The 123,676-nt window shown below is 44.7% G+C and overlaps 3 protein-coding genes across 12 annotated transcripts in view; 1 reads left to right on the top strand and 2 right to left on the bottom strand.

The window, feature by feature from the left end:
- Nucleotides 1–4,741: 4,741 nt before the first annotated feature.
- Nucleotides 4,742–12,656, bottom strand: saysd1 (SAYSVFN motif domain containing 1). The gene is made up of 2 exons (XM_078234724.1): nt 12,463–12,656; nt 4,742–6,500 (listed from the first exon to the last, which is right to left on the bottom strand). The coding sequence occupies exons 1-2, from the start codon at nt 12,631–12,633 to the stop codon at nt 6,165–6,167; spliced, it is 507 nt and encodes a 168-aa protein (XP_078090850.1). The 5' UTR covers nt 12,634–12,656; the 3' UTR covers nt 4,742–6,164.
- Nucleotides 12,657–25,812: 13,156 nt separating this feature from the next.
- cd36 (CD36 molecule (CD36 blood group)) lies at nt 25,813–69,015 on the top strand. The gene is made up of 13 exons (XM_078234764.1): nt 25,813–25,932; nt 27,416–27,576; nt 35,745–35,889; nt 38,419–38,592; nt 39,816–39,907; nt 41,344–41,393; nt 44,963–45,032; nt 46,159–46,346; nt 50,016–50,134; nt 51,096–51,169; nt 52,064–52,118; nt 56,416–56,574; nt 68,854–69,015. The coding sequence occupies exons 1-13, from the start codon at nt 25,813–25,815 to the stop codon at nt 69,013–69,015; spliced, it is 1,569 nt and encodes a 522-aa protein (XP_078090890.1).
- An 18,902-nt stretch (nt 69,016–87,917) lies between these two features.
- The window catches only part of sema3c (sema domain, immunoglobulin domain (Ig), short basic domain, secreted, (semaphorin) 3C), a 303,601-nt gene continuing 267,842 nt past the window's right edge, over nt 87,918–123,676 (bottom strand). For all 10 annotated transcript variants that reach the window (XM_078235587.1, XM_078235588.1, XM_078235583.1 and 7 more), the window contains 6 exons: nt 123,308–123,396; nt 118,104–118,145; nt 107,362–107,519; nt 105,001–105,068; nt 98,939–99,069; nt 87,918–89,961 (listed from right to left, as the gene is read on the bottom strand). In XM_078235587.1, the coding sequence (XP_078091713.1) occupies nt 89,542–89,961; nt 98,939–99,069; nt 105,001–105,068; nt 107,362–107,519; nt 118,104–118,145; nt 123,308–123,396 (908 nt within the window). In that variant the 3' untranslated portion in view covers nt 87,918–89,541. The remainder of the gene's footprint in view (nt 89,962–98,938; nt 99,070–105,000; nt 105,069–107,361; nt 107,520–118,103; nt 118,146–123,307; nt 123,397–123,676) is intronic.

Below are 123,676 nucleotides of genomic sequence, written 5' to 3'. Positions count from 1 at the left end.
CTCCAGATTGCTGTGAACGTTTTGTATAATTTTAAAGATTTATTGTTGTGCTTTTCATTCTCTGCTGTCCAATTTGAGCAGTCAAGGGACATGGTGGTAACTGTATTATAGCTGCTTCGTCATCCATCCTCAGCAGTGCAATGGATTTTTACCACAGAAATCCCTCTGTACTTGAGCTATCTGAATGAGGTGGAGGACTAACAGATAATAATGAGGCAAATCAGGCCTTACCTACCAGCGATGCGTCCTGGACACTTGACCAATTCATTTAATAAAATAGCAATAGGATGCTAATTTGAATTAGTGAACAGGACAAGAAAATCGACTCCTATATTCCTGATCAGCTTTAGTCTTGCCTCTAGCCATTCATAGAATGGTACAGTCTAGGAGGCTATTACACTCATGTTTCCTGTGCTGGTTCTTTGACAGCGCTATCCTATTAACTCTAATCCCAGCTCTTTCCCCCAAACCCTGCAATCTATTTTCCCTTCCAGTATTTTTCCAATTCTCTTTTGGAATGTTACTATTGAATCTGCTTCCACCACCCTCTCAGACAATGCATTCCAGATCACAATAACTCATGATTTTTGACACCTCTATCGAATCTCCTCTTAACCTCCTCTTAACCTCAACCCTTACCGTGTATTCACCATACCCTCTGACCTGACCCTCTCTCTGATGCTGGACATTCTGTACTCAGCAAAGGATGGAGTCTCATCCCCTCATCTCAATGAATTAGGGGAGGCAATGGCCTAGTGGTATTATTGATAGACTATTAATCCAGAAACTCAGCTAATGTTCTGGGGACCCGGGTTTGAATCCTGCCACAGCAGATGGTGCAATTTGAATTCAATGAAAAGTATCTGGAATTAAGAATCTGCTGCTGACCATGAAATCATTGTTGATTGTCAGAAAAACCCATCTGGTTCACTAATGTCCATTAGGGAAGGAAATCTGCCGTCCTTACCTGGTCTGGCCTTCATGTGACTCCAGAGCCACAGCAATGTAGTTGACTCTCAACTGCCTTCGGGCAACTAGGGATGGGTAATAAATGTTGGTCAGCCAGCGTCACCCATGTCCCACAAATGAATTTTTAAAAATCCTCTTCTGTTGCCTTGCTCACTTCTTTGGGCAGGAATCCTCCCCTCCCCCATTCAATGGATCCTTTCACCCACCTCCAGTATTCTCCCTCTACCTGGACCCCTCCTTTTGGCCTCCTACTTGCTCTTGGTCTTTTCATTGAAAACTGTTGACATCACCTTGACTGTCTCAATTTCTCTGCACCTCTCACCCAATCCAATCTGTCTCCTTCTAAACTTGCTGCATCTCATTCTCTCAAGTCCAACCCTGACTTTGTTATTAAACCTGCCAACAAGGGTGTTGTTGTTTGGCGTACCGACTTCTACCTTGCAGAGGCTGAGAGCCAACTCTCGAAAACTTCCTTCTACCTCCCCCTGGACCATGACCCCATTGTTTCCAGGCTTGTCCAGAATGCATGGCTGCTTTGCAGAATACCTTTGCTCAGTCTGCAAGCATGACCCACCCTTCTGGCTATTTGCTATTTCAACTCACCATTCTGCTCTCATGCCCACATGTCCATCCTTGGCCTGCTGCAATGCTCCATTAAGGCCAATACAACCTGGAGGATCAAGATCTCATTTTCCGATTAGGCAAGTTATCACATCACATTTCTACACTCTTCAGCTCTAAAGAGGAGTCATATAGACTTGAAACATTTGCCAGAATTTTACTGCCCCGCCTGTCATGGGAATTCAGGGCAGGCAAGGGGTGGACAATAGGTCGGTTGACCTTGGCTGGGATTTTACAGTTTTGGGATGAGCGAGGCCTTAAAACCCCACCTTTTAACTGTGTTTCTTTCTCCACAGCTGCTGTTAGACCCGCTGAGTTTATCCAGCACTTTCTATTTTTATTTCACATTTCCAGCATCCACCTTCTTTGGTCTAAGGAAAAGAACCACAGCTTCTTCAGTTTGTCTAAATAAATGAAGTGCCTCATTCTTGTATCCATTCCAACAAGTCTCCTCTGCACTCTCTCCAAAGCCTTAGTATCATTCTTTAAGTTTGGTGCCCGGAATTGAACATAACTCTCCAGCTGCGGTACCAATTGCTGTATAAAGGTTTTATACAGCAACCTTACTCCATTAATAAAGTCAAGGACATTTCTATCATCATCAAAGATTTGTGTACATGTGCTCTCTAATCCTGCACTAAATTTAAAAGGTACCATTTAATTTGCATTGTCTATCCTCATTCTTCCTATTAAAGAACTTCACATTTTTTGTGTCAAATTTTATCTGCCATCTATCGGTCCATTTTGTCAATCTGTTAGTTTTGCCAAAGTTCATTACTATCCACCTCATTGTTTATTGCATTTTTGAGTTTTGTCTGATTGTAGACGTTTTAAATGGCAACCTTATTATCTCAGATTAGATACTCCAATGGTGGAAAACGTCCTTTGTCCATCATAAAACTGATTATCACCAATACACCTCTGCATATCTTTGAAGGTATGCCCATAGCCAGATAAATATGAGCTGCAACTGGGTGTAACGTCTGTTTTGGGATCTAGAGATTATCATATGTGTACATAATCATTTGCTGTGATGATACCGGTTGCTATGATGCTTGTCAGTGAATTTCAATCAAGTACATCACACTATCCTGGTTAATCAGGTTCATGCAAGCAGAATGTCTCCCCTGTGAACATTAGAGACAGGCTTTTCCTCAGTTTTCCAATAGTTTAGCATCGATATTCCTAACATCCAAGACAATGAAAACCAACAACCATAGGGTGATCAAGTGGAATATGGTCAGAGTCCAAAAAATAGGAATGGCCAGCAACCGGATCTTTAGAAACTTTAGAAAGGCTTGATTTAACAAATTGAGGGACTTGTGATGGACAGGAGAGAGGCGCGCTGAACCTCTTTATCCTCTCCCCAGCCTCTCCGTACGCAGCCCTGTTCTTGAATTAATTTTAAAGTCGGCTGTGGCAATTCTCCCCAAGCCCTCAAAGTTTCTCTGATCGAAGTACCACACAGCAAACTCTCTTTACCACTGACTCGGAAGGCCGGTTTATTTCACATTCAAATCCGAGAGTGAGCGGGTTGTGGGGAAGGAGGATATTCGCAACCTCACACACACGCAAACACATACACCAAGGGAGATGGATATCAACAGCAAAGGAATCACACATTAGTTCAAAGTGATTTCCAGAATCCAGCAAGTTAAAGTCCAGGATTTTTTTCCCCCTCTTGTCAGAGTTTAGTCCAAAGTGTGCCTGGGTCCCTGGTTGGAGACAGCAGCATGAATGTGCTTAAAATGAATGACGCTGTAGCACATTGCGATTTCTGTGCTTAGACAACTTAGCTGTACATTTGAGACTCAAGAGGCAGGAACCATAAGACCATAACCATAAGATGTAGGAGCAGAAGTAGGCCATTCAGCCTATCGAGTCTGCTCCACCATTCAAGGAGATCATGGCAGATCTATGACAAACCTCAACTCACTTTCTCATCTTATCTCCATAACCCTTGATTCCCTTACTGATTAATCATTTGTCTACCTCCCGCTGAAACATATTTATCATCCCAGCCTCTGCGGTAAAAAAATCCACAGATTCATTGCCCCCAAGGGAGGAAACTCCTTCTCAACTCTGTCTTAAATGATGACCCCTTATTCTGAGATTATGCCCTCTGGGACCTAGACTCTCCCGCAAGGGAAAACTCAGCATCTACCCTGTCAAGCCCCATGATAATCCTACGTGTCTTAATGTCACCTCATCCTTCTAAACTCCAATGAGTACAGAGTCAACCTACTCAACTTTTCCTCATAAGAAAATCCCTCCATACCTTGGACCAACCTCGACAACCTGCTTTGTACTGCCTCCAAAGTCAGTATATCTTTCCTTAGATAAGGGGACCAAACCTGTTCAGTATTCCAAGTGTGGTCGAATAATGCCTTGTATAGTTTTTGCAAGACTTCTCTATTTTTGTTGTCCATTCATCCTTTGGAATAAATGATGTCGAGGTGATGGCGTTGGACTGAATGGGCACACTGAGAAGTCTCACAAAACCACGTTAAAGTCCAACAGGCTTATTTGGAATCACAAGCTTTCGGAGCGCTGGTCCTTCATCAGGTGAGTAGACGTTAGTTCACAAACTTGGCATAAATAGGCAAAGACACAATTGCAAGATAATTACAGATTGGAATGTGGAGAATGGTTGGAATGCGAGTCTTTGCAGGTAATCAAGTCTTTACAGGTACAAACTGTGTGAGTGGAAAGAGGGATAATCACAGGTTAAAGAGGTGTGAATTGTCTCAAGCCAGGATAGTTCATAGGATTTTGCAAACCCAGGCAGTATGGTGCGGTTACAAGTAGTGTGACATGAACCCAAAACCTGTTCTAGACCATCCTCATGTGTGCGGAAGTTGGCTATCAGTTTCTGCTCGGCGATTCTGCATGGTGTCTCGAAGGAGGCCTAAACACCTCTGCTTTAAAGATGCACCTTAAATACTCTCTGACCGAACTTTTGCTCATCTGCCTGAGGTTCACTGTCAAATTTTGTTTTATAACATTCCTATGAAGCACCTTGGGACATTTTACTATGCTAAAGCTGCTACATAAATGCAAGTTGTTGCTGTTGATGTCAAAGATTTCTTGGTATTTTTCAAAGTGGATCAGAATTCTCTGACGGTCATTCTTTTGGCAAATCAAATAAATTAAATCAAACAGGACAAAGCCCTTTAATGGGGGGGGGGGGGGGGGGGGAGAGAGAGAGAGAGAAACCACCTGAAACAAAAAGACAAAGTGTAAAGGAAACTTAAAACATTACAGCAAAATGTGATGAAAGGAGTCAATAACACATCCCAGTCCTTGTGAGGCCCGGAAGGCCTCAACGACGTCCATGGACACTGCGTGCTCCCTCACCACGGACATCTCCGAGTGCCGAGGCCAACAATAATTCACTCGATCAATAATACAAAGGCAGCTGATTTGAGCACTTAATAAAGTGGTGTCTGTTGGGCTTTACTGTGTGAAAATTGCCCGCCACGTTAACTCATGCTGCAAAACCATACAGAATGCAAGTGCCTTCTTTATTTTCATCTTGCAAGGGGAAGGATGAGCATTGGAACAACGCACTGCACACTTGTCGTTAGTAGCCTGAAATCAAAGCTGAAACGTAAGAAATTGGAATGTAGACTGGAAGAGGGAGGTACGGGGGTAAGAACAGCATGGTTCACATTTCCTATCTAAATTCTGCTGGTGGCCATTTTAAGAACTGGGTGAAATCCTGTAGCAATCTAAAAAGCAATTTGTGATGTTCTGAGGAAATCATCTGTACAGATAACATGACACATAACATTTAGAAGGTGAACATTAGAAGGTGCAGCGTTGAAATATAATGGTATCAATGAAGTGTCAGCCGCGTGACTTATCACTACAGCTTGATTTATCCGATAGAAGTGGCAGCTTGTCAAATGACTGACAAAACTACTCTCGCTGTTAGTGACCTGCAACTTCTAGTACTGAAAAATGTAAGAAATGTCCTTTCCTGTCTACTTAACTGTAAAGAGCATCTTTGGTAGAAATGTGGTTTGCAGGGCTCAGTGTCAGCAATAAATCGCCTGGGTTTTACTCATGATTTATAAAAGAGCTCATGCGAACACAGACTTAGTCCTGCTTTGTCACCTAATCCATATATTAAAACACAGCAAAACGGAAGGAAGGACTGCAGGGCAACCGGAATTTTGCAGGTCAATAGCAGGGAGACTGAAGATTATTTAATGTGGCACTTATATTTAAATACTAAATATACCGCACTACCTGTATAGTATTCCAGTATTAATCCGGAGACTGAAGTCAGAATTACGGTCAAATACATTGTGTCATTAACCAAGCTCGCTTTTGTAAATGATGAATGCCACTTTAATTGGCACCTTTTATTGTGTTTAAGTATCACCACAGTTCGTGTTACATGTTGACAGTCTTCAATGTGGATGATACCTACTGCTAACCATTGACTGACGTGGTGTAAGAGACTGCAATAATAAACTGAGAACTCTGTCCTCTTTTTAGGCAAACTGAGAACTCTGTTGGTTACTTCATATGTGGGTATTCAGTACAAGTTTTTCACAGGTTAAGAGTCACCTGCCAGCCAGGGGCCTGTACTGAAGTTCTCGCTCAAACTGTTCTGCTGTCAGACTCCCTTCAATAGCCTTACAGCCGGGATTGAACACAGAGTACGCACTAACTTCACCTTGCTTCTTTCTGCCAGAGTCTCGGGTCCCAACGTAAATCCAATAGAACATCGACAGTACAAAATATACCAGTCCGAACTCCAGCTCAATGAACAGACCGAGCAGGACCAGCCAGAGCAGGAATTTCAGGATAGTCACAGTCCAGAAGTTAGAGTGATCAGATTCAACAGGCTCTTCCAGAGATCTCTCCGGGAATGAAGTCTGGACATTTTCTTTCTGCCCCTGAAAGAAAAAGAATTTGAGTTTTAAGCCGTGATTGGGCTGAGGAGCAATGATTACCCACTCAGTGTAGAAAAACTCAAACATTTGATTCCACGTTTGATTCACTGACAAGTCACAAGCGTGGGACAGATTAGTGACAAGGAAGACAATCGTAAGAGCAACCAAAATTACAGGCATATACTATCAGAGAAGCCAAGCTACGGTCCTGCGGAAAGCGGGCAAATCTACTCAGCATTGGGATGGTGGGAACAGATTCATTGCTACTGGGGAAAAGGGAGATGGATAAACATTTGCAGGATTATGGAGAAATAGCACAGCACTGGCCCTGATTGGGTAACTCACTTACCATGGACTGGGTGGCCTGTTTCTGTGCTGAAAGGTTCTATAAAAGGCTCTTGGAATAGTGTAGATTAGATGGGCTTTAGATTTGTTTCACTGGTCGGCGCAACATCGAGGGCCGAAGGGCCTGTACTGCGCTGCAATGTTCTATGAATCACCCCAGCCTGCATTCTTAGCGCCTCACTTCCAACCAAGTGGAGTCTTAAGTATAAATCTTTGAAATAACTGAAAAGATCCAGTGACTAAATGTTTAACCCTCATTTCAACTAATATGAATAATTCACTCCGAGCGCACGAAGCTCACCGGTCTCTGAGTTTCATCATTTTACAATGTTATCTCTCTCTTCCATAATCTAGATGTTTCTATCTAATTTCCATCTGTAACGTTCCCACGTATAACCTAACTTGGTGACAGGAGGGATTATTGTGCTTTTCAGCTCACTAAATACAGACAAGCAAAATTCTGTGGATGCTGGACAAACCTGCGTTGTGCTACAGGGGCAGGTGGTGGAATTTTTAAAAATAACACAGGTAGGTGGTTTCAGAAGTAGAAAGACCACAGTCTAGCCAAAGCCACTGCTGCTGCACACACTGCAAGGACTGATCACCAGCCTCTCAGAACACCTAGGAACGGGCAAAAAAAAACATGGCCCTGTCAGCACTGCTTACACATCCCAGGAACAGAGAGAGTGTGAGATCTTTCCGGAGGGGAAATAGACACAAGTGAATAAATCTTGATAGTATATTAAAGAGTGTCATTTAGATGTAAATTATTCAGGGGTGACTCATGCACAATATGCACTCTTTAATCATTCTGCTTCATCAAGGAGGATGGGTTCTGCTTTCACATGTCACGCTCTGAGGGGGACTCAACTTCACCCTTCATTTTCATTTCCAAGAACTGTGCGAATGGATCCAGAGGTGGAACCCAAATTAAAGCATCGTGCAGACGGGGGAAAATACAGGAAATCATTCAGTTCATAGAAACATAGAAGACAGGAGCAGCAGGAGGCCATTCGACCCTTCGAGCTTGCTCTGCCATTCATTACGATCATGGCTGATCATCCAACTCAATAACCTCATCCACATCCATAATTCATGTTGAGAATTTGTAATTAATTCCCATTTGGACTTTAAAAAATCTCCATCCAATTAAATTTCCATTTTCAGCTTCGCCCAACTCTGGCAGATTGCAGCATCCCTCAGCATCAACTCTTTCCGATAGCTATGCTTGTCACAGCCTCTGGGTTCTAAGATGTTGAGTCTCGTGCTTTCACATGAATGGTGAAAAACGAGTCTGTTAAATCATGTCACAAGCTCCACGTTGGGCGAAATCGAGGTCTAGTTTTTTGTGAGATGCGTGGGAAGGTTTTTTAAAAATTACAATTTATAATCGCAGAAGGCAATACTAATGTGGTCCATGCACGTACCATGACTGCAGTGAGGCAGCAGTAAGTAGATAACATTATCAGCAAACTGTAAGGACATTGCACTCTCCTAATGGAGTAGGGTTCAGTTTGTGACAATGAAGATGCATTGTTCCTGCCAGCTATCTGTGCACTGTGAACATTGGTAGGCAAATGGGATCACTGCCAAATTTGACTATTCCAATGCTCTCTGGATCATCTTTCATCTGGCACCCATTTTAAACATCCAGCTCATCATGAACTTTATTTGATTTATTATTGTCACATGTATTAGAATACAGTGAAAAGTATTGTTTCTTGTGCACTATACGGACAAAGCATACCGTTCATAGAGAAGGAGAGTGGAGAATGTAGTGTTACAGTCATAGCTAGGGTGTGGAGATAAATCAACTTTATGTCCTGTATCCTACCTTGAGCTAGCTCCACTCACTCATCACGCCTCGCCTTGACTTACATTGGTTCCCATTCATTACCCCCAACTTAAACTGCAGGAATCCTCCCTGCCATCGCCCCACTGGCTATAGAGCGGCAACCAGAAAGAAAGCCAGCAAAGGTTTGGGAATTCTCCCAGTTAAAACAGTAGAGCAGCAACGTGAGTGGAAAGCAGTGAATAAGGAAAGGGACTCAGTCAGGGCATTGTTGTAATTGCAGACACCAGTCCCACAGGGTGGCACAGTGGTTAGCACTGCTGCCTCACAGCACCAGAAACCCAGGTTCGATTCCGGCCTTGGGTGACCGTCTGTTTGGCGTTTGCACATTCTCCCCATGTTTGCGTGGGTTTCCTCCCACACTCCAAAGATGTGCAGGTGGATTGGTCTTGCTAAATTGCCCCTTAGTGTGTAGATTAGGTGAATTAGCTATGATGGATGTGCTAGCATGGGGCAGGGAGTGGGGCTGGGTGGGATGCTCTTCGGAGTCAATGCAAACTCGATAGGCTGAATGGTCTCCTCCTGCACTGTCAAAAGTCTATGAAAGGGCTGATTTGTGGATTAACAGAGAGTACAGAAATATGAATACACAAAATAACAGATCGAGAGGGTTTTAAACTCTCCAGAGCTATCTAGTGGTCAGATCCTGCTAACAGCCAGTGAAAGTGACAAAGCAAAATGGAATGAGAAATGTGCAGCAATTTACAATGGCAAATAAGAAAGAGTAAAAATTCCAGCAACGGGAAGTAAGACAGAGAATGCACAGCCTAAACAAGCTTTTATAGTGTGATTCAATTGTGTTTGTGCATTGCGTTTGGTCAGCACGATGGCACAGTGGTTAGCACTGCTGCCTCACGGCGCCAGGGACCCGGGTTCAATTCCCAGCTTGGGTCACAGCCTGTGCGGAGTTTGCACGTTCTCCCCATGTCTGCGTGGGTTTCCTCTGGGTGCTCCGGTTTCATCCCACAGTCCGAAAGGTGTGCTGGTTAGATGTATTGGCCATACTAAATTCTCCCTCAGTGTATCCGAACAGGCGCCGGAGTGTGGCGACTAGAGGATTTTCACAGTAACATCATTGCAGTGTTTATGTAAACCTATGAGTGACTAATAAATAAATTTAAATATTGAGCACACTCTCAGATTAATGCTGAACAGGAATCAGTGATGGTATTCAGGCCAGTTAGGCTTCCTGGCTCTGCATTAAGCTGTGTGTATGAGGTTCCTGGCTCTGCATTAGGCAGTGTGTGTGTGTATGAGGTTCCTGGCTCTGCATTAAGGTGTGTGTGTGTGTGTGTGTGTGTGTGAGGTTCCTGGCTCTGCATTAAGCTGTGTGTGTGTGAGAGGTTCCAGGGTGTGTGTGTGTGTGTGAGGTTCCTGGCTCTGCAGTGGGCGGTGTGTGTGTGTGTGTATGAGGTTCCTGGCTCTGCATTGGGCGGTGTTTGTATGAGGTTCCTGGCTCTGCATTAGGCGGTGTGTGTGTGTGTATGAGGTTCCTGGCTCTGCATTAGGCTGTGTGTGTATGAGGTTCCTGGCTATGATTAAGCTGTGTGTGTGTGTGTGTATGAGGTTCCTGGCTCAGCATTAGGCCGAGTGTTTGCATGTGTGAGGTTCATGGCTCGGCATTAGGCGGTGTGTGTGTGTGTATGAGGTTCCTGGCTCTGCATTAGGCGGTGTGTGTGTGTATGAGGTTCCAGGCTGTGTGTGTGTGTTGGGGTTCCAGGCTGTGTGTGTGTGTAGGGGTACCAGGCTGTGTGTGTGTGTAGGGGTTCCAGGCTATGTGTGTGTGTAGGGGTTCCAGGCTGTGTGTGTGTAGGGGTTCCAGGCTCTGCGTGTGTGTGTGTAGGGGTTCCAGGCTGTGTGTGTGTGTGTGTGTGTGTAGGGGTTCCAGGCTGTGTGTGTGTGTAGGGGTTGCAGGCTGTGTGTGTGTGTGTGTGTGTGTGTGTAGGAGTTCCAAGCTGTGTGTGTGTGTGTAGGGGTTCCAGGGTGTGTGTGTGTGTAGGGGTTCCAGGCTGTGTGTGTGTGTGTAGGGGTTCCAGGCTGTGTGTGTGTGTGTTGGGGTTCCATGCTGTGTGTGTGTGAAGGGGTTCCAGGCTGTGTGTGTGTGTGTGTGTGTGTGCGTGTAGGGGTTCCAGGCTGTGTGTGTGTGTGTGTGTGTGTGTGTGTGTGGGTAGGGGTTCCAGGCTGCGTGTGTGTGTGTGTAGGGGTTCCGGGCTGTGTGTGTGTAGGGGTTCCAGGCTGTGTGTGTGTAGGGGTTCCAGGCTGTGTGTGTGTAGGGGTTCCAGGCTGTGTGTGTGTAGGGGTTCCAGGCTGTGTGTGTGTGTGTGTGTGTGTGTGTAGGGGTTCCAGGCTGTGTGTGTGTAGGGGTTCCAGGCTCTGTGTGTGTAGGGGTTCCAGGCTGTGTGTGTGTGTAGGGGTTCCAGGCTGTGTATGTGTGTGTGTAGGGGTTCCAGGCTGTGTGTGTGTCGGGGTTCCAGGTTCTGTGTGTGTGTGTGTGTCGGGGTTCCAGGCTGTGTGTGTGTGTGTAGGGGTTCCAGGCTGTGTGTGTGTGTGTGTGTGTGTAGGGGTTCCAGGCTGTGTGTGTGTCGGGGTTCCAGGCTGTGTGTGTGTGTGTAGGGGTTCCAGGCTGTGTGTGTGTGTGTGTGTGTGTAGGGGTTCCAGGCTGTGTGTGTGTGTGTAGGGGTTCCAGGCTGTGTGTGTGTAGGGGTTCCAGGCTGTGTGTGTGTAGGGGTTCCAGGCTGTGTGTGTGTAGGGGTTCCAGGCTGTGTGTGTGTAGGGGTTCCAGGCTGTGTGTGTGTAGGGGTTCCAGGCTGTGTGTGTGTAGGGGTTCCAGGCTGTGTGTGTGTAGGGGTTCCAGGCTGTGTGTGTGTAGGGGTTCCAGGCTGTGTGTGTGTAGGGGTTCCAGGCTGTGTGTGTGTAGGGGTTCCAGGCTGTGTGTGTGTGTGTAGGGGTTCCAGGCTGTGTGTGTGTAGGGGTTCCAGGCTGTGTGTGTGTAGGGGTTCCAGGCTGTGTGTGTGTGTGTGTGTGTGTGTGTGTAGGGGTTCCAGGCTGTGTATGTGTGTGTGTAGGGGTTCCAGGCTGTGTGTGTGTCGGGGTTCCAGGTTCTGTGTGTGTGTGTGTGTGTGTCGGGGTTCCAGGCTGTGTGTGTGTGTGTGTCGGGGTTCCAGGTTCTGTGTGTGTGTGTCGGGGTTCCAGGCTGTGTGTGTGTGTTGGGGTTCCAGGCTCTCTGTGTGTGTGTGTAGGGGTTCCAGGCTGTGTGTGTGTGTGTGTGTAGGGGTTCCAGGCTGTGTGTGTGTAGGGGTTCCAGGCTGTGTGTGTGTTTGGGGGTTCCAGGCTGTGTGTGTTTGGGGGTTCCAGGCTGTGTGTGCGTGTGTGTGTGTGTGTAGGGGTTCCAGGCTGTGTGTGTGTGTGTGTAGGGGTTCCAGGCTGTGTGTGTGTCGGGGTTCCAGGCTGTGTGTGTGTGTGTGTGTGTAGGGGTTCCAGGCTGTGTGTGTGTAGGGGTTCCAGGCTGTGTGTGTGTAGGGGTTCCAGGCTGTGTGTGTGTGTGTGTGTAGGGGTTCCAGGCTGTGTGTGTGTGTGTCGGGGTTCCAGGCTGTGTGTGTGTCGGGGTTCCAGGCTGTGTGTGTGTAGGGGTTCCAGGCTGTGTGTGTGTAGGGGTTCCAGGCTGTGTGTGTGTTGAGGTTCCAGGCTCTCTGTGTGGAGGTGGCTCTCTCCAGGCTGAGCCTCTGCTCAGTCAGGGCCCAGCGGGCTGTCCCGGCCTCACTCACTCACTCTGCCCTCAGCCGTGTCCTGCAGCCGCTCCGGGCTCTTTGCCGCCTCTCCCCGGGGCCGCAGCCGGTGCCACAAAGCGGTGAAAACCCCGCGGCTCCTCCAGGATCCGCTGTCGCTTTGCGGCTTCTCCAACCGCTGACGGGCTCGCCATTCCGCCAACTTCCGCTCCATCCTGCGGGGCGGAAGTGTCCCTCAGTAAAGTGTCCACCTATCCTGCGGGGCGGAGGTGTCCCTCAGTGAACAGTGTCCGCCCAATGATTAGAGAAAGGTCCAGAGTCTGGGGACATCTCCGCAGAGAAAGATCTGGAATTCCACCACTTGCTGTTACACATTAAATTAAAACGTATTTAAAAATCACGCGTCCTGTTTGATTGCAACTCTTTTTTTGTGAGCTTAAAGAAAACATGCCACTTAATGTTTGTGCTCGTAAAATAAATGGAGGTCAATATCACAATAATATTGAGTTTGTAAAACTGTCTTGGATACTGAATATCCACAATAGCTGAGAAGCGAAGTTATAGAGTCATAGAGGTTTGCAGCATGGAAACAGACCCTTCGGCCCAACTTGTCCATGCAGCCCTTTTTTTTAACAACTAAGCTCGTCCCAATTGCCCACGTTTGGCCCATATCCCTCTATACCCATCTTACCCATGTAACTGTTCCAAACACTTTTTAAAAGACAAAATTGTACCCGCCTCTACTACTACCTCTGGCAGCTCGTTCAAGACATTCACCATCCTCTGTGTGCAGAAATGCCCCTCTGGACACTTTTGTATCTCTCCCCTCTCACCTTAAACCTATTCCCTCTAGTTTTAGACTCCCCTATCTTTGGAAAAAGATATTGACTATCTAGCTGATCTATGCCCCTTATTATTTTATAGACCTCTATAAGATCACCCCTCAGCCTTCCAGGCTGTGTGTGTGGAGGTGGCTCTCTCCAGGCTGAGCCTCTGCTCAGTCAGGGCCCAGAGGGATGTCCCGGCCTCACTCACTCACTCTGCCCTCAGCCGTGTCAAGGCCCAGAGAAAAAAGTCCCAGTCTATTCAGCCTCTCCATATAATTCAAACCATCAAGTCCTGGTTGCATCCTAGTAAATCTTTTCTGCACTCTTTCAAGTTTAATAATATCCTTTCTATAATAGGGTGACCAGAGCTGTGCACAGTATTCAAAGTGTGACCTTATCATTGTCTTGTACAACTTCAACAAGATGTCCCAACTCCTATATTCAATGTTCTGACCAATGAAACCAAACATGCCAAATGCCTTCTTCACCACTCTGTCCACATGTGACTCCACTTTCAATGAGCCTAGATCTCTTTGTTCTGTAACTCTCCCCAACGCCCTACCATTAACTGAGTAAGTCCTGCTCTGGTTCAATCTACCAAAATATGTCACCTCACATTTATCTAAATTAAACTCCATCTGCCATTCGTCAGCCCACTGGCCCAATTGATCAAGATCCCATTGCAATCTGACATAACCTTCTTCACTGTCCACTATGCCACCAATCTTGATGTCATCTGCAAACTCACTAACCATGCCTCCTAAATTCTCATCCATATCATTAATATAAATGACAAATAACAGTGGACCCAGCACTGATCCCTGAGACACACAGCTGGCCATAGGCCTCCAGTTTGAAAAACAATCCTCTACAACCACCCTCTATCTTCTGTCATCAAGCCAATTTTGTATCCATTTGGCTATCTCACCCTGGATCCTGTGAGATTTAATCTTGTGCAACAACCTACCAGACGGTACCTTGTCAAAGGCCTTGCTAAAGTCCATGTAGACAACATCAACTGCACTGTCCTCATCTATCTTCTTGGTTATCCCTTCAAAAAACTCAGTCAAATTTGTGAGACATGATTTTCCACTCACAAAGCAATGCTGAGTGTCCTTAATCAGTCTTTGCCTCTCTAAATGCCTGTAGATCCTGTCTCTCAGAATACCTTCGAACAACTTACCCACTATAGATGTGAGGCTCACCAGTCTGTAGTTCCTAGGGTTTTCCCTGCAGCCCTTTTTAAACAAAGGCACAACATTTGCCACCCTCCAATCTTCAGGCACCTCACCTGTGGCTGTCGATGATACAAATATCTCTGCTGGGGGACCCGCAATTTCCTCCGTAGCCTCCCACAATGTCTTTGGCTACACTTCATTAGGTCCCGGGGATTTATCTACCTTGATGCGCTTTAAGACTTTCAGCACCGCCTTCTCTGTTATATATACACTCCTCAAGACATCACTATTTATTTCCCCAAGTTCCCTAACATCCATGCCTTTCTCAACAGAAAATACTGATGAGAAATATTCATTTAGGATCTCACCCATCGCTTGTGGATCTACATATAGATGACCTTGTTGATCCTTAAGAGGCTCTACTTTCTCCCTGGTTACTTTTGCCCTTTATATATTTGTAGAATCCCTTTGGATTCTCCTTTGCCTTATCTGCCAAAGCAATCTCGGGTCCTCTTTTTGCCCTCCTGATTTCTCTCTTAACTCTACTTCTTCACCCTCTATACTCCTCAAGGGATCCACTTGATCCCAACTGCCTATGCATGTCATGTGCCTCCTTCTTCTTCTTGACCAGGGCCTCAATATCCTGAGTCATCCAGGATTCCCTACTTCTGCCAGCCTTGCCCTTTACTCTAAGAGGAATGTGCTTACCCTGAACCCTAGTTAACACACTTTTTGAAGCCTCCCACTTACCAGACACCCCATTGCCTGCCAACAGACTCCCCCAATTAATTTTTGAAAGTTCCTGCCCGATACCATCAAAATTGGGCTTGCCCCAATTTAGAATTTTAGCTGTTGGGCCAGACCTATCGTTCTCCATAGCTAGTAATTAGAAGAGAAGTGTTTCTTGTCCTGGGGCTATGAACGCAAACAGGATTGTTCCAATTTAATTCAGTTGCTTCGTTCTTACAATGAAGATATTTTCTGATGGTCCCTACTCAATGAATTATTTATTTACTCAAACTTTGTTCCTCTGATTGCGTGCGGGACAATGAGCAGTAAGGTTCTGTCACTGTCCCCACTCCATCACAATTTGTTTGCTCAGTCCAGGCAGTGTCCTACTCTTGAAGGTCCCATCTTCCTTTTCAATCAACAATAAAAGCAAAATACCGCAGATGCTGGAATCTGAAACAAAAACAGAAAATTGTGGGAAACCTCAGCAGATCTGACAGCATCTGTGGAGAGAGAATAGAGCCAACGTTTCGAGTCTGAAGAGTCATCTACAGGATAAATATCTGCACTGTTCGAAGAGCAGGACACTGCTCTTGCAAATCCAGACAGGCAACTACCTGATTTTTCCCTCTGCAAGCCCTGCTCTCCCCTTTCGCGCTCCTGTCAATCAACCTAATTAAGCCCTACTCCGAAACCCCAGGGGACAACCCAAAGAATAAACAAAACTACATTAGCTCAGATTAAAACAAACACTCCAATAACGAGGAGCAATTATTGTTCTGAATTCTCAGCATGTGGGCTGCCTGGAGCAGACAAATCGGCACCATAATCTGAGCTAAAGTTTAAAACATTCCCTTCACAACAAACATGACGCAAATACTTTTCTTAAAGGCACAGTATCTCTGGCTAGAATTCATGCCAGGTACCTAAATAATGTGACACCTTATTTAAGAATGAAAAATGAAATTGAAACTAAGTTGCAGTATCTTTGCAAACAGGTGACTGCAAAATGGATGAGGGAAAATGTTATCAGCTGCAAGGCAGGACCCCCAAGGAATGTGCCGAGAAAATGAGAGAGAAGTTCTGGCAGCACGGTGGGACAGTGAACAAAGAACAAAGAAAATTACAGCACAGGAACAGGCCCTTCGGCCCTCCAAGCCTGCACCGACCATGCTGCCCGACTTAACTAAAACCCCCTACGCTTCCGGGGACCATATCCCTCTATTCCCATCCTATTCATGTATTTGTCAAAACGCCCCTTAAAAAGCACTACCGTATCCACTTCCACTACCTCCCCCGGCAACAAGTTCCAGGCACCCACCACCTTCTGTGTAAAATACCTGCCTCGTACATTTCCTTTAAACCTTGCCCCTCGCACCTTAAACCTGTGCCCCCTAGTAATTGACTCTTCCACCCTGGGAAAATGCTTCTGACTATCCAATCTGCCCATGCCCCTCATAATCTTGTAGACTTCTATCAGGTCGCCCCTCAACCTCCGTCGTTCAGTGAGAACAAACCAAGTTTCTCCAACCTCTCCTCATAGCTGATGCCCTCCATACCAGGCAACATCCTGGTAAATCTTTTCTGTACCCGCTCCAAAGCCTCCAAATCCTTCTGGTAGTGTGGCGACCAGAATTGAACACTATATTCCAAGTGCAGCCTAATTAAGGTTCTATAAAGCTGCAACATGATTTGCCCATTTTTAAACTCGATACTCCGGCCGATGAAGGCAAGCATGCCGTATGCCTTCTTGACTACCTTCTCCACCTGCATTGCCACTTTCAGTGACCTGTGTACCTGTACACCCAGATCCCTCTGCCTATCAATACTCTTAAGGGTTCTGCCATTTACTGTATATTTCCTAAATGTATTAGACCTTCCAAAATGCATTACCTCACATTTGTCTGGATTAAACTCCATCTGCCATCTCTCCGCCCAAGTCTCCATCCGACCTATATCTTGCTGTATCCTCTGATGGTCCTCATCACTATCTGCAAATCCACCAACATTTGTGTCATCCGCAAACTTACAAATCAAACCAGTTACATTTTCCTCCAAATCATTTATGTATATTACAAACAGCAAAGGTCCCAGCACTGATCCCTGAGGAGCGCCACTTGTCACAGCCCTCCATTCAGAAATGCACCCTTCCACTGCTACCCTCTGTCTTCTTTGACTGAGTAAGAAGTTTAACAACACCAGGTTAAAGTCCAACAGGTTTATTTGGTAGCAAAATGACCGAGCCAGTTTTGTATCCACCTTGCCAGTTCACCTCTGATCCCATGCGACTTCACCTTCTGCACCAGTCTGCCATGAGGGACCTTATCAAAGGCCTTACTGAAGTCCATGTAGACAACATCCACTGCGTTACCCTCATCAATCATCTTTGTCACTTCCTCGAAAAACTCGATCAAGTTAGTGAGACACGACTTCCCCTTCACAAAACCATGTTGCCTCTCACTAATACGTCCACTTATTTCCAAGTGGGAATAAATCCTGTCTCGAGGAATCCTCTTCAATAATTTCCCTACCACTGGTGTAAAGCTCACCGGCCTGTAATTACCTGGATTATTCTTGCTACCCTTCTTAAACAAAGGAACAACATTGGCTATTCTCCAATCCTCTGGGACCTCCCCTGTAGCCAGTGAGGATACAAAGATTTCTCTCAAGGCCCCAGCAATTTCCTCCCTTGCCTCCCTCAGTATTCTGGGGTATATTCCTGATGCGCGATTAAATCACTCGGGAGGCTGGATCGTACCCGGGAAATAAAGGCTTTTATTAGTAACAAGAATGGAGCATACTGCATAACAATACAATCCCAGACTAAAGGGTCACCAGACAGTGCAGTGACCTTTATACTCCTACAGGTAGGCGGAGCCAACCGGAGTGTACCACAGAACAATACCAACAGGTAGAACACCCCAACCCTAATCCCAACAGTGACAACAGCAACATATGTACAAGTACCCATAGTGGTAACCATCTATGGTTCACCACAATCCCATCAGGCCCCCAGGGCCTGATGGGATATACCTTAATGTTTCTCAGGAACCTCAATACCTCCTCCTTTTTAATCTCAACATGACTCAAACTATCTACACATCCTTTCCCAGACTCATCATCCACCAAGTCCTTCTCTTTGGTGAATACTGATGCAAAGTATTCATTTAATACCTCACCCATTTCCTCAGTCTCCACGCATCGATTCCCTCCCTTGTCCTTGAGTGGACCAACCCTCTCCCTGGCTACCCTCTTGCTCTCTATATATGTATAAAAAACTTTGGGATTTTCCTTAATCCTGCTGGCCAATGCTTTTTCATGACCCCTTTTAGCCCTCCTTAATCCTTACTTAAGTTTCTTTCTACTTTCCAATTCCCGCATTCCAAATTTGCTTCGTGTGTTCCCAGCCTCCTAGCTTTGACAAATGCTTCCTTTTTCTCTTTGACTAGGCTCACAATATTTCTCGTTATCCAAGGTTCCCAAAACTTGCCATACTTATCCTTCATCCTTGCAGGAATGTGCCGGTCTTGAATCTCTATCAACTTACACTTGAAAGCCTCCCACAGGCCAGATGTTGATTTGCCCTCAAACATCTGCTCCCAATCTACATTCTTCAGTTCCTGCCTAATATTGTTGTAATTAGCCTTCCCCCAATTTAGCACCTTAACTTGAGGACTACACTAATCTTTATCCATCAATACCTTAAAGCTTACTGAATTGTGGTCACTGTTCCTGAATTGCTCCCCTACTGAAACATCAACCAGTGGTTAGCACTGCTGCCTCACAGCGCCAGGGACCCGGGTTCAATTCTGGCCTTGGGTGACTATTTGTTTGGAGTTTGCACGTTCTCCCCGTGTCTGCGTAGGTTTCCTCTGGGTGCTCCAGTTTTCTCCCATTGTCCAAAGATGTATAGATTAGGTTGATTGGCCGTGCTAAATTCCCCCTTGGTGTCAGGAGGCTACGGGGTTAACGATCTGGGTGGGACTGTAGTCGGTGCAGGCTCGATGGGCCAAATGGCCTCCTTCTGCACTATTGGAATTCTATTCCACGTTTCTGGGAAGCGAGTGCTTCAGGAGTTTCAGGCAGGTTTCCCGCCCCTCGCAGATTCTGTGGCTGCCAAGCAATTGCTGAAGAAAGCATTTACACTGGGCTCACAGCAGCAACCAGAGCTCTGGGTCCACCACACTCGTGATTCCCCCTCCCCACCCTCTTCACCATCACCCAATCCTGTTTCTTTTCTTGATCTTTCTCAGGCTTCTGCCGCGTGCACTGTTTAAAAACCACTGCCGCCTGTGGCATACTTGCAAGCTTCCTGTGGCACACCAGTGTGCAGAGCGTTTGGGAACCACTGGTCTAAAGGATCAACACTAACTTTAGTTACTCCTTTCCTCTTTATATTCTTGTAGAGACTCTTACTATTGATTTTTATATTTCTAGATAGGTTTCTCTCATACTCTATTTTCTCCCTCTTTTATTGTATTTTTTAGTTATTCTTTGCTACTTCTTAAAGTCTGACCAATCTTCTGACCCCTACCACTAATATTTGCAGATTTGTACAGTGTTTCTTTCAATTTGACACTATTCCTAATGCCCTTATTTAGCCATGGATGCTGCATCCTCCCCAAAGAGTCTTTGTTTCATGCTTGGATAAATCTTTGCAGAGATTTATTAAATGTCTCCTTAAAAATCTGCCATTGCATCTCTATTGTCTTACTTTTTAACTTTGTTTTTTAGCTAATTCGGCTTTTATACTCTTATAAATTCTTTTATCTGGGCTTGCATGGTGGCATGGGTGGCACGGTGGCACAGTGGTTGGCACTGCTGCCTCATAGCGCCAGGGAGCTGGGTTCGATTCCCAGCCTTGGGTCACTGCCTGTGCGGAGTCTGCACGTTCTCCCCGTGACTGCGTGGGTTTCCTCCGGATGCTCTGGTTTCCTCCCACAGTCCAAAAGATGTGCTGGTTAGAAGCATTGACCGTGCTAAATTCTCCCTCATTGTACCCAAAACAGGTCATGATGTGGAGATGACTGGGGTAAACACAGTAAGAGTTTTAACAACACCAGTTTAAAGTCCAACAGGTTTATTTGGTAGCAAATGCCATTAGCTTTCGGAGCGCTGCTCCTTCGTCAGATGGGGTGGATATTCACTCCATCTGACGAAGGAGCAGCGCCCAAAACAGGTGCCAGGGAGTAGCAACTAGAGGATTTTCACAGTAACTTCATTGCAATGTTAATGTAAGCCTATTTGTGACAATAATAAGATAAACTTTAAATTTAAACCGGCTTAGACCCACAATTCTCCCCTTCAAACTGAACATAAAATTTATTCATGTTCTGATTGCTTTAAACTAAAGGTTCCTTTACATGGGGTTATTGATGAATCCTGCCTCATTGCTCTTTACCAGGTCTGGAATAGCCTGTTCTCTGGTAGACTCCAGAGTGTCCTGCTCAAAGAAATTGTTCTGAATGCTCATTACAAATTCACTTTCTGGGCTACCTTTGCTAGTCTGGTTCACCCAATCAACATGTAGATTAAAGTCACTCATGATTATTGCAGTACCTTCCTTACCCCCACGGCACGTCCCACGCTCCCCCCCCCCCCCTCCCATTTACTTTTTCCTGTGTACCCTGTCCTACCATGTAGCTACTGTTAAGAAGCCAATCAACTAGTCCCACAAGTGACCTCTTTCCTGGTTCTAACCTCTGTCAACTATATCTACACTTTGTTATTTTGAGCTAAGATCATCTCTCACTACTGACATCCTTAATTAACAGAGCTACTGTTTCCCAGTTTCCTTTTTTCAACATGTCCTATCCCCTTCAATATTTAGATCCAAGTCGTCATCTTCCTGTAACATGTCTCCGTAATGGCTATCAGGTCATACATATTTATTTCTATCTGTGCTAACATATAGAAGGCTGCACACATTCAGATACAAAGCCTATAATTCTACCGTATTACCATTTTTTGCAACCTCTGACCTTATCTGCTGGTACACTCTACAGTTTGTCTTCTCTGTCCCTTCCTGCCATGTTCTGGTTATCGTTACCCAAACTGGTAATCCACTTTAGTACATTGTTCTTACTCTTTGATTTACTACATCTCCTCTCACATGGTATCTTCCCCCATTATCATGTTTAAAACTCCCTTCATACTCCTTACTCATTCTCAGTGCAATCTACGTACCAATGTGGACAATGGCAACTGGATTTTTCCTCCCCCACTGCAAGTTCCCCTCTAACCCAGGGCAGATGTCCTGAATCCTGGCACTGGCCAGGCAACACAGACCCTACTTGCATCCATATAGGTTGCAAATGCTTCAAATCTGTTGGACAATTATAAGGGCCGATGCTCGTCCTTCTGAGTCCCATACCTGCCTCGCTCACAGTCCCACCCTCCTGTCCCTGACCACTGACTAAATCAGAAGACCCTACCCTCAGGGGTGTGATCTCCTTCTGGAACAAAGTATCCAGGTAACTTTTCCCCCTCCCTGATAATACAGTGTCTGCAGCTTAGCCTCCAGCTCGGTAACTCTGAGCTAAAACTCCTCAAATTACAGGCACTGACTGCAGCTGTGTTTGCTGTGGATTACACTGACATCCCAGAGCTCCCACATTCTGCAGTCGCAACACCTTTATTAATTCATTTATTTTACTGAATTAATTTATCATTAATAAACCCTACCACAACTCACAAGCTTTCCTACTATTTGGAAACGTTGCTACTACTAATTAAACCTTACAATTACTAATAAATTACCAGAGTTTTGAAGGTAAGAAGAAAGATAAAAGAAAGAGGAAAAAGGAAGCGTATGTAAGGATGAGAAAACAAGGTTCAGTTGGGTCGCTTGAGGGGTACAAGGTAGCAAGGAATGAGCTAAAAAAAGGGCTTAGGAGAGCTAGGAGGGGGCATGAGAAGTCCTTGGTGGGTCGGATCAAGGAAAACCCCAAGGCTTTTTACTCTTATGTGAGAAATAAAAGAATGACCAGGGGTGAGGTTAGGGCCGGTCAAGGACAGTAGTGGGAACTTGTGCATGGAGTCAAAACAGATAGGAGAGGTGATGAATGAATACTTTTCTTCAGTGTTCACCAAGGAGAGGGGCTATGTTTTTGAGGATGCCTGTGAGATACAGGCTGATAGGCTGGAGGAAGTAGAGGTTCTGAGGGAAGATGTATTAGCAATTTTGAAAAACCTGAGGGTCGATAAGTCCCCTGGGCCTGATGAAATGTATCCTCAGATTCTTTGGGAGGCAAGGGATGAGATTGCAGAGTCTTTGGCTTTGATCTTTGGGTCCTCACTGTCCACGGGGATAGTGCCAGAGGACTGGAGAGTGGCGAATGTTGTTCCTCTGTTCAAGAAAGGAAATAGGAATGACCCTGGCAATTATAGGTCAGTTAGTCTTACTTCGGTGGTCAGTAAGTTAATAGAAAAGGTCCTGAGGGATAGGATTTATGACCATTTGGAAAGATGCAGCTTAATCCGGGATAGTCAACACGGATTTCTGAAGGGTAAGTCTTGCCTCACAAATTTGATTGAATTTTTTGAGGAGGTAACTAAGTGTGTAGATGAAGATAGAGCAGTTGATGTCGCACATGGATTTTAGTAAGGCATTTGATAAGGTTCCCCATGGTTGGCTCATGAAGAAAGTAAGGAGGTGTGGGATAGAGGAAAATTTGGCCGATTGGATAAGTAACTGGCTATCTCATAGAAGACAGAGGGTGATGGTGGATAGAAAATTTTCAGACTGGAGACCAGTTACCAGCGGTGTACCATAAGGATCAGTGCTGGGTCCTCTGCTATTTGTGATTTTTATCAATGACCTGGAGGAGGGGGCTGAAGGGTGGATCAGTAAATTTGCTGATGACACCAAGATTGGTGGAGTAGTGGATGAGATGGAGGGCTGTTGTAGGCTGCAAAGAGACATTGATAGGATGCAGAGCTGGGCCGAAAAATGGCAGATGGAGTTTAACCCTGATATGTGCAAGGTGATTCATTTTGGTAGGACAAATTTGAATGCAGATTACAGGGTCAATGGTGGAGTTCTGAGGAATGTGGAGGAACAGAGAGATCTTGGGGTTCATATCCACAGATCTCTAAAGGTTGCCACTCAAATGGATAGAGCCGTGAAGAAGGCCTATAGTGTGTTAGCGTTTATTAACAGGGGGTTTGAGTTTAAGAGCCGTGGGTTTATGCTGCAACTGTACAGGACATTGGTGAGACCACATTTGGAATATTGTGTGCAGTTCTGGTCACCTCACTATAAGAAGGATGTGGAAGCGCTGGAAAGAGTGCAAAGGAGATTTACCAGGATGCTGCCTGGTTTGGAGGGTAGGTCTTATGAGGAAAAGTTGAGGGAGCTAGGGCTTTTCTCTTTAGAGTGGAGGAGGATGAGAGGCGACTTAATAGAGGTTTATAAGATGATGAGGGGGATAGATAGAATGGACGTTCAGAGACTATTTCCTCGGGTGGATGTAGCTGTTACTAGGGGGCATAACTATAAGGTTCATGGTAGGAGATATAGGAGGGATGTCCGAGGTAGGTTCTTTACTCAGAGAGTAGTTGGTATGTGGAATGGACTGCCTGCTGTGATAGTGGAGTTGGACACTTTAGGAACTTTCCAGCGGTTATTGGATAGGCACATGGAGCACACCAGAATCATAGGGAGTGGGATAGTTTGATCTTGGTTTCGGACAAAGCTCGGCACAACATCGAGGGCCGAAGGGCCTGTACTGTGCTGTACTGTTCTATGTTCTATAAAAAAAGCAATCACCAATAAATTACTTAGCTGTTATCCTGTTAAGTTACATTTTAATATTTTTAGAACGCTGCCAGTCCACTTTGGAGCCACAGACTGAAGTCTCCTCTAACACTCTGTTAAACTTTCCGTAGTTCTTCTTTTCTCTTGTGCACTTTATAAACTCTCTGCCTCACTTTTCCCCTTTAAGAAACTTCTTAAAAGCTTTTTTGGCCTCTGACCTTGCATCTCCTTCTGTGGCTCGGTCTCATACTTTGCTCCTGGGTGGCACAGTGGTTAGCACTGCTGCCTCACAGCGGCAGGGACCCGGGTTCGATTCTGGCCTCGGGTCACTGTCTGTGTGTCGTTTGCACGTTCTCCCTGTGTCTGTGTGGGTTTCCTCCGGGCGCTCCGGTTTCCTCCTACAGTCCGAAAGGCTAGTTAGGTGCATTGGCCATGCTAAATTGCCCCTTAGTGTCCCAGATTAGGGGGTTTAGTGGAGTAAATACATGGGGTTGCAGGGTTATGGTCTGGGTGGGATGCTCTGTTGGAGAGTCGGTGCACTAGATGGACCGAATGGTCTGCTTCTGCACTGTAGGATTCTATGAATGCCTTGGGATGTTTTATTTTGTTAATGGCATTATTTAATATAGGTTGTTGTTCAAACTTACAACATCATTACATTATTTATTTGCTTGTATTGTGTGGTGCCATCAATGGATGAGAGCAAAAGTGCAACAGAGGAGGGCCAAACTATATCAGACCTCAAGAAGATTTGAGAAAACTACTCTCAAAATATTAGCATCAGAAGTAAGGGAAGGAATGTGCAGAATCTAGCCAGCAATCACTTTCAACATTGGGATTAATACTGGGAAATACTAATTTAAGAGTGACAGAAAATAATGCAGAAAGATAGGAACCAAGAAATCAAACTGAATGGTTTTTAGTGCAATATGCCTTTAAGATCACAAGTTCTCAAAGGCCAGAACATGCTTTTCATACATTTAATATCGATTCAATCATTTCAGGGGCACAAAACCCAGGAAATCGTGCCTTCAGCTATTTATATTCATTGGCATAAAAATTAAGAACCATCCAAACTTAGAACCATGGATGATCTTCAACTTCAACTTCTCTTTTCCTCCCAATCTTCCTATCTCTATATTCACTTAGATTCTAGGAACCTATCACTCTCAGCCTTCAATATACTCAAGACCAAGTATCCATACACATTCCAAAGATTCACAACCCTCTGAGTGAAGAAATCAGTCCCAATGGCTGAGTCTTCACTCTGTTACATGCTTGTACATCCCGTCTACATGGGGAAACAGCTTCTGGCCTTTTTCTTTTCCTAATTGCCCTCGTCAGGGCATTGAAATGTCAATCACATTGCTGTGGATCTGGATCCATATGTAGGCCAGAATGGGTAAGGGTGGCAGATTTCCTTCCCCTAAAGGGCACTACTGAACCAGCTGGATTTTTACAACATTGGTTTTTAATTCCAGATTTTTATTGGATTCAAGTTTCACAATCTGCCTTGGTGGGATTCGAAGCCGTTTTCTCAGAGTGTTACCCAGGGTCCCTGATTATCAGTCTTGTGACAATCCCACTACACCACTGCCTCCCCCGTAAATTAAATTGGCACAATAGCAGATCCATAGGAAACTGCATCCGCTCGTATTGTCAGCATGTTTCTTATCATGTGAACTTTGTTGTGTGTGATCTTTGTGTGTGTTGTGAGGTAGAACCTGACACCAGTCAAATTCCGTGTTATCAGCGCTTTGCCCTTCTGATTGGACCTCAAATGTTCTTTCACTCTTTGGTGAGAAGCTGGACGTTTAATTGACTCCCATTTTCTCGAGCTGTCTTTTCGCATCGATTGCCGTCTGCTGCAACTTGGTCTGTTCTGAGACTGATTGGGAATAATGCATTGTGACAAAAAAAAATTACTTTACATTGGACTTGTTGTTGGTGCATTGTTGTTGATACTTGGTGGCGTTCTGATCCCAGTTGGAGATAAAATAATCCACGATACAATAAATAAGGTATTTAACTTTCCACATGGATGTTGTTACTTTCTCTTTAAAGATCTTAATTGACAAGTGCCGACCCTTATCTTTAGGCGTATGTTTCTGTGACACTATCGCCAGAATTCTACCGCCTCGCCTGCCACATAATCGGAGCAGGCGAGGGGCGGAAAATGGAAATGTCTGTTGATCTCAGGCGGGAATATTCGGTCTCGCTCGAGTGACGCTGTACAATCCTGCCTCTCAATGCTGACATTAATGGTATGAGTGTGCTGATAGATTCCTGTTCTCTTCATTCGCTCGTTAAATCATCTAATGCTCACACTAGTCTCACATCTTTGACACCTGGGTTTGAATCCAGGTTAAAGTTTGCTCCCTCTCTCTCTGCTGGCTTTCACAAAGCATGTCATTTCATAAACAGCATGAATTCATTTGTAAAACTTGGGAGAAAAATAAACTGCAACTTTCTAATTCAAACAGCTGAACAATATCTTTGTCAGCCAATCTCCAGCCGTCCTCCACGGGGAGGCAATGGCCTAGTGTTATTAACGCTAGACTATTAATCCAGAAGCTCAGCTAATGTTCTGGGGACCTGGGTTCGAATCCCACCACGACAGATGGTGGAATTTTAATTCAATAGAAATACCTGGAATTAAGAATCTACTGATGACCATGAAACAATTGTCGATTGTTGGGAAAACCCATCCGCTTCACTAATGCCCTTTAGCGAAGGAAATCTGCCGTCCTTACCTGGTCTGGCCTACATGTGACTCCCGAGCCACAGCAATGTGGTTGATTCTCAACTGCACTCGGGCAACTAGGGATGGGTAATAAATAAATGCTGGCTTGCGAATAAATGCTTGTCCCACGAATGAATGAAAAAAAAATCAGCTGTTGACAGAAGATGGAAATACAGAAAGGAATAAACGAGAACTCCAGGCACTACGTGTCCTTGACTCCATTTGAGAAGCATTTCTTGACTTCACTGGACATGGGGGCAGTGAAGAGACAGATCCTGCATATCAATGTGATATATAACCGTCTGGTGTTCCTGTCACTCGCAACTTGGGTGCTCTCAATGCAGCTGCATTTCATAGAAAGCAGGTGATGGTTGGTCACACCACTGCTGTGATGGAAGAAGACTTCAGGGTCTTTTGCCAATTACCCACTCGCAGTGTTGCTGACCAATGCCACAAGTACGGCTTCCTCTGCTCCCCACCACCAACCTCGTCCTCCTCCCACAACCACCTGAGTTAATATTAACCCACGTACCCATTCACTGTATGTAAATAGCATGTCCCTAATCTTTCCAAGGGGCTGAGGAGTATAAGTCATTAGTGAGGAAGACATCTCACGTTAAGTCAAGGACACTACACTGCTTGGAGGAGTGGGCTGATTGGTTTTCTTTGATGATGAAGGAGTTAAATCTTTCAGTACTAGCGAGGTCCTATTTCTGGTTATCGATATCTAACAACAGTTCTCTTTTCAAACATTATTATAGGAGGGCGTTCTTGAAGAAGACACACTTGCATACGAAAACTGGATACAAACAGGGAGTCCTGTCTACAGGCAGTTCTGGCTCTTTCATGTGAAAAATCCATCAGAAATTATGAATCATGGAGCTAAACCTGTGCTTGAGCAAAGGGGACCCTATACTTACAGGTACACATCATAACATTTGATGTAAATAAGATAAATCCTTGATAGTTTGGCCCCCACAGTTATGTTGCATGATCTGTTCTGCTGTTGTGACACTCAGCTGTTGGGTTCCCTCTCTCCCTCTTCACTCATTTCCTAGGAACATTAGCTTTCCAATCAAACCCTTTAGCTTGGTATCATGGGAAAATATCTGAAAATGTCACAGTGAATTCTCCCAGTGAGTGTCTCAGCCATGTATACAAGGATGGTTCTATCAATCTTGGCTTGTGCTGAGTTAGTGAGGCAGTCAGGGTGGGAGACTGACCTCATCACCCCAGTGTAAGGACTCCTGTTGCTAATTGCCATCCAAGGACACCCCTACTCCTTGAAAGATCAAAAGTAGGCCATTCAGCCCATCGAGTCTGCTTTGCCATTCAATGAGATCTTGACTAATCCCCAACTCCACTTTCCCACATTATTTCCAAACCCTTGATTCCCTGACTCATTAAAAATCTATCTATCTCAGCCTTGAACATACTTAACGATTCAGCCTTTGTAGCCCTCTATGGTAAATAATTCCACAAATTCACTACCCTCTGAAAGAAGAAAATTATCCTCATCTCCATCTTAAGTAGGAAACCCTTTACTCTGCAATTATGTCCTCTGGTCCTAGACTCTCATCAGGGGAAACAATCTCTCAGTATCTACCCTGTAGCCCCCGAGAATCCGTTATGTCTCAATAAGGTCGCCTCTTATTCTTCTAAACTCCAGGCTCAATCTCCTCAACTTCTCCTCATAAAAAAATCCCTCCAAACCCGGGATCAACCTCGTGGACATGTTCTATGCTGCCTCCGATGCCAGTGTATCTTCCTTAGATAAAGGGACCAAAACTGTTCACAGTATTCCAGGTGTGGTCTAACTAGTGCCTTGAATAGTTTCAGCAAGACCTCCCTATGCTAATACCCCATTCCTTTAGAAATAAAGGCCAATATTCCATTTGCCTTCCCTATTACCGACTGAACTTGCGTGCTAGCTTTTTGCGATTTATGCACAAGGACCCCAAATCCCTCTGTGCTGCAGCTTTCTGCAGTCTTTCTCTATTCAAATAATATTCAACTCTTTCTTCCTACCAAAGTGCATAAATGCACATTTTTCTCAATTATATTCCATCTGCTGAGTTGTTTTCCCACTCACTTAATCTGTCTACATCCCTCTGTAAGATGTTGGCTGAGTATGGCATCAAGTTTGAGTGTGATGCTCCATGTAGGAGGAAGTGATTGAGGCAGGGACATTGACAACATTTAACAGGCATTTGGACAGATACATGGATAGGAAAGGTTTAGAGGGCTATGGGCCAAATGCAGGCAAATGGGATTCACTTAGATGGGATTTTTGGTTGGCATGGACCAGTTTGGGCCGAAGGGCCTGTCTCTGTGCCATAGATTCTATGATATAGCAAACAGCCTAAATACAAGGCCTCACACATGAACAATGGGAGAGCTATTGACATTCCCCCTGGAACAATACTTCAGGAAGAAATCAAAAGTTTCAGGAGATGAAGAGAGGGATAAACTGACGAGAATATAAATAAATATATCTTGTGGCAAGTCCCGTGTATTTAAAAATTAAAAGGGATGCAGGATTAAATTTTAAGGACATGGCATATTTTGGAAATGCTCTTGTGGTCTCTGATAGCATCTAATCTTGTTTGATCACATCATATCTGTTCTGTGTCACTATGATCCCTGCCAATTATTTTATCTACTTCTGATAATTCCAAAGATGGCAAAAATAGGGTCAGAGAATATTTTTAATCGTCTGATAAGCAGATTACAATGTTTCACAAGGAGCGGATCAAACTGTATAAATTAATATCCTCTGGCATGGCTTCAGATGTGGCATTACCCTCAAACGCACTTAGGCAACCCCATATTACATCACTTGTTCAACTTCCTGCAATGACACTCATTTTAACCATAATTGTAATGAAGGATGTCAGGTGAAATATTCCACCACTGCGGCAGTACCGAGAGGGGATGTATCCGAAGGTTCACACACTGAGTCTATATGGAAAGAACTGAGAAATAAGAAGGGGGATATCGCTTTGATAGGGTTGTACTATAGGCCCCCAAATAGTCAGCAAAAAATTGAGGAGCAAATATGTAAGGAGATTACAGATAGCTCCAAGAAAAATAGGGTGGTAATAGTCGGGGATTTTGACTTTCTCAACATTGACTGGGACAGCCATAGTATTAGAGGCTTGGTTGGAAGGAAATTTGTTGAGTGCATTCAGGAGAATTTCTCATTTAGTTTATGGATGGCCCGAATGAGAGGGGACAAAACTGGACCTCCTCTTGGGAAATAAGGACAGCCAGGTGACAGAAGTGTTACTGAGGGATCACTTTGGGACCAGTGAAACATAATTCCATTAGTTTTAAGATAGCTATGGGAGAATGAAAGGTCTGGCATAGGCAGCTGGGATCAAGTGAATCCCTTGAAGAGAATAGAGGGTGTAGTAGATTAAGAGAGAAATCAGGGAGGCAAAAAGGAGGCGTGAGATTGCTTTGGCAGATAAGGCAAAGGAGAATCCAAAGAGCTTCTACAAATACATAAACACAGAACAATAATTAGGGAGAGAGTAGGGCCTCTTAAAGATCAACAAGGTCATCTATGTGCGGATCCACAAGAGATGGGTGAGATGCTAAATGAATATTTTTCATCAGTATTTACTGTTGAGAAAAGCATGATATTAGGAAACATGGGGAAATAAATAGTGACGTCTTGATGAGTGTACATATAACAGAGAAGGAGGTGCTGAAAAGTCTTAAAGCGCACTAAGATAGATAAACCCCTGAGACCTGATGAAGCGTATCCCACGATGTTGTGGGAGGCTACGGAGGAAATTGCGGGTCTCCTAGCAGAGATATTTGAATCACCGACAGTCACAGGTGAGGTGCCTGAAGATTGGAGAGTGGCAAATGTTGTGCCTTTGTTTAAAAAGGGCTGCAGGGAAAAGCCTGGGAACTACAATCCAGTGAACCTCACATCTGTAGTGGGTAAGTTGTTTCAAAGGTATTCTGAGAGACAGGATCTACAGGCATTTAGAGAAGCAAGGACTGATTAGGGACAGTCAGCATGGCTTTGTGAGTGGAAAATCATGTCTCACAAATTTGATTAAGTTTTTTGAAGGGGTAACCAAGAAGGTAGATGAGGGCAGTACAGTTGATGTTGTCTGCATGGACTTTAGCAAGGTCTTTGACAAGGTGCCACATGGTAGGTTGTTGCATAAGATTAAATCTCACGGGATCCAGGGTGAGATAGCCAAACAGATACAAAACTGGCTTGATGACAGAAGACAGAGGGTGGTTGGCGAGGGCTGTTTTTCAAACTGGAGGCCTGTGACCAGCGGTGTGCCTCAGGGATTAGTGCTGGGTCCACTATTATTTGTCATTTATATTAATGATTTGGATAAGAATTTAGGAGGCATGGTTAGTATGTTTGCAGATCATAGATCATAGAATCCTACAGTGCAGAAAGAGGCCATTCGGCCCATCGAGTCTGCACCAACCACAATCCCACCTATCCCCATATCCCTACATATTTACCCACTAATCCCTCTAACCTATGCATCCTGGGACACTAAGGGGCAATTTAGAATGGCCAAATAACCTAGCCCGCACATCTTTGGATGACACCAAGATTGGTGGCATAGTGGACAGTGAAGAAAGTTATCTTGGATTGCAATGGGATCTTAATCAATTGGGCTAGTGGGCTGATGAATGGCTGATGGAGTTTAATTTAGATAAATGCGAGGTGATGCATTTTGGCAGGACTTATTCAATTAATGGTAGGGCTTTGGGGAGAGTAATGAACAAAGAGATCTAGGGGTCCAGGTTTATAGCTCATTGAAAGTGGAGTCACTGTTGGACAGATTGTTGAAGAAGGCATTTGGCATGCTTGGTTTCATTGGTCAGAACATTGAATACAGGAGTTGGGACACCTTGTTGAGGCCACACTTGGAATACTATGTACAGTTCTGGTCACCCTATTATAGAAAGGATATTATTAAACTAGAAAGAATGCAGAAAATATTTACTTGGTTGCTACCGGGACTTGATGGTTTGGGTTATAAGGAGAGGCTGGACAATCTAGGACCTTTTTCACTGGAGCGTAGAAGGCTTAGGTGTGATTTTATAGAGGTCTATAAAATAATGAGGGGCATAGATCAGCTAGATAGTCAATATCTTTTCCCAAAGGTAGGGGAGTTAAAACTAGAGGGCACAGGTTTAAGGTGAGAGGGGAGAGATGCAAAAGGGTCCCGAGGAGCAATTTTTTCACACAGGGTAGTAAGTGTCTGGAACAAGCTGCCAGAGGTAGTGGTAGAGGGGGGTACAATTTTGTCTTTTAAAAAGCGTTTAGACAGTTACATGGGTAAGATGGGTACAGAGGGATATGGGCCAAACACGGGTAATTGGGACTAACTTAGTGGTTAAAAAAAAGGGCGGCATGGACAAGTTGGGCCAAAGGGCCTGTTTCCATGCTGTAACCCTCTATGACTCTATGACTCTCCTACAGTCTGGTGCCCCAGAATTGCAAAAAAAGCTGACAGCATTATGATAGGTTTTATTCTTCCAAATGTGTGGTTTGTGTGCAGAGCTTTGCATTACTGCTGTGCCGTATTGGGCAGGTTGACAAAAAAATTAAACTGTTGAAATAAGTCTCATAATAAGATGTTTTAGCATTTTAAAATTGTGTATTGGTGCCAGTTAATTAAATAATCCTATCGACATCACACCTGGGCAGGGTGAAAGTTTGAGATGTCGATGGAAAGGATTCTATTATAACTAAGATTAGCCAGTCTCAAATCAAAACCTAATGAATGTAGGCTACAGCACAAAATTCCCAAAATTCAGAAAAATTGTCGATCTCACTCAGATTAACAGTGAGTATGAAGGTATGAACACAATAAAATTCCCAGTGGCACAGTGAAGGATTATTTTCTCAAGTTCAGACAAGGAAGTGTTGATTTTGAAGAGAGTACAGTTTAATCTGTTAAACAAAATACTGTGGACGCTGGAATCTGAAACAATAACAGAAAATGCTGGAAAATCTCAGCAGGTCTGACAGCATCTGTGGAGGGAGAATATAGGAACATAGGAACATGGGAATTAGGAGCAGGAGTAAGCAATTCCGTCCTTCGATCCCGCTCCGCCATTTAACATGATCATGGTTGATCTTATCCTGGTCTCAAAAATAAGAGCAGAACTAATGTTTCCAGACTGGATGACTCTTTGTCAGAACTTTATCAGAGTTTAATCTGTACCTGCCTCTGATGATCATGTTAATGCTGACACGGGTTAACAATAAGCATGTCCCTCAACTTGTCAATAACAATAAGATATCGAAACAGTTTTCACTTGTTAAATCTTTCAGACAAAAAATGAAGTTGTTCCGAGTGTGAAATACAATTGAAAACACCTGAGATTGTTGATTTTAAATCAAAGTGGCACATTGAAGGTGTTCAGAAAACTTTCATAAACAAGGGCAGGATCTTACCAGCTCGCCACACTAATAGACCGGCGTGGCGAGTCAGTAAGATAGGGCAAGAGGCGGACAATTGGGTTCGCCTCTCGCAATCTTGTCGGCTTAGCATGTCATTAATGAACCTGGGACATCCGGGCTCACTTACCTTAATCCCCTCGCAGACCAATGTCCTCACCGGCAAGGATCACAGATGGTCCCCACCAACAGAGCGTGATGGCCTCGCTGGTGGGACTGGAGGCCATTGAAGCCCCCTGGATGGTTGGGGTCAGGGCAGGGCAATGCTCGGGGCTGCGATCAGCCGGGTCTGCGATTGGTGGGGCAACCGGCCAGGACTGCGATCGGGGATGGTGGCGGTGTCTGTTAGGTGGGGGGCTTCTGCAGAATGGTGCCCCTAGAGCTCAGCAGCCAGCCTCACAGGCAAGCTGAGACTCCACACCCCTCACCTTGCCCCTCCCCCCTCCCTTTACTGGCGAGATTCACATTACAACCTCTGTATTGCACAGAGTGATGTAAATTACCATTACTTACCCCGCTGAAAAAAACCGACTAGAAAACCTCCCATTTTCTCGCCCATATTTTACCAGAGTTATTTTGAGAAAATACCGCCCCATATCTCTAAAGCCCGTGTCTACTCTCTGCGCTGCGGCAGGTGTTTTGCAATCAGAATTTTCTAGTTTCCACGCTGGAAATATTGACCCTGGAGAAGCTGCAGGTTCTTGGCAGTGCAGCCTGTCCATTTTCCACTGCTGTCTCAAACCAGCCAAGAAAATATCTTTGCCAATGTCACAGACAGCAGGCTGTCCACAGGTAGGAAAGCCATGTTTCCAGCCCTGAGATCTGACTGTACTGGCTGAGGTGAAGCAAGCAGCTGCACAGTAGCAACGTTACAGATCTAATATCCCCCGAAGTGGATGTGTGGGGATTTTGAAGTGGAACATTTTACACATCACACTAAACATAAAATACACATTCCGCAAGCAAATAAATTGTATCTGCTTACCAGGCATTATTGCCAGCGTGGTTTATATTGATGGGGGATGATGCACCACTGATCGCATTTTCATATGGATACCCAGTTGCACTGGAAACCTAGTTTGCCCTGAGTCTTTGTGCTGTCATCAGGGTCATTTACAACTAAGCATTGCTTCTCTTTAGTGTTTTTGCTGTTCCAGTAACAGGAGTGTAACCTCTGTATTGTAACCCATGTTTACTTCATAAAATCTACTACTGTAGCTCAGCAATAGAGTCTTGGGACCATAGAAGCCTGGGTCTATAAATCAGAATAATGGAGTGAGCTTTAACAGTGTTACCTTGGGAAGCCACTGATCAGAGTTTACTCCCTGGTTATCAAAACTGAACAAATATAAAAGCTGGGAGCTCAATTTCCTTCCTGATGGGACAGTTTATCAACCTTATACAACGTTATCAACCTGCATTGGAAGTGGGAAGAAAGTTAAATAGAAAGAGTAATATGGGGAGATCAAAAATTCCTGAACACCATATTGTTAGTCAGATTCTTAGTTATTCTTAATCAACCATTTTAAACTGTGGGATTAAGAGCAACTTCATACAACCTCTTAAAGATCAAATATGAGATTTATAAACTAACTTTCAATCCATAATGGTTTATGTTTGAAAAAAAAATAGAAGCTCATGATTTTTATACCAAACCTCTTGATTTTTATGAGTTTGAATTGTAATTTATGCGACAGTGGAGTTGGTATTACTGGGCTCAATTTTAGTTTGGAATTTTTAGAGTTGGGATGCCTGTGCATGTTGCACAATAGTCACTTTGTTGATGATTAACTTGAATAGGCAGCAACTTTTCTCAATCTATACACCCCATCAGAAAAACAGCAAACATTTACAAAAAAAAAGATGTGTCCAAGTCTTCTGAAAAACATATAGAACCAACCAGCACAATTTCAGTTACACCCGACTACCACCAGTGTCCTCATTCTCTTCTATTAATGTGATTTACAGAGTTTAAGTTCAAGTTTAAGTTTATTTATTAGTGTCACAAGTAGGCTTACATTAACACTGCAACGAAGTTACTGTGAAAATCCCCTAGTCGCTACACTCCAGCGCCTGCTTGCATACACTGAGGGAGAATTTAGCATAGCCAATGCACCCAACCAGCACGTCTTTCGGACTAAAGCTTCACTATGACGCTATTTCTGCAATATTCACTGGTATTCGTATGCAGGATTTTGCCCCTTTTCATTTTCAAGCTTTTCCATCCCATTTTCTGCCTCTGCTCAACACTATCAACATCACCTTTCCAATTTGTGTTTGCATTTTAAAACCTTGTTAACAACCTGTCTTTTCCACTACACTTTCACACATCTCCAACCTTTCTGTCACAGATTGGCATCTATTTCTCCCCATGGTGTATTTTCAAACATTCACTACATTAATGCCACTGCATAAATGTAAGTTGCTTATTTTCCAAAAATATATATGTACTTTATCCATAAAATAATGGTTCAAATTTGACATTACACAGAGTGCAGTACAGTTCTATCTCTTTCAATACAGCATGTGGCACTCTGAGATATCTCACTACTCTTGCACTGAAGCTGCTGTAAATTGTTACGATTCCACACCTTGTTGTTGTTCAACACAGTGCTTTTTATTTACTCTTCCAGGATACGGCAGCTCCCGAAGAACATCATTTCTGTGAACAACGATCACACAATCTCATACCAACAGCCTTTTTCAGCCATCTTTCAACCTGACATGTCTGCTGGCCCAGACACGGAGCAAATCACAGCCCTCAACCTTGCTGCTGCAGTAAGCAACACTTATTGAAAATATCAATCATAAAAAGGCAGGATTAAATTTAGAGGACAAATTCTAGTGCTGATTCTGCACTCATTCTGCACACTTAGTGATGATATTTCTATAAAATAAGCAGCCCCTTGATTCAGCGGAAGCCTCGATTGAAATTTTCCATTGGGTAGTCAACTGGTGCAGTGGCAAACAAAGGTCTAGAATAGACTGAAGTGTTATATCAATAAGTTTTAATGTTGAAAATCAAATGTGTTGGTCGGGATTTTCCAGACGTTCCCACTGGCACATCTTCCAGTCCCGCCGACGCAACCCTCCACTGCAGCTTCCCCAGTGGCATGACTTGTGAGCCACCAAAACGCTGTAGGCATTAGCGGGACTGAAAGATCCCATTGGCAGTCAATGGCTAACCATGTCCACCACCGGGCTGGGGGTGAGGGAATCCAATTTTTACACCTTCGGTCTTTCATTGTAATGCCGCACATTTGGTAAACAGCCCAGATACTTAACATTAGGAGGATTCTCATGTTGTTTTCTCTTTGGATAGCTCCTCTACGCTGAAACAACATTTTTGAGAGCTTGATTGAATCTTTTAGATTTGCGCTTTGCACAGTGTAGTTACTCGGGTGGTGCAGAGTTTGAGGCCTCTACAGAATGGCAAACTCTGAAAGCTATATGTTGAATTCGGCATACATAGACCAACAACAACTTACATTTTTATAGCATCTGTAACTTAATGAAATGTCTAAAGTAGCTTCACAGGAGTGTTATGAAGCAAAGTACAACACCAAGCTTGGCTTGGGCTTTCATCCTCAAGGCAGGTAGCAGCAGGTAGCAGTTTGGAATATTCCCAGCTCCACCCGCCAGCCTCGGGAGAAAATGCCCACGAAGGCAGAATTTTCTTGCTGGGGGTTGGGGCTGGGGGCGGAGAGGGGAGGGAGGGGGGGCGCGGGCGGAGGGGGGGGTGGCGGGGGGAGGTGGTTGCTCTGAGTACAGGTGTGGAATGGAGTTGGGCCACTTGACCTGAGAAAAAGTTTGGAGACAGCCACAGGGGGTGCTGAGCGGGCTGTTTGAAAGGGACACCTTGGTGCCCTGCGGTTTTGTCCCAGCTACAGTAAAAACAGGGAGGTCCGCCAACCCTCTTCCCTCATATCCCCTTATTCCGCCCCCCCCCCCCTCCCATCCTCCATCCATGTCACCTCATGGCGCAACAAACCCGTATGGCCCCTCATTCCCCCCAGGGCCATGCTATGACATTTACACATCCATTCATTCCTCAAAAAGTGTGCAGAAACAATGAAGCCTAAAGTAGATAGTATTATGTGTAAAAATGCTTTAAAACAGTCATTCATTGATAAATTTCCACTTTATTTTAAAAAAAATGTTAATACAGGGCAATCATCCAGCCCCTTTAAAGTTTCAAAACTGTAGGAACGTGAATCCTCTTAACCTTGTGTTATAACATTCCGCAATTGACAGCAGTGACCAGAGAGCCAGAGCTGTCAATCAAGCAATGTTTTCTCTGGGGCTCAGGTGTTTTAATACTCTAATGGGCTCTTAGCCAAGAATACATAATGAGGCTTGCCTGAGAGCCCAGACATTCATTAACTGTGCCACAGTGAAAACACTGCTTGATTGACAGATCTGGTTTTCACAATGTTTATTTAAACAGGGTTAAGTGGTTTCAAGGGTTTGTGATTTCTGTTATTGATACATTAAAGGGTCTGGATGAATGATGTTTTTATTGCCTTGCAGTTAAAGGACTCTTTTTATAATATAGTGGAAAGTGCTGAAAGAATGGAAGTTTTTAAAAAGATTTTTTTCAGCAATACTATTGTCAATTTAGGGTACATTGGTCTATACAGTGTATAATGAATAAATGGGCATGCATGTGCCATGGTTTGGAGTAGGGGGCACGAGGGACCATGGGTGATGGATGGAAGTGCATTGATTGGCATAGAGATCATGAGGAGCCATGTGAGTGGGTTCAGTGCCGTAGCTTGGCATAGGGCAGACCTTTGGAAATATTCTTTTCAAATATCCTCCAATGCTCTTTGCAGAGTTGTGAACTACAACTCTTAAAACCTGGCCCAACACTTGTGGAGGAGTAGCCGATGTCTATTTCCACAAGGGAGCTGGCCAGGTTGAAAGTACCAGATATAGGCTTTTGACAGGAACCAGCCCAGACCCTTCAAGGGCATTCCCAAAAATCAGACAGCCTAGGAATTGGATCAGGAATCCTGAAATCGGGACTCGCCCACCATTCCGACTCGAAAATTCAGCCCTGAAACAAACAGGGGAAAGTTTTCTCCTGTTAACCAGTGAATAAAACTTCCAGTGATAATGACAACATTTAAAGATCAGCTGGGCAGGATGACGATTTGTGACAAACATCAGCTTCCTCCCTTCTGTATAAAACAGTTTTTGGACATTCAGTTCTGTTTGATAGATGATAACAAATGGAACCATAAACATGATATAGATTCTGTGTATGGGAGTTGCTGAAAACGGAAGTATTTCTGTCTTTTACAGGCTGCACCATCTCTCTATCAGCCATTTCTTCATCCTTTTGTCAATTTAGTATTGAACAAGGCAAATGCATCCTTGTTCCAGAATAGAACAGTGGCAGAATTACTTTGGGGATATGATGATCCAATACTGCAAGGAACAAGTTCAAAGGACACGATTACTGGTTTATTTTACCCAGTAAGTATTCAAAAATTAACTGTTAGAGTTTATGTACCTCGTGATGGAGCCTCAGAGAAACACAGAAAGACAATATGTGATAAATATGATTTTCTGAACATGTTGAATATCAGTTTGAAAACCGTGTGGCGCAGGCTGGTAAAGCTCGCTGCTGGAGAAAAATCAGAATATTTATCCAACATTAATTTGAGAACATGTCACTGTATCGTGCTGGCCGACAATAAAGTTTACCTTCTTTGTATTTTACTGCTTTGCCCAGTGACCCCTTAATTCTTTAAAGCCCCTTTTCCACTGATTAGGGCTCATGGATTTAAATGCAAGGAGTTGGTGTTAATATATTAGTATGGATGGAGGGTTGGCTAACAGACTGGAAATAAGGAATCGGGATATATTGTGCATCTTAACTATTGTGGAGTGCTGCTAGGCTGAATGCTGGTGCTCCATGGCCTGAATTCTCCGGCCGTTCATGCCGGCGGGATTCTCCGGTCCCACCGGCAGCACACCCTCGCCCATGGGTTTCCTGCCGGAGTGGGGGTGATGTCATTGGGAATTCCCATTGACAGTGGCAGGATTGGAGAATCCTGCTGTTAGCAAACAACACGCCACCTCCCGCTGGCAGGAAACATGTGGCTGGGAGGCCGGAGAATCTCGCCTCATATCTTTACAATCTATAATGAAGACTTAGACAAAGATACAGAGAGTAAAATATCTAATTTTCCTTTGGATACAAAGCCAGGTGGGAATGTTAGCTGTGAGGAGGACACAAAGAGACTACAAAGAGATGCAGACAGATTAAGTGAGCGGGTAACATAGAGGCAGATGAAGTTTAATGTGGTGAAGTGTGCAGTTATTCACTTAATTGATACTAATCAAAAAAATAATACTTTTTAAAAGGCATGAAAGTTTGAAATGTTAATGTTCAGAGAGACTTAGTGGGCTTTTACAAACAACACGGAAAGTTAGCATGCAGGTACAGCTAGTAATTGGGAAGGCAGATTATATATCGGCCTTTATGGAACAGGATTGGAATACAAGAATTCTGAAGTGATCCAGAGGTTATCAGAAAATGGTTGGCAAGGCTGTGGAAAACAAATTGGCCCATTAGTTTGTTTGGTTTTTAGTTGTTTTGCTCTGACAATTGTTTGTATCTCTTGCACGATTGCTACAATTTATAATGATGCATTTGTGACTGATTGACACGTTTGATTTGTCTGTGTCTCTAGTACAACGGAACATCAGATGGAGTCTATAATGTGTACACTGGAAAAGATGACATTAATAAAGTTGCAGTGATTGAAAGCTGGATGAATAACACGTAAGAGTGAAATGAGGTTGTAGCCACCTTTTCATGTGTTCCCTGAGCACCTTTGATAATGAATTAAGATACATTTGAATGCCTTCTAAACATCTGCGTCAAAACATAACGGTGGAAATTCTCCAATTGTTCACGCCAGCGGGATTCCCCAGTCCCGCCATCAGCGCACCCCCACCCATGGGTTTCGCATTGGCGTGGGGTGACACCAATGAGGAAATCTCATTGACAGGGGCGGGAGCAGAGAATCCCGCCTCTGGTGAACGGCACGCCGCCTTCCACCACCGGGAAACATGTGGCTGGGAGACTGGGCAATCTCGGCCATCATTTCCAAAAATACTCTAACAAAAATATACAGGTACTAACGACAGGTGCTCAACCCTTTTATGATATTCATCATGAGTTTAAATGCTAAAACTGTGTACTCACCAAAACCTAGCGGCAGAATTTTACAGTCCCACCCCAAGGTGGGTTCTGAGTCGAGGGTTGCTGGGGGAGTGTAAAATTGAATGGATGAGATCCTCCCCCCCCCACCCCACACCACAGGAACCCACCAGCCCAAACCATTGGGCGGGAAACTCACCCATTCATCTACAAAGGTGTTTAAGTAGCAACTTAATGGCCTTATCCCACCCAGCCTCAATGTTTAGGCTGGTGGGAAAAGTGGGAAAAGTGATGTAATTTTCCCTATCTTGGGCAAGAAGGGAGGGACACCTCACTCTGAAGGTTTCCTCAGAGTTGGGGTGCCTTTCCTCTCCCCAGGATGTTCAGCTCCCCCAAGCCTACTCCCCCAACACACAACCCCCCCACCCCCAAGGCTCCCAGGGCAGACTCAGTGGGTTGACTGACCTCCTTCTGGACTGTAGGGATCCTATGACGTAACATATCACATTTTGCTGAAGCAACGGGCCAAAGTATTCAAACTAATGCAAGTTGGGTGGGATTTTTCAGTTGCACCCACCCCCCGAGGCAGGAAATTCCCACCCGAGATCAAAGGACCTTTAAATTGTCTGCCAAATTTTCCATCCCACCTGCCATGATTCCCACAGTGGGCGGGACTGGAATATTTACCCCATGGTGTTCTGTAGATGGGTCATATGGACTCAAAATGTTAACTCTGTTTCTCTCTCCACAGATGCTGCCAGACCTGCTGAGTTTACCCATCATTTTCTGCTTTAATACCCATCGTACTAACTTTTCCCAACCTACGCCTTACAGTTCAGTGCAGTTGTGTATACGTCTTAATCTACAATTTAAATCTACATTTAGATGGTGATGGTGCGCAGTTAATCAGAGTTACCAGATACAAAATGTACCATATGAAATCCCCCACCTTATCATTCATAAGCTGCTTTGTCATTATCTATAACATCCTAATATTTTTAATCTAACCAGTTTGATTTTACTACAACATGAAGCATAATTTTTTTTGTTTTTAGAAAACTCACGTTCTGGGATGATCCTTATTGTGATATGATCAACGGCACAGGTAAGTCTGATGTTCAATTGGCACAGTGGTTAGCACTGCTGCCTCACAGCGCCAGGGACCTGGGTTCGATTCCTGGCTTGGGTTACTGTCTGTGAGAAGTTGGCATGTTCACCACATGTCTGCATGGGTTTTCTCCGGGTGCTCCGGTTTCCTCTCACAGTCCAAAGATGTGTGGGTTAGGTGGATTGGCCATGCTAAATTGACACTTAGTGTCAGGGTGACTAGCTAGGGTAAATGCATGGGGTTATGGGGATCGGGCCTGGGTGGGATTGTGGTCGGGCAGACTCAATGAGCTGAATGGCCTCCTTTTGCACTGTAGGGATTCTATGAGTCTAACCTCGTCTTGTTTTCCAAACCATCTCAAACAAACGATGCCGAAAACCCAAACAAAAATATATCAAGATATTATTTTTCTGATGGTCAATGACTGTGGACGATTAATGTTTGGGAATTGAAGAGCAGAAAGTAATAATGCGACAGTCTGGGTCACTAATGTTCTGCTGCAGTGAGAATCAGAAGTGACCACGCTAATTGTGGATAAGTAAGGGACACACATAAAATGTCAACACTATGCTTAAAGTTGATTGCCCAAGATAAATTTAAGGTGAGGGATTGGAGTTGAAAGAAAGTAGAAATTTTATGCATGCGAGTACTTGAACATCGAAAATCATACTTGCAACGTCTACTTTATTTATTTTATTTAACCTCTATTTAGCCACCTGAGTCAATTGAGAACTAATTCACATTTACAATAACGACCTGGCCAAGAGGCTAACATCACAACAACAGAAATTACACAACAATACAATTCATAAAAACTCTAAAAACATTAAAATCCAAATTAGCAGTGAAAGAGAATTGATAGTTTAGTAAATACAAGGATGCAGAGATACTTCAGCGTGATTTGGACAGGCTGAGTGTGTGGGCATCTGCATGGCAGATGCAGTATAAATGTGAGGTTATCCACTTTGGTAGTAATGTTAAGAAGACAGATTATTACTTGAATGGGTGCAAATTGAGAGAGGTGGATACTCAGCGAGACCTTGGAGTCCTCGTGCATCAGTCACTGAAAGTAAGCAGGCAGGCACAGCAGGCAGTAAAGAAGGGAATGATATGTTGGCCTTCATAGTGAGAGGATTTGAGTATAGGGATAGGAATGTTTTGCTGCAATTGTATAGGGCGTTGGTGAGGCCGCATCTGGAGTATTGGGTGCAGTTTTGTTTTCCTTATCTGAGGAAGGTTGTCGCTGCTAGAAAGTTTAATGTTTATTTATTAGTGTCACATGTAAGCTTACATTAACACTGCAATGAAGTTACTGTAAAAATCCCCTAGTCGCCACACTCTGGCACCTGTTTGGGTACACTGAGGGAGAATTTAGCATGACCAATGCACCTAACCAACACGTCTTTCAGACTGTGGGAGGAAACCAAAGCACCCGGTGAAAGCCCACACAGACACGGGGAGAATGTGCAGACTCCGCACAGACAGTGACCCAAGCCAGGAATCAAATCCGGGTCCCTGATGCTGTGGGCTTGATTTTACCATTGCGTCGGGCCTGAAAATGGTAAAGTCAGGTGTGAGGCGATTAGTGTGAACCGCGCCAGCGTCTGCGCAGATGCCCACTTTACCAAGGCCCGAAAATGGCCACGATCAGAACCGTGCCAGAAACGGGCGCTACAGCGATTTAAATGCTGTTGCATGCATTTCAATTGAATTAATGGGCTGCCCGCAAAACTTTACCTGCATTTCCCCCTTTACCATTGCGTTCACGCGTCCAGATTCGGCGTGAAACAGACCTGCTCGGCAAAGGTCTGTTTCAGGTGCTCCAGCTTCTGAGGAGGTAAGTTCAGAGCTTCTGGTGGCTCTCTGACTCAGATCGGTGGTAGGGGGTATGGAGGGAGGCAGGCCCGATCATTCGCTGGTGGAGAGAGAGGAGGGAGGGAGGAGGGAGGGAGGTGGGTCAGATGTATCTCTGGTGGTGGGGGAGGAGGGAGGCCCATTTGCTCTCTGGTGGGGGGTGGGGCAGGGAGGCCAGATGGATCTCTGGTGGGGAAGGGCGGGGGGGACCACTGCCACTCTGTGGGTGATCGGTGGGGAGGAAGGGGGGGTAGGGGGTTGCGATCGGTCTGGGTAGTGGGGGGGTGGGTAGATAAGGGGGACAGTTATGTTGTGGGGGTGAGGTGATATCTGTGGGGGCCATCGCTCCCGAGCTGCTTTATCCACTTTTTGCGGCCCAGGAGCGATGTGACAGGGGTGCGATTTTTCAAATTTGTTTTCTCACTGCGCATGCGCAGTTCAAAGCTCCAATCGGAGCTGCAGCGTTTCAGGCGCGATAAGCCCCGCCCACAGCACGATTCAGTCTCGCGATTTCTTTTTCAGGCTGAGTGCGTATGGGGGCGCCTGAGAACAGGTTTACAAGTTGGATCTGAATTGCGCCCAGATTCAGCACTTAGAATCAAAATGGTAAAATCGGGCCCTGTGAGGCAGCAGTGCTAACCACTGTGCCACCGTGCCGCCGAGGGCATACAGCAAAGGTTTATCAGGTTGATTCCCGGGATGGCAGGTCTGTCATATGAAGAGAGACTAAGTCGTTTAGGATTATATTCACTGGAGTTTAGAAGAGTGAAGGGGATCTCATAGAAACTGATAAAATTCTAACAGGTTTAGACAGGGTAGATTCAGAAAGAATGTTCCCAATGGTGGGGGAGTCCAGAACTAGGGGTCATAGTTTGAGGATAAGGGGTAAACCTTTTAGAACTGAGATGAGGAGAAATTTCTTCACCCAGAGAGTGGTGAATGTGTGGAATTCATGACCACCGAATGTAATTGAAGACAAAATGCTGCCTGACTTCAGGAAGAAATTAGATAGAGCTCTTGGGGCCAAAGGATCAAGGGATATGGGGGGGAAGGGGTGGATCAAGGTATTGAATTTGATGATCAGCCATGATCAAAATGAAGGCCAGAGCAGGGTTGAATGGCCCTACACCTGCTTCTAGTTTCTATGTTTCTATGTATCAGTCATAGAATCAAAAAAATCCCTACGGTACGGAAGGAGGCCATTCGGCCCATCGAGCCTGCAGTGACAACAATCCCACCAACGTATAACAATAACCCCACATAATAACCCTGATAATCCCTGACACCCTGGGACAATTTAGCATGGCCAATCAACCTAACCTGCAAATCTTTGGAGTGTGGGAGGAAACCGGAGCACCCGAAGGAAACCCACGCAGACACGGGGAGAACGTGCAAACTCCACACAGGCAGTCAGCCAAGGCTGGAATTGAACCGGGTCCCTGGCGCTGTGAGGCAGCAGTGCTAACCACTATGCCACTGTGCTGCCCTCAGTCAACAGAACCTTCTGAGTAAGGCATCCATGGTAATAAAATTAGTTGCCTTCAGCTTTAGTTGTACCTTGTTCCAGTCATTGGCAGCCACAATCTGAAATGAATTATCACCAAGGACTGTGCTCACTCTTGGAGTGATACATGACGTCAGATTATTGTTGAACTTGTTAGTGGGTAATCATTGACTGACATTTTTCACAACAACTTTGTATTTTTTGACAGATGCAAGCTCGTTTCCACCGTTTCTTCATCAGAGGAAGCAATTATACTTTTTCTCTTCTGACATTTGCAGGTAACATACCACTGAAAATACACACAAATTGTAGACATTGGAAGTTCCCTGGAACTCTTAGAGATTAACAATCTTGTCCACCAATGTAAATGTAACTGTTTCAAAGAACACTGATAAACACTGGCCAGCTCGTTTGGTGAGCTAAATGTAAATACAGGGTACAGGAGCGGCACGGTAGCACAGTGGTATGGAGCGGCATGGTAGCATAGTGGTTAGCACTGCTGCTTCACAGCTCCAGGGACCTGGGTTCGATTCCCGGCTTAGGTCACTGTATGTGTGGAGATTGCACATTCTCCTCGTGTCTGCGTAGGTTTCCTCCAGGTGCTCTGGTTTCCTCCCACAGTCCAAAGATGTGCGGGTGAGGTTGATTGGCCATGCTAAAATTGCCCCTTAGTGTCCTGGGATGCGTAGATTAGAGGGATTAGCGGGTAAAATATGTAGGGATATGGGGATAGGACCTGGGTGGGATTGTGGTCAGTGCAGACTCGATGGGCCGAATGGCCTCTTTCTCTGCTGTAGGGTTTCTATGACTTCTATGACTTCTAAATGATTTTCTCAAGACAAAGACACTGTCTCCAACTAAATTATTGATCAATACGACACAGGAATACACAAGATGGATGCTGCAGATTCTCTGACAGCAGCTGGGGGGGAGATGGTGGCGTAGCAGGCTAGTAAACTATATGCCCAGGCTAATGGTCTGGGGGCATGGGTTTAAATCTCGGTTGTGGAATTTAAAATTGAATGAATAAATCTGCAATATATCTTCTGATCCTGCCAATGGTGACCGCTACCCCCCTCACCCACCCCTTCAGTGCGTTCCCTGGTGGGGGTGGGTTTGAGCCTGGTACAGTGGCGATATCCTAGCTCTTCACTGAATAACGTAATTGGATCTTTTACATCCAACTGAACAGGCAAGGGGTGTCTTAATTTAACATCTCAAGTGAAAAATTGCATCCCCGATAATGTACCACTCTCTCAGATGCCCATTTGCATGGGTCAGTGTGGACTCAATGGGCTGAATGGCCTCCTTCTGCGCTGTAGGGATTCTAAGGTTCTAAACACAATCTTTGTTGTTTGCAATGGATGAACAAAGCTAATTCGGTTTTACTGATTTGTCTCCTAGGTCCATCTTTGCAGAATTTGAACAAGAAGCGATGCTGAAGGGAATTCCGGTCCATCATTTTGTTATCCCTCCTAAAGCTCTTGCATCTTCTCTCGAGAACCCTGACAATCACTGTTACTGCAAAGACATGTCCGTTTCCCAGAATTGCACTTTCGGAGGAATCCTGGGAATCAGTGCTTGCAAAGAGAGTAAGTTCTATAGACCATTAAGTGAGGAAAGTTTAAGTTTGTTTATTAGTGTCACGAGTAGGCTTACATTAACACAGCAATGAAGTTACTATGGAAGTCCCCTAGTCGCCACACTCTGCCACCTGTTCGGGTACACTGAGGGAGAATTTAGCATGGCCAATGCACCTAACCGGCATGTTTTTCAGACTGTGGGAGGAAACCAAAGCACCCGGAGGAAACCCACGCTGTCACGGGGAGAACGTGCAGACTCTGCACAGACAGTGACCCAAGCCGGGAATCGAATGTGGGTCTCTGGGGCTGTGAGGCAGTAGTGCTAACCACTATGCCACTGTGCCACCCTGTGGAATAAACCATCACTGGAATTCTGCTTTTAGGCCACAGAATTGGGTCAACACAACTCTAAATAAGATCATTAAACAACACATTACACATTAGCTTAGCTTGTTTACTATTTTTCCATGAGGTTTTTCAATTGGAATTTTGCCTTCAGTTTCAAGGGGATCTTTCAATGAGCCCTTTGTCACTTGATAGAAGTGTTTCATAACATTCTAACATTCAACCATTGATACAATGAACTCAGCTGATTAAAAAGGTGCTGATGAATAATGACCGCTGTTTAACATCATTGTAATATTGGCATGTGTTGTGCTCGCTCAACAATGTTAGGAAACTGTGTTTATGTCCCAGATCATCAGTACAGTGAATTCTAAACTCAGCCAAGAGAATGGGAGGGTGATTGTATAGGCCCCAACTAGAAAGTGTAGTTTTCATAAACCTTAAAGACAGGTCTAGAAAAAATACCAAATTAGTTAAAGAAAAGGAAATATAGCACAGATCTCTACTGACAAAACTCCAAAAACACAAAGTAAAAGTCTCCGAGCACTTGTTATGGGTGGCACAGTGGTTAGCACTGCTGCCTCAAAGCACCAGGGACCTGAGTTTGGTTCCCAGCGTGGGTGACTCTCTGTGCGGAGTTTGCACGTTCTCCCCGTGTCTGCGTGGGTTTCCTCCAGATGCTTTGGTTTCCTCCCCAGTCTGAAAGACGTGCTGGTTAGATGCATTGGCCATGCTAAATTCTCCCTCAGTGTATCTGAACAGGCGTCGGAGTGTGGCGACTAGGGGATTTTCACAGTAACCTCATTGCAGTGTTAATGTAAGCCTACTTGTGACACTAACAAATTCACTTTAACTGGTGACTGGCTGTAACAGATGTCTTCTGCTGTATTTTGTATTGATGTGGAGATGCTGGCGTTGGACTGGGGTGGGCACAGTAAGAAGTCTCACAATACCAGGTTAAAGTCCAACAGGTTTATTTGGTGGCACGAGCTTTCGGAGTGTCGCTCCTTCTTCAGGTGAGAGTCTCCGAGAGTCTCCGGAGCGACACTCTGAAAGCTTGTGCTACCAAATAAACCTGTTGGACTTTAACCTGGTGTTGAGAGACTTCTTCCTGTATTTTGTATTCCCAGATTAATGAAAGTACAGCATGTTGTGTTTGCTGTCTGCTATGTGCCAAAAGTTGGTGCTATTTATTTAATTAACCCCAAAATATTATTAAGAGGTTGAGCGCTGGATATATGTGTCAATGAACACTGAGCTGGAAAAGTCTGTTCTATGGAAATAAATGGTTCAGAAGCATTTGTAAAAATTGGATTCATTTGAAGTTTCTAAATTATGATTTTTATGTCTCTGTCACTGGAGGTTCATGTGACCAAAATATCAGCGTTTGATCACATGAGATTTGTACTTCAATTCACCAGACAGTAGTTCTCCATTCTGAATAGGGAGTCGAATGAACAGAAAAGCAATACTCAAGTACAATGTTCAATGTGTTGGCACTTGAGCTGTTCAGGTAATGAAAGTCAAGGAAATAAATCAGTTATGGCTGAATTATGTAGGCTGCAGCGTAGAAAGACAAAGTATAGTTTGCACAAAATAAAAGCAAATGATTGTGGATGCTGTGGAAATCTGAAATATAAACCAATAGTTAACAAGGCAGGCAGCATCTGTGGAGAGAGAAGCAGAGTTAGCAGTTTAAATTTCCCAGCCATTCACGCCCCGCCATCGCTGTCAGCGAGGATGGAGAATTTGATGCTCAGCCAAACCTTCGTTCACTGCAGCGAGACTGGAGAGTCCCATTGGCCTGAGTGGCCGGAGAATCCCACCCAACATTTCAGGCTGATGACCTTTTGTCCTAATTGGAGAAAAATAACAGATTTGACATATTCTTAAAGAAAGACAGAGACTGGGAAAGAAGGGCCTGGGGGTGGTGGTCAAGGTGAGGAAAGGACAAAAAGGATGGTCTATACTAATGTGCTCATCAGAAATGATTGCATCAAGAGCAGAGTCATTACTATAACTTGCTGACCGTAAGATTAGATACAATGGTAATGATCTGAAATGATTGAACTCGATGCTGAGTCTGGAATGTTGCAAAATGCCCCAACCACAGGTGAAGTGCTCTTCCTTGAGCTTACATTGAGTTTCAATGGAACGGTATAGGAGGCCAAGGCAGTGGGAGTGGGGCAGAAAATTGCATTGGTAAAATGAAACTCAGAATCACATTTACAGACTGAACAAAATTGCATTTAGTCTCCTCAAAGTAGATGAGACCACATCGTGAACAGTGAATACCGTATACTAAATTGAAGGAAATAGAAGTAAATCGCTGTTTCAACTGGAAGGTGTGAGTGGGACTCTGATCAGTGAGAAGGAAGGATGTGAAGGATGGGTATTGCATCCCTCCTGATGCATGGGAAGGTGCAATGGGGAGGGAATGATGGAAGAGTGGACCAAAGTGTTGGGGAGGGGGCAATGTTCCCTTTGGAATTCTGAAAGGGGATGGGAGGGGAAAGTGTTTGGTAGTAGCAGAAATGGTGGAAGGTGATCCATTGAAAGAGGATGGTGGTGCCTTAGAATCTGAGGGCAAGGGAATCCTGTCATGATTCTGGGATAAAGGGGAAGGGGTGAGATTAGAAAAAGGTTGGGTGTTCTGAAAATTGTCAGCCTTTTGGTTGAAGGGAAAGTAAGACCTATCGGAAGCACTGGTATGGAAGGTGACACATACCTTGTGAACAGATGTGATGGGGATGGAGAAACTGGGAGAATGGAGTATTCATTGAAAACTGGCTGGGAGCATCACGATCACAATAACTGTGGGAGCTAATGGACTTGCGGTAGGCATTGATTGATAGCCTGTCCCCATAAGTGGAGATAGAGACGTCCAGGAAGGGGAGGGGAACATTGGAGATGGAAGATGCAGGTTGAGGAAAGGGTGAAAATTGGAGGTTCACCAAACTTTCAGTGCAGGTGAGAGCAAGGAAGAGCACTGATACAGCTGATAATGTATCAGGGGAAGAGGTGAGGGAGGAATTAGATTAGGTAAGAATCCAAACAGAAATTGGTCTGGGGGAAGAATGGGTTGGATGGATTGAATAGCTTTTCTCATTTTATGCTTCTACTGATCTTTTGCTGTGTCATTTGATAATGTAATTATATCACTTGTGCAATGGATGGATGTCCAATTTTTATTGATTCATGAGTTTCCTCCTTCAAAATTAGTTGATGCACAGAACACTCTATGACATGACTTAAATACTCCATATACTTAAATACTATGAGGTACTCCATTGAAGTGTACTGCAACTCACAACTGCTGTGTTTGAATTTCAGAGAAACCCATTTATATTTCACTCCCTCACTTTCTATATGCAAGTGATGAAATTGTGAATGCGGTAGATGGGCTGAATCCCAATAAGGAAGAACATGAAACTTTTCTGGATGTGGAACCTGTAAGTGACAACTTTTATTTTTACCTCCCAAACATCTGGTTGAACAAATCCTAGCTCATTCCCAGCAAAAGTAGCACAAAACTGCATTTACACTGAAGAATAAATTAGTTAGCAAATGACTATAACAAGCTCACAACTGAGCTATTTTCCTTTCCTGGCACTTTGCCGCTGGCAAATTTATCCTACACCCTGCTTATGGCATTCAGCACTCAATAAAAGTCTAATTAAAAGCTTTGTGAAAATATAATCCATTAAGGACCTCGCTAATGCTTTTTCCAAGTAGTGTATATGAATGATATCATTGTGCAATTTATGACTGATTACAATAGCACATTTCTGACATATATTTAATTAGAAACAGGATATCTTTGCCAAAATTAAGTTGCTGAAACATGTCATTTTCCACCTGGATTCACAATCTTAGGGATAAGCAGATTGGCTCTCCAATGACCAGGTTTTAGCTGCATTTGGGAAGCGTATGAATTGAAGTAGTCATGGTGGTGGTGGTGGTGGTGGTGGTGGGGGAGGGGGAGGGGGGGGAGTGGTGGGGGAGTAACTTTAACACCCTGCCAAGCAGGGAAAGCTGACCGCCAATTCCTCTGCTTTTGGTTTTTAACAGAAGTGGGTTGGGCGAGGGCCATTAAATTGCTCCCCAGAGTTAGGGCCATCATTTCATATGTCAATTAGACTGTGTGTCTCAAATTTAACCACCGTTTTACTTCGATCGTCTGTGGGCTTGATTTCCCAAAGCTTGCCTGCTGAAGGGAGGTTGAACCTGGGGGAACACTAATGAGACTTTCTAACAGTATAATGACATTCACAGTGAGGCTCGCATCTCAGGACCATACACTGCCAGAATGGGTTAAATTATCTCTTTATATAATACACACTGTTTAACCTGAAATATTCAACAAATCCTTTTTCTTTGAATGATGTCTTTACTATTTTTTCCACTCTGCAGGTCACTGGATTTACCTTGAAAGTTGCGAAACGAATACAAATCAACTTAATGTTTAAACCGTCAACGAAAATTGAGTACGTTTGATTTGTGTTCATCCTTCAAACATATCCAAATGATCCATTACACCAAATACGAGTACTTTGAAATGTATTTGAAGATAAATTAACATGTTGAAGAAAATATCCCACTTTAATCAGTTTCAGCCAGGGCTTTAATTTAATTTATTCTAATGAAAATCAGGCAAATTCCAGCAATCTCCAATCATTCAGCAACAGGGATATCAACTTGCGTTTATATAATGTTGCAAGGTGCTTCACAGAGGCAGAATCAGACAATTCAGGCAATAAATTAAAGGAGAGTGGGACTCTAAAACTTGGTTAAATCGATGGGTTTTATGGATTGCCTTTAAGGAACAGGGGAAGGTGGGGAAATGGATAGAACCCCAGTGTGTGAGGCTGACGCGGATGGAGGCAACGCTGCAGCTGGCCGGAGTGAGTAGAATGTGGAGTTTTGGAAAGGTTTAAAAGCTGGAGGATGTTTCAGAGAAGGGAGGAGTTTGGAAGGTGCAGGGGGTGAGGGGGGGTGGGGAGGGGATGGCGAGTAATGGGGTGGGGGTGGGGGGGGGATGGGCAGGAGGTGGTTTGGTTAAGGCCATGAAGGGATTTAAAGACAAGAATGAGAATTTCAAATGTCAATCTTTGTGGGGCTGGGAAGCAATGTAACCAGTAAACAGGGTCGATGTGACCACATGAGGGGTAAGTTACACATAGCAGAGAATTGGAGGAAGTGAAGTTTACAGAGGATAGTAATGGTACGTATTGGGAATGTCTTATAAAAAAGCACCACTTCACAGGCACTGAAGAGAAATTAAGATGTTTTGTTTTTCAAATTGCCCTACCAAGTGACAAACTCACTGTTACAGAAACTGGATGTTGCACATTTTTCAAATAATGTATTTTTCTTTGTAGAATATTAAAGAATATTAAGAAGCCAATATTTTTTCCACTCGTCTGGCTTAATGAGGTAAGGGCACTATAGATTTACAATGGTAAGCAGCTGCTTTACGAGCGAAACAAACTAAAAGGTTGATGCTATTTTATTTTCAGTTCTCAGTGATACCTAGAATCAGTTCTATAAATTAAACCAGTTTATTTAAACCATAGCTAGCAATATTACACCATTTCAAAAGTAAGGTGTCTGAAGAATTAATGAATTGGCAGTGTTATACCATAGACAGGTGAATTATGCAAGGAAGTGGAAAGATTAAGATGTTGGCAGACAAATACTGCTATACGGAAGTGAAGATGGGAAGATTAACTATTTTCAAAAAAGGTGAGAAATAACAAAAAATATGAAGAACTGAGTAGGAGAAAAAAAATCAATTGAACAATCCAAATATATTTATTTATTTGATCTTGTGAGGTCACCAGCAAGGTAGCATTTATTGCCATTCGCTGTTGTTCTGAGGCCATTGGAATTAACCACGCAGTTTGACATTGGAGTCACATACATATCAAATACAGCAGTGGCAACTTCAATGCTAAAAACATTGCTAGAATGATAAAGGAACCAAAAGTGCCATTGCAATGAGAAGGCTATGAAATGATAGCAATTGCAGTCCAGGCGAGTTTGGGCACCAAATACACTGTGACTAAATGCAGGAAGGAAGTGTGAGGGTAAGTTGAATTAGTAATAACCATTATAGGGTAGAAAGGCTGGATCAGTGCTAAAGTAATTAATAGGTGGAGTCACTATAGATACAGTTTAGAAACAGGAAAGGATTCAAAATACCGATCGGGTTATTTTAGCGTGGGGTTATTTTCTGGTATGGAATGACTTAGTGTGTGCATCTGCAAATCAAAGAGGCCTCTAAGAAAATATCATTTAGACAACATGGAAAACAAGAGCACAATTAGAAAAGGAATACGTTGATTGAAGGTCGCTCACTAAAGCAACGAGTCTTTAGCCTAATTTGAAAGAAGGTGACACTCAATTTAATTACAAGTAATTAGCTGGAAACAATTTGTTAACCTTGGGAAATGGGATCATAATGCAGGCACATTCGCATCATGTAGGCACATGAGCTTGGGAGAAAATAGGAAGATCAGAGACTAGTTTTATTTGTATTTAAACAAGGGGTGAGGATAGGAGAAGTTGCTAAATTTATAGACCAACTGCAGAATTTATTCATGAAGGTGATTAGAAAATGAATATGTATTCCTGATACGATATTTCTAATGCAGTACTTATTGCAGGATAAGCAGTGATAATTGTAGTTACTCCAAACCGCTTTGGTTTCCACATATTAATTTTGAAACTTTAATTGTTAGCATAAAAACATTGGAATTCTTTAATCAAGCTAGGAGAGGGCTGGTAACATAATCAACTTTTTGTGTTCAATTAATTCAAAGATACATTTTACCTGCTGTAGGAAGTTCGTGAGAAGGGACCATATGTGTTTCACTTCACACAACCACGGGTCCGCATTCCCTAATTATAGTGCAGTCCAAGGGGACAGTATAAATCATGTAAAGTCCAGGCTGTTCACTCATACCCTCCAAACACAATGGCCAGAATGCTCCGACCTTGCCCGCGGCTGGGATTCTCCAGTCCCGCTGCTGTGAACAGAGATTTGGCTGAGCGCCAAATTCTCCGTTCTTGCTGGCAGTGGTGGCAGGGTAGACGACATCGGAGAATCCTGGCCAATATCACCATCATGCCAAGAGGTTAAGTACACTGTCTGTGCTGTCCCATTATGGATTCGGAAAGGTAGGTACAGCAAAACTATTTACTCTGGTGGGGGAGTTCAGAACAAGGAGGCACACACTTAAAATTAAAGATAGATCGTTCAGGGGTGATATCAGAAAGCACTTCTTCACACAAAAGGCAGTGGTAATCTGAAACTCTCTCTCCCTCAAAAAGCCATTGCAGGTAGATCAATTGAAAATTTCAAGACTGAGTTTGGATAAGCTAGGGTATTAAGGGTTGCAGAACTAAAGTGGGCAGAGTTGCTGTTCTGCAACCCAACTCCCTATACCAAGCTTTGCCTTATGTGACTCTATACCTTCGGCTCACAAATACCTGTCAATCTCAGATTTAAAATGGATAATTGATCCAGCATAAATTGCTGTTTGTGGAATAGAGGGTCCAATTTCTCCCAAGCTTTGATTGAACAATTGCTTCCTAATCTGACTCATGAATGATCTGCCTTTAATTATCAAACTGTGTCCCTACAGTTTCAGACTTTCCAACCAGCAGAAATAGTTTTTTTCTCTCTCAGTCTTATCTGTTCCCCTTTATCTCTCTACACTTTGATCAAATCCAAAGTTAACTTTGTAAATTCCAGGGATTACACGCCAAGTTTGTTTAGACTCTTCTCATTATTTAACCTTTGAAGTCCAGCTATCATTCTGGTAAATCTACGCTGCACTCGAACACTCCAAGACCATTATATCTTTCCTAAAATGTATGCCCGGAACTGCTGCTCCAGGTGTGGCCTAACTGGGGCTTTGTGTAGCTGAAGGATGCCTTCTACCTTCTAGTATTCCAGTCCTCCTGATATAAAGGGCAGCACCATATTAGCCATTTTTCTGTACCTGCTCATGGCATTTCAATGATTTTTGTACCTGAATCACTGAATCATTTCAAACTTCCACCTATCGCTAGTGTTGTGGACAAAAGCCACTGAGAGTCTGGAGTAAGCTGAAAGTTGGAAATCTTCATTACAAGCTAATGCTGTTAGCTAATGAATCTCCTTTATTTGCTTGTAATAAAGATTTCCTACTTTTAGCTTACTCCAGACTTTGAGGGGCTTTTGTCACAACACTAGTTTTTTAACATTTAGAAAGTATCTTTTTCTGTTTGCTTTCGGTCCAATGTGGATAACTTTACATTTGCCTAAATTTGCCACAGTGCCAATCTATTAATCGATCTGCATCTCTATATAGCTTTAAGTGTTTTTTAAACTGCTCATTTTTGACTCATTGGAAAATTTGGATATGTGACTTTCTATTCTATCATCTAATTTATTAACCGATATAATCATAGTGAGGATCCAACACAGATTCCTGCAGGACTTCATCAGTCGCATAATCTCAATAGGAGTCCCTAGATTATGGGCGAGATTTTATGGCCTCGCTCGTCCCGAAACCGTAAAATCTCACAAGAGGTCAACGGATCTTTCCATGGTCCGCCCCTCGCCCGCTCCGATTCCCATGGCGGGCGGGCGGGATGGAAAAATTCTGGCCATTGTTCCTGCTCTCTGTCTCCTAGCTCAGTCAAACTTTCAGTCAGGCCAACAATCTGTCTTCAATTTAATGAACATCAACTTTAATTAATAGTTTTTCATGAGGGACTTTATTAAATGTCTTCTAGAAATCCTTATAAATAACATCCATAGACATTTCCATGTCCACTAGTTTAGTCACCTCTTCAAAAAAAATTTAAACCGGGTTTATCAGACATGACTTACCCCTTCACAATTCCATGTTGGCTCTCTTTGATCAGCTGAGCATTTCCAAGGTGTTGATTTACCCTATCCTTCATTATAGACTCTAATAATTGCTTGACAAGAAATGTCAGGCGAACTATCATTCCCTGCTTTCCCTCTGTCAACCTTCTGAAATTGTGATGGGCACAATTTTCCAATCTAAGAACTTTGGAAGATTGTAGTTAGGGCACATGCAACATTCTCATCTACTTCCTTTGATAACCCTAAATTGGAAGCCATCTGGTTCTGGAGTTTTGCCACTGTTCAGTGCTATTATTTTCTTCATTACTGTTGCTTTGTTTACATTATTCTTGTTGAGTCCCTATCGCTAATTCAGTATTAGTTTCCTTGGGATGTCTGACATATCATCATCTACAGTAAACACAGATGTAAACCCCTGATGTCTGCCATTTCCTTGTTTTCATTGACATTATCACCAATATTAGTTTTCAAGGCTGCTGACCATCCTTTTTCTTGATATAATTATGTGTTGATTTTGATGTCTCTTGCAAGTTTCTATTTCTATTCCCTTCATTTCATCCTTTGTGTTCTTTTAATCTTTCTAATTTTGCAAGACCTGAGCTTTCTATGCATTGTGTATGCTTTGATGGAGTTAAGAAGCAATTAAGTGTTAAGTTGCAGTTAAGATGCAGAGTTAAGATCAGCCATGATTTAGTTGTCTGGCTTGAGGCCTGATTAGCCTACTCCTATGTTCAGAGTTGTAGAATGAGTGGAATTTATTTACACTTTTACTTGCGGACTTTACTGATAGAAGCTGATGCTATAATGTGCAACACATAAAAAAAGTTCTTAATTTATTTTTAATGCCAGACCGGAACTGTTGATGACGAAACTGCAAAGATGTTCAGGGATTCTCTAACAACACGCATGACAGCACTCGGCATTGCTCAGTTAACCCTGATATGCATTGGAAGCCTAATTTTCCTTTCATGTGCAGTAGCTCTTTGTATCATTGCACCGAACAAACAGGTAAGTAGAAAACATACTCATACACCTCTTACCAGTACGAGACGAAAGTTACGATTTTGGCCCATTTTGCAAGTGGTCAGAAATGTCAGGACAAAGAAACAACATTTTGAAAAATTATAGGGGTTACTTTAAAGATATAAACATTTTATTCAAATGTCCACGACGAAGGATGTTCAGAAATACAATTCACAGGATTGCTTGGAAATCCAAATTTATCACAAAAGCATCAAAAGTTGATTGGCAAGAAGACGAATTGAGGTCTGATCTGCACTCCTCCCTGCTCTCACAGACGGTTGCTTGTTGTTGCACCATGTAAGATGAAGTGAAGGAGGATGTACAACTCACATTGACAGATGCAAGCATATTGTGCTAGGATAGCTTTCTTGACTTTATCACAAGTGATAAGCATTCATCGCAATTTAGGAGGAGCGATCACGATCATAGAATCCCTACAGTGAAGAAGGAGGCCATTCAGCCCATCGGGTTTGCACTGACTCTCCAATAGAGCATCCCACCCAGGCCCTGTCCCCATAGCCCCACGTATTTACCACGGCTTATCCCCACAACCTACACATCTTGGGACACTATGGGACAATTTAGCATGGCCAATCCACCTAACCTGCACATCTTTGGACTGTGGGAGGAAACTAGAGCACCCAGAGGAAACCCACGCAGACACAGGGAGAATGCGCAGACTCCACACAGTCTCCCAAGGCCAGAATTGAACCCGGGTCCGTGGCGCTGTGAGGCAACAGTACAGATCAATGCTCAAAGCTTATGACAAAGATGCTATGAGGTGTGGAATGGGACAAATGAGCGACTATCTGCTGCAATGAATAGAGATACCAAGTATCATCTTGTCTGATCAATGGTGTTGACATGACTGCATCATAGTGGAAACATTGGAAATGTTTCCTCCCTCCTTGCGTAGCACTATATTTAAGGTGACAGAATTGCCTATCACTTTATATAATAAAGCAGTGATTGGTTTTGACACATTTGCCACTCAAAATAGTGAAATCAGAAATGTTATATTTATATGAACGGGTTATAGCTAGGGGGAATCACTGTTCTTTTGATTAAGATGATCTGACACAAATCTAAAACTACTGAGAAATTCAAACTGTAAACTTACATTTGATTAAAATGGGAGGTCCACTCACTTGCTGTAGGGAGACACTAGTTGATGGATTCTCAAATTAGTTCCGGTTATTTGAACCTCAGGATTGATGTGAATCATTGTGCTGGATGGAGAACCAAACATGCTTCAACATGTGTAGAACCACAAAAGTAATTTCTATGTTTCCTTGTGTTTGAATAGACAAAGAAGAATGTTGGAATGTAAAGATTTTAATCTGTTTGATGCATTGAACATGAGGAACAAATCCACCTCTGGTTTGAATATCTACGGAGAACTCTGTATGTTGAGAAAATTGCTGATTTTTGTCAATGTTAATTTTTTATGGCAATTGACCAATATTAGTGCTGCACTTATTGCACTTTTTCATGTACGTTTCGTGAGTCATGGTGCAGGAGAGGAGGAACGGGGAGAGGAGGAACGGGGAGAGAAGGAACGTAACATATGTTAGGGATCTGCTTCAGTCATTACATAGCGTACTTTCATAGAGCAATCAGGTTGCACTTACTCCTTTTATCCTTTGTCTCTTAGTTTTGGGATAATTAATAGTAACTTGTTACAGAGAGAGAGGTAGGTAGATAGATAAACAGAGGGAGAGAGAGAGAGTGAGAGAGCATTCCCAAAGAGTGAGGCACATTAGTTTAACTGACTCTAGTGAGAATGGAGACATTACCCTGTGCATTCTTTCTGATGTGGAGATGCCGGCGTTGGACTGGGGTAAACACAGTAAGAAGTTTAACAACACCAGGTTAAAGTCCAACAGGTTTATTTGGTAGCAAAAGCCACACAAGCTTTCGAGGCTCTGAGCCCCTTCTTCAGGTGAGTGGGAATTCTGTTCACAAACAGAACTTATAAGACACAGACTCAATTTACATGAATAATGGTTGGGATATTGGGTTTATGTCACACTATTTCACATAAATATTTCTGCTTTTTTCCTCCTGAGTCTTTATCATGCGATCCTAGAATCAGAATTTATGTCACACTATTTGTAACTCCCACAGTTGCGTGGACCTGCAGAGTTTCACTGGCTGTCTTGTCTGGAGACAATACACATCTTTTTAGCCTGTCTTGATGCTCTCCCCACTCCCATTGTTTTGTTTCTTAAAGACTGGATTAGTTGTAAGTATTCGCATTCCAACCATTATTCATGTAAATTGAGTCTGTGTCTTATAAGTTCTGTTTGTGAACAGAATTCCCACTCACCTGAAGAAGGGGCTCAGAGCCTCGAAAGCTTGTGTGGCTTTTGCTACCAAATAAACCTGTTGGACTTTAACCTGGTGTTGTTAAACTTCTTACATTCTTTCTGATACAGAGTCAGTGTTGTTGCCTAATTATAAGTATTCCAGAAGGAAGGACTTCCTTGAAATGTATTACATGCTAATTGAATAAATCTTTCTTGAAAGTTAACTGTGTGAAGCTTATTCTTCCTTCAGTTTCCCAAAAGTGAAAGTCCTTCAGTCAGGAAGGTTGTCTGTCCCATCCTCAGGATTTTATTCTCACTATTGTCATTAACATTATCAGGAAGAATATATTTTCCCTCTCCTCTCCTGCCAGATGTGAGCTTATTGGGGGAATACTGCAAGCAGTCACAATACCGGCAGGTTGCAGGAAATATTGCCAAGTTGCAGGATATTCTAGTAGTGATCCAGGTATCCACGGAAAGCGACTGGCCTGGATGGGGTACCCGGACGTGCACTCAGATCCTGCGCGGATCAGCCGGCAGGGGTATTCACAGACATCTTCAACCTCTCTTTACAACAATCTGAGGTCCCTATCTGCTTCAAGAAGATGACCATCATCCCGGTACCTAAGAAAAACCAAGCAGCATGCCTTAATGACTATCGGCCGGTGGCTCTGACATCCATCATTATGAAGTGCTTCAAAAGGCTAGTCATGGCACAAATCAATTCCAGCCTCCCGGATTGCCTGGATCCATTACAGTTTGCCTACTGCTGCAACAGGTCCACAGCAGACGCCATTTCCCTGGCCCTGCACTCAACCCGGGAACACCTAGATAACAAGGACACCTATATCAGACTCCTATTTATTGACTACAGCTTAGCCTTCAACACTATTATTCCCACGAAACTCATCTCCAAACTCTGTGGCCTGGGCCTCAGCACCTCACTCTGCGACTGGATCCTGAACTTCCTAACAAACAGACCACAATCAGTAAGGATAGGCAACAACACCTCCTCCATGATCATCCTCAACATCGGTGCCCCACAAGGCTGTGTTCTCAGCTCCCTACTATACTCCTCATACACCAATGACTGTATAGCCAAATTCCCCTGCTATTCAATTTTCAAGTTTGCTGGTGACACCACTGTAGTGGGTTGGATCTCAAACAATGACGAGACAGAGTACAGGAATGGGATAGAGAATCTGGTGAACTGGTGCGGCAACAATAATCTCTCCCTCAATGTCAACAAAATGAAGGAGATTGTCATCGACTTCAGGAAGCATAAAGGAGAACATGCCCCTGTCTACATCAATTCGGAAGAAGTAAAAAGGGTCAAGAGCTTCAAGTTTTTAGGTGTCCAGATCACCAACAACCTGTCCTGGTCCCCCCAAGCCAACACTATAGTTAAGAAAGCCCACCAATGCCTCTACTTTCTCAGAAGACTAAGGAAATTTGACATGTCAGCTACAACTCTCACCAACTTTTACAGATGCACCATAGAAAGCATTCTTTCTGGTTGTATCACAGCTTGGTATGGCCCCTGCTCTGCCTAAGACTGCAAGGAACTACAAAAGGTCATGAATGTAGCCCAATCCATCACGCAAACCAGCCTCTCATCCATTGACTCTGTCTACACTTCCCGCTGCCTTGGCAAAGCAGCCAGCATAATTAAGGACCCCATGCACACTGGACATTCTCCCTTCCACCTTCTTCCTTCGGGAAAAAAATACAAAAGTCTGATGTCACGTACCAACCGACTCAAGAACAGCTTCTTCCCTGCTGCTGTCAGACTTTTGAATGGACTTACCTTGCACTAAGTTGATCTTTCTCTACACCCTAGCTATGACTGTAACACTACGTTCTGCCCTCTCTCGTTTCCTTCTCTATGAACGGTATGTTTTATCTGTGTAGCACACAAGAAACAATACTTTTCACTGTCTGTTAATACATGTTTATGTTAATATGTTAACATGTCTATGTCTATGTTAATACATGTTTAATACATAATAAATCCAATCAAATCAAATCAAATCATTACCTCAATCCTGGATCCTAATATGAGAGCTACTGGATTATCAGTCCATTTACTTTGCCTGCTCCTACTATCAAAAGGTGGATAGAATTTTAAATGCCATGGCTGTTCTCCATGTTATTTATTCTGAAGCAAACATGAACAACCACTTTGACTACAAATGAGCAAGAAGAAATGGCCAGATACTGCCCCAATTGACATTGTTTTCATATTCAGTGAGATTCAACAGTACATTTCAAAATGAAATTGGACAAAACCTGAAGGGGAAAGAGTAGAGGGACAAAATGGATAGCTCACTCATAGAACTGGCACAGCTATGATGGGCCATTTGGCCAGTTTCTGTGCAGTATAATGCTATGATTTTAAGATGTTCCCGTTCCTACAGCATGGTCAGCAAATCCCCTTTTAAAAAAAAACATGCCTCCCTGTTCCTGCTGTTCTCCATTGCTTCAAACAGTAACTACTGATCTTATCTTGGCCTTAACAGTAAGTGATTGACACTCCAAGTGATCACTCAGTATTTACAGTACATTAGAATCAGACTGGAAACTGGTCCTGGTGTGGCTGAGAATAAACTCCACCAATGAATTTCACATGAGGTGATCCAGTTGTTGGTGTACATTGGAGACAATTTCGTCCACCTAACATGTTTAAAATCAAGTTTGTATAGTGGCATAATTGCTGACTTGATACAGACCAGTACAATGAGTTCAGTGCCCGCTTTTCTTTCATGTATTAAGAGTTACTAATTGTTGCCACGTATGTTTGTTGGATGATATCAACATCATCTGCCTTCTTATAATCTTAACTTGTTACCCAGTGATATATATCACTATTGCGCTTCAAAATCTTCCTGACTCTGTCTAATCATATAAATTATGATATGTAGATAACCAAGCAAAGCATATAGAACAAAGTTCAGCCAAGGTGCATTACCTCCTAAGTGCAGGGTAGATAATGCTTACTGTAGTACAATCTGTACAAGAATAAGTGGAAAACAGTAGTTGACGTCTGCCACCCCAAACTCTTAAGTCTTTTCGTGTAATGAGCTCGATTCTAATCGGAAGTCAGGGTACTTAAATGTATAAAGATAATTGGTCTCTTTCTGTTAGTGGGGCCTTGCTGTGTGCAAATTGACTGCTACATTTGTCCACCTTACAACAGTGGTTACATTTCAAAAGTGTTTCATTAGCTGTGAAGTATTCAGCACGGGCTTGAGGTTTTAAACATTGCTATATAAATGCTAGTTCTTTACATAAATATTATCTCTTCAGAAGCTTTAATCTATCGGGTGTTGTGCTGAAGATAACATTTAAACATCTTATGGTCTATAATCAAGAATGCCCATAACTAGGCAACAAAGTCCTTCCTGTTTATGCATCGACTGCATTATCTTATCAAATGTTGTGTAATTGCAATCAGCAACCTCACGGAATAAAAACAGCGCGATACTTTGTAAAAGACAACAGGAAGAGAAACTCTTCATGAGGGTTTGTGTTGAATCAATAGGACTGTCAATCATGAGAGAATTCTTGCTAAAAGTGCTCTGGTTATGTTCGAACTGATGAAATTGATGTTGGAGATTGATTTGGGTATCAAAGGGTGGGATTTTACTGCCTCATTCGAGCGAGACCAGAAATTCCTGCCCGACGACAACGGACTTTTCCGTTGTCCGCCACTCGCCCGCTCCGATTCCGTGGCGGGCGAGGCGGTAGAATTCCGGCGAAAGTCTCTCCATCAAAGTGACTGTGACTCACATTTGATACAATAATTGAATTTGCTCATGAATCATTTTCTCCATTTCTGACTTGGTAAAATAAAATTTAAGTATTATTTATTAGTGTCACAAGTAGGCTTACAATAACACTGCAATGAAATTACTGTGAAAATCCCCTAGTTGCCACATTCCAGCACCTGTTCGGGTACACCGAGGGACTATTCAGCATGGCCAATGCAGCGAACCAGCAGGTCCTTTGGACTGTCAGAGGAAACCAGAGCACCCGGAGGAAACCCACACAGATACAGGGATAACAGACTCCGCACAGGCAGTGACCCAAGCTGGAAATCGAACCCGGGTCCCTGGCGCTGTGAGGCAGCAGTGCTAACCACTGTGCCACCATGCCGCCCCAGCCTTAACCTTTTCACCTTTTATAAACTGTTTTCATAAACAGTTGTTTCAGTAAAAGTTACAGTTAGGTTGCCAGATTGATTAACAGATTGGCTGGCTGTTCACTTAATGACTGTTTGTGATTTGTTGCCTTGGGTGGAATTTTATGAGATTGAATTGAAGTGTCCAGCTTGCGTGAAAATGGGAAAGTTCCTGATCCATTTTTTGCACGGGTTTTCACGCCCAATCTTATACACTGAGTCACTGAAAAAATGGTTTATATCGTTTCTAACTGCTGCAGGCAATGGGCTGGGCTTAATTCACCAGCCAGTCTGTAGAGGGAGCTACTGCGCATGTGCAGACCTCTGATTCTGCACATGCTCAATAGCAACTGCATGGGTCTCACAGACAGAGAGAGCCGTCAGGCCCCTGCTACTGCAGGCAGCTTCAACTAGCTCCCCCCCCCCCCCCCTGCCCCCACAATCATGGGGGTCTGTGGCTGATCATGAGCCTGAAAACGCATGGGCATCTAGTCCCTGCCGCCCAGACCGATCGGGTCCCCCCCCCCCCCGCCCCCCCCCCCATCCGATCACAACTGCAGAGTGGCAGCGGTCCTCCACCCCCCGATCCGATCTGGTTGCAGAGTGGGAGCAGGGCCTCCTCCCCTCCGATCTGATCCCATTGCAGAGTGCGCAGAGGCCCCCCTCCCTCGATTGGGCCCCCTTTCATGCCGGGCCCCCATATGCCCCGCCCCCATAGGCCATGGCCCTGTGGGCAGTGCCAATGTGTCCACTGGGCATTAGCCAGACGCCAGGCCAGCAGCACCAAAGTGCCAAGCTGGCAGTGCCAAGGTGCCAGGCTGGCACTGCCAGGCTTGCACTGCCCACGGGGTACACCCCTTGCCCTCGGCTTCCTTGGGGGGCTTCAATGGCCTCCGGTTTTACTGGTGAGGCCAGCACAACTGTTTTCCTTGCCAGAGAGAACCTCTCACGGCGAAGCCATAAAGGCAAGTGAGCCCGGACGATTCATCGCTGGGTTCACTAAACACATAGAAATTCAAATTTAAATATATTTAAATAAATTATTCAGCCTCACGCCCATTTCTGGGAAGGGGCTGATCTCACCGGAAATCCGGTTCTCATAAAATCACGAGAGCTGAGAAATTGGGCGTAATCCTGAGTTCTCAGCTCTCGCACGATTTTACCCATCGATGGGTAGGGCAAGCCAGTAAAATTCTGCCCCATGTTTGTATACGTAACACCACGCACTGTACATCAAAAAGTAATTCCTTGTCTGAGACATTTCAACAGGAATAGCAGGCACTGTATAAATGATGGCACTATTTTCATAGGAAACTCTTAAAGGGGGCACTTCCGAATTTCCAAATTGTTATTCATCTAAACAGAATCAGAAATCAAGAACCTGCTCCATGAAACAAATCTGACAAGCTGAGTAAACGCAGACAATGCAAGGCAAACTGTACGATTGAACTGCAGAGCCTTGCATTGCCCCACATTTTCCAAGGAATGGTAATTATCGCTCGATTACAGCTCCCTGACATGATGCTGCTCCTCACTTCTTCTGGGAATTTCCCAGCCCAGCTCTTCCAGAAATGTGGAGCACAGCATCCCGTGGGGAATTCCTCTGAAGCAGGGTAGAGTCGGAGGAAGACAGTAAACCCTGACATTTTCTGATACTAGCTGTCATACGGTAAGTTCAAATGCCCAGCATTTGAATGTTAATGAATGGATAGGGTGGGTGAGATGGGCAGGGTGGATAGGGTGGGTGAGGTGGGCAAGGTGAGTAGGGTGGATGAGGTGAGCAGGGTGGATAGGGTGGGTGAGATGGGCAGGGTGGATAGGGTGGGTGAGATGGGCAGGGTGGATAGGGTGGGTGAGATGGGCAGGGTGGATAGGGTGGGTGAGGTGGGCAAGGTGAGTAGGGTGGATGAGGTGAGCAGGGTGGATAGGGTGGGTGAGATGGGCAGGGTGGATAGGGTGGGTGAGATGGGCAAGGTGAATAGGGTGGATGAGGTGGGCAGGGTGGATAGGGTGGGTGAGGTGGGCAAGGTGAGTAGGGTGGATGAGGTGAGCAGGGTGGATAGGGTGGGTGAGATGGGCAGGGTGGATAGGGTGGGTGAGATGGGCAGGGTGGATAGGGTGGATGAGATGGGCAGGGTGGATAGGGTGGGTGAGGTGGGCAGGGTGGATAGGGTAGATGAGGTGGGCAGGGTGGGTGAGGTGGGCAGGGTGGATAGGGTGGGTGAGGTGGGCAGGGTGGATAGGGTGGGCAAGGTGGATAGGGTGGGTGAGGTGGGCAAGGTGGATAGGTCAAGTAGAGTGGGTAAGACGGGTAGCTGGATGAGTGAGGAAAGTGGGTGCTGTGGGAGGATGGGTAGGTGGGTAGCTGGGTCAGGGTATGTTGGGTCAGGCAGGGTGTGGGTGGTTGGGTTGGGGGGCTTGTTGGGTCTGGTTGGACAGTGGTTGGGAGGGGTAGTCAGTTTGAGTTGGGTTGCGGAGTAGTTGGGATGGGTCAGGGGGTGGCCAGGGTGGGTGATGGGAGTAGTCAGGTGATCAGAATTAGTGTGGTCAGGAGGGGTCGTTGGGTCAGGTTGGAGGGTAGTCTGGGAGAGAGGTGGTGGGCAGAGTATGGGGACAGAGTGGGTGATTGGGGGAGTCAGTTCTGGAGTTACCCAGAAGTTGGACTGAGTTTTAATCTAACATTTCCTGGGTAACTATCCAGGTAAGTACCGCAGAACTGTCCAAAATCTCACACTGTGACTCAGAATCGGAGACATTCTGGGATGAGTCCCGGGATCAGGATAATTGCCCATTGGAATTTTCATGTAGGTCAGTGCATCAGGACATCTGCAGGCTCCCGACATACATTTTCAGTCGTACATCATGTCTCCAACAATCCGGACAGAGGTGACCGACACCACCCAGAGACCTGATGCACCCCCAACCTGAGACCCGGCAACTTGACACCGCCTCCCTGACCCCTGACACCCCTCAACCTCCCGGCACTAATCAACACCCTCAACCTGTCTCAACCATCACCCCCAAGTGCTACATACTTATCTTATACAGTTACATTCTCCTTGGCTTGTCAAGGACCTTTAGCCATGGCTGGGCCTTTATCTTAAGCTGGCTTACTGCAGAAAGTGCCGTGCAAAAGGGATGTGGCCTCCTTCCATCTGACAGGACTGCCCTTCGACACCAGGCTCCGGAAACATGCTGTGATACCTGAGAGAGATGCCCGACCTATGTCGGAAGATCATGAGGGACAGCATGGAAAAGTAAATAAGACAAAAAGTAAGAGTATTGTGGCAACATGACTCTGATTGCCACTCCGAGGAAGCCAGTCAAAATGTGGCCTGCATTTGCCCTCATAGGTGGATGTAAAAGATTCCTTGGTACTATCCCTTGGTAGAAGAGCAGTGGAATTACACCTAGTGTCCTGATCAATATTTATTCCTCAATCAACATAACAGAAAAACAGACTATTTGGTTGTTACCACGTGTCTGAGAGTTTGCTGTGTGCAAATTGGAAGCCACTTTTCTTACATTAGAGCAAGGACTAGACTTCAAAAGTACTTTATTGACTGTAAAATGCTTTGAGACATTCTGAGGTCGTGAAAGCTGCGATCTAAATGCAAATCTTTCTTTTTGTTTTGTTCATTGCAAAGAGAGCTATATAATGCAATGCAACTGTCAACTCTATCCTGGTCTTATATCTGATTCTGGGCAATCGCTTACCACAGCTCTCAGGGTACACGGAATGGCTGATACACAGTTGGCTTGTTGTGGTGGGGCTAGTCTCTTAAGGAACCTGAATGTTTAATCTTTGGTCAGCTTTTATATATTTTTTTGTACTTTTCCAATTCAATCAAATCAAATCCAATTCAGAGTCTCAACAAGTTGAGACATTTCAGATCCAGGCTGACAAGACAGGGCGAGCGACCAAACCACCCTGTCCTGGGCCTGATCTACATGAGCCAAGCTGATTGGAGAAGGGGGAAGGTTCCTCCTCCAAGACTTGAGCTCATTTGCATCTTAGCCAAAAGGCCGAGATGCCGCTTTTAAAAATTGCTTCATATGAAACATATGAAGCTTCAGTGTAACCTAATCACCTCAACTAAGTGCAGCCGACCATGGGCTGCCAACCATACTACACTTGATCTTAGCCAAAAGGCCGATGCACAATATACAGATATTCACATGCATGTGCATAACATTCACACACGGCCATGATTCTCCCATCCCGACCCTCTCACTTTTTGGTGGGTCGGGCCGGGAAAATTGCGTGTGCGCTGATTTGCGGGATTCGTACACGTGTTCCTGACGTGTGTGCATCTCCCAGCGACAGATATCTGGCGCGGTCGGGACCACACTGGAAAACGGCAGGAACAGCAGGTAAGTTATTTTAATCTTATTTGAATGTAATTTAAATGCCATTATCAGGCTCGGGACTGAAGAATCCCGGCCTGATAACATCTCTCACCCCGCCAGCACAATTTCACTCCAGCGGGATTTAGAGTAGCTCTCCACTTTCGGGGAACTAGCAGGAGACACGCTGGAGTGAAGGGGGGGCAGTCGGGGCCCCCCTAAGGGGCTGGGCGGCGGCGGAGTGGTGTCCCCTGGGCATGGGCACGCTGGCAGTGCCAGCCTGTGCTCCTGGCACTGCCCAAGTGGCAACATGCCCAAGCCCAGGGGGCACCTTAGAATCATAGAAGAATCATAGAAACCCTACAGTGCAGAAGGAGGCCATTCGGCCCATCGAGTCTGCACCGACCACAATCCCACCCAGGCCCTACCCCCACATATTTTTACCCACTAATCCCTCTAACCTACGCATCTCAGGACTCTAAGGGGCAATTTTTAACCTGGCCAATCAACCTAACCCGCACATCTTTGGACTGTGGGAGGAAACCGGAGCACCCGGAGGAAACCCACGCAGACACGAGGAGAATGTGCAAACTCCACACAGACAGTGACCCGAGCCGGGAATCGAACCCAGGACCCTGGAGCTGTGAAGCAGCAGTGCTAACCACTGTGCTACACTAGGCACTGGGCAATGCCAAGGGGGTGGGGCCTAGGGGGCAGGGCCTAGTGATGATCGGTGTGGGTGAGGGATCCCGCTGCCACTCTGCATTGAGATCGATCGGGACTGGAGTGAGGCCAGCGATCGGGGCAGTCTGGTGTGGGGGGGCTCTGCCCCCCATGGGGTTCGTCACTGCTGGGGATGTGGGGGGGCTGGAGATTGGGCGCTTCGGGGCAGGGGGAGGGTGTCAGGGCTGGCTGGCGAATGGTCGTGGGGGCCACAATCGGGCCATGGGGGTGTCGGGAGGGGCAGCACTGCAGGGGTCCCGGGCTGGCCAGCAAAGTCCAGGCTGACAGTTCGGGGCACAGAGTTCCGTGAATAGGCACCGCCCCCCCCCCCGAGCTTTTAATGAGATTCACGATTGTGACCTCTGCACTGCACAGAGTGGGGAGATTCGAGTCTGAACTCCCACTGAAAAAACAGTTGTGAGTTACATCAGTTTTCCCGTGAATTCAGCACTTAAAACCTTTTTGGGAGAATTGCCCCCGTAAACACATCTATAATATGTATAATATCATCTAAACTCTAATTTCCAGTTTTACTGTATAATTATGTCATAGGGTGGAGCAAAAAGAGACTTTTCAAAACAGAGAAATAATAAATTAGTTTCAGTAAATAAAAATAATTCCAGGAAAGAATGATGGATTAAAGATAGAAAGATGTATGACTGGATCAGTCTGGAGTGATGCGTGTTGCATTTATGTACCATGCAGGTTGACTCTGTCTGGATGAAGCTTACAAAAGTAGCACACCTCAAGCTGAAAGCTGTCGAGTTTGAAAGTCAATCGAACATATTCCAGATCATTCAGGAGAGAGAACGATTTTTAGAAACAGATTTTGCAGAATCTGGTCCCGTGGCCCAGCCGATTGTTTAGGAGCAGAGAAACTGATAAAGGAAACTGAGTGACCATCAGCAGTCAACGCAGTGCATAGTAGTGAGGACATGAAAAAGAGATGGACTTTCCAAAAAGCTAGGTACAAAATGAGCTCACGTACTTTAATATATGTGATTAAGGCAACAATGCCAAGAGTCTGCACCGACTCTCTTACCCAGACCCTCTTCCCCACCCTAACCCTGTAACCCCACACATTTCCCATGGCTAATCCCATCTAACCTACACATCCCAAGACACTAAGGGGCAATTTAGCATGGCCAATCCACCTAACCTGCACACCTTTGGACTGCAGGAGGAAGCTGGAGCACCCGGAGGAAACCCACGCAGACACGGGGAGAACGTGCTGACTCCACACGGACAGCGACCCAAGCCAGGAGTCGAACCCGGGTCCCTGTAGCTGTGAGGTAGCAGTGCTAACCACTGTGCCACCGCGCCGCCCTAAGGGGATCCCCATTATATCTTCAGCACATTCCAAAGTATGTTGTAGCTGGTTAGTTGTTTTTGAAGTGTGGTCACTGTTGTTTCATAGACATGAACAATAACCAATTTTCAAATAGCAAAGCCACACCGTCACAAATGAAATGAAAGGCCATCTAATCTCTTTGTTGAGGGAGTAATGCTTGCCAGGACACTGAGAACCCCCCCCCCCCCCCCCCCGCCCTTCTACTGATAGAAGGAGCTTTAACACCCCCACAGAGAGGTGTGGCCTCACCCAGGGGGCAGCACCTGACAATGCAACACTCAGGATACAATCTGGCTAGTTAAGGATCAGCACAGTGGAAATTAATATTATTTAGATGGCTATTATTTCAAATGAAACTTGCTTTGGATGCCAAAAATGTAATTTTTTGAGAATTACAATGTTATGGTGACTCAGTAGTAGTCAACGGGATTAAGTTTGGTTGCAAAATCCGAAAGTATCCCATCAGTTCGTATTTCCCTTGTACCCAGTAGGTGGTGCCATATCTCACAGAAACTACTGAAGCTTCGGCTCCTGAAGACTATCTACCAAAGATTGTTAAAATCATAACATAGATCAATACCTTACCACAAGAATAGAAAGAAAGTTTGATCTATAAAATAATTTCAGGAGAGGAATGCTTACAGTGCCTTGCTGCTCACACACAAATGGCTGATAACTTCGGAAAAGTGCACTCCAGTCTGAGAAATACTCAAGGGAGAAATTAACCAATAACTCGCTTGAATTGGGTTACACTACACTTTTAAATATTGAAATATTTCACAGGCCGGTGCCCCAGCAGAGGGTGTTATAGCTGGGTTTAAAAGATAGTTCAGCCTGTAGTCTATGGAGGCAATTAAATAAAAGAGTTATCACTCTCGGATAACATCATTGCTTGCCTCAGCAATGTTTCTACTATATTTGGGCAAATACCCGGATATCACCTGGGCTAGAGTGTAAGTGGGCATGACACCATGTCAGAGGAGTAGGCAGAAATTTACTGATTCAGATCTCCGAAGAAATGGCAGGGGAAAGGTAGAGATTGTTGGGTGTGCATGTCACCAAATCATCCAGCAATTTAACTGTGCCACCTGGGGGAATGTGGTAATAGAACTGAGTGTCAATTTCTTCACCTCGAGCACTGCAGAATGTTCAATGTTCAATGACCTTACCAGGGCTGGCCAGGTAACACACAGCACTTTCTCATCCACCATGGACACCTGCATAGTCTTCACCATGTTAAAAAAATATTTCCACAACTGACCCATCGCTCTGGTTGAGGGTGGCTTTAACTCAGTGTTTATCTTGTGTTAAAGCACTTTGTTTTACAAACTCAGGAGTTTGAAAGTATTTTTCCCATATCCTTTATGTGGAAAAATTGTCTACGCATTTTGAAAGGTGACAAATGTATCACCTTTTTCATTACGATGAACATGTCTCAGTATTCCTCTAGTTAGTGAATAAAATTACTCTGACCCTCCTCTTGCTGCAGACAGGAAGAGAGAACATCTGATGACATCTAGTGGACAGGTTTAGCAACCTGACTGTAGCATGGGAAACACATTCACTATCTGATCATAATACAAAAGCACTGATTTCCTAACTCAGGCAACATTGGAAAGAGACATAGAAATCATAGAAACCCTACAGTGCAGAAGGAGGCTGTTCGGCCCATCGAGTCTGCACCGACCACAATCCCACCCAGGCCCTACCGTCACATATTTACCCGCTAATCCCTCTAACCTACGCATCTCAGGACTCTAAGGGGCAATTTTTAACCTGGCCAATCAACCTAACCTGCACATCTTTGGACTGTGGGAGGAAACCGGAGCACCCGGAGGAAACCCACGCAGACACGAGGAGAATGTGCAAACTCCACACAGACAGTGACCCGAGCATCGAACCCAGGACCCTGGAGCTGTGAAGCAGCAGGGCTAACCACTGTGCTACCGTGCCGCCCTTAGGATGGATTTTGCCATGAAAATGATGACAAGGCTATCTGACTTGTTTCTCTTCCCACACCTAATAGATACTAAAGCATAGAAAGTAGAATCAGGAGTAGGCCATTCAGCCCTTTGAGCCTGCTCCACCACAGAGGATCTACGCATAGCTGCAAATAAAGGTGGCCATCAGGATGAATGTGATGTGGGTACATTTCTCCTTCCTTTATCCAGGGATTGGTACATAGTATCCCTTCGGACACGACCCATCTTGGATCTCCAGATGAATTTGAATATGGTTTGGGTGACTGTTCTGGTGCAGGTTTTTGGGTTCGGACAGAAAGAGGACATCTCCCCTTCTTGCTCTGCCGCTTTTCGTTCAGCTCACGTCCAACCCTTGTTGCCCCTTGTGATGTCTTGCCCTCATATTGTGGCTTGTTGTCTTCTTGTCCCCAGGAGATTTTCCATTTTTATTCATGTTAGTCTTTGTTGTGTGGAGTGGTGGATGAGAGTGTATTTGTGTGGTGGGGGAAAAAGAGGAAAAGGGGGGTTCTTTTGTTTGTGGGGTATGTGGGGGGGGTTGGAGAAACTTGAGGAGGTAAGGAGGCAGTCTGAGGGAGGGGAGCTTGTGTACTGCATTGGGAGAATCCTGAAATAATCTGTAAATGCCTAGGGCGGTAGTGGTTAACAAGGGAAATGTTCAGGCCCTTTGGGGACCGAGGGAGCGGTTGTCCATGTGAGAGAGTGCCGGGTGTTGTGAGGGTGATGGGTGAGAACCTCTTTGTGAAGCCAGTCCTGTTTGATTGCTGTGGATACGAAGATGCGGATATCTTCTGCCTGGAAGATTTCTCCAACGGTGGATATTTTGATGTTACCTTCAAAGGGCGCTGCGGGATGCATCAAGCTTCTGAAGGTGTTCAGGGGGAAAGGCAATCAGGGTGCCTGTCCATCCTGACTACTCTGCCATCACACTGGAACAAGGTTGTCACCTTCCACTTGTACAACCCCCACGCCCCTGTGGTGGATGTGTTCATGTCCCTCACCAGGTACGTGGAGCTGAACAGAAACAGCACTGAAGTCAAAGACACTTTTGGGATTTGGAGCAGCAAATGCTTGGTAAAGGTGATCTTGAAGATGGATATGAATGGAGTCATCCTCTTTCCTCCTTCCAGCTTCGCCATCGGAGGAAGTTGAGGCTATCTCTTCTAAGCAGGGCATCCACGAGTGTGCCACACCTGCAGGAAAACTGGGCACGCTGCTGCCAACTGCACCACCACCGTCTGCCGAACATACGCGCAGGAGGAACATACAACCAAAGACTGGAAAGAAAGTAAGTGCTGCAACCTGTGTGGGGAGGTTGACCACCTTGACGGTGCCTCCCCAAAATACACAAATATTCAGTAGGGGAACAACAAAGAAGATACCACAAGGGAGACTCATGTTCCTTCCTCCACAAGAACAAAGACACCACTGCACAAGATGCTGCAAAAGGCAAGGCTCCTGAGTAAAGTCCCAGCAAACCCTGAAAAAACACCTCCAACCCCACAGGAAAAGGAAGAACCAATGGAAGAGGAGGCAGCAGAACAAGAAGGATCCTTGAAAATGGTGACCAGCAAAACCCATGAGCGTAAAACACTGAACAAATTAAAAGCTGCCATTCTGGTGAACAGTTAGACGCGTCTGATTCTGGCCTTGGGTGACTGTCTATGTGGCGTTTACATGTTCACCCTGTGTCTGTGTTGGTTTCCTTCGGGTGCTCCAGTTTCCTCCCACATCCAGAGATGTGCAGGTTAGGTGAATTGGCCATGGTAAATACACAGGGTTATGGGAAGAGGGTGGGGGTATGGACCTGGGTAAGATGCCCTTTCAGAGGTTGGTGTGGAATTGGTGGGCCGAATGGCCTCCTCTGCACTGTAGGAATTCAATGGTTGTGACATTTCATATTCAGTTCATGTTATTGTTGGAATCACTGTGATGAGGAGGGGTAAAAATCCTTACTGATGAAATGTTTAATTATCACCAATTCACACTGGAATGGACAGGAGCTGTGGCTGTTAACTGACCAATAACTTGACACAGCATTTACTCAAACAAGTAGCTAATTGGATGAAAATGCATATTCCCTTCAAAGGAAAGCTCCAGATGTTCCAGTGAGGCACAATTAACTCAACCACAGGGGTTCAGATTGTAACTTACCGCATCAAGCATTGAACAGATGATTCTATTTAAACTCACATATATAATTGGGGGTGGCGGGGGGGGGGGGAGGGGAGCGGTGGAGAAACCAATGGTTTTTCCATTTATTAAAGAAAGTAATGCAGTTTTAATGAACAAGAAAGGTTTTGGTGGATCTATTGTTTTGTTAGGGTGGGGAAGTAAAGTCAGAAGATCCACACGTTATCTTCACCAGTGCTACCTTATCCTTTTAGTAACAGAAAATTGCATTTTGGGATTTGTCCCATGGCACTTTCTTTGTGTGAGGAAGGGGATCTTAAACAGCGCTGCAAAAATCCACAGACCACACAGCTGTGGGGAAGGATGATTTCTCCCCTTCATGAGAACTATGCCTTTTATTTTAATGAGTTGATTTCAGAGATAAAACAGTTGTCTGATGAAAATGATGAGGGCAGCACGGTAGCACAGTGGTTAGCACTGCTGCCTCACAGCGCCAGGGTCCTGGGTTCAATTCCTGGCTTGGGTCACTGTCTGTGTGGAGTTTGTACGTTCTCTCCGTGTCTGCGTGGGTTTCCTCCGGGTGCTCCGGTTTCCTCCCACAGTCCAAAGATGTGCAGGTTAGGTTGATTGGCCGTGCTAAATTGCCCTTTAGTGTCAGGGGGACTGGCTAGGATAAATGGGGTTATGGGAATAGGACATGGGTGGGATAATGGTTGGTGCAGACTCGATGGGCCAAATGGCCTCCTGCACTGTAGGGATTCTACAATTTCTATGATAACTAAAGGGTGGAATTTTGAGCCTGCATTAGTTGTCAGCGAGAACTGCGACGCGGGTGAAAAATCCTGCGTGAGTCAGCAAACGCGATGCCTCTCGTACTGATGTACTGAGGTTCCTGCCCAAGAAGGTTGGGAACCTCATTTAAATACATTATAATATTATTAGTGAGTCCTCCTGTCAGGACATCGCCACTCACTATATATTCGTTGTGCACTGGCGTGACGTCACTCCCGGCGCGATTTACAGCAGCTGCTTAAAAGCAAGAACATGGCCACCCCACCTCTGGAGGGGATAATGGAGGTGAGCACTCAGGTTGCCAGCACCCTCCAGGGTGTAAAATGGAAGGGGTCACTGGTGAAGAAACGGGGACCCAGATATGCGGAACTCAGGGCCAACAGGGATGGGGTGGGCGGGGGGGGGGGGGGGGGGGGGGGGAGGGGATGGGTAGATGGTGGGTGTGGGGGCGTAATTGTACCTCAGCATTTTAGGGGAGGGGGGTGGGGTGGCGAGGGGTTACTTATAGGCCTAAGTGGACACTTCACTGTGAGGTCCCTGGGTCGGGTCCCGTGAAATGCCAGGCTGCATGGGCAGAGTGGAGGGACTCTGGCAAGGGATGTTGGGGGTTCACTGTGACTGTACCCACCCTCCTCACTGTGAGGCTCTTCTGCCCCCGTGTAGCTGCTTTCTTTTATTCATTCGTGGGACATGGGCATCGCTGGCTGGACAGCATCCCTAGTTGACCTTCTCAGACAGGAATGTTTACAGAAATGATCAAAATCCAATAAGATTAGCAGATATCTCTCGCCTTAACCTTTCCCGTGCCTTTTGTGAATAAGTTGAAGTGAAAACAGTGTCAATCTCTGCATTATGAAATGGTTGGAAGTACGGCGAGTAACACATCATTTCAGAGCAATGTTACAAAAGCAGCCAAAGTAAATATTAAATGTATAATCATTGAGCTATTATCATATGCACTAGCTATGATGATAAAAATTAAACCAGTCTGCAAATGATTCCCAAAGTCACAGCTTGTCAAATGACGCAATTTAACCATGAAGATTGCTGCCTGACTATCCCTGTCAGGGCACTACACCCCACTCCTGAAATAAAATGGTTTGACATTAGTGCGAGAGGGGTGTCTATATTTGTGAATTTTAACGAAAAGGTAGGAGTGACTGGTGACCATTTTAGAATAAGTCCCTCTGAGAGTGTATAAGGCAGTAACGGATCTCAATTTAAATGTGCGCAAGGCAGACTTGAATCACAAATGGCTTTGGATGCGATGCAATATTCTGTGTCAACTCATAACCAGCTATTCAATGCATGCGAGCTTCTATGAACCGTAGATGTATTACTGCAGAGAGATTTGGACAGGCTGAGTGAGTGGGCGAGGATATGGCAAATGGAGTATAACGTTGAGAAATGCGAGGTTATACACTTTGGAGGAAATAATAACAAATGGGATTACTATCTCAATGGAAACAAATTAAAACATGCTACCGTGCAAAGGGACCTGGGGGTCCTTGTGCATGAGACGCAAAAGCCCAGTCTGCAGGTACAACAGGTGATCAAGAAGGCAAATGGGATGTTGGCCTATATTGCGAGGGGGATAGAGTATAAAAGCAGGGATGTCTTGATGCACCTGTACAGGGCATTGGTGAGGCCGCAGCTGGAATACTGTGTGCAGTATTGGTCCCCTTATATGAGGAAGGATATATTGGCATTGGAGGGAGTGCAGAGAAGGTTCACCAGGTTGATACCGGAGATGAGGGGTTTGGATTATGAGGAGAGGCTGAGGAGATTGGGTTTGTACTCGTTGGAGTTTAGAAGGATGAGGGGGGATCTTATGGAGACTTATAAGATAATGCGGGGGCTGGATAGGGTGGAGGCGGAGAGATTCTTTCCACTTAGTAAGGAAGTTAAAACTAGAGGACACAGCCTCAAAATAAAGGGGGGTCGGTTTAAGACAGAGTTGAGGAGGAACTTCTTCTCCCAGAGGGTGGTGAATCTCTGGAATTTTCTGCCCACTGAGGTGGTGGAGGCTACCTCGCTGAATATGTTTAAAGCGCGGATGGATGGATTCCTGATCGGTAAGGGAATTAAGGGTTATGGGGATCAGGCGGGTAAGTGGTACTGATCCACGTCAGATCAGCCATGATCTTATTGAGTGGTGGGGCAGGCTCGAGGGGCTGGATGGCCTACTCCTGCTCCTATTTCTTATGTTCTTATGTACTGTCAACAAAGCAAGTTTGAAATGCCAGGAATACATCTTTCTGTCGGAATGGAATAATTAGTTTTGTTATCGAGCTTGGTGGGCCAAACTAGTAAATCCCTTTTGTTAACATAATGGCATACATAAAACAAACACAAAATGAAAACATTGTTCAAGTTGATGTACATACATATACAAAGAATTATGTTCCTCCGGAGGTTACACATACCATACGTCAGATTTAAGACTAGAAGCCCATTAAGAAACAAAATCCTTTAAAAAGATGTCAGCAAACTGCAGGAGTGTATTGATTTACTGCCATGACTCCATTTCACAAACAACATTTTGTAAGATGCCTGCTAATTCGTTAATGTGGCCTCTTAACTTCTGATGCTAGCTTCAGCTGGGAAATGACTGAGTTTAATTTTCAATAGTTTCCATCACATGAAATTGCATTTGCAAAGCTCCTCTTGTAACCTTAGAATGTGCCAAAGCATTTTACATCCAGTGAAGTACTCTTGAAGTTTAATCAAGTTTGCCATGTGGGAGATCACAGACAGGAAGAACTGCATTGAAGTGTCGGTGCACATTATATCCTCAAGTTATCTGCAGCGGGCCTTGAACCTACAGTGTCCCGACTCAGTGATGATTTTTCCGCACTGAGTCAAGATTGACACAGATCAATAATTGATGCAAACCTAAAATGATGCAGATTACGGCCAATTGGGATGCTTAATTCTTGCTGGTAGTTGTACAACTTTTATCAGTCGGTGCACAAAATGCCATCCTTTCTCGATAAAACGGAGATTGAGCAAGAATAACCTGAAAACATTGGCAGTACTTTTCAATGCTCGTCTCTTTTTGCTATACAGTCACCATGAGCTTATTAAACAGTATCAAGGGCAACAATGAGAACATGTATTCTAAACTGAAATCAACACGTGGTTTCCAACTTTCCGTTTCAAAATGCATTGAATTTTACTCTGTGGAGAAACTAATTTTAAAATGATCAGATACAGTAACAGTTCTGCCTATTAAAGATACTGCAATAGGCCATTTCTACATTAAACGTATCACATAATGCAGTGGTTCTCAAACTTGTCTGATTTAAGGCTCCTTTTCAAATGTATAAATAATGGAACAACCACAGATCCGCTCCCTCAATCTAAATTATAACACCGTATACTAGTCCAAAGATGTGAAGGGTGCTTTGATAATGCTCTTACAGTGAGCTGTATGTGCTTATTCTCACTGCAGGTCAGGCAGTCAGCTCAGACTGCACTGCTCATGTGGAGGTCACACTTTGCTCGCGGCTCACGCCAAGTCTGCCTCACTGACCGCCACTGGCTCACATACTCTTGACCATCTGGCTCCTGTCTATGGCATCCATGTGTAAGAATGCCCTTGCTCAGTCAGCACTCTTGTATTGTTTTGCAGGACCCCTTGCAAAGTCTCTACAGTTTCCCAGAGAAGGGGACCCCAGTTTGAGAGCCACTGACCCAATGTTAGATTAAACGGCAGAAACTGGAGCTTCTCTGGTCATTGTGAATCTTCACGCAATACAACATCATGGCCTCCAGGTGGCTCTCTCCACCATTAATTTAATTTCACTGGCAACAAACACTCAGTTATCCACTCGACGTGGACATCTCTGACAAAGCTGCCATTTATTGCACATCCCCAGCTCACATCAAGAAGGTGGCAGCAAGTCTTTTGCGAACCACTGCAGCTGGTGAAGGACCAGTGGGAGGGGGGACGTTCTTGGATCTTGTTCCAGCACAGATGAAGAAAACATCGATATTTTCCCATAGTAAAATTCAATGCATTTTGAAATGAAAAGTTGGAAATCACTCATTGATTTTAATATAGAATAGATAGTTTCATTGTCACCTTTGAAACGGTTTGTTATAGAGGGAGTACAGCGAAGGTTTACCAGGCTGATTCCTGGGATGGCAGGTCTGTCATATAAGGAGAGACTAAGTTGGTTAGGATTATATTCATTGGAGTTTAGAAGAGTGAGAAGGGATCTCATAGAAACTTCGAAAATTCTAACAGGGTTAGACAGGGTAGATTCGGAGGGAATGTCCCAATGGTGGGAGAGTCCAGAACTCGGGGGCCATAGTTTGAGGCTAAGGGGTAAACCTTTTAGAACTGAGGTGAGGAGAAATTTCTTCACCCAGAGGCTGATGAATGTGTGGAATTCACTACCACAGAATGTAGTTGAGGCCAAAACGTTGTCTGATTTCAAGAAGAAATTAGATATAGCTCTTTGGGCTAAAGGGACCAAGGGATATGGGGGGAAACAGGAATCAGGATATTGAATTCGATGATCAAAATGAATGGTGGAGCAGGTTCGAAGGCCGAATGGCCTACTCCTGCTTCTATTTTCTATGCTTCCAACATGAAGATAATTAAGGTGAATTCAGATTTTAGCGTACTATTCATCATGGACCACCTCCTGGGCCACTTATTTCCCACCCCCCCGTCTTTGAGATTGGCCGCTGCAGAACCTATTTCTTTTCTGAGCTCCTGTGGTCTATTTTAAGCGGGTCCTATTGATCTTGAAGTTTAGTGTGTGACTTCCCTGTGCCTGGGCTGTAAGGGAGGGGAGAACAACATCCTGAAATTGTTACTGCACCAAGCTCGTAGGAGCCTGAGTCCCTGCAGCTTCCCTCTGACCAAGTCTTTTGAATTGCTCTTCACGACTGCAATGTGACTGACCCTTTGATGACCTTCCTCTCCTTTGCCCATTGTTCCTCCCTTGCTGGTGAAGGCAGTTGTCAACAGCTGGGCTGTGACTGTTTGGCTGTCACCCAGAACTTCAGAGCATGCATTGTGATATGAGTCTGAATAATGGATTTTCCATGGACACCGTGCACACAGTTGGAAAGGTGTAATTTAGAATTGGAGCATCCCTTTGTTCTGCCTCTTTACTCCCACATACTGCCTGGAACTGCTGCTCCATTAATGTCTGCTGTTACCTCAATCTCTCACAATCCCTTATCTTGTGTGCATGCTTCTCACTTTTCACACTCTCATTGACTTGATTTTTTGTGACCCTTCCTCAGCCATTATGGAGCTTCAAATCCCAGTGGAGATGGTGGCACAGCGGTAATATCACTGGACTTGTAGGCTAATGCTCTGGGGACATAGGTTCAAATCCCACCATGGCAGCTGGTACAACTTAAATTCAATTAATAAAATTTGGAATATAAAGGTAGACTCAGTAATGGTGAAACTATCATTTACTATCATGAAAAAAGCTATCATTGATGTCCTTTAGGGATGGAAATCTGTTGACTATATCTGGCCTGGTCTCCATTTGACTCCAGGCCCAGAGCAATGTGGTTGACTCTTAACTACCCACTGGAATGGCTGTGCAGGCCAGTCACAGGCAACTAGAGGTTGGTAACAAATGCTGGCCTGTGATACTCCACAACCCATTAAAGAAAAGCAATTCAGAATTGCAGAGTGTCTCAACCGAGTAAAAATGTACCCAGTGAGGGGCCTGATTCCTGCATCCTACAGGCAGGTTTAGCAGGATCGTTCAATAAATGGCTTTGTCGCTGATGTGAAAAAGGAGGCTGAAAAGCACGTAATTAACTCATCTTATCTTGCTGCTTGCATGGCGGTTATCATTGTGACAAATGCCAGCCAGATCATATGGGACAATGCTGTTCACACCAGCCATTGGTCTACACAGCAGGGAATGATCTCCACTACTCATCCCAGCCAATCACTATGAAGAGATCATTACAAACATCTCGCTCCGATTTTCACAATTCAGTGAAGATTACGAACAATGCGTGACCTCCATTCAGACAAAGGATAAGATGCTCTTTTGGAGTGTCGGTGAAGACCCAATGAGCATCCTTCTGTCCTGTAAGGATTCTATGATGAGTGGTTCTTGTTAGGCTGGGGAATCAAAGGTTACACAGATTTTTTACACAGAGAGTAGTGGGTGCCAGGAACTTGTTGCCGGGGGCGGGGTAGTGGAAGCGGATACGGTAGTGACTTTTAAGGGACGTCTTGACAAGTACGTGAATAGGATGGGGATAGAGGGATATGGTACCCGGAAGGGTAGGGGGTTTTAGTTAAGTCGGGCAGCATGGTCGGTACAGGCTTGGAGGGCCGAAGGGCCTGTTCCTGTGCTGTAATTTTCTTTGTTCTTTGTTCTTTGTTATTGGGGGGAATGTAGCTGGGAATGTGGAACACAAACAGATCTTATTGAATGGCAAAGCAGACTCGAGGGGCCAAATGGCCTACTTCTGCTCCTATTATGTCTGTTCATATGGTCGAGAGGGTGAATGCTCATGGTTTCAGCAGTGAAACCTAGTCAGGGACCACTGTACACAGTTTAGTTATATATAATAAACCTGTTAATGTACGGACATCCCAACATCTGAGTCATCAATCTGAAGTTAGACTCGCCAACACACAACATGGTGGCAGCGGACTCCAAAACATTGAAAATTCATCTTCCAAGAGGGTTAATTGTCAGACGTGTAAGAGTGGCACCGAATCTGTAGAACCCTGTAAGGAACAAAGGAAAGAACTCCAAAGCTGCTCCATTGATGAAGTGGAGGCAGGAAGAATCAGAAAGTCAACTTTTAAAGGCATTCAGGGCTGCACCACAGCAAGTGGTGCTCTGTGAAGGAAATCCTGATCCAACGATCAGAGAACCAAGCAATGACGGTGGAACTGGTGAGAAACTCCGACAAAGGGTAAAAAAACAGATTTTAACAGCACACCAGACAGGCAGGACTGGGAAAATCAGATCCCAGCAAGGGCGGGCTTCAGTAAACCCTACAGTCTGGGCCCAAAGTCAACGCCATGACACATGGCAACCATGAGACAGCAAAAAATAGTGGCTGCAAATACTTGATGTTCAAGGGAAAGAGGATGAAGAGGTTATTGAAATAACTTCAAGTCAAGCAGTTTTTCGCAACGTTCAGGGAATAGCTGTGGCGTGGAGCAGAGAGATCCCCAGGCAAGGACAGTCACCACATTGGGTTTTGGTGAGAGGCAGAACAGCTTGGGAAAGCTCACAATACTGGAAGGAAAATTTAAAGCTTCGGATAAACCATTGAAGAGCTTAGAAAAGCCACAAATCCTCAATTTATGCTCCCTGAGAAGTTTGGATACAAGGGATGACCAAATGAAAGTCGAAACACTGGGCATTTTGGAGGAAACGATTCTTGGATTTCTGAATTGCTTCAGGATTGGACATTCTGTCAGAAGCTGAACAGGTCAATACATTACTTTATTCCACTGGAATAGTAACAGATGATGTTATCGCAAGAGAGACCTCTGCTAAATCTGAAGAAGTCTTAAAAGGCTTTGATTACCATTTCAATGGATGCTATAAGACCTTAAGACCATCAGCTGTAGTAGCAGAAGTAGGCCATTTGATCCATCGAATCTGCACTACTATTTAGTAAGTAATTACCTGTGTGACCCAATTAGTTTTGTTTACCAGGTTCCCATTTGTCAGGACCTGTTTTAAACCACGCTGATATGACTTCACGCCGGTGGGGTGGAACTCCCTGTGTGGGAGGATGATATAGTGCTGCTGGATTCTCTGCCTCCCCCCACTCCCCCGCCTTCCCACTTGCTGACGCAGGGGTAGATAATCCTTCCCCTGCAGACCCCTAAATCTGCTGGATTTTGGGGGAAACCAGGACTTAGATCAGGTGGATTCCTCACAGCTCCCCACCTTACCCAATGGTTTACTTCCAGGGCTAGAAGTCTCGGACTCTCTGAGAGTTAAAGAATGAGAGGCTGCAGGTAGTCTTTGCTCCAGAGGTAGGAAAGGGCAGAAAAACAAAGAAAAGAGGGCAACCTGTGAAACCTGCAAAATTAAATAAAGAGAGAGAGAAATATGATCGAGAAAAGTATACCAGTAAAGAGAGAAAGAAACAGATCATATAAATATCCAAAATATCCAGAAGTTGGGCCAAAGGAAAGGACTAATAGTCCTGAGAGATTACATTCAACAGAGATATTACTAACAACATATTTCAGAAGGTTTGATAGGTAGAAACTGGAAGAATACTATTCCTATTCATCATGGACCACAATTAGTCAGACATTTGGAAGAACCAGACATTGAGTCAGAAATTAATAAAGAACCAAATATTACAATTTTCAATGAAGATCATTCATGTCAAGAAAATAAAAGTTCAGATAGACACGACGGGGGTGATTTTACCATTTTTTCCCCTCAGTGCGAGGTGGACTTAAAACTGCGAGAGTTTCAGTTTCGCCTTTTGGGCATGTTTTCAGGCCCCCCCACCGCCACTCCCACTACCCCACCCGCCACTCCCCCTCCCACGCACTCTGTCTGCAACATTTTCAGCTGGTCTGTTGCTCGCTGCAGAAGACTGTGGATGGGGCGTAACGCACCTGAAAGCCTGCAGAGGGAGTTAGTGCACATGTGCAGGCTTCTGATGCTGCACATGCGCATTAACAGGAGCAGGGGTCTGACAGAAAAGAGAGAGCTGGCAGGCCCCTGCAAGATCTGGGGACCACGGCCCGGGATACAGCCCCTGCCGACTCCCCCCCCACGCCCAGACTGATCGTGGATCCCTCCTCCCCTCACTGATCACAGACCCGCCGCCCTCCACCCACCAATCCCTGCAGAGTGGCAGCGGGCTCCTCCCCCATTAGCCCCTCCCACATTAGCCCCTCCCACATTAGCACCACCACCATTAGCCCCACCCCCACTGGCCCTGCCCCCATTAGCCCCATCCTACTGGCCCCTCCCCCATTGGCCCCACCTCTAGCACTACCTGGTGAGCATTTCCCATGTGCCAGGGTGGCACTGCCAGTCTGGCACTGCCCAAGGGACACCCTCCCTTACCCTCAGCCTCCCCAAGGGGGCCTCAATGGTCTCCAGTTTCACTGGCGAGGCCAAGTCGACTGCTACCTGTTCATGGGGAGCATGTCTATTCCTCACCAGCGAGAACCTTTCCTGGAGAGGTCATAAAGGGGGGCCAAGCCTGGATGATTGATCGCTGGGCTCACTAAGCAGATGTTGAACAGTGAGAAGCTGACCACGCTGGAAATCCGGCGCTCGTAAAATGGCACTGGTTGTGAAAACCGGCGCCAGTTGCGTTAAGTGCTTTACGCCCCACTTTACCACTGCATCGCACCAGCAATGGTAAATGGTGCAGCTCATTGGCCCTAACTGGAACAGTTCAATGGTTCAGTTTTGATCATGCATGAGAACTGCTTTCCTGGGGGTCGACTTCCCTTAATCAGAGTGATTGGCTCAGTGAAAATGCAACTAATTGGATTATCATCTGAAGAAGTTCTAGCGTATACAAGGCAAGGTTATATCAGGTAGTCAGCCATTACCTTGGCACTTTAACATTTAAAATTTTACTGAAAACATCTTGGAGTAGAAATTCCTCTTGAACTAAACTGAAAAATAGGTATTATTTATTAGTTTTTATTAGTTTATTATTTAAACTCCTATGAAACCTGTTTTTTATGGACGTGCCAACATATCAGTAATCATTCCGAAGCCAAACTAACCAACAGACAACACATATTAACAGCGATTTTATTGCCCTGAAGTGCGGAGGGGGCAAGTTGACTAGTTTTCTGATCTTTGATCACTGTCCCGTAAATCCTGTTGGAGGTGGGTATCTGTATTTCTCAAACATTAGAGTGAAATATTATGGATGCAGGAAATCTGAAAAGAGCAGGGAATGCTGCAAGTACTCAGCAGGTCAGGCAGCTTCTGTGGAGAGAGAAACAGGGTTAATGTTTCGGGCAAATGAGCTTTCATCAGAACGAGGTAAAGTTGGGAGCTCCTCGAATTGATATATTGGGCGGGATTTTATGGTCTCACTCATCTCGAAGCCGTAAAATCCTGCCCGAGATCAACGGACCTTTCCATGGTCCGCCCCTTACCCGCTATGATTCCCGTAGCGGGCGGAACAGTAAAATTCCAGCCATTAACTCTTGTTTCTCTCTCCACAGACATTGCTTGACATGCTGAATATTTGCAGCATTTTCTGTTTCAAGTGGGAGGTGTAACAGGTTTTAAGCCTGTGAAAGGGAGGGTGGAAGGTAAAAGAACAAAAGTCTGTGATAAAGCGGAAGGCAAGAGGGATTAAATGACAAAAGAGTTGAAGGCATAAGACCAAAGAGCTTGCAACCATTGTCGGGAAGAATGAATGCTCGGACTGTTGAACCTCCTGGCAATTTTTGCCAATTCATTTCCAGTGTTTCCCATTATTTTGTAATGTCAGTCGAATGTGTCCTGAGGTAATATTCATAAATTAAATTAGGGTACCAGAAATGAAAAATGCAAGCAAGGTTATTGCAAGGTCATAAATCTAGTGTAAAGCTTTAATAATTATTTGGATGTTGTGGGGATATTTTCTAGCCAACTTGAGATGCTGTCTTTTGTTGATATAATGTTGTCTGATTTACATTAGTGAATTAACTGAAGAGAAAATGCACTTGGAGACAACTACCAAGATGTTGGTGACTGTTCATTAATAAAAAACCTGCATCACTGCATTTATCTCAAGTGGTATCTGATAGACTGCCTGTTATTCTCCCAGTCCAAAGGTCAGTTTTGTTGACATTTTATTATTCATTCGTGGGACATGGGCATCGCTGGCTGGCCAGCATTTATTGTAAGGAGTGTAACAACACCAGGTTAAAGTCCAACAGGTTTATTTGGTAGCAAACACCACTAGCTTTCGGAGCGCTGCTCCTTCGTCAGGTGACTGGCAGATAAGGGAATTAGGGGTTATAGGGATCAGGCGGGTAAGTGGAACTGATCCACTTCAGATCAGCCATGATCTTATTGAATGGCGGGGCAGGCTCGAAGCGCTAGATGGCCTACTCCTGCTCCTATTTCTTATGTTCTTAGATCTCCCACTCACCTGACGAAGGAGCAGCGCTCCGAAAGCTAGTGGCATCTGCTACCAAATAAACCTGTTGGACTTTAATCTGGTGTTGTTAGACTCCTTACTGTGTTTACCCCAGTCCAACGCCGGCATCTCCACATCATCAGCATTTATTGCCCATCCCAAGTTGCCTTTGTTCAGAGGGCAGCTGAGAGTTAACCATATTGTTGTGGCTCTGGAGTCACATGTAGGCCAGACCAGGTAAGGATGGTAGATTTCCTTCCCTAAAGGATATTAGTGAACTAGATGGGTTTTTCCGACAATCGACAATGGGTTTCATGGTCATCAGTAATTTTTAATTCCAGATAATTTTTATTGAATTCAAATTTCACCATCTGCCGTGGTGAGATTCAAACCTTGGTCCCCAGAACATTTGCTGAGTGTCTGGATTAATAGTCTAGAGATAATACCACTAGGCCATCATCTCCCCAGTCAATGACACTGGATACGGGGCAGGGTGTGTAACAGGCGGCCCATGCAATACCACCCATTTCTCAGTTTAGTTCAAGAAGAATTTCTACTCCAAGATGTTTTCAGAAAAAGTTTAAATGTTAATGTGCCAGGATAATGGCTGACTACCTCATATAACCTTGCCTTGTATACGCTAGAACTTCTTCAGGACAATAATCCAATTAGTTGCATTTTCACTGAGCCAACCATTCTGATTAAGGGAAGTAGACCCCCAGGAATGCAGTGCTCATGCATGGTCAAACTGAACCATTGAACTGCTCCAGTTAGGGTCAATGAGCTGCACCATTTGCCATTCTTGATGGCTTAACTTCACAGCTGATGTAACATGCCGCATGGTATAATTGCAATAGGACCTCTCAACAGACAAATATATGTCAACAGTAGCACAAATTAACTCTTAGATGTTGAAGGTTCTGACCTGGTGCAGCAATGTAAGTCTTATTAAAAAGAAAATGTCCTGGATAGTTCTGCTAAAGTGTATCATTCCATATATGATCTGCACAAGTCATAGAGAATTCAAGTTCATGTCACATTTGCCAGCACTCTGAGCTGCAGCCCATTATTCAGGTTTGCTGGAAAATTTGGTAATATTATTCATAATATCAGTGTTGATTGGTTAGGTACTGAATGGAAGCATTTTATGACTGAAAACTGAGTAACAGCAACAGGAGGGACGGAGCCCCAAAGAGTGAAGGCTGCACCCTAGTTTGATGAGACCTCGGGAGATCACGCTGCGGGACTACTTAGAGGACGGCACGGTGGCATAGTGGTCAGCACTGCTGTCTCACAGTGCCAGGGACCCGGGTTCGATTCCGGGCATGGGTCATTGTCTGTGCGGAGTCTGCACGTACTCCCCATGTCTGCATGGGTTTTCTCCGGGTGCTCCGGTTTCCTCCCACAGTCCGACAGACGTATTGGTTAGGTGAATTGGCCATGCTAAATTCTCTCTGTGTACCCGAACAGGTGCCAGAGTGTGGCAATTAGGGAATTTTCACAGTAACTTCATTGCATTGTTAATGTAAGCCTACTTGTGACACTAATAAATAAACCTTGAATTGCCTGTTGTGACCATTCTGACAGACACTCACTGCATGGACCCTAATGCCTCACCAAATCCAGTGTGATTTGCTTCACCTGTGCAAACCAAGGATGCTATTTTGGACCAAAGGCTTTCATATTTCCTAAAGAATGGAGGTTAACAAGCTCAATTTATTGTTTCAATATACTTAAAATGTAACCTCTACTGATGGGGGAATTCTGATTAGTATTCTGAATCTATATTGCATTAGCCAGTCTCAGTGAGCAGTAGTAGACAATACCAGTGGTCTCAGTACCAGTGAACTATGGCAATTAAAAGAAAAATCCTTTCCTGTCTGCTGTCCAATGACTCCCACAAAAGTACACAGTTCTGGACACTGGGAAAATAAATCATAGAATCCATACAGTGCAGAAGGAGGCCATTCAGCCCTTTGAGCCTGCACCAACAACAATCCCACCCAAGCCCTATCCCCGTGTATTTACCTGCTAATCCCCCTGACACTAAGGGGCAATTTAGCATAGCCAATCGACCTAACCCGCACATCTTTGGACTGTGGGAGGAAACCTACACAGACACGGGGGGAATGTGCAAATTCCACACAGACAGATACCCGAGGCTGGAATCGAACCCAGGTCCCTGGCGCTGTGAGGCAGCAGTGCTAACCACTGTGCCACCGTGCCATTCATCAGGATCAGGTTCACTCATCCGGTATCGTCATTTGAGTTACATACTTTAGTTTGGGGTGGGGGAGAATGTTGGTGCCCAGAATGAATCCATACTGCCAGAACTGGAGATGAGAATGAATGAAAGGTTGAAGAATATTAATCTAGACAACATGTGGAATGATGCATGACGTAGAGAAGAGACATGCACTGGAAAAGGTTAAATGTGTCTTTGAAGGTTTATTATCATCACTATGAAAGTACATTGTGTCATGTTTGCTTTACATAAATTAGTCCAGCAGAAATGTTTAATCTATACTTCATCTACACGTTAATTGCCATTCCTCCAGAACACCAAGGTCTCTGTTTAGTGAGCCGATATTCTGACAGCAATTTAACTTCAGTAAAAAATGTACACTAATATTTAATCCTTCTTCCTGGTCAATTTAAATTGCAGTTTGCATTGGCAAATGGAAGAGAAATGTTTAAATTTGTGAGATTTTGTACTTTACACAGAACAGCATAACAAATAACATTTAAAAATATAGAATAACATTTAAACATAGCAAATAATACCTTAAAACATTTCATTTACAATAAAGACTCGGAACACATTCATCTTTACACGTTGCAGGTCTAATCCTAGCAGGAATGATGGAAACAATATTTATGGCATTTCTGGTTATTTATGGTTCACAGGGATGCGTTTAACAACATTAGTCAATGTGCTTTGAGGTTCAATGTATATTTGGATCACTCAGTGAAGTTTGTCTGTGAATCTACTATTTACTGAGTGAGGATCTGATTTTTTTAAATGACCCAGTTTTGTCCAATTTCCATTGTAGACTGTTTGTACGACAGGGGACAGTGATGATCTTAACATGATTCTACCATTTCTATGATTCAATGACAATGCAAAATACAAAGCATAAATTCTAAAAATCTGAAATAGAAGCAGACAATGTTACAGATACAGAGCAAAACAATTGATGCCTTAAAGATAAAAAGGGGCTAATGATTTGGGAAGGATCTTTGGAGGAAGATCATTTCTGCAAAATGCTAATCATAATTTCTTTGCAAACACTGACTGATTTGCTGTGTATTTCCAATATTCCCCATCTTTACCTCAGTTGTAAAGCAGCTTGTACTTTTCCAGGTAACACTTTCTTTTGTCTGCTTCTGCACATCAATAGCTCATCTCTCCAATATATTGCAATACGTTTAATGGGTATTTACACAACTTTATTCTTTAGAGTTTAAGATATTTTTTGTGCACTTAAAATGGCATTACCCTAATATATCACAGCATTATGTGTAACACTGAAACGTAGGTCCAATTATTCCTTTGACCTTCCAGACCCTCACTATACTAGGAAGCCATGGGTCATTAGAACGGAAATAGTACCACGCCACACTTGATTTTAACATTTTCTCGTGAATGAACTTTGATCCACCCCGTTCATCAACTTCAGATAAGCTCATTGAATCCATTGGCCTTGTCTTAGAAACTGAATATAAGTGGGGCAAAATCAAAGAGCTTTAGGTTACAGGATGGAAGCATATGTTTGAACCAGGTTGCTGTTAAAAAACAGTCTCCTCATGAGGGAATAGATGGGAATTAAATCTAAGTACATATGTGGACTTTACATAAGAGAAAGGCATAAGATGGCACAAATAACAGCATCAAATGCTCTGTTAATCACAGCATGCTCAGACATTACTTAAGAATTTAGATGTACTTTGGAAATATAAAAAAAAACAAATGACTACAGGTGTATTCTGTACAGTTTATATTAAATAGTTTCATACCATCAAAGAATTATCACTTAAGGCAGTTCTTTAAGTACCAGGCAACTGGTTTCTTCTATTTCGACTTTTCCTTCTATCGATGAGTGCCTTTAGTTTCGGGTGATCTATTCTAATTGATTGACCTTTCTCAGTCTGTCTCTGCTGATGCCAACTCTCCTTACAGTACTTGTTGATGGCCTGCATTTCTGAGTAACTGAATAGTCCGACCATGTCCTTGTGAAGGAGCTGCAAACCACTCAGGCCATGAGCACCCCCCCACGACCAGGATGTCCCTTTGTTGATTATGGGTGGTACGAGATCCGTATCCACAACCTTCAGCTTGATCTTCATCACCGTGCTTTTAAAGTTGTTCTCCGTAGCAATGCAGTGATAAATCCCTCGGTCAATGTTTTGTACAGAACGAATCAGTAGGCCATGCTCGGTTACTAGAATTCTGTCATCTTGCTTCACCTGTTGAGAAACAGACAGTCATTTTAAAAGCAATTTTTACCATCTAAACCCACCAGAAATCACTCGGAAAGCAGTTTGTCCATCCTGGACTGCACCGTCATACCGGTGCCAACGTGCAACATCACAAAGGTCACAAAGAGACTGAGAGTGCGATCTTACCGGCCGTTCATGCCACGCTCCTGCTGCAGGGAGGTAAGAGAATCTGGAACCCTGCCAAATCTCTGTTCACTGCAGCGGGATGGGAAAATCCCACCGGTGTGAACGGCGTAACATTCCGGCCACAGATTCAGGCCATGGGAGAAGTGCAAAGAGCTGGTAGGGAGGGAGGACGCCCTGACCCGTTCTCATCCCTCACCTGGAAGCTTGTCCACAATACTATTGGTGGAGGCTGGGACATTAGTCATTGGCTCACTTTCTCAACCGTGATGATACAAAATTGGGGGGGGGGGGGGGGGTGGAGAAACAGGAAAATGAGGAAAAATTAAAAAACATAATGTAAAAAAAAATTATATTCCAACAAATAAAAGAAGTGATCATATCCCTACATTTTTTGCACAGAATATTTAAATATCTTTATTACCTATATGGAAGAGAGAACAAACCAATGTTTTCAAGTGGATATTGGAATGACAATCTAATTTTTCCCTTTTAAATCATTGGTTAATTTTATTGAAAACAGCTTTGCCTTGCTCAATTCCGGTCAATATTATCCTAGCGCCATCAGAGCATTATTTCATAACTAAAGTATGGTTGCCAACAGTCCATTTTATGAATGGACTGCAGGTTTTTCCATTAGCCATTTGTGTGACGCCTTGTAAAATAGATGTTTGCTTGCTCTGACATCAACGGATTGAATGGCTTCTGACAGGCATGGGATTGTGGGTAGTATGAGCCACCATTGTCTTCCATTTTCAAATGATAAACATCCACTGAAAGCTACAATCCTCCAATCCCAGGAGGTGGGGGCCCTGCCCCTTGGTTTGGATTATAGAAGTGTGTCAACAATCAATGGATGTCGAGGAAGAGAAGAGAGCAGGGTGGGAAAGGACTGCTCAAGAATTAATTCTTAAAATCTATGAAGAACGACTGAATAAATGTTTTGATTTGATTTATTATTGTCACATGTATTGGTACACAGTGAAAAGTATTGTTTCTTGCATGCTGTACAGACAAAGCATACATTGAGAAGGAGAATATAGGAGAGAGTGCAGAATGTAGTGTTACAGTCATAGCTAGGGTGTAGAGATAGATCAACCTAATGCAAGGTGAGTCCATTCAAAAGTCTGACAGCAGCAGGGAAGAAGCTGTTCTTGAATCGGTTGGTATGTATCCTCAGACTTCTGAATATTTTTCCCGACAGAAGAAGGTGGAAGTGAGAATGTCCGGGGTGCGTGGGGTCCTTGATTATGCTGGTTGCTTTTCCAAGGCAGCAGGAAATGTAGACAGAGTCAATGGATGGGAGGCTGGTTTGCGTGATGGACTGGGCTTCGTTCACAACAAGACAGTGAGTGTACCAGATCCTGGGCCTTACAGACAGGTCAGAACAGCACTGTATCTCCCAGAATCTAAGACATTTATTACCCTTTCTCTAACTGTACTTTCGCATTTGACAGACTCACCGTCCTATCCTGTGTCCAAGAGCTCGGTTCATTCAGTCCTTCCCCAGAGGGTCTGATTATTCATCCTCCGGCGGCTCCCACCTGTCTAGCTACAGGCCCACCTGTAACTTGCATCATCCTTGGGTGTCTAAGGATGGCCAACTTTTTTCCCTCATTGACTTTCCTCTGCTGATTGCCCATTATAGATAGAAAATAGGCGCAGGAGTAGGCCATTAGGGCCTTTGAGCCTGCTCCGCCATTCATTTTGATCATACTTGGTCTTGAAAATCAACATCCTGATCCCGCCTTTCCCCCCAAATCCCTTGATCCCTCTAGCCCCATGAGTTCTATATTTAATTTCATCTTGAAATCACACAATGTTTTGGCCTCAATTAATTCCTGTGGTAGTGAATTCCACACATTCACCACTCTCTGGGTGAAGAAATTTCTCCTCACCTCAGTCCTAAAAGGCTTACCCCTTATCCTCAAACTATGACCCCCTAGTTCTGGATTCCCCCACCATTATTCCGGTGGAAAGCAGATAGATGAGCACTGAAAGGCAGCCCTCATGATTCTATCTCTTCATAATCCGAGAAACATTGATTCATAGAGACTGTATGAGTTGCATTTCCCCTCTGCTCCATCTGTTGCCAGGGCTGCCAATGAATTGTTTTTCTAAATCACCATTTTTTTGTGCAATGTGCCTTTAATTAAATCACTTAACCTATTATCCTAACCTAGATATTCAGGACTTTCTAGACCAAAAGCAAGATTAGCACGGTTGTGCTATCCAATTCAAGCATGATTTAATGCTGTCATGCACATCTGAAAAAAACAACAAACAGGCGGCTGAATACCTGGTGTAGAAATCATTCACTAGCCCTGCTTGGCAATTAAACTAAAGGACAGCAATAAAACCTCTCTTTAATATAGAGGGGAAAAAATCTAATTTGCTTCACAGGAGGAAATAAAATCAAAGTCCAGCCACACTGACAAAATCATGGTAAATCTCAATGAAAAAGAATGGGTCTTAAGGAAGGTCATCAGGAAGGAGGAGGAGATGGGGAGGTGGAGAGGTTTGAGGAGGATTATTTGCCATTGCAGACTGCTATCAGAATGGATAAGAGGAAGGGAGGAGAGTTGCTGTTCAGCATCTCCGCTCACTATGTTGGCTGTGTTCAGGAATGTGTGGACGTAGGTTCAGTTTGAGAGGGAGGAGAGCAGAATTTTAAACAGCATGAACCTATTGATAACAGAACTGAAATGACAGCCTTCATTTCAATTGCCATGGCTCATGTAAAATGGCTTGGTGAATCTTTTTAACCATTTGTTTGCAGGCTCACTTTGAAACAACGTCAATTGCATTACAAGCCAAAAGTTAAATTTAAAAACTGAAGAAGCCATGTCATTTTTATCTTTTGTTTATGTAGGAACTCACTCATGAACACAAAATGATCGCCTGTGGATGCATTCAATCATTACTGCAAAAAAAACAACTTGCATCCTCTTTTCTATATACTAAGAGCCAATATAATGCACTGAGGGAGTCACGGGGCAGGGGTGGAAAATGTGGCAAGTGTTCCGAACTCCATTGACTTGGTTGGACAAGAAGATCCCACTAGAATCATAGAATCTCTACCGTGCAGAAGAAGGCCATTCGGCCCATTGAGTCTGCCCAGGCTACAATCCCACCCAGGCCCTATTCCCATAACCCCTCATATTTACCCTGCTAATCCCCCTGACACTAGGGTCAATTTAGCATGGCCAGTCAACCTAACCCGCACATCTTTGGAGTGTGGGAGGAAACCGGAGCACCTGGAGGAAACCCACGAAGACACGGGGAGAACGTGCAAATTCCACACAGACAGTGACCCGAGGCTGGAATTGAACCCCGGTCCCTGGCGCTGTGAGGCAGCAGTGCTAACCACTGTGCCGCATCATATAATTCCACCTTAGATTTCAGCACTCAGCGAGGGTTAAGAATTTCTCAATGTTTGGGGAAAAGTAAAGAATTATGGGGAGCTAACACAGTAATTCCTGGAGCAGGCCGCACTGAATCCAGCCAGTCATGTTCAGAATTTAATCTTTTTTTATGTTTTCAGAGAATCACCAGGAATTCTATTATTAATGCGACCTCCTGCAAATCTGGCCCCATGAAAGTCAGTGGTATTCTCTGCCTGCTCGCTGCTTCTCTGCTGTTTGCCCGTATTTAATAGGATTTTCTACTTTGACATGTTTTACTGATTACTCAAACATTCTGGCATGTGTGTAAACCTACTTCTCTGTTGTCCTTGGTGAATTAGTTGCTACTGGGAGATGGCATTGTTTTTTTTCCCATAATTAAAGGCTCGCTGACAACTTACTGATAGTGAGAGAGAATGTTTTCAGCATGCTAATTCTTTTTTAGACATTCTTTGGAAACCCTTGATTTAGGAAAGAAATGCTGGTGCAACTGATGAGTTTGTCGCTTATTCACACTTACCTTAGCAGCCAAGTGTTTAGGCCCAGGTACTTCCAGCTGGGTCTGACTGAACAGAGCTTTCTTTATCATCTTTAAATCCTATGTTTGGCCATAACCAAGTTATGTCACATTCTCAACAGGACCACTGTACAAGTACCATTGCGGGGACAGTTCTGCAGTGGCAAAGAAAGTGACCTCAGCAAGGCAGCATAAGAACAGGAGCCAAGGGTCAGCCATATTGCCCCTCAAGCTTGCTCCACCATTCAATAAGATCCTTGTTTATCTTCTGCATCAACTCTGCTTTCCCAGACCCTGTAGTCAGGTGAAACCACCTCTCTGCATTTTATACAGTTCAAAGAGATAACCTCGCATTCTTCTCAATTCCAGAAAATATAAGCCCATTCTACTCAATCTCCCTTTAATAAGTCAGCCTCCCATCTCAGGGACCAATAAAGTGGATCGTTGTTACAATCCACCCGAGGAGACATTTCCCAGGTGTCAGTATGTCAGCAAAGCAACACATCAAACAAGTGACACAAAAACTGTTTGCCAGAGAGAACACTTTAGTAATTTTCCCAGTGGAGATGAGACAGCAGCCCATGGAGGGCACAGCACTCAATATTCCCAGTTGGTGGATTTTTCTAAAGTGCAGGGCCTCAGTGATAGTACAGATGTGGCCCTCTGGATCCCAAGACAACCCAAAGCTCACAGGAATAAGGAAGCGTTCCGCTCTGCTAATGTACAGTTGATACCAGACAATAGAACCAGAATCAGGCATGTGAACGCACAATATGAGAAGAGCAGAGGAACGCAGATGTTTCCCTTGAATTCTGGTGAAACTCCCACTCGCCTGCTAAAGCAAGGATTCCACTGTTTGAAAATAACAGGGAAATGCTACCTCTTTTTCTCTGGGAAAGTCGCCAAAATTCTCCAAGTCTATCGTATGTTGTACTCTACTGTCACATGGGAAGCTTGAGACTCCGAAAGCTAGTGCTGCCAAATAAACCTGTTGGACTTTAACCTGGTGTTGTGAGACTTCTTACCATGAGAAGAGCCAGAAGATCAGGAGATGCAGCCTGGCTGAGGAGCAGGAAGATGTAGGAGTGGAAATGGTTGATGGTGACATGCAGCACACAGCTTCATGAGTCAGTTCCTGATTGAAACAATTTGGCCCTGAACCAACTGTCCTATCTAATTAAACACAATAGAGTGGCCTCATGAACATCATAGCGACAATTGCAATAAATGGTGCTTCAACTATCATATGTACCCATGAGTGTTTCATCATGTACCTCGGGGTAGAATAATACGGGGGATGGGATGGGGGGGTGGGGTCCCCCCCCACTGGGGTTCCTTCCTCCTCCCCCGCCAGTAACCACCTCGGTGTGAAGCTGACCAGTGAACCGTCCCGCAGCAACAAAGCGCTGCCGGGCTGGTTAACCAGTAGGACTTCCACTCCTCAGTGGGGCAGACGTCCTGTCTTGGAAAGCCGCTGGCCAAGCTCCATCAGCCCAAGTGGTGCCAGGAAGGTGTCAGTGGCAGCTGCCAGAACTGTGGCTGAACCTCACTATAAGAAGGATGTGGAAGCGCTGGAGGGAGTGCAGAGGAGATTTACCAGGATGCTGCCTGGTTTGGAGGGTAGGTCTTATGAGGAAAGGTTGAGGGAGCTAGGGCTGTTCTCTCTGGAGCGGAGGAGGCTGAGGGGAGACTTAATAGAGGTTTATAAAATGATGAAGGGGATAGATAGAGTGAACGTTCAAAGACTATTTCCTCGGGTGGATGGAGCTATTACAAGGGGGCATAACTATAGGGTTCATGGTGGGAGATATAGGAAGGATATCAGAGGTAGGTTCTCTACGCAGAGAGTGGTTGGGGTGTGGAATGGACTGCCTGCAGTGATAGTGGAGTCAGACACTTCAGGAACATTTAAGCGGTTATTGGATAGGCACATGGAGCACACCAGAATGATAGGGAGTGGGATAGCTTGATCTTGGTTTCAGATAAAGCTCAGCACAACATCGTGGGCCGAAGGGCCTGTTCTGTGCTGTACTGTTCTATGTTCTATCAAGAAAGGAACTCAAGGCCTCAGATCCCCGCTGTAGGTACACCCAGGGTCTAGAGCCAAGAAAGTTTGGAAGTGTTAGGGTGGGAGGCAATGTGAGGAGTGCGGGGGTTGGGGAGAAAGAGACAGAGAGAGGGTGGGTTTAAGAGAGGGAATGAGTAGGAAGGAAAATTGGGGGGGGGGGGGTGGCAAAGGGCAACCTTCGCACCCTTTGATTGGATTTCCAGCTCCCAACCTTGTTTCTCATGCCAAATGTATTTGGTGGGGAGCATATTATTTGGGTCAGTGGGCTTGATAACAAACCTAATTGTCCCTCAAAAGGTCTTTTTGATCTGGCGACATAGTGATCAGGCTGCCTATTCCAGCACTTGACACCCTCCTCTGTGTTCTAGCAGTGAGCTTGGGGCTGGGCAGAAGGTGGTGTGATAGATGCCCGCTCCATTTTACATACCCTTTTATTCCACTGTAGTTTGGAATACTGTTCTGCGAAGAGGTGCTGAATTGTAGGTGGCCCCCAATGGGCGAGTTTCTCATGGGGTAGGTGGTGGTGGGGGGGGGGGGGGGGGAGAAACACTTATAATTTAGCCCCTCTTCTCAAAAAATGATTCAGAACTACAGTGAAGTAAAGTCCATTCAGTTTATTATCCTATTAATCTGTAGTGTACGTGCTATTATTGTTTCCGCTGTGTAGGGTGTGTAGGTTGTCCCCTACTTGTTTGAAACATTTCTTCGTGACAGCAGTAAATATGTTGGAAGATTGCTGCTCCTCAGTGGAGGCCTCCTGTGATTCATGTAGCCATGTATTGGGTACTGAGATGTTTCAGAAACGCCAACACCTAAAGAACACACATCAGCTGGCAAACTGGGCTTGACTGGTGTTGTCGCATCCTCAGAACATCCTGCCGTATCCATGCCTCCTCCTATAATGATCCTACTGTTTGGCATTCCTTCCAGATAACTAGAGATCCACGTTGGAGCAGACCATTGGTCATCACTGAGGAATGCGAAGCCTGCTGTCAGGATTCTTCCAAGCTGATTTCCTAACTTCACTGATCTTGTACATTGGAGCCCCGGGGTTTGGAGATTTAAAGTACATCTGCACTTTTCCGCTTTACTGTAGCAACTTCACAGTTGCCCATAAAATTGTCACACCTCACCTCCCACGGTGTATGAACTGTCTGTGCATTGCTGCAGGTATGTGTGAAAGATGTGCAGTTATAGAGTCTCTCGACTGTACCTTGCAAACTCTTGTGTATATTCTCCTAAAGGGTTCATGAAGCATTTATGTTTGCTTATAAACTCCAGCCTGAAGCCAGACACCATAAAGTGAGAATCCCCAAGGCCCTTGCAGTAGAGGAATGTATGGATCCGAGCCTCCATTTAGCTGGTTCTTGATCCTATGCTGCTTCCGCCACTTACTCCCTCTCGCATGTGCTGGGCGCTCTTTCCGAATCTGATAGAATGAATTGCCCAAGGTGGACATGCCTGAGCAGTGCGCGTGCGAGTAGCAATGTGAGATGGGTGGTCCTGTGGTGGATCTGCCTCCTGAGACACTTCACTGGGAAAGTTCGCCTATAAAAACAGAAAAGGAATGTGTTATCAATTGAAATGGAAATATACAGGCTTCCAACAGGAATACTTTGAATGCCGTGCTGTTGTACCGTAGCACAGAAAGAACCTTCTTCCTCGTGAAGAAGTAAATTTGAAGATGAAAGTAGTTGCAGTAAAAAAGAACACTTGCCTTGCGGGAGCGGCAATAAGTTTTTGATTTCCTCCACCTATAGATGCTCCCACTCCATACCAACTCACTGCAGACCTCTCTCCTTCCAGAAAGAGAGTCTCCTCAGGCTTCACAGATCATTATCAATCCCATGGCCATGGGAGGCCATCTCCTGTAAAACCAGAGAGCAGTTAGAACTGTCAGCATTTACAAGTACACAAAGAGTCAGCCCATACAGTTGACTCTATGCAAATATATGAGAACACAACATACACGTCGCTTTCAGGAGCCAGTCTGAGTTAGATTGCACTATGCAAAGGTTTGGTATCATATCAGAAACCACAACATTTTGCAGTACTAGGGACAGGAGAAGGTGCGAAAGATTATGTTCGTATTTCCCATTAAATTTCATGCACTGTGCTTGGAGGTAATGCTTGCAATGACACTATTCCAGTTGGAGAGCCTTACCTCGGAACAGTTCTTGAGGTCAGAGAGGGTTTATTTTTCAGCTGATGCTTATAGATTTGAAAGTCGAATCAACATGTTGACTACCTCGTGTCATTGGTTGGTGTACGTTGTAGCGGAGAGGAGGGTTGTTCTCACCTTCAAGTATAGCTGCTGTCCTTTGCTGTGCCTGTTCCAAGTGAACATCCAAATTTTCTTCCACAAAGGGAACATTCCTTGACCCAATTCCTTTGCTGACTGGCAGATTTCCCCAAGGCAAAATCACAGGTGTCTCGAAATGGCAGCAGAGCACACACCTTTTATGAGCTGCTATTCTGTGTGAGGTCAACTCCCATTCCCAACGCTGTAGCCCCTGTACAAGGGCAATGATCCCAGCACCATTTCAGCCAGGACCACTGCATCAACCTTCATGTACCAATCAAGCATATTTCTAATCATGGAGAGATGGTCAAATGAAGAAGAACAAATCTTGAGAACTTTAAGGCTTTGCTGAAGTAATTATTCGACTCATTCAATTATGTTGCAAATGGATATTGATGGGCTGAATGGCGCCCTTCTATGCTGTAAACCTCATCGCTTCATGGTGAAACACTAGAATACTGAAATGCTTCACTTCTGTCTAACTACATTTTATCAAGAAAAATCTGTGATGTAGTTATAAGAATACACACCTCCTTTCTTCTGTCGTTTGTTTTCTGCATCAACCATTTCACTGAAGCTTGGGGTGACTTTGGTGTACATTCAAGGAAGGCCGTGCTGTTTTTCACTCCATATTGTACAGACTCCACTGCATTTCTGTATGCTGTAATATATTCCAAGGATACACAATAACACATATTACATTCAACATGAAGCCAGAATCATAGCCAACTTGAAATCTGTTCAAATATCTCAAGATGATAACTTCCGACACACATTGAACAGAATGTAGAGTACTGAGATTGTGCAGTAAAGGGACAATAAAATGATCCAATGGGTATCTTATTGCATGGGCTACATTGATACCCGATGAAATAGCTTCTCCAAGGCCGATGTCCCTTCACCAAATTTAGCAACATTCAGACAGGCACTTCCTCATACAGAGTGTAAACCCGGCGTGCCAGTAACTCCGACTCGTCTCATTATGTACATGTGCAGGGCTCCCTAATTAGTACTGGCTTAATCTGGGAGCTCGTATTCTAAGAGCTCCACATCATGGGCTTCATTATAGTCATTATACCCAACCAGCAGAATAAAATTCACATCCCATACAGCAGCACTCTGCATTCCATACATTGTACTGGCTGGAAAATGGGTGAAACTATAATGAGATAAATGCAAACATTAATTTAAAACTGTGCCAATGAGTGAATTCAGGGGGAACCAGTGAATGAGATCCTTCATGCAGCCCTGTCTATTCTCTCTTATAGCACCATCCCCATGCAATCAAAAAAATAATTAAAACTCATAACTCTAACCATATGTATTGTGGAAATTATAATTTAGCAGAAGAAACAACAAAAGGAAAAGAAAATCTGCAAAGCATGTGGCCGCATTTTAAGTTTGGACACATGTTTTTATAAACTATGAAGTGATTCTGTTGGGCAGAACAACTGACAAAATAATCATTTAAACGCTAAAGGTTTTCCCCCCACAATGATGCACCATCAGGATTGAACATTTCTTTTTTTCTTACTTGAAGCAAATGGGACACAGCCTCAACATGTGGTATTTGTAAGTGAATTGCCGCAAACAGTCTTTTTTTCTGTTCTCGATCTTTTTAACCCTCCCCAGGCATTATGAAAATCATTTGACAAAACAGCATAGAAATATGAAGGAAAATGTAAATACACACGAGATGAGCCGAAAGGCGGACTGAATTCTTTCCGTTCGAAAGCCCAGCAGCGATTACGTCTGTGCAAATATTTGGACTTATTTTAATAAACTTGAGACTTAATTTTAGCTTCTGTCTATTCACCAGCTGTGTATTTCTGTCATTCGAAAGGACAAATTAACCTTTGGACTTTATCTGCACGTCAGCCAATGAGACATTGGGAGAAGGAAGATCAGAATAAATGATCATTTTCCCACAGTGGATACTTCATCAGGTGAGGCTGACAAAGCTTATGATCTGTTATTTTGTTGAGAGGTTTTCTGAGATACTTTCAGAGCAAAGTACAAGGAGGAAGAAATGAGTGTACGCAAAGGAAAGGTGATGAGTTAGGTTTTAATGAGACTTCTGAAGACAAGGAGATAATTAGTTAGCCTGGAAACAAACTGCAGAGGGTACATTGGCTGAAGGATCAGCCTCCAATAGTTGAGTGGAAGGGTCGGTGAAGAAACACATTAAAGGATACATTTACCTCTTTTTCAAGTTCCTAATGTTATAAGAAAGTAAACACGCCCAGCAGCTCTGATAACATTAAATAAAACGGTCTGCCTAGGAGTTAGACTCTGCACGCATTCCCAAATAAGTATGCGGAGAGCTCCTTTAATATTCATCTCATGACCTGCAGCATGGCACAGCTGGTATTGTAACTCTGCAATGCATCAACTACACATTGTGGTCCACAGATACCAATTTGAAACTATAGCCGCATTGTGGCCTTAAAACGTGCTTTCATCAAATGATCAATAAACTGCTCTCTTTTAAAAAGGATGGATTCCCGAAGGAGCATGAAAAACCTCGCACTTACCAGGGGAGATGTGATAAAACAATAGGAGGCATTTTAAATTCATTCTAAGGGGCGTCCTTCACTGTGGTTTTATGCTTTCAGGTTTTATAAGCGTGCAACTGATATTTTCTCTCGGTTTACTAGGTAGACAGCTCTCGGATCTTCTGCTGGAGGATGCATTGTTAAAATAACACATGAAATATATTTTGTAGATTTGTTGGCTTCCAACTCGTTTTCAAACTTTGAGCTTACTTTGAGAAAATGTGGGAATCTATCAAAATAGAGGCTTCTAATCGTCTGGATAAGGAACCATAGACTGACTTAGAGCAATGCCACTAAAATTGCATTCGCAGAAGCTGAAACTGTACAACAGTGAGGATGAATTTTTAAAAGGCTTTTAAAAACTGGAATTAAAAGGCCAGAAAAATGAATCTGTTGTGAATTTCGAGAGGCCTTCCCTGAATAATCAGAATTGGAGAATAAAAGTAAAGTCGCCATAGTCCCAGATGAGCATACACTGCCTCCCCCACCATCATCATGGAGCCAGCCCATGGAACCCCCTTCCTCTATAGAAACCCCCCTTGTCTCCCCCACCACCAACTCAGAGCCAGCCCATTTGATATGGAATCCAACTCCCCCATGGAACACTCCCCCACCACGGAAACCGCCCCCCCCCCGCCCCCCCCCCCCCCGCCCCCCCCCCCCCCCCCCCCGCCCCCCCCCCCCCCCCCCCCCCGCCCCCCCCCCCCCCCCCCCCCCCCCCCGGTCATTATCACATTGTTGTTTGTGGGAGCTTTGCACAAACTAGCTGCCGTACAAGTACATTATAACAGTGACGCCATTGAAGTGGCTGTGAGGATCTGTAGAATGTCCAGTAGTCATGGATGGTGCGATATAAATGCAAGTCATTTTTTTCAGCAAAAGATGTGTTTGTATCTACATGTCAATTAATAATATCAATAGCCATTTCCAGGTGATACTGTTCCTTGAAGCATAAACTGACCAATAACCAATACAGCCAATGTTATGGATCACGATATAAGTATTAGGATATAACGTTACATGAACTTATCCAGTTTCAATATGCCACAAAGCAAATGGTACTCTAAAGAACTGAAGCAGGAAAAGCAAGTGTAGCACTCTATTCGGATGCTGACCTGTCTTTCTCCTTTTAGAGGCCTAAAACAGCAATGCAGGTTAATAAGGCAATAAAAACAGCAGACTAAACACTGGGATTCACTTTTAGTGGATAGAATTGAAGAGCAGAGAAGCTATGTTAAACATGTATAGATTTATGATTGGAGCAGACTTAGAGTAGATTACCATCAACAGTCCTGGTCTCCAGTTCATAAAAAGGATACAGGAGCATTGGGTAAGTTGCAAAAAAATATTGGGGGAACGATATCAGAAATGAAAGATTAGACTGAACAGGAATGATTGAACATGCTGGAGCTCTTTTCTCTCAAAAATAAAAGACTGAGGGATGACTCTATTTTTTAAATTCTTGCATGGAATATGGGCATTGCTGGCAAGGCCAGCATTTCTTGCCCATCCCTATTCACCCTTGAGAAGGTTGTGGTGAGCCATCTTGTTAAACCATTGCAGTCTCATCTGGTGAGGGTACACCCACAGTGCTGTTAGGAATGGAGTTCCTGGATTTTGACATAGCAACAGTGAAGGAAAAATGATATAGAACCAAGGCTTGGAGGGTAACTTGCAGATAGTAATGATCCCATGTGTCTGCTGCCCTTGTTCATTTAGGTGACAGAGGTTGTGGGTTTTAAAGATACTGTCTAAGGAGCTTTTGTGAGCTGCTGCAGTGAATCATGTACAAAGCCCACATGGCTGCCACGGTGCATTGGCAGTAAAGGAGGTGAATGTTTAAGGTAGTGAATGGGATGTCGATCAAGTGGGTGGTTTGTCCTGGGTGGTGTTGAGAGCCCTGAGTGTTGTTGGAGCCACACTCAAACAGGCAAGTGGAGAATATTTCATTACACTATTGATTTGTGTCTGAGTGGACAGACTTTGGGGAGTCAGGAAGTGAGTTTACCACTACAGAATTCTCAGCCTTTGATTTGCACCGGTAGCCATGGTAGCAATGGTAACACCACTGAATGCTAAGGAGAGATGGTTATATTCGCTCTTGCAGATAGTTATTGTCTGGCACTTGTGTAGCATGAATGTTACTTGCCACGTATCAGCCCAAGCCTGAATCACAGAATCCCTACAATGCAGAAGGAGGTCTTTCAGCCCTTCGCGCCTGCAGTGACAACAATCCCACCAAGGCCCTATCCCCATAACCCCATGTATCTCCTACTAATCTCGCTGACACTAAGGGGCAATTTAGCATGGCCAATCCACCTAACCTGCACATCTTTGGGCTGTGGGAGGAAACTGGAGCACCCGGAGGAAACCCACACAGACACAGGGAGACAGTGACCCAAGTCAGGAAATGAATCCGGGTTCCTGGTACTGTGAGGCAGCAATGCTAACCACTCTACCACCGTGCTGCCAATGTGTCCTAGTCTTGGTGCATATGGGCCTCAACTGCTTCGGTATCTGAGAAGTTATGAATAATGTTGAACACCTCTACTTCTGACCTTATGATGGAGGGAATGTCATTGATAAAGCAGCTGGATATGGCTGAAGCTTGGACGCTACCCTGAGGAACTCCTGCAGTGCTATCCTGGGATTGAAATGATTAACCTCAAACAACCACAAACATCTTCTTTTGTGTTTGGAATGACTAAGGCCAGTGAAACATTTCCCCGATTCCCCTTGTCCTGATGGAACTCAGTGTGAGTGGGTTATTGCTGTGTAAATGTTGCTTGATAACTCTGCTGACCACATCTTCAGTCACTTAGTTCATGGTTGAGAGTAGACTAAAGAGGCAGTAATTGGCGGATTGGATTTGTCCTGCCTCTTCTGTGCATAATGTACTGGACGGTTTTTCATACTGTTGAGTAATTGCCAGTTGAGGCTGTGCTGGAACAGCTTGGCTAATGGTATGGCTAGTTCTGGAGCACAAGTCTTCAGTACTATTATGGGGATGTTATCAGGGCCCATTGCCTTTGCAGTATCCAGTGCGTTCAGCCATGTTTTGATGTCACATGGAGTGAATTGAATTGACTGAAGTTTTGCAACTGTGATGCCGGGGACCTCAGAAGGAGGCCGAGATGGATCATCCACTCGGCAGATGATAGTTGCAAATGCTTCAGTCTAGTCTTCTGAACTGACGCACTGGGTTCCCCTTTCAGTAAGGATGGAGATATTTGTGGACCCTCCTCCTCCTGTTAGTTGGTAATTGTCCACTACCATTCACGACTGGATGTGGCGGGACTGCAGAGCTTAGATCTAATCAGTTAGTTGTGGAATCGCTTACTCTGTCTCTTGCTTCTACAGAAAGTAGCCCTGTTTTATAGTTTCACCTGGTTGACACCTCAACCTGTGACTGCTCCTGGCATGACTCTTGCACTCATTCAAATTATGAAAGGGTTTTGTAGGGTGAATGTAGAGTAGGTGGTCCCTCTCCTGAATGACTGGTAACTACAGGCCATAAGTATAAGGTCATCACTAATAAATTTAATACGGAATCCAGGATAAACATCTTTCTCTAAAGAGTGATTATAATGTGGAGCCACTATCACAAGGTATGGTTGAGGTGACTGGCAGAGATGCATTTAAGGGAAAGCTAGTTAAAGACATGAGTAATAAAGCAATTAAAAAAAGCAAACAAAGTATGTTGATGGGATTAAATGAGGTTGAGTGGGAAGATGCACATGAGGAGCATAAACTTGTTGGAATGGACTTAATGGGCTGACTGGCTCTGTTTCTGCATCGCATATAGAATGTGTCTATCTCACTATGTGACCTGAATCCCCATATTTTTCATCGCTCTTATTCGGCATTCCCAGGTCTTCTAACTTTCCTTTTTTCTGAAATAATTATTGCTTCACAATTCCTAACTTCATAGTTGCTACTTTTGAGTGATAAGAAATGAGGAATTGTCCAATGCCAACTTTGATAACATGAATGACTTTCAATAGGTTGCGTCATTAATAGCAGATTGGGATGTTCACCTTTGAGATTAAAGCCCCTGCACTGTGTCAACGGGTTGCCATGTCTCACGTCCTGCCTACGGCTCCTCCTGTAACCAAAACAAACACACAATTTAGAAGATGTAACCAGTGATTTCTGTGTGTTATAATCAGTATGACAGATAGAGCTGTGGGCTCAAGATAGAGTAAATTTTCACCTTCACCTGATGGGCAAGTCTCCAAGATGGTGCCGGAACGTGGCGACTTCTTGCAAGCTGTGCCAAGCATAACTCTCTAATTCCATCTTTTACACTTGTTCTATTCTTTTAAAGCTCTACTCTAACTCTTCCCTGCTGCCATCAGATGTTTGAATGGACCAACCTTATATTAAGCTGATCCTTCTCTACACCTTAGCTATGATTGTAACACTACATTCTGCACACCCTCCTTTCCTTCTCTATGTACGGTATTTGTATAACACGCATGAAACAATACTGCTTAAAGTATACTAGTACATGTGGCAATAATAAATCAATTCAATTAATTGATTGTAATCTGGACGAATGTGTAGCCCATCTGTTATAGAAATCAATCACTAAAATCATTGGAATGAAGATCAAGAGGGTTCCACAACAGGTAGATAATCATCTCCACCAGTCTAGGCATTCGGAACAAAATTTGCTCTCATGTATTTGAAGAAAATTATTGTTGAATAAAGAATTGTGAGATTCTGTGAAAAAAACCCAATCTATTTAGGCTGAGGTCCAAAACCCCAGAATGAAAAATGCTTTTATTTAATCCTCTTCCAGATAATCTTTGCTTATGTGGAAATTCACCTTTTTCCTTAGCATATTGTCACTGTCTCACCAGACAACAGGACTAGAATCATAGAATCCACTCATCCCTACAGTGCAGGCGGAGGCCATTAGGCCCATTGAGCCTGCACCAACAACAATTCCACCCAGGCCCTATTCCCGTAACTCCATGTATTTACCCTTATAATCCCCCTGACACTAAGGGGCAATTTAGCATGGCTAATCAACCTAACCTGCACATCTTTGGACTGTGGGAAGAAACCGGAGCACCCGGAGGAAACCCACGCAGACACGGGGAGAACATGCAAAGTCCACACAGGCAATTACCCAAGGCCAGAATTGAACCTGGGTCCCTAAGACTCTGAGGCAGCAATATTACGAGAGGCCAGTTCTGCAGAGTTCCAGTCCACAATTTGAAGGTGTTATTTTTGTGTATAACTGGGTTGGTAGGCACCTAAATCCATCTACTGGAAGTAGCTGCAATGAATAACTTGTTTGACTCCTCCTGTCTGCGGAGCCTCTCAACCAATGACTGAGACCTAATTCAATGTTACCAATGAAAAACCACCAGGTTGATGAGGTATCACTTGGCTAAACTCCATTCCTTGAATAAAGCCTGCAATTCAATATCTTGTTATTTCTGCTGCTGTGCTGCTGTCCTCACTGGAAAAGCTTGCCATTCTCATTGACTCTATGGATTGGAGTGCCGGGGACGTGAGTGGCCATTCATAAGGCCGAACAAGAGTTTATTTACATGGGTAAAATGTGAAAAGAACCATTCAGGGATGTGATGTGGCATTTTGGTATTGCACTTATCCTTGGTGGCAGTATATTGAGCACCTATTCAGAAAAGCTCATTAAAAACAGAATAATTCCCCTCAGGCTGCTGAATGTGTCAATCCTTCGTGGGGATGAAAAACCCATTCAAAAACAGCTCTGAGGCTACAGAAAATGCAGACACCAGGGCCTTTGCACAGAGCTAATATTGTATATCTAGCGACTGCTTTATGCATGAATCCCTATCTTTGCCACTTTAAAATGATAGAATGGTTTCATTATCATCAGGTGGATTCGCAGCAACTGAACAATTGCATGTGCATTGCTTGTCCGTAGGGGTGAACCAAGAACCTGGCTGTCCCACAGTTAGAGCCAAAGCAATGAATCTAAAGCCATGAACAGCCATTAGCTTTGACATCAAAGGCACAGGTACTGGAGGCATCCAGCATGACCTCCTCCCAGCAATGTGCGGTGGCTTCAACAGCACTTGAACCATAGAGAGAGAGAGAGAAATGCAATTAACATTGGATTACTTTAGCAAAGCGCTTGCACAGATATTTTGGTCTGAATGACTTCTTTCAGTTAAATTTCACTGGTTCTACTAAGACTGATTGTTTATATTGTAATCACCAATAACCTTGCAATGGCAAGAGAATATATATGCAATCTTGCAACTGAAGAGTGTGTTAGGATAATTTCCCACAGAAATCACATATTATAATTGCTGGTGACCTATTGAAGGTGTAACTATTTGACCAATAGTGTCTTTGGGCAACATAAAACAGCATCCACTATTTGTTATTTCACTTACCTTTTGCCAGTTAGATAGAACCTGGAGCAGGATTTGCCATCCCAAGCACAGTAAGGGTCTCGGGCCAAGCAGCAGTCAGCACACGCTGTACCATAGACGTGGCAACGATGAAAAGACACCTGGGTGATACCTTCATCTGAGCTCACGTACAGCTGTTGCTGTTGTAAAAATTAGATCATGAATGGTGGTTAATACAGGAGATCTCATTTTTCTGCTCCTAGTTGTAAGTGACACAGCAACATGTGTACATGTGACACAGCAACAAGTGCACATGTGACGCAACAACACGTGCACATGTGGCACAACAACAAGCGCACATGTGACACAGCAACACACAACAAAGAATTAATTGGCTGCTAATCAGTTAGCTGATATTTAACTTTATCAGCCAGGGAAACTGACCTCTGCTCAGCATCTGACTGGGACCAGACTTGATGGACAAAATTCTACGGCTGTACATGCAGGCAGGATTCTCTCGTCCCACCAGCAGCGCATCCCTGCCGCGGGGTGGCTTCAATGCATCCCCATTGACAACGGTTGGACCGGAGGATCCCGCCACAAGCAAGTGGCACGCCACCTCCCATTGCCAAGTAACACGCTGAAGGGAGGCCAGAGAATCTCACCCAGTATGTGAGTCCTTCCTGGCTTGAATGTATGAGGAATACACCAGGTGATGCATTTATATCCTGACATATTAGCATCAAATATTTATCAGTCTGTGCACTGAGGGGACATTTATGAAACCTCATCAAGGAATTAGATCTTTAAATATATAGAGATAACTTTACTTGCATGGATAGTTGCAAAGTTTTACAAAGTATATAATGTTTACAGCACAGAAACAGGCCATTTGGCCCATCAGGTTCATTTAGGCCTATAACTTAGAAGAATGAGAGGAGATCTAATTGAGGCGTATAAGATGATGAAGGGGATTGACAAAGTAGATGCAGAGAGTCCTCTTGTGGGGCAATCTAGAAGAAGAGGTCATAGTTTTAGGATAAGGGGTCGCAGATTTAAAACAGAGATGAGGAGAAATTATTTCCCTCAAAGGGAGCTGAGTCTGTGGAATTCACTACCCCAGGGCGCAGTGTATGCCGGGACATTGAGTAAATGTAAGGAGAAGATAAAGAGATTTGTAACTGGTAACTGAGTCGAAGGTTTATGAAGAATGGGCTGCTTCTAGTTCCTATGTTCTCATGTCCTTTTACCAGTGTGAATGTTTCACATGAACCTTTTCACAACCTTCATCATCAATTCTCATCTCCCTTATCCAGCTTTGCCTTAAATGCATTGGTGGCTGAATTTGATGTATTTCTGACTGAAAATTGGGAATCAAAGACGATTATAGACAAGATAATAGAGGCCAAAGTCTGATCAGCCATGATCTTATCGACTGACTCAAGGGACAGGAATCGCCACTCCTGCTTGTAATTTGCAAATTCGCACGGAGATATCTGTGAGAAATAGCAGTCCCGTCTCTCCTGCAGGAGTGTCAGCAGCAGGATGTTGCTGCTCCAATGCAGCTGCAGGAATGTCAGCAGCAGGATGTTGCTGCTCCAATGCAGCTGCAGGAGTGTCAGCGGCAGGATGTTGCTGCTCCAATGCAGCTGCAGGAGTGTCAGCGGCAGGATGTTGCTGCTCCAATGCAGCTGCAGGAATGTCCGCGGCAGGATGTTGCTGCTCCAATGCAGCTGCAGGAGTGTCAGTGGCAGGATGTTGCTGCCCCAGTGCAGCTGCAGGAGTGTCAGCAGCAGATGTGTCCGCAGCAGGATGTTGTTGCCCCAGTGCAGCGGCAGGAGTGTCAGCAGTAGGATGTTGCTGCTCCTGGGGGAGGGGGGGGGGGGCTGCGGATGGTCATCTTGGTCCTTGTCCGAGATCCAAAGTAATGCAGCATAAGTGACACTTGTGTAGGTTTAATTGATCAGAGCTACAAAGTGTAGATCAGATGAACAGACCCTCAAAGTTGCATAAATACCCCTCAGCACAGGTACTGTGAACACAATCTCTTACGGTTGCAGATGAGGGAGCAGCTGTGAGTGTTCAGTACTTATTGTCACATTGCGTTGCCATTTATTCAACGTCCTCAATAACCATTACGGTCTTGCCTCACTGGCAAGTCCCGGGAAGCCTGCAAACCCATGTATCCATGAATAAATTGCAAAAGTAATGTCACTGTAACTGAGCAATTCACATATTGAAAGTGACAACCTGCTTCTCCCAAAGGGGTTGTGCACATATAGCTCACTGTTCAGGAGTTGAAGTATAGATGTCGGAGGGTTGAAAGCAGTTTCCCAATGCAGTCACATTTTTCCTTGACTTATACACCCTCTTGCATCCACCCAGTAATTACACTCCCACCGACCCCTCTCCTCCCCCACTACACACACGCACATGCACACATGTCCTGACCTTAGTCATGGGTCTAATGCATGATACCTTACTGAAAGCTTTTTGTCAACACAGGTAAGTAACATTTACTGAATTACTCTATTTTTCTTCTGTTACTTCTTCAAAGAATTCAATAAAGTTGGTTAAATATGACATGTCCTTTTGGAATCGATGTAGACTTCGCTGTTGTATTTTCATTGCCCAATGTCAACGGGTTTTCCCATTGTTTGTGTGGTGAACCATCGTTGGTTCACCACTGGGGTTTGTTACCATGTTACTGTTGGGCTAGGGTGTTGTTACTGTGGGGGTTGTACTATGTTGTTGGGTTAGGGTGTTTACCTGTTATAAGAGTTATCATGGCACATTCCAGTGGGGTCCCGCCTCCGGTGGCAAGGTATAAGACCCCCTGCTCCGGCAGGACCCCTTCAGTCTGAACTGGTGTATTCGTGTTAGTAGTTCCCTTGTTACTTTATTAAAGCCTTCAATACCGAAGCCTTGGTTCCATGTGCTTATTGACGCGCATCAATTTAATAAAGTAAACAGAAAACTCACAACTGTGCAACAAGAAGAAAAAAAAACAGAGAGTATGGAACAGATTCTAAAACCGGATCGTCTGACACTGGACCCACGTGCGGTCGGTGCAGCTAACACATTCGACCATTGGTGGAAGTGCTTTGAGGACTACCTGGCAGCCTCGGTAGCTATCACTACGGACAGTGATAGACTCCAGGTCCTCCACGCAAGGGTAAGCGACACGATTTACCTAGCCATTCGTGCAGCTCCCACTTACCAGGGTGCCGTCGAGCTCCTAAAGAACAGATACACTATGCCACCCAACGAGATACATGCTCGTTACCTCCTCGCTACACGACGTCGGCAGTCGGGCGAAACCATGGAGGATTATGCCAATGAGCTCCTGCAGCTTGCCAGGGGTTGCGACTGTAAGGACGTCTCCGCCGAACAGTATATGTACGACCTCGCCCGAGACGCGTTCGTAGCAGGGGTAGGGTCCTCGTACATCAGGCTTAAATTGCTAGAAAAGGGGAAACTCAACTTGACCCAGGCAATGGGGATGGCCGTGAGGTTGGAGGCGGCGTCGAAGAGCTTGGCGCTGTACCCCGAGGACCACGTGCAGTCAACGTGGTTGGAGCAAGCTCTGCTCCCTCCTCGCCCCGCGAACCCGCGCTCCCAGATCGATTCGACGACGGCGGCAGCTCCAGGTGGCCAGCGATGCTATTTTTGTGGAGGGGCCAAGCATCCACGGCAACAGTGTCCGGCAAGAACGGCAATCTGCAGCCAGTGCGGTAAAAAAGGCCACTACGGCAAAGTCTGCAGGTCCAAACCTAAAAACGGCAGTGCAGCTTGTAACCCTCCAGAACGGAGACCATCTCTTTCGGCGTCGCAGTACCCACGAGGTCCGACCACGTGCGATCTCAGGACGGCGCCATCGTGGCAGACAGAGGAGGAGGAAGACCACCAGGAGTCGCTGCGCTTGGCGCCCTCGCCCACGTGCGATTCATGGGGGCGGCCATCATGGTCCACGACGACTAGGAGCGACCAGCAGGGGTCCTCAGCATCCACATCGGCAGCATGCAGCAGCGACCAGCAGGGGTCCTCAGCATCCACATCGGCAGCATGCAGTGACGCCCAGGGGCCAACGGTGGCGTCGATCTCTCTGGATCAGACCAGGCATTACAGACTGGAACATTCTATGATGGAGGTAAAGGTTAGTGGCAGAACTGTGAATTGTCTGTTTGACAGTGGAAGCACCGAAAGTTTCATACACCCTGAAACTGCTAAAAGGTGTGGACTCCGGATTCTCCCTGCCAAACAGACAATTTCCATGGCATCACGGTCCCGGTCTGTACCGATCCAAGGACGATGTATGGTAACTCTTGAGGTACAGGGCACAATTTCCGAGCAATACAGGCTCCTTGTGCTACCTCACCTTTGCGCGCCAATTCTCCTCGGACTAAACTTTATGGTCCACATGAAGAGTGTGATCCTACAGTACGGTGGGCCACTCCCTTCACTGGCAGTAGGGAATCAGCCGCAGTCTCCAAATTGCCCAAAGCGCCCCGCGTGCAATTTATCCACCCTGAAGATCACGACACCATCCCTTTTTAAAAATCTGGTACCTGGCTGCAAGCCCATCGCTACTAAAAGTAGGCGTTACAGCGCTGAGGACCGGATCTTTATTAGATCTGAGGTTCAGCGGCTCCTCAAGGAAGGGATCATACAGGCCAGTGCTAGTCCGTGGAGAGCGCAGGTCGTGGTAGTCAAAAGCGGGAACAAACCTCGGATGGTCATCGACTATAGTCAGACCATTAATAGATACACGCAGCTGGATGCGTATCCTCTCCCGCGCATTTCTGATATGGTCAATCAGATTGCGCAGTACCGAGTGTTTTCTACCATAGACCTTAAGTCCGCCTACCATCAACTCCCCATCCGCCCAGAGGACCGACAATATACGGCTTTTGAGGCGGATGGTCGTCTATACCAATTCCTCAGGGTTCCATTTGGTGTCACCAATGGGGTCTCGGTCTTCCAGCGTGCTATGGACCGAATGGTGGACCAGAACGGGTTGCGGGCTACCTTCCCGTACCTGGATAACGTCACCATCTGCGGCCATGACCAGCAGGACCACAACACGAATCTCCAACACTTTCTGAGCACTGCATCTCGCCTGAATCTGACCTATAACAGGGAGAAGTGCGTATTCCGTACGCGTAGGTTAGCCATCCTCGGATACGTGGTGGAAAACGGGGTCATTGGCCCTGATCCAGACCGTATGCGCCCACTCACTGAACTTCCCTTGCCCGCTAGCACGAAAGCACTGAGGAGATGCCTCGGGTTTTTTTCATATTATGCACAGTGGGTCCCCAACTATGCGGACAAAGCTCGTCCGCTCATTAAGTCCACGACCTTCCCACTTACGCCGGAGGCCTAATTGGCCTTCAAGGTTTTGAAGAGCGACATCTCGAAAGCCACGATGCACGCGGTGGATGAATCCATCCCTTTCCAGGTGGAGAGTGATGCATCTGACTTCGCCCTAGCCGCCACACTAAACCAGGCAGGCAGGCCCGTCGCGTTCTTTTCCCGCACCCTTCAAGGCCCAGAAATTCGGCACTCAGCGGTGGAAAAGGAGGCTCAGGCCATTGTGGAGGCAGTCAGACACTGGCGCCATTACCTGGCAGGTAAGCGGTTCACCCTGATCACGGATCAACGATCCGTGGCGTTTATGTTCAGTAACACGCAGAGGGGCAAGATCAAGAACAATAAGATCTTGCGGTGGAGAATTGAGCTCTCCACCTATAATTACGATATTATGTATCGTCCAGGGAAGCTCAATGAGCCCTCGGATGCCCTCTCGCGCGGAACATGCGCCATCATGCAGGAGGACCGCTTGAAGGCTCTCCACAATGATCTGTGTCATCCTGGAGTCACCAGACTCTACCACTTCATCAAAGCCCGCAACCTGCCCTACTCGGTGGAGGATGTCAGGTCAGTGACTAGAAGCTGTCGGATTTGCGCAGAATGCAAACCACACTTTTATCGACCAGACCGGGCACAATTGGTCAAGGCCACTCGCCCTTTTGAGAGGCTGAGTGTGGATTTTAAGGGCCCCCTTCCCTCAACGGACCGGAATGTCTATTTTCTCAATATAATAGACGAGTATTCCCGGTTTCCGTTTGTTTTCCCCTGTGCGGACACGTCAACTGCTACCGTCATTAAGGTTTTCAGTGAACTTTTTACCCTGTTCGGGTACCCCTGCTACATTCATAGCGACAGGGGCTCGTCGTTCATGAGCAACGACTTGAGGCAATTCCTGCTCTCATTCGGGATTGCCTCTAGTAGAACCACGAGCTACAACCCTAGGGGTAACGGACAGGTGGAAAGGGAGAATGCTACAGTCTGGAAGGCTGTCCTACTGGCACTGAAATCCAGGGGCCTTCCAGTCTCCCGTTGGCAGGAGGTCCTTCCAAATGCGCTCCATTCTATCCGCTCCCTCCTGTGTACGGCAACCAATGCTACTCCCCACGAGAGGATGTTCTCATTCCCTCGGAAGTCGTCCTCGGGGGCCTCATTGCCAGCCTGGTTGACGTACCCAGGACCCGTCCTTCTGCGGCGCCATGTGAGGGCTCGCAAGTCCGACCCCTTGGTCGAACCGGTCCAACTCCTCCACGCCAACCCTCAGTATGCCTATGTGGCATATCCTGACGGGCGAGAGGACACTGTCTCCATTAGAGACCTGGCGCCCGCAGGGGACGTAGCAACTCCTGTCGCTCCTATTCCCCCAGTCACGAATCCACTACTCCTCATTACTTCCCCAGACGTGGCGCGGTCAGCACCGGGACCAGTGCATAACACTTTTACTCCCATGTACAGCTTGCCTGAGACTCGGAGATCGGCGCCACCATCATCATCACCACCACCACTACCACCAAACGTTCCAGGATCCCCTGCACCATCGCCTCACTAGGGCCGGCCGGCCCGGGAGTCCTTGAGGGGACAGCCAGACGTTGCTTTGGAAAGAACGCCACCATAAGCACCTGCTCCGTTTTCGCAACCGGTGTTGAAGAGATCGGCACCTGCTCCGGTTTCGCAACCGGTGTTGAGGAGATCGCAGCGTCGGTGCGGTCCTCCAGACCGTCTGGACTTGTGAATCCTGTGATTTTTCTGTTATTGTCTGTTTATATGACCTGTTTTTCGTCCACCCCGCCACCTTTTGTTCTTAAAGGAGGGGTGAATGTGGTGAACCATCGTTGGTTCACCACTGGGGTTTGTTACCATGTTACTGTTGGGCTAGGGTGTTGTTACTGTGGGGGTTGTACTATGTTGTTGGGTTAGGGTGTTTACCTGTTATAAGAGTTATCATGGCACATTCCAGTGGGGTCCCGCCTCCGGTGGCAAGGTATAAGACCCCCTGCTCCTGCAGGACCCCTTCAGTCTGAACTGGTGTATTCGTGTTAGTAGTTCCCTTGTTACTTTATTAAAGCCTTCAATACCGAAGCCTTGGTTCCATGTGCTTATTGACGCGCATCAGTTTGCACCCTCTGCCACCCCGCGTCAGGGGTCACCATCAATGGAGTTGGAAAATCCTGCCAGCGGGATTGGCTGAAAGCTTTTGGCTGATGTGTTTCTCTATTAAATATTTGAGAAAGGGTTCCAATATCTTTCCCACCACTGACACACAGCCTACTGGTCTATAGTTCCTATACTTGTTCTATCTATTTCATATTTAGATTGTTTGAATTGTCAGTACCTAAATCAGAATAAGGTTAAAGCTAGTTCATACATACAAAGCTTTGTTAATGTTCTCATTATCTGATCTGAAACAAACTGATAACATAATGGGCACTGCTGCCTCATAGCGCCAGGTTCGATTCCGGCCTCGGGTGACTATGTGGAGTTTGCACGTTCTCCCTGTGTCTGCATGGGTTTCGTTCGGGTGCTTCAGTTACCTCCCACAGTCTAAAGGTGTGTGGCTTAGGTTGATTGGCCATGCTAAATTGACCCTTAGGGTCAGGGGATTTGCAGAGTAAATACATGGGGTTATGGGGATGGGGCCTGGGTGAGGTTGTTGTTGGTGATGGCTTGATGTCCAAGTGGCCTCCTTCTGCACTGTAGGGATTTTATATTTTATATTTATTGCAGCTCTATCTTTTCTGCATTAAAAATCTTTGTAACCATTTATGTCATATTGCTAGAAACTAAAGAAAGTCCCTAAATTGTATTGTGGATAATGACATCTTGGTACCTTGCTTTAATTTAAACTTCCAAAGGTTTGTTGACGATGATCCAGACTATCTGATCTCTTTGCCCCAGGGATTAGAAATGCTGACGATAGCGATGGTGTACCTGGCAGCTGTGCTCGGTGCTGTCTCAGGACTTCAAGCACATTTTCTACAACACTGATTTCAGTCTAACCACTTCTTCATCTTGGAAAATTCTGCCTCAGATTCTACTTGGGAACAACACTGTTTCTTTCGTTAAGTGAAGATTTTTCTGGTTGCTGATTGTCACGATGATGTCACGTATGAAATGTGAAATATTAACCGTTGGTTTCATTGGCTGGTGCAATGCCTTGGATTCTTTTAGGTAAAGAAACAGCTAGAATTGCACGGACACTGTTTTGAAATGGCTGCATTTGGGCTAAGTTCTAGCAGACGCTGAAAATGGATGACCAGGGAATATTGACTAAACTCTCTGCAAAACACAAGGATAATAGGCTAACAGACCTCCTGACTCCAGAAACTGCCAGGAACAAAGAAGGATTTACGAAACTCATTATACAAGGAAGGGTCTAAAGGTTCTCCCTATGCAGTCTACTTTACATCGGAGACACTAAACGAAGACTGGGTGACCACTTTGCGAACACCTTCGGTCCGTCCACAAGCAGGACCCAGACCTTTCTATCGCTTGCCACTTCAACGCACCGCCTGCTCTCCTGCCCACATGTCCGTCCTTGGCCTTTTGCAATGTTCGAGCGAACCCCAATGCAAACTGGAGAATCAGCACCTCATCTTCCGATTAGGCACTTTACAGCCTTCCGGACTGAACATTGAGTTCAACCACTTCTGAGCATGAATTCACCCCTCCACCTTCACCCCATTTCCATTTATTTTATTTTATTTCATCTCATTGTATCTCTCTCCTTCTTTCTACCCTCCCCCCCCCCTTCTTCAGGGTAACTGCCACATTCCTCAGGCAGTCGTTTGCCAAGCTGTACCTTTGTTTTGCCATTAATGTATTCTGATCACTTAATGGACACTTTCAACACCTCAGCTTTCTGCAATGTCATTTACATTCCCTTTGTCCAACTCCACCACCCCTCCCAACCCTCAGAGTATAAATCTCTGCTGATTCTCTTTCCTCTCAGCTCTGACGAAGGTCATTTAGACTTCAAACATTGGCTCTATTCTCTCCCGACAGATGCCGTCAGGCCTGCTGAGATTTTTCAGTATTTTTCTGTTTGTGTATGAGGTTTCTAAGGATCCCTCCTACTTGTTTTGATGGCACCTTGATAGCTTTGACAATGGTAGATTGAAGCTCCTTCATTAATATGGCTTGCTCACCATTGTGTGGCAATAGCCAGCTGTCGCCAGATCAGAACCTCATTTGTGAAGAACCATGATTATAAGCTTCTATGTTTGTTGCAGCACAAGAGACTGTAGAAGATGCTAGTAACATCCATAAGATGCCTGCATCTCTTTCTCCCTGCCCCAGTTTGGACCCTATCTCTGCTACATTTTGGAATACATCACAGAGATGGCTAATTTGAATCAGATGGAACTTCAAGTGTCATAACATCCACTTTGGAAAAAGATGGATTATAGTCTCCAGAAAAATAATCAGCTTACGTCAACTGCAAGACCTTGGAATTTCAAGACCACCAAAGGAATGTCATAACATGTAATTCTTCTTTTTCTCACGGACTTTAACGAATGCCAACTCCTTCACCTTGTAAATAATTCTGTTTTGCATGCTAATATGTGTGTGTGTGTTCGAATGTCGCAGGATTCGGGATGTGATTTTGCCTTTTTAATGAGTCTCATATTTTTACCTGAGCAAGTTCTTAATAACAAAACTAACCCCTTACTCTGTAAATCAAGAGATGAAAGAACAAATAAATTTACAGCACAGGAACAGGCCCTTCGGCCCTCCAAGCCTGCACCGACCATGCTGCCCCACTGAACTAAAACCCCCTACCCTTCCGGGGACCGTATCCCTCTATTCCCATCCTATTCGTGAAAAATCTGGCTGGTTTCTTTCTTCATATCGCTTTATGTGCTGTCTCAGGTACAGACTGAATTGAAAAGTCACAACTTAAAAAAAAATTCAAACTGTTACAACCAATCTTGGGAGTGGAAAAGAGAGGAATTTTTTCACCCCTCTTGATTTGGTCCTAACATAATGCAATGTGGTTTGATACACATGCAAGATTCTCTTCATCAGCATCTAACTGTTGGTTACCATTTTTTTTTAAGTTAATAAGGAGTTGACAGGAGTCATTTTGGGACAAAGCGTCTATTTGGGAATTTTTCTGATTCTTTTTTCCTCACCAGTTATACTGCATCCTGTTACTGTTCAAGGTTGTTTTACACTGCTTGTCAGTGTTTGCTGTAATTCAATCAGCCACTTCATCTTTTAGTTAGAATGCAGTTCCTGTGCCAGTGCAAAATGAAAAGCACCTTGCACCAATCCAAATATTCCATTAAGATTGGGCTAGAGCAGGAAGAAACTATTTTGTCAAAACAACATCATGAAATTTGCAGCTATCACAGTTTTAATCTCAAAGTGCAACAAAATGCCAAAAAATAGATTGCAGCAAATAAAATAAAAGTTACCTTTTTGGATGAAATTTTCATAGTTGTGACAGCTGATCGATTCTGCAAAAGAGAAAATGGTTCGGATTATTTTAAGGCTAACTTGTACTCATGCTGCATCACCAATACCATATTTTTTACACATTGGTTCATGGGATATGAGCATTGTTGGCTATGCCAACATTTACTGCCTGCCCCTAGTTGTCTTTGAGAAGGCGGCAGTGAGCCACCTTCTTGAACCACTGCAGTCCATGTGATGTAGGTGCACCCAAAGCGTTTTTGTTTCTGAAGAAGTTTGATACAACTGAGTGGTTTACAAGGCAATTTCACAGTCAACTATATTGCTGTAGATCTGAAAGCACATATTGGCCAGACTGGGAAAAGGCAGCAGATTTCCTTTCCTGAAGGAAATTAATGAACTAGGTGGATCTTAATGACAATCGAGTAGTTTCAAACTCATTATTAATAATAATGTTATTCCAGATTTATTAATTAACTGAATTTCCGCCAATTGCCCTGGTCGGATTTGAACTCATGTCCCTGATGTGTTGGCTGCTCTCTCCCAGAAGGCAGTGGCAGGCCCCACCATGGCTGCCATCTGCTCTTTCCACTCATGCTCTATAGGCTGCTCCTGTCCTTTATTAATTCTCAGTGCTATTAACTGGACGCCGAGCTGACTTCTGCTCCATTTTAAGGCATTACATTTGACATACGTTGCAGGAGTGACACAGAAATAGCGTGGGGTAGGGTTCCAGAAATTGTTTGGGAATTGGGTTCTCAATCCTGAATTGAAAATCAAGCCTACTGATTGCAACCAAAGACTCAGGTATTACCAATTCTATAGTTGTTCATCTCATATCACCAGCACAGTGTAACCACAACCTCATTGTTCATTTAGGATCAATATTGATGCTGGTTTAAACTACTGTTTGACTCAATATAGCTGCACTAAGTTTCAGTCATCCACATAAGGGTAAGCAAGGCTTTATGTGGCTCCAGAGAAATTAGTTGAAAAATAGGAGCTAATTTCAATGAGATTCCTTTCTCTGAGTGAGACATATCCCCTCCAAGTTCATTTTCAGAGCTCTTGCCTTTGAAAGATATGAGTGCATATTGGATACAAGGCTATTAATTATAAAGATTTATTCCGTCCTGCTAGTATTAGATTTAAATGATCTGTGAGTAATGTTGGAATTATTTGAGATGGGAAACAGAATGCAAAATAAATACTTTTTCTTTATAAAGTGACACTTTGAAATTTTTTATTAAAAAAAGCAAAGATAAAATTTAATTTAAACATTTTGGATTGTATTTGTTGGGAAAACAGTGTGGGATCACAAATGTTTCTGTATTTTCAACTGGGATGTTGCTTTTGTACAAACTATGTAAATTTAAATAATAGATGTTTTGGCAGCCTGATTACTCCAGTGGTTGAGATTTTGGCTCCTAATCAGAAGGTCACAAACACAAGTCCCACTGGCTGCCTGACTCTTGCACTCATTTTTCTCACTTGAATGAGGTCCATGTGTTTCCCTCAGTCAGACTCTCTAACCAAATGTGATGTAACAGAAAGGCATTCCACTCTGGGGACAATGAAAAGTAACAGAGCTTTTCTGGGTCCCCCTTTGACTGTCTCAGCCAGCAGAAAGGGATGGAACAGCTGTGATGATGACTATCATAGAATAGAATAGAATCATAGAATTACTATAGTGCAGAAGGAGGCCATTCGGCCCATCAAGCCTGCACTGACAACAATCCCACCCTATCCGCTGTAACCCCATGTATTTATCCTGCTAATCCCTCTGACACTAAGGGGCAATTTACTATGGCCAATCAACCTGACCCGCACATCTTTGGAGTGTGGGAGGAAACCGGAGCACCCGGAGGAAACACATGCAGACACGGGGAGAACACGCAAACTCCACAAAGACAGTCACCCGAGGCCGGGAATTGAACCCGGGTCCCTGACGCTGTGAGGCAGTGGTGCTAACCACAGTGCCACCCCTAATATCATGGAGACATCTCCAACTCTTCTACATGTCATTGTAAAATTGCCTTAACTCTGGCCTTAGAGCTGCTTGTTCACATTTTTACTTTGCTCACAAAGAATATACATTCTTGTTTCAAAATCAAATTTGTTTCTCTTGATTGAATTTATATAATGAAGGGATCCGGAAGATAACAGGAAACATCAAGGCCTTCCAGTAAGGATAGAAATCACAATTTTTTCATTAGCCAATGAAGGTTACAGAATTCCTTTCCTTTTTTAACAGTACTTGCTCACAAAATGTTTATGACACAGTGTCTAAAAGATTAATGCAATGTTCTAATGAGAAGCAATTTGATCAGAGTGTGCTGTAGACAAGAACACGAGGACCTCTCATGGTATCAATAAATATTCGAATAATGTTCAAGCAGTTCATAAACGTTTGATTGCCTGAGAATGTGTTACTGTCTTTATCTCACTTCAATACAATGATCAGAATCAATGGCCTGGTGGTTATGTTCGGCCTGAAACTTAACTGGACCAGCCACATTAATACATTGGCTACAAGAGCAGGTTGGAGACCTCGGGCGGGAATTTCCGATCGTAAAATTCCGCCCAGTTAGTGAGGGAAGTGGAGGAGACAGTGGAAGATGGAAGGGAAGAGTTTTAAGGGCATAATGGAATAAGATCAGGATGACTGGAGGAGGAGATCAGAGTGCAGCTGTTTGGAGGGGGTGGGGTGGGGGGGCGGCGGGGGGGGGGGGGGGGGGGGCGCACTGCCATTTCGACCCAACACATAAACAATCTGTAGCTATTGGTGGCTTTTTTCTCATGACATGACACCACACAACCTATCACCTCTCACCCCGATTGGAAGATAAAATAAAGGCAGAGATAAGCAGAATAGAACATGGAGTTGGAAGAGAAATAGGTGTTGGAATGAGGGGGTGTATTTGTTAGTTTGTTGTACATTTTGGGAGTGATTTTGAGCCCATTCTCTCCGTCAGCGGGAATGCCGGTGCATGCTCAAAATCCGGAGAGACTTGGAAAGTGTGACTTGTGCCGGCCAGTTTCCAAGTTCTGATCTTCCAGCCCCTCATCTGCAGAGTGGTGTGAAACACATCGCCGGACCCCAGGAAGCCCACTTCAATACATTAGGTTGTCACTACTGAGCACGCTCTTTGGAATTCCCCCTCACTGGATATTCAGCGGGCATCGGCGTGACATCACACCTAGACGTAAAGCTGTTGTGGGGGTCTCCCGGGGGTATGATGGTGAGTATAGCCCCTGGGGGGAGAGGGACAGGGCCAGGCAATTGGCTGGTAATGTCCCTGGCAGTGTTCTTGGCACAGGTTGACAGTGACAACGTGTGCCAAGGGGTGGGTCCCAGTGGGGGCCTCATTCAGATTTGGATTTGGGCTGGGAATGGATGGAGGCGAAGGGGATGCTGGCGATGGCCAATGAAGGGAGGGGGGGTGCCAGCTCAGATTGTGGGGGGCTGGGGGGAAAGGGGCCAACGATTGAGGGGATGGGGGTGTGGAGAGAGAACTGCCGACTCTGATCAGGGGTGTGGAGGGGCTTCCCTGAAATTTCTGTGGTGGCTTTGCGTCCAGATTTATACCTGTTGTCAGCGCAGCTGGGTTTTGTTAGCGTGTTGAGGCCCTGCCCCCACTGCATGACGGCGTGAAACACGCCCCCTTGATTGTTGAGGCAGAATATCGTAAGATCTGGAGAGAAAACCAAAGTGTTTGTCTGGAGAGAAACATGCTGGTTTTCTCGCTGGAAACAGCACCCTGCCATTTTTTGGTGAGATTCCACCCCCTCCCCACAATAGATCTGATTTACTTCAGAGCAGTACAGAGATTGCACCAAGTCTACAACAGGTATATTTACAGTGCTTTAAATGATCTCCTTTAATGGAAATAAAGAGAGAATGCCCATTTTACAGTAGGGGCTAAATAATGCCTACACAATCTGACTCAAATATCGCTGCCTCTGTTCCCACTTTCACCTGGACGCTACACTCAGTTTTGACCATGTGGGCATTCTGCGGCAGTGGATTGGCTGAAACACTTGGGAAATAGCACCAATGACAAGGGGTTTCTGCTGAAACAAAGATGGGAAAATTGGGAGAATGCTGTGGGAATTCCCGCAGTCCCACAAAACCTCCAGAATTCTCCGGGAGTCTCCCCATTGGAACTGAAGATTAACTTCCAGACACCGCCACAAGCTATTGTCAAAATGGATTCAGAAAACAGCATATGATTTTGTCATTTTAGGTGTAAATGAACTGATGCGAAAACTCTTGGCAATGGAAATAAAACTGTTGTTCGACTGAGAGTCAAGCATCATCCATTCGGCTGACTGAGAGCAGGGATGGCAGGGCGAAGCAGGATGGAGAATGGTCATGTGAACTGACGGATGGCTGGACGCTGTGGGGATTAGAGGCAGGAGATCACGTGGTGAAACCACCAGGAATCGTGCCAACCAGAGTTGGCAAACATACTCGCCCATGTACTAGGGCACGGGAGATCAGCTCTTTTGTTTTATGAACACTCAAATTACTCCTTTATATCGAGTACTTTTCAAAACTGCTGGCACATATTGGCCCCAAATCGTTTCTCCTTAGAGTAATCCAACTGTTGACGAGAACTGCAGACAAACCATAAGTTCCAAAGGAGATTGGATTATGGGGATATTAGTCACAGAATTGAGGAATTATATGAATACATTTCTCGCTACTATTTAATTTAAACATTTTAACACATACTAGCTGTAGTTGCCTGCAATATATATCCAATATTAGCAAAAGGAAAGTAAGTAAATTATGTGAAGAATAAACAGCACTTTAAACTTTGACGTGCCCCAGTCTGCGCAGTGTTTACATGCACGCGCACCCCAAGACTCTGACATTAAACCCAGAGCGTTCTACTTCAAAGCATCAGTGGTTTGGCAGCCTGAAGAAAAATTGCAGATCTTTAGGGACTTGTATAATTAGCAGCACGCTCTCTACATCTTCTGGTTTGAACCTGAAACAACAGTTTGAAAGCAAAAGAAAGGCCTAATTATTTCCACATGGGCCTGCCACACGGCATCTCGCTCTGTCTGTTTATGATTTTGACCGCCATCTTTTCACCTACGCAACCCCTCTGTGCTAAACTTGGAAAGGCTTCCTTAAAATTCCAATCTGATAAATGTAATCTGGCAGCACCGCTCTCATAGAAATACTGAGTCAGACCTCAAAAACTTCCATTTCTTCCAAGATTAGCTCTTCATTAGCTGATGCATTTTTAGGCAGGACAACAATTTTCTGGATGGTTCCCTTATCTGAAAGACATATGAGAAAAAAAAAGTCATTACAAAATGAAAATTGGTTCAAATGGATTACTGAGATCATTATTGATTCGTTTAAAAAAAAATGTAGTTTCATTAACTATTTAATAGATTTTCCATTTTTTAAATCTGTTCATGGTGCATGGGCGTCGCTGGCTAGACCAGCATTTATTGCCCATCCCTAATCGCCCTTGAACTGAGTGGCTTGCTAGGCCATTTCAGAGGGCATTCAGAGTCAACCACATCACTGTGGCTCTGGAGTCAAGTGTAGGCC

The sequence above is a fragment of the Mustelus asterias genome, chromosome 19, assembly GCF_964213995.1.
Source record: "Mustelus asterias chromosome 19, sMusAst1.hap1.1, whole genome shotgun sequence".
NCBI lineage: Eukaryota > Metazoa > Chordata > Chondrichthyes > Carcharhiniformes > Triakidae > Mustelus > Mustelus asterias.
Note: the sequence above shows the minus strand (reverse complement) of the source record. Positions and strands in the feature narration are given on the sequence as shown.

Bases quoted from the DNA above. Each gene is read 5' to 3' on its own strand.
- saysd1 (XM_078234724.1), bottom strand. From the start codon at position 12,633: ATGGAGCGGAAGTTGGCGGAATGGCGAGCCCGTCAGCGGTTGGAGAAG. The intron at 6,501-12,462 runs GTGAGTGAGTGA...TTTTTCTTTCAG, and splicing joins AGGACACGGCTGAGGGCAGA to GGGCAGAAAGAAAATGTCCA.
- cd36 (XM_078234764.1), top strand. From the start codon at position 25,813: ATGCATTGTGACAAAAAAAAATTACTTTACATTGGACTTGTTGTTGGT. The intron at 35,890-38,418 runs GTAAGCAACACT...TGTCTTTTACAG, and splicing joins CCCTCAACCTTGCTGCTGCA to GCTGCACCATCTCTCTATCA. The intron at 39,908-41,343 runs GTAAGAGTGAAA...TTTTGTTTTTAG, and splicing joins GAAAGCTGGATGAATAACAC to AAAACTCACGTTCTGGGATG.